This window comes from Hordeum vulgare, chromosome 3H, assembly GCF_904849725.1.
Source record: "Hordeum vulgare subsp. vulgare chromosome 3H, MorexV3_pseudomolecules_assembly, whole genome shotgun sequence".
Lineage (NCBI taxonomy): Eukaryota > Viridiplantae > Streptophyta > Magnoliopsida > Poales > Poaceae > Hordeum > Hordeum vulgare.
The window spans coordinates 596,255,602-596,399,780 of NC_058520.1; the positions used below are offsets into that span (position 1 = coordinate 596,255,602).

General features: G+C 46.4%; 6 protein-coding genes and 2 pseudogenes across 6 annotated transcripts; 2 read left to right on the top strand and 6 right to left on the bottom strand.

Annotated features, from left to right (window-relative positions):
- Window positions 1-35,030: 35,030 nt before the first annotated feature.
- Window positions 35,031-38,323, bottom strand: LOC123442327 (annotated as a pseudogene).
- A 9,481-nt stretch (window positions 38,324-47,804) lies between these two features.
- Window positions 47,805-49,501, bottom strand: LOC123442172 (probable kinase CHARK). Its single transcript, XM_045118243.1, has 3 exons — window positions 49,285-49,501; window positions 48,510-49,152; window positions 47,805-48,396 (listed from the first exon to the last, which is right to left on the bottom strand). Exons 1-3 carry the CDS (start codon window positions 49,499-49,501, stop codon window positions 47,805-47,807), a joined length of 1,452 nt encoding a protein of 483 aa, XP_044974178.1.
- A 2,550-nt stretch (window positions 49,502-52,051) lies between these two features.
- On the bottom strand, window positions 52,052-53,748 carry LOC123442174 (probable kinase CHARK). The gene is made up of 3 exons (XM_045118244.1): window positions 53,532-53,748; window positions 52,757-53,399; window positions 52,052-52,643 (listed from the first exon to the last, which is right to left on the bottom strand). Exons 1-3 carry the CDS (start codon window positions 53,746-53,748, stop codon window positions 52,052-52,054), a joined length of 1,452 nt encoding a protein of 483 aa, XP_044974179.1.
- A 2,550-nt stretch (window positions 53,749-56,298) lies between these two features.
- On the bottom strand, window positions 56,299-58,367 carry LOC123442175 (L-type lectin-domain containing receptor kinase IX.1-like). Its single transcript, XM_045118245.1, has 2 exons — window positions 57,004-58,367; window positions 56,299-56,890 (listed from the first exon to the last, which is right to left on the bottom strand). Exons 1-2 carry the CDS (start codon window positions 58,365-58,367, stop codon window positions 56,299-56,301), a joined length of 1,956 nt encoding a protein of 651 aa, XP_044974180.1.
- A 5,299-nt stretch (window positions 58,368-63,666) lies between these two features.
- Window positions 63,667-65,986, bottom strand: LOC123440933 (L-type lectin-domain containing receptor kinase IX.1-like). Its single transcript, XM_045117470.1, has 3 exons — window positions 65,087-65,986; window positions 64,421-64,969; window positions 63,667-64,331 (listed from the first exon to the last, which is right to left on the bottom strand). The coding sequence occupies exons 1-3, from the start codon at window positions 65,914-65,916 to the stop codon at window positions 63,749-63,751; spliced, it is 1,962 nt and encodes a 653-aa protein (XP_044973405.1). The 5' UTR covers window positions 65,917-65,986; the 3' UTR covers window positions 63,667-63,748.
- A 313-nt stretch (window positions 65,987-66,299) lies between these two features.
- On the bottom strand, window positions 66,300-72,063 carry LOC123445488 (protein OSB2, chloroplastic-like). The gene is made up of 8 exons (XM_045122475.1): window positions 71,567-72,063; window positions 70,750-70,888; window positions 68,820-68,973; window positions 68,088-68,188; window positions 67,815-67,986; window positions 67,675-67,743; window positions 66,802-66,863; window positions 66,300-66,717 (listed from the first exon to the last, which is right to left on the bottom strand). The coding sequence occupies exons 1-8, from the start codon at window positions 71,971-71,973 to the stop codon at window positions 66,559-66,561; spliced, it is 1,263 nt and encodes a 420-aa protein (XP_044978410.1). The 5' UTR covers window positions 71,974-72,063; the 3' UTR covers window positions 66,300-66,558.
- Window positions 72,064-80,266: 8,203 nt separating this feature from the next.
- On the top strand, window positions 80,267-81,140 carry LOC123440934 (annotated as a pseudogene).
- A 31,501-nt stretch (window positions 81,141-112,641) lies between these two features.
- On the top strand, window positions 112,642-113,833 carry LOC123445489 (probable calcium-binding protein CML35). Its single transcript, XM_045122476.1, has one exon. It carries the CDS (start codon window positions 112,644-112,646, stop codon window positions 113,454-113,456), a length of 813 nt encoding a protein of 270 aa, XP_044978411.1. The 5' UTR covers window positions 112,642-112,643; the 3' UTR covers window positions 113,457-113,833.
- The last annotated feature ends 30,346 nt before the right edge of the window (window positions 113,834-144,179 follow it).

Consider the following 144,179-nt stretch of genomic DNA (forward strand, 5'->3'; position numbering starts at 1 on the left):
AAAAAAGAGAGCAAGAAAACAAAAGCCATCACAAACACCAGGGGCAATAGAACCATTTAAGGGATGAAAAGCAGGGCGAGGCATGGGCATTTGGAGGTGGGGTTTGGACTGATTGAGAGGCTGGATTATTATCAGCAATGATGTGAAGGGACTCGAATGAGGAAGGGAGGGGAAAGGCTAAGCTAGCTTTGGGGTCAACGGCTGCACTACGATGGGAGGAGCAAAGCACCACGGGCTTTTCTGTGGGTGGTGGGTAGGGGCCCGTGGCGTCCGTAAAAAGGCCACGGAAAAGCAGCGGAGAGGGCTGCGTTTTGGGTCTAGTCTTTTCAGGATACCGTCGCCAATGGGAGTGGCGCTAGCATCTGATAACTAATAACTCGCTCCTCTCTTCTCCTTGTGATTGTCCTGGGAATATTGTTGGGTGGTGGTATATATCCCGAGATAAGATGTTTGCACACTCATAGTTCCTGATGGCTGCACCACGGACGCACGCTGGCTTCTGCCTTGGGAGAATGGTCATCTCAGGCCATCCTTTTTTTAGCTTTACTTTTTTTTTTTGCTGGGAACTTTTATCTTTGCTTGGCTGGTTTTCCCTTCCTGCTACATGATGTTGATTGACATATGAATCGCAAGTTCTTCGCCGAACGGATTGTCGTTAGTATAAGAAAATTTTATGTTTAATTACTTGTTGTTGCATGGTACGCATCTTCGGACCCAACGTCAAAACCATCTTGTTGGTCACGTGACCCCGAGACTGCACCAGATAAATATCCAATCTCCTATTTTCGGCCCTCAGCGTCAATTATAGATTATTCCGCAAACCGGGGCGGAAACCCCTATGTCGTGGGCTCGGCCCACTATTTTTCCTTTTAACTTAAAGAAAAGAACTAAAAAACCACATGCTTTACTTGCAACCGCAGTAACCAGCTAGAACACTCAAAATATTCTTCCATGTGCAGGTTTCTTTTCTATGACTTTGTTTGCCCTGTAATTCTTTCGGTTTTTTGTAATCTTTTCATTTTCATTTTATATTTCATTTTACTTTTTTTATATATGCACACTTATTTTTAAATGGTGAATTTTTATTTACATCCATGCAGTTTTAAAAATTTGAGCATTTTTGCAAATCCGTCGTCATTTTACTTTAATTTGCAAACTTTTCTCAAATATGTAAAGATCATCAATATCCATGAACTTCTTTCAAATGAACGAATGTTTATCAAATGCATGAACTCCTTTCAAATTTTAGCATATTTTCCAAAATATGTGAGCTTTATTAACTTGACAAACTTTTTCTAAAAATATACAAACTTTTTTCTAAAACGTGAACTTATCTTAAATCTTCACGATATTTTTTCATATTGGTGAACTTTTCAAATTCGTTTCTTTCAAATTGATGAACTTCCCCTCAAATTCATGGACTTTTTCATTTTTGCAAAAAGAACAAATTTCTGAACCTTTTTGTTCAAGAACTTTTTTTAATCTGTAGAACCATTGCATTTGTTGCAAATTTCATGAACTTTTCTCAATTTCATGAACTTTTATAAAACCAATTGGAATATGAAAAAATAAATTCTAAATTCACATTTTTTCGAAATAAGCACAATTTTTTGGAATTCATAAAAATAACTTAAAGAATTGAGTGCATTAATTATTTTAAATTTCATAATAACAGTGGCCATGCGAGTAAAAGTAGCAAATGGCGAATCTAAGGGAAACCCCTAAGGGTCCTAGTTTTTTTCGAGGGACAAGTGAACCTTGTTTTTCTTCTCAAGCGGGACCAGTGATCCTCTCATTTTCTAAGGCACCAGCAATCCTCCCATTAGGAAGCAAGCATGTGCGAGGGGGAGAGGTGGGACAATTGAGCTACGACCTATGAATGAAAACAACGAGCACTAGCGACCCCTGTCATCGCTTGAAGCGCTAAATAGGAGATGCCAATAAATATTCAAATATCTAGCCTAATATATTATGGAACTCCAATGACAAAAAAACCTGTTTTAGCGAATTCTAGGCCTATTATAGAACAATCAAGCAACACGAGAAACCAAAATTGCTGCCCTGCACAGGAAACAAGGGCAAATCCTATTTGGCTGCCGCCATTTCACATGCGTCAAACAGATGCCATGATGCCTATAGCGAGACAAATTGGACCAACCCTATTCACCGCTTGGTGCGGCGAATTGTCATGGCTTCACATTGGGGCAGCGATGCGACAGATGAGCCGGCCCACTCACAGCTACAGTCAGATCCCTCAACCGGTCTTGGGAATCTTTTAGAGGTTTCAGTCAGTTTTTTCCGGTTTTGAAAACTTCTAGAAGGATCATTAAACTGTTTTTTTATTTTATTTTTTTAATTTAAATTTCTGTTTCTCTTTAAGAAAATTCTGTATTTTTAGAAAATGTTCTTAAAATACGAAAAATGTTCTTGAATTTCAAAAAAAGTTGTTCCATATAAAAATGTTCAAATTTTCAAAAACATTATCGTTCTTCAAACTTTGTTCATAAATTCGAAAAATGTTGGGATTTTTCAAAATTGTTCTTCAAATTCCAAAATTGTTTTTGACTTTTTAAAAAATGTTCTGCATTTTTCAGAAAAATGTTCAGTATTTTGAAAATGTTCTATATTTTCATCAACTGTTCTCCAATTCGGAAAGTATTTGAAAATTGTTCTCGATGTAAATTTTGTCCTTGATTTATAAATGTTTGAAAAATAAAAAAAATCACGCTTCTGTATTTGTTTATAATTTTTAAAAATTGTTCTCAAGATTTACAAAATGGCCATGCTTAAAAAATTTGTCCACGTTTTTAATTGTTTTCCCGTTTTAAAAAATGTTGAAAACTTTGCATGCTTCCAAATTTGTATGCATTTTTCAAAATTGTTCTCTGTTTCAAAAAAAAATCAAAAGATTGAAAAAATGTTCGGGCTTTAAAACATTGTTCGCGCTTTCAAATTTGTTCGGGGCTTTTTCAAAATTGTTCTCCTTTTCAAAACTTTATTCTCAAGATTCAAAAAATGTTCGCGCTTCCAAATTTGTTCACCATTTTTCAAATTTGTTCTTAGTTTCAAAATTTGTTCTCAAAATTCAGAAATGCTAGTGCTTTAGAAAAATAGGGCTTTCAAATTTATTCAGGATTTTTAAAAATTATTCTCTTTTTAAAAAAAATCTCAAGATTCAAAAAATATTAGTGCTTCAAAATTGTCGGCGCTTCCAAATTTATTCACTATTTTGCAAATTTGTTCTTCAAATTTGAAAAAAAAAATTTGCTTCAAATACAAAAAGAAAAGTAAAAGGAAAGAAAAAAGAACAAAAAAGGAAATAAAGAGAAAAGAAAACAAAAGTAAAAGAAAACAAAGCTTGGCCTGCCCAGTGGGGGCTCCCCTCTTGTGCGGCGCAAGAGTCCCTGCCGGAAAGAGCGGCGTATAGCACCTCCGATATATATCGCCTTGAGCGAGCAGCAACACGTGTGCACAGCCGGCTTGGTGGGCCGGCCTACAAGTCATTTAAGCACTAGTTTATTTTTACAGGACATCTAGTCGCTAGCTTCGAAGGCTACTTTGAAAGCACTTGTCATAAGGGAGTCCCTAGCACTAGCTGATGATTTATATGAGCAGAGAGTTTAAGTTGCCTCTGATTGCAAGGTGGTGGTTGATGACATACAGCGGAAGAACGAAGGAGCATATGGGACGATTGTTTGTGAAATAGTTCAACACAAGTCTACCTTTCTTTCTTGTAACATTAGACATGAATTTAGGAGGTCGAATGTCGAGATTCACAAACTCGTGAGGCACATTTTATCCCTTGGAGCTGGCCACCATGTCTGGTTAGACCAGCCCAATGGTCTTGATTTCGTCTCCATAAACATTGTGACGAATGAATAAAAAGCTTCGGAGTTTGTCTAAAAAAAATATAGTCGCTAGCTTTTTGATGTGATTGCTAACTTTTTATCCATCGCTAGCTTCTAGTAGGCTGCAAGTATTTTTTTGTCTTTTAGTTTCTCTTTTTTATTACTTTTGTCTTTTGGTATTTTATTTTAACTCTTCTATTTTATATTCATTTCCAAATAAAGATAAAGTTTGATTAAAACATTATTTTTAATATGTTCATGAATTTGAATAAATGTTCTCAAATTACGAAAAATAATCAAATATTAAAAATCTTCTATAAGGAGAGAATTATATTCAATATACATGAACACTTTTGGAATACACGCTAAACAGTTGTGTGCACATGTAATATGTTTTAATACATGGTGAATATTTGTTTATAGAACTTTCTTTAATTAGACTGACTGAACACTTCTTCATACACACCGAACGTTTTTTTTAATACAGATCTAAAATATTTTAAAAATATGGTGAATTTTTTAGTACAAATTAAACTATTTACAAACATGAGCATAATAATTGTTCACGGATTCAAAAAATATTCATGGATTAAAAAATGTTGATAATATTGATAATTTGTTCAAGTTGTCAAAAAATGTTCTCAGATTAAAAAGTATTTATGATATTCAAAATTTGTTTGAGCGTTCTGAAAATGTCCCCAAATTAAAAAACATGTTCAAAAATTGGAAAATGATCATGTATTGAAAAACTGTTCACAAGTTTTGAAAAGGTACATAAATTGTAAAATGGAAATATAAAGAAAAAGATGAAAAAACAGAAACAAAAGAAAACCGACAAAAAATGTGTGAGAATAAAAACTGTAGAAAATAAGAAAACCCGGTGGGAAAAAACAAAAGGAAACACAGAAATTTGAAAACAGCAAAACCGGGCAAGGAGAACACAGTGAAGAAAAAGAAAAGAAAAAACCCGGCCCAAAGCTTCCCAAAGGGACCTTCCAAAACGCACGGAAGTAGGGGTGGGCACTATCAAACTGAAAGCTAAAAATCAAACCGAGCCGAACTGTACTAACCGATTTGGGGGTTAATTCGGTAGTCAACTTGTTGGTTCGGTGGGAGAGTTTAAGACTGTTCGGTGTTTCCTGTGTGATAGGTTTCTAGTGCCCGGAAAAATTCAAACCAAAGAAGTCGATATGTTTTTGTTAGGTTCAAGAAGTTGATATGCATGTACATGTTTATGTAAGCCTAGTAGGCCCATTCAGTGATCGGCCCAACCTAGTAGTAATTAATACTCCCTGTGTAACACTTTGTAAGATGTTTTCAGAGTCAAATATCAGTGTCCAAAAACATCTTATATTATGTTAAGGCCTTGTTCGGTTCTTTGAGAATTGAAGGGGTTTGGAGGGGATTGGAAGGGATTAAATCCCCTACAAGTCAAATTCCACCTCAATCCCCTCCAATCCTCTCCAATCCCCTCCTTGCTGGGATTAACCGAACAAGCCCTAAGGGGGAGCAATACATAATATAATCACGTGCCTTATGCTTCCATTTTCTACGTACCTATACCTAGTTGTCAACCATCACCTTCAGCGGCCGATGTCTCCAGCCTTTGTGAACAACTCATCTTTCGATCGACTCCCATGGTGCTAGTGTCAAGCTCCCATCTCGGGACCCTGACGCCGCGGCTGCCCCACTAAGAAGGGGCGACGCGGGCGAACGACCAAGGAGGTACCCCGTGTTGGAAATATGCCCTAGAGGTAATAATAAAGTGGTTATCATTATATTTCCTTGTTCATGATAATTGTCTATTGTTCATGCTATAATTGTATTAACCGAAAGCCATAACACATGTGTATATACATAGACCACAACATGTCCCTAGTGAGCCTCTAGTTGGCTAGCTCGTTGATCAATAGATGGTTACGGTTTCCTAGCCATGGACATTGGATGTCATTGATAACGGGATCACATCATTAGGAGAATGATATGATGGACAAGATCCAATCCTAAGCATAGCATAAGATCGTGTAGTTCGTCTGCTAAAGCTTTTATAATGTCAAGTATCATTTCCTTAGACCATGAGATTGTGCAACTCCCCGATACCGTAGGAGTCCTTTGGATGTATCAAACATCACAACGTAGTTGGGTGATTATAAAGGTGCACTACAGGTATCTCCAAAAGTGCGTGTTGAGTTGGTACGAATCGGGACTCGGATTTGTTGCTTCATGTGACGGAGAGGTATCTCTGGGCCCACTCGGTAATGCATCATCATAATGAGCTCAATATGACTAAGGATTTAGCCACGGGATGATGTGTTACGGAATGAGTAAAGAGACTTGTCGATAACGAGATTGAACAAGGTATAGGGATACCGACGATTGAATCTCGGGCAAGTATCATATCGGTAGACAAAGGGAATTGCATACGGGATTGAGTGAATCCTCGACATCGTAGTTCATCCTATGAGATCATCGTGGAACATGTGGGAGCCAACATGGGTATCCAGATCCTGCTGTTGGTTATTGGCCGGAGAGATGTCTCGGTCATGTCTGCATGACTCCCGAACCCGTAGGGTCTACACACTTAAGGTTCGGTGACGCAACAGTTGTTATGGGAATTGTATATGTGGTTACCAAAGGTTGTTCGGATTCCCGGTTGAGATCCCGGACGTGACGAGGAGTTCCGGAATGGTCTTAAGGTAAAGATTTATATATGGGAAGTCCAATTTTGGTCGTCGGAAAAGTTTCGGGGTTTATCGGTATTGTACCAGGACCACCGAGAGGGTACCGGAGGTCCACCGGGAGGGTCCACCTGTCCGAGAGGGCTACATGGGCTGAAAGAGGAAGGGAACCAGCCCCTGGTGGGCTAGTGCGACCAAGGCAGGAGACCCAAGGCGCATAGGGGCCAAACCCTAGGGCGCGGGGACTGCCTTGGTTGGCAAGCCACCCCCTAGGGCGCCGCCCCCTCCTCCTCCTAGGCTGCCGCACCACCTAGGGTTTCCCTAGGGGTGGCCACACCCCCTCTCCCTCCCGCCTATAAATAGTGGAGGTATTGGGAGGACTCTGCACACACTCGTCTCTCTCTCCCTGGGCTCAGCCCTACCTCTCCACCTCTCCTCCCCCGTGGTGCTTGACGAAGCCCTGCCGGAGAGCCACAAACTCTATCGCCACCACGTCGTCGTGCTGCCGGAGTTCTCCCTCAACTTCTCCTTCCTCCTTGCTGGATCAAGAAGGAGGAGACGTCTCCGGGCTGTAGGTGTGTTGAACGCGAAGACACCGAACGTTTGGTGTTTGGATCGGATCGCCGTGAGTACGACTCCATCCACCGCGTTCATAGTAACGCTTCCGCTTTGCGATCTTCAACCGTATGAAGATGGTCTACCTCTCTCGTTGCTGGTTTCTCCTAGTTAGATCTTGGTGTGACGTAGATTTTTTTTGAATTATTACTATGTATCCCAAAAGTGGTATCAGAGCTAGGTCTATGCGTAGATTCTATGTACGAGTAGAACACAACTAGTTGTGGGCGATGATTTGGTAAATTTGCTTGCCGTTACTAGTCTTATCTTGATTCAGCGACATCGTGGGATGAAGCGGCCCGGACCGACTTTACACGTACTCTTACGTGAGATTGGTTCCACCGCCCGACATGCACTTGTTGTATAAGGTGGCTAGCGGGTGTCTGTCTCTCCCACTTTAGTCGGATCGGATTCGATGAAGAGGGTCCTTATGAAGGGTAAATAGCAATTGGCATATCACCGTTGTGGCTGTGACGTAGGTAAGAAACGTTCTTGCGAGAAACCCATAGCAGCCACTAAAACTTACAAGAACAATTAGAGGACATCCAACTTGTTTTTGCAGGGTATGCTATGTGATGTGATATGGCCAAAAGGATGTGATGATATATATGTGATGTATGATATTGATCATGTTCTTATAATAGGATTCACGACTTGCATGTCGATGAGTACGACAACCGGCAGGAGCCATAGGAGTTGTCTTAATTTATTGTATGAGATGCAACGCCATGTGATTACTTTACTTTATTGCTAACCGTTAGCCATAGTAGTAGAAGTAATAGTTGGCGAGACGACTTCATGAAGACACAATGACGGAGATCATGATGATGGATATCATGGTGTCATGCCGGTGCCAATAATGATCATGCCACACCCCGAAGATGGAGATCAAAGGCGCAAGATGATAATGGCCATATCATGTCACTATATGATTGCATGTGATGTTTACCATGTTTCTATATCTTATTTTCTTAGAACGACGGTAGTGAATAAGATGATCCCTTACACAAATTTCAAGAAATGTGTTCCCCCTAAGTGTGCACCGTTGCGAAGGATCGTTGTTTCGAAGCACCACATGATGATCCGGTGTGATAGATTATAACGTTCGCATACAACGGGTGTAAGCCATATTTACACACGCAAAACACTTAGGTTGACTTGACGAGCCTAGCATGTATAGACATGGCCTCGGAACACGAAAGACCGAAAGGTCGAACATGATTCGTATGGTTGATACGATCAACATGGAGATGTTCACCATTGATGACTAGTCTGTCTCACGTGATGATCGAACACGACCTAGTCGACATGGATCATGTATCACTTAGAAGACTAGAGGGATGTCTATCTGAGTGGGAATTCATTAAATAATTTGATTAGATGAACTTAATTATCATGAACTTAGTCTAAAATTGTCTTTACAATCTATATTGTAGATCCAATGTCCCACGCACATGTCCCACTGAACTTCAATGCGTTCCTAGAGAAAATCAAAGCTGAAAGACAATGGAAGCAACTATGCGGACTGGGTCCGTAACTTGAGGCTCATCCTCATAGCTTCCAAGAAAATGTATGTTCTTGATGCACCGCTAGGTGAAGCACCCGTTTTCCCGACGTCTCAAGATGTTATGAACACCTGGCAGTCGCGTAGTGATGATTACTCCCTGGTTCAGTGCGACAAGCTTTACAGTTTAGAACCGGGGTTCAAAAGCGTTTTGAGCAACTTGGAGCATATGAGATGTTCCAAGAGCTGTAACTAGTTTTCCAAGATCATGCCCGGATCGAGAGATATGAAGTCTCCGACAAGTTCTTCGATTGTAAGATGGAGGAGAATGGGTCTGTCAGCGAGCATATACTCAGAATGTCTGGGTTGCACAACCGCTTGTCTCAGCTCGGAGTTAACCTTCCGGATGACTCGGTAATTGACAAGATCCTCCAGTCGCTTCCACCTAGATATAAGAGCTTTGTGATGAACTACAACATGCAAGGGATGGAGAAGACCATTCCCGAGTTGTATTCAATGCTGAAATCAACGGAGCTGGATATCAAGAAAGAACATCAAGTGTTGATGGTCAATAAGACCACCAGTTTCAAGAAAGACAAGGGTAAAAAGAACTTCAAGAAGGACGACAAAGCAGTTGCCGCGCTCGGTAAACCGGTTGCTGGGAAGAATACAAAGAATGGACCCAAGCTTGAGACTGAGTTCTATTATTGCAAGGGAAACGGTCACTGGAAGCGGAACTGCCCAAGTACTTAGCGGATAAGAAGGTCGGCAACGTCAAAGGTATATATGATATACATGTTATTGATGTGTACCTTACTAACGCTCGTAGTAGCTCCTGGGTATTTGATACGGTGCAGTTGCTCACATTTCTAACTCAAAACACGAGTTGCGGAATAAGCGAAGGCTGGCAAAGGACGAGGTGACGATGTGCGTCGAGAATGGTTCCAAGGTCGATGTGATCGCCGTCGGCACGCTGCCTCTACATGTACCTTCGGGATTAGTTTTAAACCTTAATACTTGTTATTTAGTACCATCTTTGAGCATGAATATTGTATCGATATCTCGTTTGATGCAAGATGGGTACTCATTTAAATCTGAGAATAATGGTTGTTCTATTTGCTGGGGCATAGTTTATGCCTAAGTAATTTTGGTGATTGATGACAGTACCGCAAAGGACTAACCGTGTGTGTTAAGATTTCAGATAACACACGCAACGACACAAGACGACTCGCCCCCTCTTTCGTGGAACAGAAGCACGGTGTTCTCTATGATTCTCTTTATTTGAGTCATAGGAAAGCCGTACTATTAAGAGGGGAACTGTAGTGGAAAGGTTTGGGTGGAATCAATCTTGCACTCGCACACTTCACCTCTTTTCCCCCTTGCCGGCAACTTTGGAGTGGCTCCCGCCTTGGTGTTTCTTTCTTCTTTGCAAATGGTCCCCCAGCGGTAGTATCGTTGGGCCTAGCGGTAGTACCGCTGGCCCTAGTGGTAGTACCGCTGGAGTGCTAGCGGTAGTACCGCTGCAGCTGGCGGTAGTACCGCCCCTGGTCAGCGGTAGTACCGCTCCAGGAGCTTAGTACAACCTGCCTAGCGGTTGTACGTGGACGGACCTTTTTGCGAAGACTTTCTTGGCGGTGGTAGTGCTTATGCACTACTAGGGGCCCAGCGGTAGTACCGCTGCAGCCAGTGGTAGTACCGCTGGAGTGCTAGCGGTAGTACCGCTAGGCACGGGATGTGAGTGGGAAAACGGTTGGATTCCCCCCCACTGTATAAAGGGTTCTTCTAGCTGTGGAACCCTATCTCTTACCCTCCCAAGCTCCATTGTTGCTCCCTAAGCTCAAAAGCCCCCGATCTCTCTCCCTAGCCAATCAAACTTGTTGATTCTTTAGGGATTGGTTGAGAAGGCCTAGATCCACACTTCCACCAAGAGAAAAGTTGATTCCCCCACCAATCCCTTGAGGATCTTGTTACTCTTGGGTGTTTGAGCATCCTAGACGGTTGAGGTCACCTCGAAGCCACATTCCATTGTGGTGAAGCTTCGTGGTCTTGTTGGGAGCCTCCAAGCTTTGTGTGGAGTTTGCCCCAACCTTGTTTGTAAAGGTTCGGTCGCCGCCTTCAAGGGCACCTATAATGGAATCATGGTACCTTGCATTGTGCGAGGGCGTGAGGAGAATACGGTGGCCTTAGTGGCTTATTGGGGAGCATTGTGCCTCCACACCGCTCCAACGGAGACGTACTTCCTGTCAAAAGGAAGGAACTTCGGTAACACATCCTCGTCTTCATTGGTTCCACTTGTGGTTATCTCTAACCTTTACTTTGTGTATGCCTATGTTGTTGTCTTTCTCTTACTTGTCTTAGTAGCTCTCGTTGTTAGCTTCATTACGGTTCACCCCATTGTTGTTATATTTGTGAACCCGTATGTTGTTTACCCTAACTTGCTAAGATTAATTAAAAAGTGGTCGTTGCCTATTCACCCCCCCTCTAGTCAACCATATCAATCCTTTCAATTGGTATCAGAGCCACGTCTCTTTATTAAGGGTTTCACCACCCGAAGAGTATGGAAGGCGAAGAGGGAATTAACCATGGGCAACCCGAGGCCATGGACTTGACTTCGGTCACAAGGGACGACTTGAATACGGCTATGGCCACCCTCAAGACATCCTTGACGAACGAAGTCAAGACCATGCTTAAAGACTTAATTGAGGGATTTAAAAGTCCACGCGAACTGGCGTTAGTGGTTAAACCCACCATCACCGATTCGGAGGCCAATTCCTCTAAGGAAGCGGCTAAAGGTATGCGACCTTCCTCATCTCACGAAAATGATGGGACTGGAACATATGCCTCAGTTCCACCCCCATGGTCTATGGAGGATTCGTTCCCACACCGCGTCCTAATCCTGTTGGTCCTCCTCCTAAGCTTGTGAAAGGTGACTTTGCTAACTGGGTATTTTCTATTAAGTCTCATTTGAATCGCAACTCAACAAACTTGTGGAGAATCATTGAGCAAGGATATTATCCCCATGATCCAAGCAACCTCACTCCAAGAGAAGATGCAGACAATCAATACAATCACTCCGCCTTGTTTATTCTCCAGTCTGCATTGCCACCTGAAGATCTTCCTCACTTGCGTCCCTTCACTTTGGCCAAGGATTGTTGGGAGCATATTATGGTGTTGTATAAGGGAAGCTCAAGCATTCAACGATCCAACTATGAAGTGATACTTGATAAGGCCGATGAGTTTGTGATGAAGGAAGACGAGGACCCTTGTGATCTCTATCGGAGGGTGACTGCTATTGCTGTGGCACTCAAGGATCATGGGAGCAAGGATGTGGATGATACATGGGTCAAGCGCAAGTTTCTCAAAGCCATCATGCCTTTCAACAAAGCCATGTCATCTGTCATTCGACAGCGGCCAGACTTCCACTCCTTGTCTTCCACTGAGGTGTTGGATGAATTTATTGCAATGTCAATCATGAACGAAACAGCCGACAATGCACTTGCTCGTGTTCGATCAAAGACAACTTCACCCAACCTTGCGTTAAAAGCAAAGGCAATGTTTGAAGAAGAAGAAGAGGACGAGGAAGAGGAGAGCTGCCCTGAAGACACAAAGTATGCCTATCATGAGCACATGGCTCTTGCGTCAAGGCAATTCTGGGGCAACAAGAGGAACTCAAGACCCACCTTCACCAAGAACAACTCGAGTGGATTCAAACCCAAGCAACTAGTGAGGACATGTTATAACTGTGGTAACGTGAGCCACTTCGTGGCCGAATGTCCCTATGAGAAAAGGGAAGACAACGGGGGCAAGCTCATTCGCAAAGACAAAACCAAATCATTTCCAATCAAGAACAACTTTGTGAAGAAACCCCACCCAAAAGGGATGGTGGCCCTTGAAGAGTACCCTTCCGATGATGATGATGATGATGATGATACAGTGGCAATGGCAACTGTTGCTATTGCCACTACCTCTCCCCAGAAGGTGTCTCTCTTCAACGCCCCCAACGAGAACCACATCACCAAGTGCCTCATGGCAAAAGGTATCAATCAGGTAACTCCTATCATTAAGACCAACATCGCTACTGCTCCTTCATTGTTAAATTGTGTTGATGATAGTGATGTTGGGGAACTTAATGAGCATGATCTTGACAAGTTTCTGTGCACTATTAAGGGAGAATCCAAGAAGCACTTTGTTGCTCTCTTGGAACAACTGGGTGAGGCCAATGACCTCATTGAGTCTCGTGAGGAGACCATCTCCGAGCTTCAGGGACATAGTCGTGACTATGTCGATGAAATTGCTGAACTATCTATTGCTCTAGAAAAGGAGCGCACTCTTCGTTTGGCTCTTGAGGAGTCATATAACGATGACTACGCTAAAATGCAAAAGAAACTAGATCATGATGTTGTTCTTACTCGTATGCTTAAGTCTGAAAAGTATGCTCTTGGGGTTGGCCATGACACACTCAAAGTGGAGTTTGACACACTTGACAAGGCCCACAAGGTCTTGAAAGGTGTTCATTTCTCTCTGAAAGAGTCTCATGATCAACTCCAAGCAAAGCTTACCAAGGAGATCTCTACTTATCCTCCCTTTGTGTTAATTGATAATGCTTGTGCAACTAATCCCTGTTGTGAGCATTTACATCTTGTGGAGGAAAATGCCAAGTTAAGGGAGAAACTTGAGAAGGGCCTTGTGGCATGCATACAAGGTGAGAAGAGCCTGAACGATATCTTGAGCACTCAAAAAGGTGTTGTAGGAAAGGAGGGACTTGGACTTACCTCCAAGTCAAAAGGTAAAAGGAGGAACAGGAACAAACGATCTCCTACCCTCATGGACATCTTTGTCAAAGAGGGTGAGGGGACTCAGAAGGTGAACAGGAACAAGGTGGACTATGGAAACATCAAGAAGGGCAAAACCATTCCTACTAACACAGCCGACAAACTCAATTCTTCTTATGTCTTATGTCGTGCTAGTGATGGGCATGTTTATGCCAGATTTGTTGGTTCCTACGATGAGTGCATTGAATGGGCTATCTGGGTTCCTAATACCCTTGTCTCTAACATGAAAGGACCCATTAAAAAATGGGTACCTAAAACCAAGCCTTGATCTATTGCAGGAGTTTGCTTCCGGTGGGGTGTCATGGTTGCTCGATAGTGGAGCAACAAAGCATATGATCGGAAGCAAGGACTTAGTGGTGGATGTGCATCCTTCTCCATCTATGCCCACCCATGTCCAATTCGCCGATGCATCCTCGTCAAAGGTATTGGGATTTGGTAAGGTGGTCTTCTCTCAAGAGTTATCTATTGAGAAGGTCATGCTTGTTGAGTCACTTGCCTACAATTTACTTTCGGTTCGTCAACTCGCAATTATGGGTTTTTCCACATTCTTTAATCTTGATACTGTGGTCCTCCTGTGGAGCAAGACTCTTAAAGTAGCCTATGTTGGATATGTCGAAAATGGTCTCTATGTGGTGAACTTCTCAAAGCGACCCACTAAGACCGCGACGTATTTAATGGCTAAAGTTGATGTGGGCTGGCTTTGGCATCGCCGTTTAGCTCATGTCAATATGAGATCTTTGCGAAGTCTTCTAACAGGGGACCATATTCGTGGACTAACAAATGTGAGTTTTGCTAAAGATCGTGTCTGCAGTGCCTGCATTGAAGGAAAGATTCATGAAACTGCTCATCGCCCAACGACTCTCATCTACACTAAGAGGCCATTGGAGCTCCTCCATATGGATCTGTTTGGCCCTCCATCATTTGATAGTCTTGGAGGCAGAAAGTACTGCTTGGTGATTGTTGATGACTACTCAAGATACACCTGGGTATATTTATTCAAAAGGAAGAGTGAAACTCAACAAACTTTCATCAACTTTGCTAATGAAGCTCAACGTCAACATGAAGCAAAGATCTTGATGATTAGAAGTGACAACGGCACCGAGTTCAAGAACTACACCTTGGATGAGTTTCTAGGTGATGAGGGAATAAAACATCAATATTCAGCACCATATACCCCTCAACAAAACGGCGTGGCAGAAAGGAAGAACCGGACCTTGATAGACGCTGCAAGAACAATGATGGCGGAATTCAAATCTCCATATAACTTTTGGGCAGAGGCCATCAACACAGCATGTCATGCGTCCAATCGGCTCTATATCCGCAAAGGCTTGAACAAGACTCCGTATGAGATTCTAACTGGAAACAAACCCAATCTCAAGTACTTCCGGGTATTCGGTTGTAAGTGTTTCATTCTCAAGAAAGGTGCAAGTTTAGCTAAATTTGATTCTAGAGCACATGAGGGCATCTTTGTTGGTTATGCTACAAACTCTCATGCTTACCGTGTCCTCAACAAGTCCACCGGACTCATTGAGGAGACGTGTAACGTGGAGTTTGATTAAAATAATGGCTCCCAAGTGGAGCAAAGTGGTCTTTGTGATGAAGGTGATGAAATTCCTCCCCAAGCCATAAGAAGAATGGGGATTGGTCAAATACTCCCCATTGAGGAACCCCTTGTGGCCGAAGGAGAAGGACAATGCTCTACTCGAATGGAGCCATCACCTCCACAAGCCCCACACGCTTCCGATGAAAAAAGAGAAGACTCTCAACAAAATGAGCAAGCTCAAGGTCAAGATAAATTGCCCAACAATGATGATGTGTCCCATGATATTAAAGCACTCACCCAAGGCTCCAAACCTGCTCATGATCAAGATCAAGTGCAACCACGAGATCCAGACCAAGTAGAAGCACAAGATCTAGATCAAGAGCAACCACAAATACAAGAACAAACAAGTGAACCTGCTCAAGTCGAAAGTCAAGATGATCAGGATACTGTCTCACAATTCCCTTCTGCAGCACCAACAACCGGTGCCAAGGGAGGCTCAAGACGCAAGGGCAAGCAAAGTAAACAAGTCGATGCTCCCCATTTATCCAATGAAGAACTCTTGGAGCGTCGAGCAGCCAAGATTGCGAACAAGCTGAGAGTCAAGTCACATCTTATGAAGAATGTACTTGGCAGTTTAAAAAGGGGAGTATCCACCCGTCAACAGATTTGGAATTATTGTGAGCATCATGCGTTTGTTTCGTATTGTGAACCTCAACAGGTACAACAAGCGCTCGATGATGAGGATTGGCTTATGGCCATGCATGAAGAACTTAACAACTTCGAGCTCAACCAAGTCTGGGATCTAGTGCCAAGGCCAACGGAGGAACATAATGTCATCGGGACCAAATGGATATTCAAGAACAAGCAAGATGCCAATGGGATTGTGATTTGAAACAAGGCAAGATTGGTGGCTCAAGGCTACTCCCAAGTCGAGGGTATCGACTACGGTGAAACCTTTGCCCCTATTGCTCGTCTAGAATATATTCGCATGTTGCTTGCATTTGCTTCTCATCATAACTTCAAGTTACAACAAATGGATGTGAAAAGTGCCTTTTTTAATGGTCCTTTAAATGAGCTGGTCTATGTCAAACAACCCCCGGGATTCGAACATCCCAAGCTCCCCAATCATGTGTACAAACTTAATAAGCCACTCTATGGCCTTAAACAAGCCCCACGTGCGTGGTATGAGTATCTTACTGAGTTGTTACAAGATCGTGGGTTTGAAATTGGGAAGATAGATCCCACTCTTTTTACTAAGAGGGTTAAAGGGGATTTGTTCATATGTCAACTATATGTTGATGATATTATCTTTGGCTCTCCTAACATTTCCTTCAATGAAGAATTTGCCGCACTAATGACTGAGAAATTTGAGATGTCCATGATGGGAGAGTTGAAGTTCTTCCTCGGGTTCGAGATTAAACAAGGCCTAGAAGGGACCTTCATCAAACAAGCCAAGTACACTCAAGACATGCTCAAACGGTTCACGCTTAAAGATGTCAACCCGTCAAGTTCCCCATGCCAACAAGATGCAAGCTTGACAGTGATCCCAATGGTAAAGCAGTGGATCAAAAGGTATATCGCTCCATGATTGGATCCCTCCTTTACCTTTGTGCATCTAGACCAGATATTATGTTGAGTGTAGGGATATGTGCACGGTTTCAATCCGCACCAAAAGAAAGTCATTATATGGTTGTTAAGCGAATCTTTCGATATTTGGCTCATACCCCAAACTTTGGCCTATGGTATCCCAAAGGAGCAAACTTCAACCTAGTTGTCTATTCTGACTCAGATTGGGCAGGAGATTGTGTGGAGAGGAAGTCAACTTCTGGAGGATGCCAATTCCTTGGTCGCTCACTGGTAAGTTGGTCCTCAAAGAAGCAAAATTGCGTCTCTCTATCATCCACCGAAGCTGAGTATGTGGCAGCTGCAAGTTGTTGTGCACAATTGCTATGGATGAGGCAAACTTTAAAGGATTATGGTGTCACTTGTGACAAAGTGCCTCTTCTATGTGACAATCAAAGTGCTATCAAGATTTCCCTCAACCCAGTGCAACATAGCAAAACCAAGCATATTGATATTCGCCATCACTTCATTCGTGAACATATCAAGCTAGGTGATATTGAGGTCCACTTCATCCACACTGAAGAGCAACTTGCAGATATCTTCACTAAGCCCCTAGATGAAGCAAGGTTCCGGGAGTTAAGGCATGAGCTAAATATCATTGATTCAAGTAATGTGGATTGAAGCTAGGTACGTTGCACCTTACTATGCATTCTATCTCGTTCTAGATGTAGGCATGGGCATAGGGGGAGTGTTCTCTCAATGAACTCTTCCTCCCCCCATTATGCATAAATCGACTAGTCTTTCACTTTAGCCATTGTCAAATGGCACTTGTGCTTCAAAGACGAGCGTTGGTCATGAACCCAAGGATAATTATTCGCGGTGTCATACCTTTGTCTCAAACATAGGTGGCCTCGGCCACCGCCCCCCCACCTTTCTCTCATATATAAGAAAGGATATAAAATGACAAGTCAGTATATCTTGCTGGTGCTATCTTCTTTTTCACTAACTTGTCATTTGCCCACGTTCTTCTCTTCTCCTAGGTCCCGTTGTGACATTTGCAGCGGTACTACCGCCAGGGGTAGCGGTACTACCGCCAGGACCCCAATCTACCACGACCTAACTAGGACATTTTTAGGGATGTCTCAGGGGGAGCGGTACTACCACCAGGGGGAGCGGTACTACCGCCAGGACTCCAGCGGTACTACCGCTGCAGTCAGCGGTACTACCGCGAGCTAGTGGTACTACCGCCAGGACCACAGCGGTACTACCGCTGGCCCGTACCCCTTGGGCTATATAAAGGAGGGGGAGCCCGTTTTTCCTGCCTCTTTCTTCTTCCTCGCGGCTCCTCCCTCCCCAACCCCGAACTCCCCCTATTTGGATCTCTATCCTTGGAGCTCCTTCTCTCCGTTGAGTTGGAGGGTTTGCTCCACTTCTCCTTCCTCCTCCAAGTGCCATGGACCCCGGTAAAGCTCCTCCCCTTCTTCTCTTGGTTGATGTTCTTGTTCTAGGGTTAGGAGCATTGGTGGTTTGGATCCATGTCTTTGATATTGTGCTTTGTTCATGGATGGCATGAAGGAGGTATTCGAGGGGAGTGTAGGTCCTATGAATCTTTGCTTTTATATTGCCATGCCCTAGGATTTACATGTTTTAGATCAAGCACTTGGACTATGTTTGAATTAGATCTAAAACTTGCATTCTCTTGACTAGGCATGTCCTTATTTAGATGGTACTTGTGATCCTCATGTGGTTCGGGATATGGTGGAGTTTTTAGTGGTTACACACAGCCCATGGCCCTCGTAAAATCCATGTAGCCATCTCTATGAGTTCTCTTCATATTCAGATCTGAAAATCAAACCCCAGCGGTACTACCGCCAGGACCCCAGCGGTACTACCGCCAGGGGTAGCGGTACTACCGCCAGGAGGATTCTCTGTGTATTCTTTTCATTTGCTTGGCAATGAGTGTTTACTTTTTTTGTTTTTTCTTGTTCATTGCCTTGACTCCTTTTGTCGCTCTTTTTCGGTGTGTGTTTTGTGTCACAGGTGGTGCTCGCCGCTCGAACCCCCCACGGGACACACAGTCAAAGCACTATCGCAACCCAGAGGCTCCAGAGGGCTCCGCCACTTTAGGTCTGCAACCCAAAAAGCAGGCCTTCAAGAAAACCGCTCACAAGGACAAGGGGGTCAACGTTCGGACCATGCCCCCTAAGGATTTTCTGCGGTTCCGCAACCAAAACCACTATCTCCAAGAGAGGGCTGTGATCAAGAATGTCGAGCATGTTTGGGCAAAGGATCACTGCAGGATCTACCGTGATATCATCAACCATTTCAAGAAGAGTTTTGTTCCCGTTCAGTGGATTGACCTGGCTCACCTTCAGCGGAACCTGGATTATTTTGGTGATGCTCTCTCTCTGATTGACAAGCTGGGCATTAAGGAGATCATCTCCTTCAAGACAGACCTTGATCCCAATGTTCTTGCCCAGTTCTATGTCACGGATCACTTCTTGCCTGATGACGAGCGCTCCCTGGTTTGGATGACTCGGACTCAGAAGATGACAGGGTCCTGGCGTGAATTCATGGCATTCCTCAAGGTTGATTTTCATGGAGCTGACACTCCACTTGAGTCGCGTCCTCATGCTGCAGCTCCCACTGATAGGGCCTCCGCCAAGGACCGGTTGCAGCAACTCTATGTGAAAAAAGGTGTCCTCCCCACGCATCTGTACATCATGCATCGGATCTTCCACAACACCCTCTTTCCTCGCATTGGCAACTTCGACAAGGTACATGGCTCTCTGGCTGAGATGCTACTGCCCTGTGAGGAGGCTATGACTAAGGAGTCTGCCCCTCTTGATATTTCTGATGTGATGTTCACTGAGCTCGCATCATGATGCGCAAGGTTCCCATCTACGGGCCCTACTTGTTTGCCTATATCTGTCAGAAGTGGCAAGACACCTATCCGCAGGAGGAGTTATACATTCAGGCTGACTACTTTGTGCACGATCCTATCAAGCTTCGCGTCAAGGACAAATGGTCCAACCCATCAACTTCATCTCAGCACAGGGACACTGACACAGAGACTGCTGCTGACCGAGGAACCGCTTCTCAGTCCCGCTCTTCTGCCATGCTATCTTGGGCCATGAAACTGCATGATAAGATGAAGACTCTCTTCTGTATGCAGGCTAAGGGCCAGTATCAGACGCACGTGGCTCAAAAGGAGAACCGTCAGAGGCACAAGTGTGTCCTGAGGACACTTGACGTTGCCATCTCCAGCGGATCAGAGGACGACATCACTCCAGAGTCTGCGTGGATGCGGGCTCAAGGTTACCAGTGGTCTGGTGCAGAGGAGGAGGAGGACAATGAAGAGGAGCAGGACGATCCGGATGCTACGGACAAGTCTGGCGATGATGAGGATGAGGAGTGACCACCTGTGGCGTTAGGTGTGCCCCTTTTTGGTGTCTTGTGCCAAAGGGAGAGAGAGTCTAGGAGCTGTATTTGCTTTGAGAGTTGAACTTTGCTTAGCTTTGCTTATCTTTCGTGTTTTGCTTCGAACTTGGTTTGCTTCTATTTTGCTATCTTTGCTTTGTGTGACGTGAGACATGAACTTGTGTGAGATTTATTCCCATCATATGCTGTGAGTCATATGCTCCTTATTTTCATATATCTCTATCTTTTTGTTCTCATATTATTCTCTGTGCAAATCCGGTATTGTCATCAATTCACCAAAAAGGGGGAGATTGTTGGGGCATAGTTTATGCCTAAGTAATTTTGGTGATTGATGACAGTACCGCAAAGGACTAACCATGTGTGTTAAGATTTCAGATAACACACGTCAACGGCAAAAGATGACTCGCCCCCTCTTTCGTGGAACAGAAGCACGGTGTTCTCTACGATTCTCTTTATTTGAGTCATAGGAAAGCCGTACTATTAAGAGGGGAACCGTAGTGGAAAGGTTTGGGTGGAATCAATCTTGCACTCGCACACTTCACCTCTTTTCCCCCTTGCCGGCAACTTTGGAGTGGCTCCCGCCTTGGTGTTTATTTCTTCTTTGCAAATGGTCCCCCAGAGGTAGTACCGCTGGCCCTAGGAGTAGTACCGCTGGAGTGCTAGCGGTAGTACCGCTGCAGCCAGCGGTAGTACCTCTAGCTGGCGGTAGTATCGCCCCTGGTCAGCGGTAGTACCGCTCCAGGAGCTTAGTACCGCCTGCCTAGCGGTTGTACGTGGACGAACCTTTTTGCGAAGACTTTCTTGGCAGTGCTAGTGCTTATGCACTACCAAGGGCCCAGCGGTAGTACCGCTGCAGCCACCGGTAGTACCGCTGGAGTGCTAGCGGTAGTACCGCTGCATCCAGCGGTAGTACCGCTAGCCACGGGCTGTGAGTGGGAAAACGGTTGGATTCCCCCCCCCCACTATATAAAGGGTTCTTCTAGCTGTGGAACCCTATCTCTTACCCTCCCAAGCTCCATTGTTGCTCCCTAAGCTCAAAAGTGCCCGATCTCTCTCCCTAGCCAATCAAACTTGTTGATTCTTTAGGTATTGGTTGAGAAGGCCTAGATCCACACTTCCACCAAGAGAAAAGTTGATTCCCCCACCAATCCCTTGCGGATCTTGTTACTCTTGGGTGTTTGAGCATCCTAGACGGTTGAGGTCACCTCGAAGCCACATTCCATTGTGGTGAAGCTTCGTGGTCTTGTTGGGAGCCTCCAAGCTTTGTGTGGAGTTTGCCCCAACCTTGTTTGTAAAGGTTCTCGCCGCCTTCAAGGGCACCTATAGTGGAATCACGGTACCTTGCATCGTGCGAGGGCGTGAGGAGAATACGGTGGCCTTAGTGGCTTATTAGGGAGCATTGTGCCTCCACACCGCTCCAACGGAGACGTACTTCGTGTCAAAAGGAAGGAACTTCGGTAACACATCCTCGTCTTCATTGGTTCCACTTGTGGTTATCTCTAACCTTTACTTTGTGTATGCCTATGTTCTTGTCTTTCTCTTACTTGTCTTAGTAGCTCTCGTTGTTAGCTTCATTACGGTTCTGTCACGCCCAAGATGCGACCCTATCCTCAATTTGGCACGAGGGCCTCGTCAGGGATAGAAGCGCATCTCGTCGTGTCACAAGAATGGATATCATAACAAGTACATGTACTGAAAAGAAGAGATATATAAAGAGTTGGCTTACACTCGCCACAACCTACATCAGAGTCACATCAGTACATTACATAATCATCAAGAGTAAGAGCAGGGTCCGACTACGGACGAAAACAAACGATAAAAGAAAGAACGACGTCCATCCTTGCTATCCCAGGCTGCCGGCCTGGAACCCATCCTAGATCGATGAAGAAGAAGAAGAAGAAGCAACTCCAAATGAACAATCAACGCGCTCGCGTCAAGTAACCTTTACATGTACCTCCAACTGGTGTTGTAGTAATCTGTGAGCCACAGGGGACTCAGCAATCTCATTTCCAAAGGTATCAAGACTAGCAAAGCTTAATGGGTAAGGTATGGATAAGTGGTGAGGTTGCAGCAGCGGCTAAGCACATATTTGATGGCTAACTTACGAGTACCAGAAATAAGAGGGGGAAGATCTACGCATAGCGGACGAGAGCTACCAATGATCAAATGAATGATCCTGAACACCTACCTACGTCAGACATAACCCCACCGTGTCCTCGATCGGAGAAGGAACTCACGAAAGAGACAGTCACGGTTACGCACACAGTTGGCATATTTTAATTAAGTTAACTTCAAGTTATCTAGAACCAGTGTTAAGCAAAACTTCCACGTTGCCACATAACCGCGGGCACGGCTTTCCGAAAAGATTTAACCCTGCAGGGGTGCTCCAACTAGTCCATCACAAATTACCACAAGCCGCATAGAAATCCTCAATCACGAAGCTCACGATCTCGTCGGATTCCCTAGTGGAAAACCTCAACTCTGAGATTACCCAAAGCATCACCGGAATCCCGATGCACAAGATATCTCGTCAAAGATAAAACTAATCCAGCAAGGCCGCCCGACGTGTCGACAATCCCGATAGGAGTCGCGTACCTCGTTCTCAGGACACGACGGATGGGCGATGGTTACCACGCCAAACACCGAGTTGCCCCGGGTAGCGTTAATAAGCTGCTCTGTTTTGGACCAACACTCATGAGGAGCACTGGCCCGGGGGTTGATTAAAATAGTCCGCGGGTGCCGGCGGGTCCCTATGCATTATTATTAGGTTATTAGGCAAATGTAGTACCAAAGTTGGGCCTTGCCGGACCAGCTTTAATCTAAAACGAATTATCAAGGGGGTCCCCATAACAACCCCGATCGTGTTAGGAGCGCTCATTTATGAAACACAACACCGGTAGCCGGTAACTAAAGGGGGCAAAGGTGGAACAAAACACCAGGCTAGAAAGGCCGAGCCTTCCACCTTTTACCAAGTATATAGGTGCATTAAATTAAATAGCATTAATATGGTGATATAACAAGGAACCCATGCTTTCACATGGAAGCATCTGCACCTGCAACTAGCAACGCTATCAACAGGGTTAAGCAAGCGGTATCATAGCCAATCAGTGGTTTGCTAGGTTGAACAGGTTGAAGGTTAACATGGCATTGATGAGAGCCTGATATTTTTAACAGGTGGTAGGCAACGAGACATAACCGACAGAAACGGTAAACTAGCATGGCAATGATAGTAATGGTATCTGGGGAAATGATCATCTTGCTTGAGATCCCGCTTGGAAGAAGAATGCCTTCGTGAAGCAGACGAGCCGACGTAGTCGAACGGGTCCTCACATCCGACACGCTTGCGGAACTCTATCGAGACAGGGAAACCGGAAACAAGCATCAACACACGATATTCACCACACGATGCGCAACACATATGATGCATGAGCTACTGAATACATGCAAGTCACGGCGTGACAAATCACACAATCAAACACTACACATTAAGTGAGTTCAATATGCACGAGTTGCATATTGACGAAACTCCACGTTAATTATTTAGTTCACTCCCGGTTATCTACACGGCAATATTAATATTGTCAAACATGCAAGAGGTGAAGCGGAAATTAAACTACCTATCTAGGCATTTTAAGTGAGGTCCGAAATGACATATAGCACCTCCGAAACGACCTCACATGTTAATTTACAATTCTGTCCAGATCTGAATTAACACCTTTAATTAGTTGTTAAACAGAAAAACAAATAGGTTCACGTGATTCTACATGTCAAGGCAAGCAAACTACACATAAAGAACATCTCCAACGGAACTACGGATCAAAAGATACAAGCACCGCAAGATATGACGGCATGAATGCAATATGTGTGCAACGGCAGCTACGAGCACTTCAAAACAAACAACCAGCAAGAGAAAATGAAACTACACGAGATTCTGAGCAAGTTTCATGTAGGACACGATCAAAACGGAGATACGGTTCGAAAACTACGAGCAAAACAAGAAAACGCTACAATCTGCCAAAATCAGCCACATAGCATTTTCTACGCCCCACAACTACGGCTACACAACTCCGATATGCTCAAGCAAGGCATGGCACGGAAGAGGGCAAGAAGCACTACTACGAACAGCTAACAACAACTAGCATGGCAGCAAGGAGCACTAGGAAAAGAAGGCACAAAACGGCATCTCACGCACTATTTCAGACTTAGTGAAAATAACACCTCCTGAAAGTGCAGTTTTCAGCCTGAAGCAATATTGACAGCAGCAAAAACCTAAGCTACAGGACTCCAAATGACATGAAACTTAACATCATACTAGAGAAACATAAGGGGTACAACTAACTCCATTGGACCAACCTCAAAAGAGCTACATATCACAAGATGCAAGCAAGACAAGACAGCAACAAAATATCACAGATTCCAGACTTAGAAATATTTCAGCACGTCCAAAACAGCACTATTTCTAGCAACTTGCGAGCAAGCAAAACACACCTAAACATGCATTTCTATTGCAACTAAAAATACCAGAGGCTAAACAAAACATCCAAGATCAACTCTCTAGTTGACAACTAATTCAAACGAGGCACGGAATAAATTCTACGAATTAAACAAAAGGGCTTCACGGCAAAATATCTCGCGAACTAACTTCCTAAAATATGTGGGGTTTGCAACACAAAATAAAGCCATACATTAATGCGAGATAAACACCTAGATACGGGAAAATAAACTACCGGTAAAACCCTTCACGGAAAAACACGAGTGTCCGCTTTAAAATACACGGAAAAATAGCCCCTAAAACATAGGCATTTTATCTAAGGCACTCGAGCAATCCGGACTCGCGCGGAAAATAAATACGGGCTCTAACAAATTAGGACAGCAAGTTAATCTATGCATACGGCACGCCAAACGACGTCAAATAAATATGCAAGTTGTAAAATCGCGTCCTACTCGCAAAACTACCCCAAAACGATATAAAGATCACCTCGATCCGACTAACGGGATAAAAGATACGGCGTTTATAATATACGAATATTTACTGGAATTCATTAATTCCTAAAAAAAACATAATAAACCTACTGGGCCGAACAGGTGGGCGCAAGATAGCAAAAGGGTGCACAGGGCGAGGGGCAGAAGTCGGCTCACCTTGGGCCTCCAATTGGGCCGGCCTGGAGCTGCTGGCTTGGGGAAGTCGACTGGGCCAGGGGAGCGAAGGCCTGGGCGCTGGTGCTCTCTGGCCTGGGCCGGGGCGACGGAGGCTGGGCCTCGGGGCGCTGGGGCGCTAATCAGCTGGCCTGGCTCAGGCTTCCTGGGCCGCGCGGGAGCGAGGTGGGCCTCGGGCGAGGCCCAGCTGGGGCAGTCGTCGTGCTCCTCGAGCCGTGCTGGCTCCCGAGCGCCACAGGGAACGCTGGCGGCAGGCTCGACGGGGAAGCAACCCAGCGCCGGCGGGGGGGCCTGGCGTTGGGAACCGGATCTGGGGCTGTCGCCCACCTGGCGCGGCAAGACGGGGAGGCCTCGGCGAAGCGGCGCTGCAGCCGATCTGGATCTGGCGGAAGAAGGGGAGGCGCGACGGGGAAGCTCCGGCCGCCGGCGGTGAGGCAGGAAGCTGGCCGACGGCGAAGGGCGAGGCTCGGGTGATGCGGCAGCCGGAGGCCGGCACGACGGGAGATGGCGGGGCGAGGCCCACTGTGGTCCGGCAGCTGCCATGGCGGAGCTCGGGAGCCTCGGGCAGGGAGAGGCTCGGCTGGGGCGGCGCGATCCGGGCCCGGGCTGGCCTCGGATGGGCTCGGCGGGCCCGCGGCGGCTGGAGGCTGGTGGGAGGAGAGAGAGAGGTGGTTCTAGGGTTTGGTGCGGAAAAAGAGGAGGGATTAGGGGGAGGCTATCCGAAAATTAGAAGGGGTCTATATATAGGCAAAGGGGGGGCTCGGTTAACCGGAATTTCGTTCCGGATCCAACCGCGGGCTCGGATTCGGACGATTCCGAACGCGGGAACGGGTACATGGCCGTGTAGAGGGGATATCCGGAGACGAGAGGGAGAACGGGCGGCGCGGCACGAATTTTAAAACACCGATAGACGTCCGACGATAGACCGAATACGGTGCCGCTACGGGCGACCGTTCGGGTAACAGACGGTCTCCGATCGCGACGATATTCGACAGGCGGCCTAGCTATATCTAATCGCGACCGCGTGCCAAGTTTCACCTCGATCAGAGAAAGTTTTAAACGCGTTTTTAAAACAGGGTTTCGACGGTGCCGCGGGCGCGTGCGAGTGCGGTCGGGCTCAGAACGGACGACGACGCGAACCGACAACTAACAACGAATGCAAGTTTTGAAAACGGCCGGCAACACAGACGCCGATGCAATGCAGATGATGCGCATGATGCGATGATGATGCGACAAATAAAAATAGACACACGACGAAAACAGAAAGATAGGGGAATCTTGTGGAACGTCGGCATCGGGCTGTCACAGGTTCACCCCATTGTTGTTATATTTGTGAACCCGTATGTTGTTTACCCTAACTTGCTAAGATTAATTAAAAAGTGGTCGTTGCCTATTCACCCCCCCCCCCCTCTAGTCAACCATATTGATCCTTTCACTATTTATATGAGAGATATGTTTTATGGTCATGCCCCGCTGGTCAATGGATTATTCTTAATGAATCTCGAACATGATGTTACACATATTCATAGTGTGAGTATCAAAAGATGTAAGGTTGATAATGATAGTCCCACATACTTGTGGCACTGCCGCCTTGGTCATATCGGTGTCAAATGCATGAAGAAACTCCATACAGATAGACTTTTGGAGTCTCTTGATTTTGAATCATTTGACATCGTGCCTCATGGGCAAGATAACCAAGACTCCATTCTCCGGAACAATGGAGCGAGCAACCAACTTGTTGGAAATAATACATACTGATGTATGCGGTCCAATGAGCGTTGAGGCTCGCGGTGGCTATCGTTATGTTCTCACCCTCACTAATGACTTAAGCAGATATGGGTATGTCTACTTAATGAAACACAAGTCTGAAACCTTTGAAAGGTTCAAGGAATTTCACAGTGAGGTAGAGAATCAACGTGACAAGAAAATAATGTTCTTGCGATCTGATCGTGGAGGAGAATATTTGAGTCACGGGTTTGGCACACACTTAAGAAAATGTGGAATTGTTTCACAACTCACGCCGCCTGGCACACCTCAGCGTAACGGTGTGTCTGAACGCCGTAATCGCACTCTATTGGATATGGTGCAATCTACGATGTCTCTTACTGATCTATAGCTATCATTTTTGGGATAAGCATTGGAGACTGCTGATACGTCTCCAACGTATCTATAATTTTTTATGGTTTCATGCTATTATCTTGTCAAACTTTGGATGTTTTGTACGCCTTTTATATCTTTTTTTGGATTAACTTATTAACTCAGTGCCAAGTGCGAGTTCCTGTTTTTTCCATGTTTTTTACCCCTTTCAGAGGAGGATTTTAAACGGAGTCCAAACGGAACGTAACTTCCAAAAATATTTTTTCCGAAACAAAAGAAGATCGGGAAGCCTGAGAATCAGGGCAGGGGGGCAGCAGGGACCCCACAAGCCCCCTAGCCGCGGCCAGGGGGCCGCGCCTCCCAGGCTTCTGGGCTCCCTAGGCCACCCCTGCCCTAGGCCTTTCGCCTATATATTCCCTAAAATCCCAGAAAAAATCAGGAGATCATCGAAAGTACTTTTTCGCCGCCGCAAGCTTCTGCCTCCGTAAGATCCCATCTGGGGCACGTTCTGGTGCCCTGCCGGAGGGGGGATTCGGATACGGAGGGCTTCTTCATCAACACCATGACCTCTCCGATGATGCGTGAGTAGTTCACCATAGACCTACGGGTCCACTGGTGGAAAAAGGGCCTTTGGTCGCGATTCGCAACTGCCATTAGTCGCGGTTGCGCAACCGCGACCAAATAGGCGCGACTAAAGGCCCCCCCCCCTTTAGTCGCGGTTGCTTAAGAACCGCAACTAAAGGCCCGTCCACGTGGGCGCCAGGCGGCCGTCGGGGCGGAGGACCTTTAGTCGCGGTTCTTCTGGCCAACCGCGACTAAAGGCCGCCACAGGGTTTAGCCCCCCCCCCCAAACCTGTTTTCTGTTTAATTTGTATTGTTTTATTTCTTTTGTGCTTTATTTTAATTTTGAAGGAGTTTCACATATTCTACGGTACTACATACATGCATATGAATGTACAATTTCAAACAAATTTGAAATTAGAACCAAAAAGAATTCAAGAGGAATATACAATATATATTCAATATCATCGGATGACCATATACAATTTTGAACAAGTTTCCATACATAATTTAATGCATATAAAGTTCTACGTCCTCGTAATGGTGTTCTCCTTTACGATGGAGGACTTCCCTCCTGAACCATCCAGCTAGTTCCTCTTGAAGTGGTCGGAAGCGAGCTTCTGGACTAAGCATCACCCGGAGGTTATTCCGCTGAGCATTGGTATCACTCGGAACCCGCTCAGAGGTGTATCTCCGGATCATCTCACAGACATAGTATCCACATAGATTGGTCCCCGCTGGCTGAATATCCCCACCATTCTTAGCCTTTGACCTTTTGAATTCTAGCTCTTTTTTGAATTCACCGACCTTTGTATCTACGAACCGTCTCCAAACCCTACGAGGCAAAGAAAATTAAATGAACAAGAGAGTTATTAGTTACTTGATATTAGGAAATGAACGAAATAGGCCGATCGATATAGAGCGCAAATGAATGAAAATAATTACTTCTGCAGCATTCTTCTCATGCCGCCCCAAAGCTTTGGATCCATATTCAGAGAGTCGTGGACGAGACATTCTGAGGTGTCAACTTTAATTACTAGCAGAATCCAGTGGAACCTCCGGACACGATACATGCACAGTACGTCATGCATAACTCATCGATTAGCCGGCCACATACCATGCATGGAGTAAACAAAAGAGAATGTGCTCAAGACAGAAACACTCACCCAAAATGGTAAGGAAATAGAATCTCACTTTTGAGTTCCTGCTTTGTAAGAAACTGCCACAGGTCTGCCTCCATGTCGGCGGGGTGATGCTCCAACACATATCCATTAACGATGTGTGGGTCAATGAACCCAACATCATGGATGTTCCTTACTCTGCATTCCTTAATCTTCATTCTGCATGTATAATAGCGGACACAACAATATAGTTACAACATATATATAGTGCAGGCAATATGAACGAGATGGGGTATAAATAAATCACTTACAGAACGTAGCAACTGATGATAGATTTGTCGAGCTCGCGCAGATTGAAAAGCTGGAACAATTCACTCAGATGAATTTGTACATAGTAATGTTTGAAGTGATGCTCATATCTAACTTCCGCATAAATATAATCTTTGGCGTTTTTATTTTTTATGTAACCCTTGTACCATTTCAGCAGACCTTTCATTTGTGGAGGTAGATCCTCTTCCTGCGCAGGCTCGACGAGAGGCCCATTCTTCACATATGTAATTACTACCTCCTTCACTGGCGCCTCATCAAGGCCTAACATTTCACGAAGAGTAATACCTAAGTTGGCCGCTTGTTCTCTGGCACTCGTTACAGTCAATCCATGTGCTGCCGCAGCTGCTATGATATCGGGGTCATCTGGACCGGCGGCTTTCACTATAAGCGGGGCAATCGATTGTTTACTTTGTTCCCCGAGCTGGGCAACTCGTTTCCCGCTTTTTTTACTTTCTAATTCCGTTTTCTCGGCCTCCTCCAAGGCTTTGTTCTCCTGGTTCTCCGCCCTCTCTTTCTTCTCCTTCAACATGAATGCCTGCCTACGAAGTTCACGTGCATAGTCGTCAGGCAGATTCTTCGCGGCTTGGGACGGTGTGCTCAAAAATGACTTAGCCCACTTCTTTTGCTCATCAGAAAATACTGGCTTGGGCTCGGGCTCTCTTTTCTTCTTGCAGTCCGCCTTCCATTTCTCATGATCAGCAGCCGCCCTCGCGGCAGTTTCCTCGGCACTACGTTCCCAAGGCCTTGTGGGGAGAGGCTTCAGTGATGGCTCCGGTACCTTTGTGGTCTTAGGTACATAAGGGTCCGGGTTAATAATCCAGGACTGCTTCTGCTTCTTTGCCGGAGGTGGATTGGGGGGTGGCGTCTGATCACCCGCCGGACGAGGACTGGGGGGCGGCGTCTGATCACCCGCCGGACGTTGTGGACTCGGGGGCGTCGGCTGACGTGACGGAGGTGTAGGTGAACCGCCACCACCACCACCACCACCACCACCGCCACCGCCACCACCACCACCACCGTAGGGGGGTGGACTTGTTGTCCTTGGCGCCTCGCCTGGAAACTTGATAAACTTCTTTTGCCATAGAATGAAATGGCGCTTGACATCTCCAAGTCTTTTCTCCCCTTCAGGTGTAGCAATGTCAATCTCCAGGTCCTCAAACCCTTGGACTATGTCCTCCACCGTGACACGAGCATAGCCATCTTGAATGGGGTTGTTGTGGTGGAGTGCTCCAGGTAAACATGGTAAAGCACTGCCGATGGCTACCTTCATGGACATGTTCCCGATAGGATAATACAGATGACATTCTTTCATCTCCTTTATATCGTCCACGGGGTAGCGAGGAGGCTCCGGTGCAGTAATTTCGACCACCAGAGGCTCCGGTGCAGTAATTTCGATCGTCGGTGCATCTGCACCAGCTGGTGGGGCCTCCGTGGAAGCCACGCTGCTTCTCCGCTGCTGGCTTCCGAGATCCGCTGGATGATCTTCATGCTGCGCCAGAGCTACATCTCTTTCGGCTAATAGTACACTCACGGTTTTCTTCATCACATCCATTTCCGATGCCAACCGCGCCACAACATCTGCTTCCCGATCCATCTTTCTCTTACGGCTTCTGTAACCGTACGGGTCATCGTTCTGGGGGAACCCTATTTTCCACGGAATGTTCCCCATGCCTCGTACACGTCCTCCGTGTTCAGGATTCCCGAGGGCTTTTGTCAGCGCGTCGTTCTCTCTGTTGAACTTGATCTTCCCCTCTTGAGCATCCCTCATTGCGTCAATAAGGGCTTGGGTGGGTTTAATTAATTTGCCCCGGTAAACACACTCCCCTGTCTTCGGGTTCAGCGTTCCCCCATGCCCGTACCACCAGCTTTTGGCCCTTTGGTCCCATCCCTCCGTACCTGGACGGATTCCTCACGCCCTCAGCTCGTTCTCCATCTTCTCCAACCTAGGCACCCAAATGCGATACCCTCCTGGCCCCATAATATGATTGTACTCCTTCTTAGCCGCATTTTCCTTATTTCTTTTCGATATTTGAATGAACTGCTCCGATTTCTTTTGCTTCACAAATTCTGGCCAATCATGTTTCAGTTTCTCATATTGTCCTTTGAAATCCGGAGTCTTGTTCTGCTTGACAAAGTCATGGGCTAGATTTTGCTTGAATTTCCGGAATGCGTCGGCCATCTTATGAAGAGCGAACTGTTTGACTAGCCTCCTCCTCTCCTTGTTTTCCTCAATCTTGTTACCCTCCTCATCGAATTTGTTGTATTCCGGAGGTAGAACGAAATGTTCCATAAGCTTCTTGAAGCAATCTTTTTTTGTTCTCTTATCGACAAAAGTGAAACCAGCAATTCGTGCCTTCTTTGGCTCATTCCACTCCTGGACGGTGATCGAGGCGTTGTCTCTAACAACGGTTCCGCATTGGCTGACAAACTTGGTGGCGTTCTTGCGGGGCTCCAGCGGCCTGCCGGTTGCACTGTTGACAACCTCGATGGTGCATGTTTCTCCTTGTTTCATCGTCTTGGTTGCGCCACGCTTTGACGACGTACTCGATTGTTTCGACGATCCGGCCGAGGGCTAAAATAAGAAAGAGAGTCGCGCGCGTTAGTACACACATATTTATTCAAATCAGTTAGTTTGTATCACCAGAGGCTCAATGTATATATATACCTCGGCGCCGGAGGTGGTTGCTACTTCCATTTGAAGATCGTCGTTTATCGACGTTTGTTCGGCATCATCTTGCTGACGGCGCCCTTCATCTTCACCGTCAAGGTTCAGATAAGAAGAGATATCATCTTCTTGATCTTGTCCGGTCGGCACATATAGAATATCGCCGTTTATGATGCCGAACATATGTGCTTCACCGTCCGGATCATAGTTGTCCATAATCGGGTCAGCTCTATCGTCCGCCATTATGTCAGTCCTGAAAACATGTAGTAAAAACAAATTAATTAAGTGAAGAAGGGGGGCGGTGGCGGTGGCGGTGGCGAAAGGGCGGTGGCAAAAGGAGGGGGCGAGGAAGGGGTCAAACACTCATGCCCGTCTATTGACAAGTACCCCCTCTTGTTTGGTTTTACTCCGTGTATAAAATTTGACTGATGTTGAACTTCGTCAAGTTCGATCGAATGCGTGTTAAGAAACATCAATATCCACAACACTAAAGTTTAACTTCAAACGAATCATGTAAAAAAAGGAACGAAGGGAGTACTGCATCGCCTGTCGCTAGAAAGGATAAGCGTTAAACCTTGAGCTTTGATCTCTGTTAGGCTAGGATGCAATCACCATCGGTCGGGTGCCATGCTACTGATTGAAACAACAGCCTATAACGGTCTCGGATCCAACTTGGGCTCATGTTCTGAGATCACTTTACATTTTTTGACAAAACAAATTGACATCAGATGATTATACATTTTTATTGTCTGTTTGTTTGCCATATTGTGTGTTTTTTCATCTTAATAATGTTAATTTTACGAACTTGTCTAAACAAGACTAATACGGTTTTATTCAACTATTACTTATCCATTAACTCATTTTTATGCCTGACGTGCAAAGTGATATTTGCGTGTTATAGCCCACCAGAGGTAAACAACCCACACCATTTTCTAAAATATTTTTTCAGAATAGATTGTTGTTAGATTCTAGAGTGGTGGGTTTAGTGCCAAATAGTCAACGTCATTGTGGAAAATAAGAAAAATGCACAATATTCATCATCTATTTCTTAATCAATGGAATGTGACACCATGACACATTTAGTCGCGCGCCCAAGTTGGATCCGAGACCGTTATAGACATACTTTAGAACGTAGATTCACTCATTTTGCTTCGTATATACTCATCTAATGAAATCTATAAAAAAAACTTAGAACGTAGATTCACTCATTTTAGGAACGGAGGGAGTAATACTAAGTGAATCAAGTATCCAACTTTTAAAGGAAAACTTAGAACGGTGCATCAAGGTTAACGGCAATCAAGATTCATAGTGCAATTCTTCAATCCTTCTTGCACTTGCACATAGGTTAACGGCGCCGTACGTGGGCGAGACGGGGCGGCGTCGAGGGCGAGGGGCGACGGCGGGTGACGGCGGGCAGCGTCGAGGGCAAGGGCGACGGCGGGCGGCGAGGGCGGCGTCGAGGGCGAGGGCGAGGGCGGGCGGCGTCGAGGGCGAGGGCGACGGCGGCAGGCCTTCGGCGCGCGCGGCAGAGAATCGGAGAAGACGAGAATCGGAGAAGACGGCGGCAGGCCCTTGTATTTATAGCCCCCACCCTTTAGTCGCGGTTGGGGAGGCGAACCGCGACTAAAGGTAAACTTTAGTCGCGGGTCGCCTCCCCAACCGCGACTAAAGGGTTTTTGCGTTCCCGCGCCCCCCCCCCCCTTTAGTCGCGGTTGGGGAGGCGACCCGCGACTAAAGGTAACCTTTAGTCGCGGTTGGTTTAGCCAACCGCGACTAAAGGGTTTTTTCGTTCCCGCGCGCAACGACCTTTAGTCGCGGTTGGTGTGGCCAACCGCGACTAAAGGTATTTTTCAAAATACTTTTCTTTTTCAATATCTTAAAAATACAAATAATATATCAAAAAATTCAGAAAAATAAAACTAATTCAATTCAATATGTTAAAAACACAAAAATTATATCAAAAAATTAAGAAAAATAAAACTAATTCAATTCAAAATGTTAAAAATACAAATAATATATCAAAAAGTTAAGAAAAATAAAACTAATTCAATTCAAAATGTTAAAAATACAAATAATATATCAAAAAATTCAGAAAAATAAAACTAATTCAATTCAAGATGACACAAAAACCACATTTAGTCCCGGTTGCACCAACCAGCCGGGACTAAAGGTTAGATGACCAGCTCTGGATTCCTCTTCTTCCCGCCATTTCTTCCCTGTCTTCCCGCCTCTTTCTTCCCGCCTCCTGTCTTCCCGCGCCCATTTTTCCCGCCATTTCTCACTACATATATGTAGCCCGGCTTGGCCAGCATTATCACATCTCTACAATCTCTCATCACTCTCTCATGGCTTCCACCGCACCCACTCTAACCTACCAGCAGGTGGAGGAGCTTTGCGCCTCGAACTACCCTTGTCCACCGGGCTACCGCGTCCCCACCGGCTGGAGCCTAAGCGCCGGCGGCGTGCCGGTCCCTCCCGTCCCTCAAGGTACTGCGCGCCGGGCGGCCATCACGAACCACTACTACCTCGACCTCACGCCGGAGCAGCGGATGAATCCCCGCTGGCATCCCGATAACCAGCATACTTGGGACGCCTTCTTCATCAATCGGCGTGAGAGGGCGCTCGCCAGGTATGAGGAGGACGGTCTGCCTCCTGGGAACTTCCACGAGGCCGGCCGTCGGCTATGGTGGTACGGCCGGACTCTGCAGAGCGTCATGGACTACATCACGGCCGGCGATATCCCCCGCCTGCGCTACCCTCAGTTCGAGCCACGAGCGCCGCCCGACGACAGCGACGACAGCTGCGACGACGACGGCGGCAACTTAGAAGGCGACGACTACCAGTACAACGACGACAGCGGCTATGAAGACTACGAGTATGCATATTATACGCCTAGGCAGGAGTATGACTAAATCACTCCAAATTTCATGTATCATCAGTGGTATCTCGAATCATTCGAAAATGGACACCAAACACATCATGGGTAATATAATTCACATGATCCATTCAACAAAGTTTGGTACAATAAATTATTACACATCATTTCTTCCCTTGTGTCCCTGCTTGCTTATGATTGTGCCGTATCCATGGAGCATCCTCATCATTTAACTTAATGCTTGGGTCGGTGTTCACTTTGAAGGGCAGAATTTCAGCAAACATATTATAATCTTCTGACATGTCTGTCTTGTCCTCCACTCCCACGATGTTTCTTTTCCCTGAAAGAACAATGTGGCGCTTTGGATCATCGCATGATGTACTGATCGTTTTCTTATCTTTCCGTTTCCTCGGTTTGCTACTCATGTCCTTCACATAGAAAACCTGAGCGACATCTTTCGCTAGGACGAATGGTTCGTCAAGGTAACCAAGATTGTTGAAATCCACCATTGTCATTCCGTATTGCTGGTCCACCTTTACCCCACCTCCTGTTAGCTTGAACCATTTGCACCGGAACAAAGGGACCTTAAAGGAGGGTCCATAGTCAAGTTCCCATATCTCCTCTATGTAACCATAATATGTGACCTCTTGCCCATTCTCGGTTGCTGCATCAAAGCGGACACCACTGTTTTGGTTGGTGCTCTTTTTATCTTGGGCGATCGTGTAAAATGTATTCCCATTTATCTCGTACCCTTGGAAAGTCGTTATAGTCGAAGATGGTGTCTTGGCCAACATGTACAGCTGATCTACAACATCATTGTCATTCATTAAATGTTTTCTCAACCAACTGCCGAAAGTCTCCATGTGGGCCTTCCTAATCCAGGATTCAGGCTTCCCCGGGTTGTCCGAGCGTAAAATATTCTTGTGTTTCTCAAAGTACGGAGCCACCAAGCTGGAATTGGTCAGTACAGTGTGGTGTGCTTCAGTCAGAGAATGGCCGTCCATACATATCGTTGATTTCCTTCCGATCGTGCCTTTTCCACTTAGTCTCCCCTCGTGCCGCGATTGAGGAAGACCAATCGGCTTAAGGTCAGGAACAAAGTCAACACAAAACTCAATTACCTCCTCATTTCCATAGCCCTTGGCGATGCTTCCTTCTGGCCTAGCACGGTTACGAACATATTTCTTTAATACTCCCATGAACCTCTCGAAGGGGAACATATTGTGTAGAAATACAGGAACGAGAACGAAAATCTCTTCGACTAGGTGAACCAGGAGGTGCGTCATAATATTGAAGAAGGATGGCGGGAACACCAGCTCGAAACTGACAAGACATTGGATCACATCGTTCTGTAACCGTGGTAGAACTTCTGGATTGATTACCTTCTGAGAGATTGCATTGAGGAATGCACATAGCTTCACAATGGCTACTCGAACATTTTGCGGCAGGAGCCCCCTCAAAGCAATCGGAAGCAATTGCGTCATAATCACGTGGCAGTCGTGAGACTTCAGGTTTTGGAACTTTTTCTCCGCCATGTTTATTATTCCCTTTATATTGGACGAGAATCCAGACGGGACCTTCATACTGCTCAGGATTCAAAAAAGATGACCTTCTCTTCTTTGGTCAGAGCGTAGCTGGCACGACCTTGAAACCATTCCGGATGCCGGTCATCAGGGTCTTTCAAACGTTGCTGGTCCTGCCGTGCTTCCTTTGTATCATTTGTCTTCCCATACACGCCCAAGAAGCTTAGGAGGTTCACGCAAATATTCTTCGTAACGTGCATCACGTCGATTGCAGAGCGGACTTCTAGGACTTTCCAATATTCTAGCTCCCAGAATATAGATTTCTTCTTCCACATGGCTGCGTGCCCGTCAGCTCCCTTCGGAACTGATTGTCCGCCAGGACCCTTTCCAAAGATGACTTTCAAATCCTTGACCATATCAAATACCTCAGCACCAGTGCGTTCCGCAGGCTTCGGCCGGTGATCTGCCTTGCCGTTGTAATGCTTGCCTTTCTTTCTTACTGGATGAATTTTCGGAAGAAATCGACGATGCCCAAGGTACACGTTCTTCTTACAATTTGGCAAATGTACACTTTCAGTCTCATGTAAGCAGTGCGTGCATGCATTGTATCCCTTATTTGACAGTCCCGAAAGGTTACTAAGAGCAGGCCAATCGTTGATGGTTACGAAAAGCAACGCTCGTAGGTCAAATTCCTCTTCTTTGTGCTCATCCCACACACGGACACCAGGTCTGCCCCACAGCTGTAAAAGTTCATCAACTAATGGCCTTAGGTACACATCGATGTCGTTGCCGGGTTGCTTCGGACCTTGGATGAGCACTGGCATCATAATGAACTTCCGCTTCATGCACAACCAAGGAGGAAGGTTGTAGATGCATAGAGTCACGGGCCAGGTGCTATGGCTGGAGCTCTGCTCGCCAAAAGGATTCATGCCATCTGTACTTAGACCAAATCTTATGTTCCTTGCGTCAGCTGCAAAATCTTTGAACTCTCTGTCGATCTTTCTCCATTGCGTTCCATCTGCGGTGTGTCTCAACTCCCCGTCCGACTTACGGTCCTCTTTGTGCCATCGCAACAACTTGGCATGCTCTTTGTTCCTGAACAAACGTTTCAACCGTGGTATTATAGGAGCATACCACATCACCTTGGCGGGAACCCTCTTCCTGGGTTTCTCGCCCTCAACATCGTCACCAGGGTCATCGCCTCTGATCTTATAACGCAATGCAGTGCATACCGGGCATTCATTCAAATTCTCGTATTCACCGCGGTAGAGGATGCAGTCGTTGATGCATGCATGTATCTTCAGAACCTCTAAACCTAGAGGGCATACAACCTTCTTTGCTTCGTACGTACTGGCGGGCAACTCGTTATTCTTTGGAAACATATTCTTCAACATTTTCAGCAAGTTTTCAAATGCCGAGTCAGCTACACCTGCCTGTGCCTTCCATTTCAGCAAATCCAGTGTGCAGCCCAGCTTTTTCAGACCATCATCGCATCCGGGGTACAACGACTTTCTGTGATCCTCTAACATGCGATCCAAATTCTCCCTCTCCTTTTCAGTTTCGCAGCGTCTCCGTGCATCAGCAATGGTCCGACCAAGATCATCAACGGTCTCATCACGTGCCTCTTCTTCACCTTCACCTTCCCCTTCACCTTCCCCTTCACCTTCAGCATCCTCCATGAAAGTATCACCAAAATGAGCAAGATAGCTTTCATCCATGAAATCATCCCCTTCTTCATCTTCTTCCATTATAACCCCTCTTTCTCCATGCTTGGTCCAACAATTATAGCTTGGCATGAAACCGTGCCGAAGCAGGTGCAGGTGAACTTCTCTTGAGGAAGAGTAACCCTTCTGATTCTTACAGTCAACACATGGACAGATAACAAAACCCTTCTGCTTGTTTGCATTAGCCACTACGAGGAAATCTTTCAAACCCGTAGTGAACTCGCGGGAGAGTCGGTTACCGTACATCCATTTCCGATTCATCTGCATTATTATAATATAAAATATATAATTAACCATCATGCATTTGTTAAACTAACTAGCTATAAACAATAGAAATTAAACAATGAACAACACACATGCATATTTTATCAATGACACACATGCATGAAAGGTTCAAGTTGCTAACCGCGATCGAGGAGGAAAAAATAAATGAGGAACCTCAAGTGTGGCTCCAACACTTCATATCATGTTTGTTTCACGCTCTTGGGGCATTTCATCAAACACCTTGTGTGCATAAGAGGAACCAAAAGCAAACCTACACCCCCTTGTGAAGCTTGTGAAGAGAAGTGGCACCAAATGGCTAAGTGAGTGTGCTGAACTGGTATCTATAGGGGAGGAGATTTAGTCGCGGTTGGCATGGCAAACCGCGACTAAAGGCCTTTGGGCACCTTTAGTCGCGGTTGGCCTGGCCAACCGCGACTAAAGCCCCTCACGTGCACCAGCTGGCCACCGAGCGCCCTGGCCCAGGCCTTTGGTCGCGGTTCGTCTGCCGAACCGCGACTAAAGAAATCATTAGTCGCGGTTCCTACAGTGTCGCGACTTATGGGGCTGGACGGAAGCCTCTTTTTCTACCAGTGGTCCATAGCTAGTAGCTAGATGGATTCTTCTCTCTCTTGGATCTTCAATACAAAGTTCTCCATGATCTTCATGGAGATCTATCCAATGTAATCTTCTTTTGCAGTGTGTTTGTCGAGATCCGATGAAATGTGGATTTATGATCAGATTATCTATGAATCTTATTTGAGTTTCTTCTGATCTCTTATATGCATGATTTCATATCCTTGTAATTCTCTTCGAGTTGTGGGTTTTGTTTGGCCATCTTGATCTATGATTCTTGCAATGGGAGAAGTGCTTGGTTTTGGGTTCATATCGTGCGATGACCTCACCCAGTGACAGAAGGGGTAGCGAGGCACGCATCATGTTGTTGCCATCAAGGGTAAAAAGATGGGGTTTTCATCATTGGTTTGAGTTTATCCCTCTACATCATGTCATCTTGCTTAAGGCATTACTCTGTTCGTCATGAACTCAATACACTAGATGCATGCTGGATAGCGGTCGATGTGTGGAGTAATAGTAGTAGATGCAGAAAGTATCGGTCTACTTGTCTCGGACGTGATGCCTATATGTATGATCATTGCCTTAGATATCGTCATGACTTTGCGCGGTTCTATCAATTGCTCGACAGTAATTTGTTCACCCACCGTAATATTTGCTATTTTGAGAGAAGCCTCTAGTGAACACTATGGCCCCCGGGTCTACTTCACACCATATTTTCAGCCTTACTCTTTTTCTTCATTGCACTTTCCGCCTTCAAATCTCACTTTGCAATCAATCTTGAAGGGATTGACAACCCCTTTATAGCGTTGGGTGCAAGCTCTTTTGTGTTTGCGCAGGTACTCTGGACTTGACGAGATTCTCCTACTGGATTGATACCTTGGTTCTCAAACTGAGGGAAATACTTACTGCTCCTGTGCTGCATCACCCTTTCCTCTTCAAGGGAAAAAACAACGCAAGCGAGTCTCCGTCAACGTGTCAAATTCTGGCGCTGTTGTTTGAGAAGTAGCAACTGCCGCATTCACTTTAAATAGGGCATCGTCAAAATCCATTGAGACGACACCGTATGAATTATGGTTTGGCAAGAAACCTAAGCTGTCGTTTCTGAAAGTTTGGGGATGCGATGCTTATGTCAAGAAAGTTCAACCTGAAAAGCTTGAACCTAAATTGGAGAAGTGCGTCTTCATAGGATACCCTAAGGAAACTATTGGGTATACCTTTTATCTCAGATCCGAAGGCAAGATCTTTGTTGCCAAGAATGGATCCTTTCTGGAGAAAGAGTTTCTCTCGAAAGAAGTGAGTAGGAGGAAAGTAGAACTTGATGAGGTAATTGTACCTCCTCTCGAACCAGGGAGTAGCGCAGCACCAGAAAATGTTTCTAGGGTGCCTGCAACGGCTAGGGAGGAAGTTAATGATGATGATCATAAAACTTTGGATCAAGTTACTACTGAACTTCGTAGGTCCACGAGGACACGTTCCGCACGAGAGTGGTACGGCAACCCTGTCATGGAAATCATGTTGTTGGACAACAGTGAACCTTCAAACTATGAAGAAGCAATGGCGGGTCTAGATTCCAACAAATGGCTTGAAGCCATGAAATCCGAGATAGGATCCATGTATGAGAACAAAGTATGGATTTTGGTGGACTTTCCCGATGATCGGCGAGCCGCAAAAAATAAATGGATCTTTAAGAAGAAGAGTGACGCAGATGGTAATCTGACCATCTATAAGGCTCGACTTGTCGCTAAGGGTTATCGACAAGTTCAAGGAATTGACTAAGATGAGACTTTCTCACCCGTAGCAATGTTGAAGTTCGTCTAAATCATATTAGCAGTTGCCGCATTTTATGATTATGAGACCTGGCAAATGGACGTCAAAACGACATTCCTCGACGGCTTTCTTAAGGAAGAATTGTATATGATACAGCCGGAAGGTTTTGTCGATCCTAATAATGCTGACAAGGTATGAAAGCTCCAGCGCTCCATCTATGAGTTGGTGCAAGCATCTCGGAATTGGAGCATTCGCTTTGATGAGGTGATCAAAGCGTTTGGGTTTGTACAAACTTATGGAGAAGCATGTATTTACAAGAAAGTGTATGGGAGCTCTGTAGCATTTCTCATATTATATGTGGATTACATATTGTTGATGGGAAATGATATAGAACTTTTGGAAAGCATAAAGGCCTATTTGAATACGTGTTTTTCAATGAAGGACCTTGGAGAAGTTGCTTACATATTGGGAATCAAGATCTATAGAGATAGATTATAGAGATAGATCGAGATGCCTCATTGATCTTTCACAAAGCACATACCTTGACAAGATATTGAAGAAGTTCAATATGGATAAGGCCAAGAAGGGGTTCTTGCCTGTATTACAAGGTGTGAGGTTGAGCATAGCTCAACGCCCGACCACGGCAGAAGATAGAGAAAAGATGAGCACCATCCCCTATGCTTCAGCCATAGGTTCTATTATGTATGCCATGCTGTGTACCAGACCTGATGTGAACCTTGCCATAACTTTGGTAGGGAGGTACCAAAGTGATCCAGTAGTGGATCATTGGACAGCGGTCAAGAATATCCTTAAGTACCTGAAAAGGACTAAAGATATGTTTCTTGTTTATGGCGGTGTCAAAGAGCTCATCGTAAAGGGTTACGTCGATGCTAGCTTCGACACAGATCCGGATGACTCCAAGTCACAAACCGGATACGTGTATATTTTGAATGGTGGGGCAGTTAGCTGGTGCAGTTGCAAGCAAAGCGTCGTGGCGACATCTACATGTGAAGCGGAGTACATAGCTGCTTCGGAAGCAGCCCGGGAAGGAGTCTGGATGAAGGAGTTCATCACCGACCTAGGAGTGATTCCCAGTGCGTCGGGCCCGATGACTCTCTTCTGTGACAACACTGGAGCTATTGCCATTGCCAAGGAGCCCAGGTTTCACAAGAAGACCAAGCACATCAAGCGCCGCTTCAACTCCATTCGTGGATACATCAAGGATGGAGATATAGATGTTTGTAAAGTACATACGGATCTGAATGTCGCAGATCCGTTGACTAAACCTCTTCCACGAGCGAAACATAATCAGCACCAGAACTCTACGGGTGTTCGATTCATCACAATGTAACTAGATTATTGACTCTAGTGCAAGTGGGAGACTGTTGGAAATATGCCCTAGAGGCAATAATAAAGTGGTTATCATTATATTTCCTTGTTCATGATAATTGTTTATTGTTCATGCTATAATTGTATTAACCGAAAAACGTAATACATGTGTGAATACATAGACCACAACATGTCCCTAGTGAGCCTCTAGTTGGCTAGCTCGTTGATCAATAGATGGTTATGGTTTTCTAGCCATGGACATTGGATGTCATTGATAACGGGATCACATCATTAGGAGAATGATGTGATGGACAAGATACAATCCTAAGCATAGCACAAGATCGTGTAGTTCGTGTGCTAGAGCTTTTATAATGTCAAGTATCATTTCCTTTAACCATGAGATTGTGCAACTCCCCGATACCGTAGGAGTGCTTTGGGTGTATCAAACGTCACAACGTAGCTGGGTGATTATAAAGGTGCACTACAGGTACCTCCAAAAGTGTACGTTGGGTTGGTACGAATCGAGTCTGCGGTTTGTCGCTCCGTGTGATGGAGAGGTATCTCTGGGCGCACTCGGTAATGCATCATCATAATGAGCTCAATGTAACTGAGGAGTTAGCCATGGGATGATGTGTTAAGGAATGAGTAAAGAGACTTGTCGATAACGAGATTGAACAAGGTATAGGAATACCGACGATCGAATCTCGGGCAGGTATCATACCGGTAGACAAAGGGAATTGCATACGGGATTGAGTGAATCCTCGACATCGTGGTTCAGCTGATGAGATCATAGTGGAACATGTGGGAGCCAACATGGGTATCCAGATACCGTTGTTGGTTCTTGGCCGGAGAGATGTCTCGGTCATGTCTGCATGGCTCCCGAACCCGTAGGGTCTACACACTTAAGGTTCGGTTACGCTAGAGTTGTTATGGGAATTGTATATGTGGTTACCGAAGGTTGTCCGGAGTCCTGGATGAGATCCCGGACATCACAAGGAGTTCCAGAATAGTTCGGAGGTGAATATTTATATATGGGAAGTCCAGTTTTGGTCGCCGGAAAAGTTTCGCGGTTTACCGGTATTGTACCAGGACCACCGAAAGGGTACCGTAGATCCACCGGGAGGGTCCACCTGTCTCGGAGGGCTACATGGGCTGAAAGGGGAAGGGAACCATCCCAAGCAAGGGAGGAGGCGCAAGGCGCATAGGGGCCAAACCCTAGGGCGTGGGGGCTGCCTTGGGTGGCAAGCCACCCCCTAGGGCTCCGCCCCGTCCTCCTCCTAGGGCTGCCGCACCACCTAGGGTTTCCCTAGGGGTGGTCGCGCCCCCTATCCCTCCCTCCTATAAATAGTGGACGTATTGGAAGGGTTGCACACACCCCTCTCTCTCTCTCTCTCGGCGCAGCCCTACCTCTCCACCTTTCCTCCTCCTCGGTGCTTGGCGAAGCCCTGCCGGAGAGCCACAAACTCCATCGCCATCACGGCATCATGATGCCGGAGTTCTCCCTCAACTTCTCCTCTCTCCTTGCTGGATCAAGAAGGAGGAGACGTCCCCGGGTTGTACGTGTGTTGAACAAGGAGACATCGAACGTTCAATGTTTGGATCGGATCGCCACGAGTACGACTCCATCGACCGTGTTCATAGTAACGCTTCCGCTTTGCGATCTTCAACGGTATGAAGATGCTCTACCTCTCTCGTTGCTGGTTTCTCCTAGTTAGATCTTGGTGTGACATGGGAATTTTTTTGAATTATTGCTACGTTCCCCAACATCCCGGTCCGCTGTTAGTGGTTGGGCTAGGTCGGCCACCCCTGAGGGGCCCTCTAGTCCACCAGCAATGGTTCCATTATGAAGCTCTTATGTTGGAACGTACGGGGCTTCGGGCACCTAGGCCGGAAGCGACAACTGACCGAGTACATTAGGCATGAGGGGATTGATATTATTGGGCGGCAGGAGACCCTTTGACAGGAGTTCTCCATGCAAGAACTCTAGGGGCTCTCTCACAGCTCGTTTGCATGGAAATGTATGCCCGCAGTCGGGCTCTCGGGGGGCATCGTGATTAGGGTTCGTGAGGACTCCTCGGTCGAGGATATGGACTGAGGTGAGTTCTTCCTTAGTATGTCCATTACGGACAAACGTGGATACCTCAGCTAGAAGGTGATCATTGTCTATGGCCCGGCTAACCATAGTAGGTCGGCTGAGTTCCTCGCCGAACTCAAGACCCGTGTAGTGATGGCCGGAGACTTGAACCTTATTCGCCATGTGACGAATAAGAGTTCCCCATGTGTGGACCGGATACGCATGCGCATGTTTAATGACTGCATCGCCGACCTGGCCCTGCGGGAAATTGCCCGTGTAGGGGCGAGATTTACTTGGACCAATAAGCAAGCGGGCCCAATAAGGAGAGTTCTGGATAGGGTCCTAGTATCAATGCAGTGGGAGGCCATGTTCCCGCTTTACTCGCTCCAAGTGATCACCCATATTGGGTCCGACCACGTCCCTTTGCTATTCTCCTATGGGGGTGAGGTCCCCCTAGCTCGTGGCGGCTTCACTTTGAACCTCTCTGGTTATTACAGCCAGGGTTCATGGAGTTAGTGCGAGACCGTTGAGTAGATGTCGCGGCCTCCCCGCCACGGGCATATTGTGTGACCGATATTTGGCATCACTGCTCGAAACTCACCCGCCAGTTCATGCGGGGATGGGGAACTAACCTTGGTGCTACTACTGCACCGCGTAAAGAGGCGCTTCTGGTACAGATCAAGGCACTCGATGCGGTGGCCGACTTAGCTGGCCTCTCGGTAGACGGCTGGCTGAGGCGGTACGCCCTAGAGGTTTCGCGTATGGAGATCTTTGAGGGTGAGGAACTCTTTTGGCAATGCCGAGGGGGCCAAGAGTGGCTCCTTCAAGGCGATGCCAATACCGCCTACTTCCAGGCCATTGTGAATGGTAGACGTAGAAAGTGTGTTATTCTGTGTCTATGGGAGGGAGACAACCTCCTGGAGCACCCGGGCGAGATTTAGTCCCATGTATACTCCTATTACAATGAGTTATTCTCGGCGTTGCCGACGACTTCTCGTCACCTACCAACAGAATTTCGTATGTAGAGAACATGGAGTTAACCCTCCCATTCTCGGAAGAGGAGGTGACCAGGGCCATCTCCCCTATGAAGGTGGGCTCTGCTCCAGGCCCGGACGGGCTGCGTGTGGTCTTCTTCCAGAAGTTCTGGAACATCATTAAGCCGGTGATCATGCCGATGTTCCATGACTTCTACATTGGCACTTTTGACATGGCACAGATTAATTATGGCGTGATTACCCTCACCCCCAAAATAGTTGGGGCGATGGACATTAGTCACTTTAGACCTATCACGATTATCAACGTGCTAGAACGTATATTCTCGAAAGTATACGCGACACGGCTAGCCCCGGTAGCGGAATGATGGACCATCCCCTCTAGTCTGCGTTCCTGAAGGGCCGACGGATCCACAACTCAGAAATTCAAATTCTTGAAAATAGCTAACGGGAAAGTTTGTCACTGATTTCGGTTGCACCGAATGGAATGTTGGTGGCACCGAGATGCTAGGGTTTGGCATGTGAATCCGTCTCATGGAAAACTCAGTAGAGCCAAACGGAAAGTTGGTGGTACCGAATTTTGGACTTTGCAGATTTTGACAGATTATTTGGGGAGAACTTCATGAGTATTTTTTGTGTCTATCTAAAAGTATTTGAGCAACCAGATCATCATATTCACCTCATCCCCTTTTAATAGTATTGGCTTTCCTATGGACTCAAATGTGATTTCTAACGAAATATAAAATGTAGAGTCTTCAAGCTTGTTGCCAATAGATGTTCCTAGCATCTAGGGGTTCTCCTCACAATCCTTAGTCAATGCATCTTTAAACTTTTTTGAAATATACTAGATAGAATCATTTGTTCAATGATACATATGTTGTTATTAATTACCAAAACCACCTTAGGGAGAAATTCTGCTTCCAGCGACAGGGCTGCTAGGGGGCACGGCGGCGGCGTGGCACTGGGCGTGGGATGCGGCAGCTCACTCGAGGTCGGGCTATCTTAAGCAAAAGAAAGTGGTAGATCACCTAGCCCAGGCCCCACTCGTCAAAAGCGGTCACGACTGCGACCCACTGTCATACGCGGCCCACTTGTCCTAAAATCCTTGGCCCCGCGCATCAATAACTGAGCAAATAACGGTCAACTGCTTTGACCCGACAACAAGGCTCCATTTGAACTTTTATGAGAATGGGGTGAGTGGTGGAAGGCAAAAGTGAGGAAAGTTAGAGGCCATGGGCAAAAGTGAGCACAACTAAGCAACCATGGACACAAAAATAGAAATCCCTAGAGATTATTAGTACCAATAACCATTAGAATTCAGTCCATGCATGTTAACTTAGTTAATTGTTGTTATTTTTCTTCCAAATACACATCAATCATTCTCACCTTAGCCAATCCATCGATGACATGACGAATTGTCTTCTTTTTACAGTACGATCTATACTTCATATGGTCACATGAACTTCTGCAGCTCACGTTTACTCGATGTGGTATGTAATAGTTCTTCTCCGTTCTTATGGATGTATGTTCAGCAAAGGAAAACTTAACTGGTAGAAGTTCCAACGAATTTATTTATATCGCATTTGGATTTCTTTGCAGAGGAACTTATGTGTGTGGATTTTGAAGGCAGATACCACAAGGCTAAACTAGAGAAGCAGAGAAAACAAAGAGCCATTATTCCATTATCAGCATGTAGATTGTTCAAAACAAAAGAATTGTTCAAAAAAATTGTCAGCATGTAGAAACTATAGGTCATATAGATATGTTTCAACTAGCTTGTGACTTACGTAACTTTTTTGTAGATGTTGTGTACAGTTGAGTTTGTAAACTACTACTACTCTTAGTAATTCAATGTTACTATTTCGTGCGATGCCATACCTTTTTTAATATTTTCTGATATGTAAATGACAGTCCAATTATTCCAGATAATCAAGTAATTATATTAAACACAATTAATTTAATAAATATACAATAGAAAGAGGATATATGCGGTTGCATCTAGCATGAATCTATCAATGCATTTCTAGGGGCATAAAGATGCTCTTAAAACGTCTCATAACCATGTAAACACGTTTTGTAAGAACGCTCTTAAAACGTATCATTTTCATGTAGACACGCTTCCTCCGCGTCTCAATGGTCTTTGAGACGGTGCGTGAGGAGACGCTACTAGGACTCTTTAATGAGCGACTCAAAAATCTATGTGTGAATGTTTCTTTAAATATAGATGCTAAATATAGATGCTAAAGGCGCATTAGTCTTTTTGCTAGAGGCGCACCTGTTTTTGTTTGAGGCGCCTATAACGACAAATGTAGGTGCGACTCAAAAACTCTAACATGCCATTTCGAGTTTGATCACACTCGAAATCTATGTCGGAGACAGCACCTGTTTTTGTTTGAGTTTCACAGCTAGCTTGCGTTCTTTTTGCTAGTTCGACGTGTTTCCATTAGTCTTTCAAATGATATAGTCGTGGTGGATCATCGTAGCCTAATAAAAAATTCTCATGTTCTAATGATATTTATATTAGTGAAGTGAGTTATTAAAGTGAGGCGAGTTTCTTCAAGGCCGGACGGTTAGTGATGGAAGGAAGTTATGGTGTGGAGCTGCCTAGTACTAGTACATGATTACATTCAGACCCAAACTGTAACGCCTGAAAACATGTATGGTACACATTTCCTCGTGTGTGTTTCTTCGTGTGTGTTTTGGACTAGAAATCTGAACACATTTAAGGCTATCGCAGAAAGAGTGTATCCGGCGCTAGGGGAGCAATGTCCAATGTCAGCTCCTCCGAACGCAGGGCTTCCATGGTGTGGGTGATGGACGGTCGGATGCTTGGGTCCTGATGCACGCACAAGAGCCCGATGAGCAACGTGTGCTCCATCTGTTGACGCACGACATTGGACTCCCCGCTTATCAGCCTCTCATCTGCGGCATCCAGGATGGCATTCCGATGGTACAAACTCCTTACCCATGACGACAATGGAGGCCTGTCATGGAGATGCATTGTTGGATCCCTTCCAGAGACCATCTCTAGCAGGACAATGCCGAAACTGTATATGTCTGTTTGCCTGTTCCGCTGGCTCGTGTCGAGGAACACAGGGTCTATGTATCCATAAGTGCCCTGTAAAACATCTGTGGTCTGTGACCCGGTTTCATGGCGAACAAACCTTGCCAATCCAAAGTCACCTAACTTGGCACCGTATGAAGACCCAAGCAACACGTTGCTGGACTTGATATCACCGTGTACGATAGATTGTTGGCCTTGCTCGCAATCTACGTGGAGGTATTGCAGTGCAGAGCCTAGGTCGAGGATGATTTCGTACCTGTTGGTCAAATCATGTAACCATCCATTACGTGGATATATAGAGAAGAAACGAAGTTGCATGCAATGATGCAAGGTAAATGCTCTCGAGATGGAATTATAATGCGTACGTACCTCTTGGACCATGGCAACCAACTATTGCCCCTGTGTAGGTGTTGATCGAGGCTACCTTGTGGCAGAAACTCGTACACAAGGAAGAGACGTGTGTACCTGTCGGCCCACCACCAGCATATGAACTCGACCGGGTTCATCTTGCGATCATAGCACCAGCCTATCAACTGGACTAGGTGTCGGTGCCGCAGGCCACTGGCAATACTGAGTTCGTCCTCGAACGCCTTCCTCCCTTCGCTGGATGCTACTGGCCTGAACCTCTTTACCGCCACATGTTTATCTGTCAGTTGGCCCCGGTAAACACAGGCGGAACCTCCTTGCCCGATCATGTTCTCCTGTGAGAATTTGTTGGTCGCACGCGCCAGCTTATGATAATCAAAATGTTCAAGGCCTCTGGCGAGAGCTCTGTAATGCTTCTTTCTCGTGCATAGCTGCCGTAGTCGGACGCCAACAAAGATGCACACAATCGCCAAAAAGACAACAACTGGTCCAGTTGCTTCTACTAATAGTTTCCATGGAAACTTGGAGTTCTTCCGTGGAGGTGACGGGTCCAAGGTGGAGTTGAATGACCAAGACAATACTTGGTGTTGCTCGACGGCCACGCCAGGAACTCTTTTGGCAATGCCGAGGGGGCCAAGAGTGGCTCCTTCAAGGCGATGCCAATACCGCCTACTTCCAGGCCATTGTGAATGGTAGACGTAGAAAGTGTGTTATTCTGTGTCTATGGGAGGGAGACAACCTCCTGGAGCACCCGGACGAGATTTAGTCCCATGTATACTCCTATTACAATGAGTTATTCTCGGCGTTGCCGACGACTTCTCGTCACCTACCAACAGAGTTTCGTATGTAGAGAACATGGAGTTAACCCTCCCATTCTCGGAAGAGGAGGTGACCAGGGCCATCTCCCCTATGAAGGTGGGCTCTGCTCCAGGCCCGGACGGGCTGCGTGTGGTCTTCTTCCAGAAGTTCTGGAACATCATTAAGCCGGTGATCATGCCGATGTTCCATGACTTCTACATTGGCACTTTTGACATGGCACAGATTAATTATGGCGTGATTACCCTCACCCCCAAAATAGTTGGGGCGATGGACATTAGTCACTTTAGACCTATCACGATTATCAACGTGCTAGAACGTATATTCTCGAAAGTATACGCGACACGGCTAGCCCCGGTAGCGGAATGATGGACCATCCCCTCTAGTCTGCGTTCCTGAAGGGCCGACGGATCCACAACTCAGAAATTCAAATTCTTGAAAATAGCTAACGGGAAAGTTTGTCACTGATTTCGGTTGCACCGAATGGAATGTTGGTGGCACCGAGATGCTAGGGTTTGGCATGTGAATCCGTCTCATGGAAAACTCAGTAGAGCCAAACGGAAAGTTGGTGGTACCGAATTTTGGACTTTGCAGATTTTGACAGATTATTTGGGGAGAACTTCATGAGTATTTTTTGTGTCTATCTAAAAGTATTTGAGCAACCAGATCATCATATTCACCTCATCCCCTTTTAATAGTATTGGCTTTCCTATGGACTCAAATGTGATTTCTAACGAAATATAAAATGTAGAGTCTTCAAGCTTGTTGCCAATAGATGTTCCTAGCATCTAGGGGTTCTCCTCACAATCCTTAGTCAATGCATCTTTAAACTTTTTTGAAATATACTAGATAGAATCATTTGTTCAATGATACATATGTTGTTATTAATTACCAAAACCACCTTAGGGAGAAATTCTGCTTCCAGCGACAGGGCTGCTAGGGGGCACGGCGGCGGCGTGGCACTGGGCGTGGGATGCGGCAGCTCACTCGAGGTCGGGCTATCTTAAGCAAAAGAAAGTGGTAGATCACCTAGCCCAGGCCCCACTCGTCAAAAGCGGTCACGACTGCGACCCACTGTCATACGCGGCCCACTTGTCCTAAAATCCTTGGCCCCGCGCATCAATAACTGAGCAAATAACGGTCAACTGCTTTGACCCGACAACAAGGCTCCATTTGAACTTTTATGAGAATGGGGTGAGTGGTGGAAGGCAAAAGTGAGGAAAGTTAGAGGCCATGGGCAAAAGTGAGCACAACTAAGCAACCATGGACACAAAAATAGAAATCCCTAGAGATTATTAGTACCAATAACCATTAGAATTCAGTCCATGCATGTTAACTTAGTTAATTGTTGTTATTTTTCTTCCAAATACACATCAATCATTCTCACCTTAGCCAATCCATCGATGACATGACGAATTGTCTTCTTTTTACAGTACGATCTATACTTCATATGGTCACATGAACTTCTGCAGCTCACGTTTACTCGATGTGGTATGTAATAGTTCTTCTCCGTTCTTATGGATGTATGTTCAGCAAAGGAAAACTTAACTGGTAGAAGTTCCAACGAATTTATTTATATCGCATTTGGATTTCTTTGCAGAGGAACTTATGTGTGTGGATTTTGAAGGCAGATACCACAAGGCTAAACTAGAGAAGCAGAGAAAACAAAGAGCCATTATTCCATTATCAGCATGTAGATTGTTCAAAACAAAAGAATTGTTCAAAAAAATTGTCAGCATGTAGAAACTATAGGTCATATAGATATGTTTCAACTAGCTTGTGACTTACGTAACTTTTTTGTAGATGTTGTGTACAGTTGAGTTTGTAAACTACTACTACTCTTAGTAATTCAATGTTACTATTTCATGCGATGCCATACCTTTTTTAATATTTTCTGATATGTAAATGACAGTCCAATTATTCCAGATAATCAAGTAATTATATTAAACACAATTAATTTAATAAATATACAATAGAAAGAGGATATATGCGGTTGCATCTAGCATGAATCTATCAATGCATTTCTAGGGGCATAAAGATGCTCTTAAAACGTCTCATAACCATGTAAACACGTTTTGTAAGAACGCTCTTAAAACGTATCATTTTCATGTAGACACGCTTCCTCCGCGTCTCAATGGTCTTTGAGACGGTGCGTGAGGAGACGCTACTAGGACTCTTTAATGAGCGACTCAAAAATCTATGTGTGAATGTTTCTTTAAATATAGATGCTAAATATAGATGCTAAAGGCGCATTAGTCTTTTTGCTAGAGGCGCACCTGTTTTTGTTTGAGGCGCCTATAACGACAAATGTAGGTGCGACTCAAAAACTCTAACATGCCATTTCGAGTTTGATCACACTCGAAATCTATGTCGGAGACAGCACCTGTTTTTGTTTGAGTTTCACAGCTAGCTTGCGTTCTTTTTGCTAGTTCGACGTGTTTCCATTAGTCTTTCAAATGATATAGTCGTGGTGGATCATCGTAGCCTAATAAAAAATTCTCATGTTCTAATGATATTTATATTAGTGAAGTGAGTTATTAAAGTGAGGCGAGTTTCTTCAAGGCCGGACGGTTAGTGATGGAAGGAAGTTATGGTGTGGAGCTGCCTAGTACTAGTACATGATTACATTCAGACCCAAACTGTAACGCCTGAAAACATGTATGGTACACATTTCCTCGTGTGTGTTTCTTCGTGTGTGTTTTGGACTAGAAATCTGAACACATTTAAGGCTATCGCAGAAAGAGTGTATCCGGCGCTAGGGGAGCAATGTCCAATGTCAGCTCCTCCGAACGCAGGGCTTCCATGGTGTGGGTGATGGACGGTCGGATGCTTGGGTCCTGATGCACGCACAAGAGCCCGATGAGCAACGTGTGCTCCATCTGTTGACGCACGACATTGGACTCCCCGCTTATCAGCCTCTCATCTGCGGCATCCAGGATGGCATTCCGATGGTACAAACTCCTTACCCATGACGACAATGGAGGCCTGTCATGGAGATGCATTGTTGGATCCCTTCCAGAGACCATCTCTAGCAGGACAATGCCGAAACTGTATATGTCTGTTTGCCTGTTCCGCTGGCTCGTGTCGAGGAACACAGGGTCTATGTATCCATAAGTGCCCTGTAAAACATCTGTGGTCTGTGACCCGGTTTCATGGCGAACAAACCTTGCCAATCCAAAGTCACCTAACTTGGCACCGTATGAAGACCCAAGCAACACGTTGCTGGACTTGATATCACCGTGTACGATAGATTGTTGGCCTTGCTCGCAATCTACGTGGAGGTATTGCAGTGCAGAGCCTAGGTCGAGGATGATTTCGTACCTGTTGGTCAAATCATGTAACCATCCATTACGTGGATATATAGAGAAGAAACGAAGTTGCATGCAATGATGCAAGGTAAATGCTCTCGAGATGGAATTATAATGCGTACGTACCTCTTGGACCATGGCAACCAACTATTGCCCCTGTGTAGGTGTTGATCGAGGCTACCTTGTGGCAGAAACTCGTACACAAGGAAGAGACGTGTGTACCTGTCGGCCCACCACCAGCATATGAACTCGACCGGGTTCATCTTGCGATCATAGCACCAGCCTATCAACTGGACTAGGTGTCGGTGCCGCAGGCCACTGGCAATACTGAGTTCGTCCTCGAACGCCTTCCTCCCTTCGCTGGATGCTACTGGCCTGAACCTCTTTACCGCCACATGTTTATCTGTCAGTTGGCCCCGGTAAACACAGGCGGAACCTCCTTGCCCGATCATGTTCTCCTGTGAGAATTTGTTGGTCGCACGCGCCAGCTTATGATAATCAAAATGTTCAAGGCCTCTGGCGAGAGCTCTGTAATGCTTCTTTCTCGTGCATAGCTGCCGTAGTCGGACGCCAACAAAGATGCACACAATCGCCAAAAAGACAACAACTGGTCCAGTTGCTTCTACTAATAGTTTCCATGGAAACTTGGAGTTCTTCCGTGGAGGTGACGGGTCCAAGGTGGAGTTGAATGACCAAGACAATACTTGGTGTTGCTCGACGGCCACGCCAGGAACTCTTTTGGCAATGCCGAGGGGGCCAAGAGTGGCTCCTTCAAGGCGATGCCAATACCGCCTACTTCCAGGCCATTGTGAATGGTAGACGTAGAAAGTGTGTTATTCTGTGTCTATGGGAGGGAGACAACCTCCTGGAGCACCCGGACGAGATTTAGTCCCATGTATACTCCTATTACAATGAGTTATTCTCGGCGTTGCCGACGACTTCTCGTCACCTACCAACAGAGTTTCGTATGTAGAGAACATGGAGTTAACCCTCCCATTCTCGGAAGAGGAGGTGACCAGGGCCATCTCCCCTATGAAGGTGGGCTCTGCTCCAGGCCCGGACGGGCTGCGTGTGGTCTTCTTCCAGAAGTTCTGGAACATCATTAAGCCGGTGATCATGCCGATGTTCCATGACTTCTACATTGGCACTTTTGACATGGCACAGATTAATTATGGCGTGATTACCCTCACCCCCAAAATAGTTGGGGCGATGGACATTAGTCACTTTAGACCTATCACGATTATCAACGTGCTAGAACGTATATTCTCGAAAGTATACGCGACACGGCTAGCCCCGGTAGCGGAATGATGGACCATCCCCTCTAGTCTGCGTTCCTGAAGGGCCGACGGATCCACAACTCAGAAATTCAAATTCTTGAAAATAGCTAACGGGAAAGTTTGTCACTGATTTCGGTTGCACCGAATGGAATGTTGGTGGCACCGAGATGCTAGGGTTTGGCATGTGAATCCGTCTCATGGAAAACTCAGTAGAGCCAAACGGAAAGTTGGTGGTACCGAATTTTGGACTTTGCAGATTTTGACAGATTATTTGGGGAGAACTTCATGAGTATTTTTTGTGTCTATCTAAAAGTATTTGAGCAACCAGATCATCATATTCACCTCATCCCCTTTTAATAGTATTGGCTTTCCTATGGACTCAAATGTGATTTCTAACGAAATATAAAATGTAGAGTCTTCAAGCTTGTTGCCAATAGATGTTCCTAGCATCTAGGGGTTCTCCTCACAATCCTTAGTCAATGCATCTTTAAACTTTTTTGAAATATACTAGATAGAATCATTTGTTCAATGATACATATGTTGTTATTAATTACCAAAACCACCTTAGGGAGAAATTCTGCTTCCAGCGACAGGGCTGCTAGGGGGCACGGCGGCGGCGTGGCACTGGGCGTGGGATGCGGCAGCTCACTCGAGGTCGGGCTATCTTAAGCAAAAGAAAGTGGTAGATCACCTAGCCCAGGCCCCACTCGTCAAAAGCGGTCACGACTGCGACCCACTGTCATACGCGGCCCACTTGTCCTAAAATCCTTGGCCCCGCGCATCAATAACTGAGCAAATAACGGTCAACTGCTTTGACCCGACAACAAGGCTCCATTTGAACTTTTATGAGAATGGGGTGAGTGGTGGAAGGCAAAAGTGAGGAAAGTTAGAGGCCATGGGCAAAAGTGAGCACAACTAAGCAACCATGGACACAAAAATAGAAATCCCTAGAGATTATTAGTACCAATAACCATTAGAATTCAGTCCATGCATGTTAACTTAGTTAATTGTTGTTATTTTTCTTCCAAATACACATCAATCATTCTCACCTTAGCCAATCCATCGATGACATGACGAATTGTCTTCTTTTTACAGTACGATCTATACTTCATATGGTCACATGAACTTCTGCAGCTCACGTTTACTCGATGTGGTATGTAATAGTTCTTCTCCGTTCTTATGGATGTATGTTCAGCAAAGGAAAACTTAACTGGTAGAAGTTCCAACGAATTTATTTATATCGCATTTGGATTTCTTTGCAGAGGAACTTATGTGTGTGGATTTTGAAGGCAGATACCACAAGGCTAAACTAGAGAAGCAGAGAAAACAAAGAGCCATTATTCCATTATCAGCATGTAGATTGTTCAAAACAAAAGAATTGTTCAAAAAAATTGTCAGCATGTAGAAACTATAGGTCATATAGATATGTTTCAACTAGCTTGTGACTTACGTAACTTTTTTGTAGATGTTGTGTACAGTTGAGTTTGTAAACTACTACTACTCTTAGTAATTCAATGTTACTATTTCGTGCGATGCCATACCTTTTTTAATATTTTCTGATATGTAAATGACAGTCCAATTATTCCAGATAATCAAGTAATTATATTAAACACAATTAATTTAATAAATATACAATAGAAAGAGGATATATGCGGTTGCATCTAGCATGAATCTATCAATGCATTTCTAGGGGCATAAAGATGCTCTTAAAACGTCTCATAACCATGTAAACACGTTTTGTAAGAACGCTCTTAAAACGTATCATTTTCATGTAGACACGCTTCCTCCGCGTCTCAATGGTCTTTGAGACGGTGCGTGAGGAGACGCTACTAGGACTCTTTAATGAGCGACTCAAAAATCTATGTGTGAATGTTTCTTTAAATATAGATGCTAAATATAGATGCTAAAGGCGCATTAGTCTTTTTGCTAGAGGCGCACCTGTTTTTGTTTGAGGCGCCTATAACGACAAATGTAGGTGCGACTCAAAAACTCTAACATGCCATTTCGAGTTTGATCACACTCGAAATCTATGTCGGAGACAGCACCTGTTTTTGTTTGAGTTTCACAGCTAGCTTGCGTTCTTTTTGCTAGTTCGACGTGTTTCCATTAGTCTTTCAAATGATATAGTCGTGGTGGATCATCGTAGCCTAATAAAAAATTCTCATGTTCTAATGATATTTATATTAGTGAAGTGAGTTATTAAAGTGAGGCGAGTTTCTTCAAGGCCGGACGGTTAGTGATGGAAGGAAGTTATGGTGTGGAGCTGCCTAGTACTAGTACATGATTACATTCAGACCCAAACTGTAACGCCTGAAAACATGTATGGTACACATTTCCTCGTGTGTGTTTCTTCGTGTGTGTTTTGGACTAGAAATCTGAACACATTTAAGGCTATCGCAGAAAGAGTGTATCCGGCGCTAGGGGAGCAATGTCCAATGTCAGCTCCTCCGAACGCAGGGCTTCCATGGTGTGGGTGATGGACGGTCGGATGCTTGGGTCCTGATGCACGCACAAGAGCCCGATGAGCAACGTGTGCTCCATCTGTTGACGCACGACATTGGACTCCCCGCTTATCAGCCTCTCATCTGCGGCATCCAGGATGGCATTCCGATGGTACAAACTCCTTACCCATGACGACAATGGAGGCCTGTCATGGAGATGCATTGTTGGATCCCTTCCAGAGACCATCTCTAGCAGGACAATGCCGAAACTGTATATGTCTGTTTGCCTGTTCCGCTGGCTCGTGTCGAGGAACACAGGGTCTATGTATCCATAAGTGCCCTGTAAAACATCTGTGGTCTGTGACCCGGTTTCATGGCGAACAAACCTTGCCAATCCAAAGTCACCTAACTTGGCACCGTATGAAGACCCAAGCAACACGTTGCTGGACTTGATATCACCGTGTACGATAGATTGTTGGCCTTGCTCGCAATCTACGTGGAGGTATTGCAGTGCAGAGCCTAGGTCGAGGATGATTTCGTACCTGTTGGTCAAATCATGTAACCATCCATTACGTGGATATATAGAGAAGAAACGAAGTTGCATGCAATGATGCAAGGTAAATGCTCTCGAGATGGAATTATAATGCGTACGTACCTCTTGGACCATGGCAACCAACTATTGCCCCTGTGTAGGTGTTGATCGAGGCTACCTTGTGGCAGAAACTCGTACACAAGGAAGAGACGTGTGTACCTGTCGGCCCACCACCAGCATATGAACTCGACCGGGTTCATCTTGCGATCATAGCACCAGCCTATCAACTGGACTAGGTGTCGGTGCCGCAGGCCACTGGCAATACTGAGTTCGTCCTCGAACGCCTTCCTCCCTTCGCTGGATGCTACTGGCCTGAACCTCTTTACCGCCACATGTTTATCTGTCAGTTGGCCCCGGTAAACACAGGCGGAACCTCCTTGCCCGATCATGTTCTCCTGTGAGAATTTGTTGGTCGCACGCGCCAGCTTATGATAATCAAAATGTTCAAGGCCTCTGGCGAGAGCTCTGTAATGCTTCTTTCTCGTGCATAGCTGCCGTAGTCGGACGCCAACAAAGATGCACACAATCGCCAAAAAGACAACAACTGGTCCAGTTGCTTCTACTAATAGTTTCCATGGAAACTTGGAGTTCTTCCGTGGAGGTGACGGGTCCAAGGTGGAGTTGAATGACCAAGACAATACTTGGTGTTGCTCGACGGCCACGCCAGTAGCACCCGAGAAGCCAATGGCCACCACACTAGGCAACATCTGCCTCAGGTCAACACTTGTGTTGACACGGTAGGTCACGTCGCCGATCTGGAGAACCGCCGCTAGGACTTTCGTCTCATTGCCGTAGCTGATGCCGCAAGTCATTGGGAGGCCTGAGGTGAGGTTTTTTCCAGGCACGGCCACGTTGGTGTACGCCCGGGAGATGATGGAGTTGACGTCTATCCCCATGTGGCTGTCGCTGTTGTCAGACTCAACGTTCAAGAACGTGTCGAACTCAACCGCCACCACTCGGTTGTCGCCGGTCGCCACCGTGCCGACGCTTTTGTTGAAGAGGCCGAGGTTCCCGCCGTTGTCGAGGGGATCGGGAATGCTCGTCGGAGGGTAATGGCCGAGGAAGAAAGTCATGCCATCGCCACTGAGTTCGCTGTTTACCTTGATTTCGAAGGTGAAGGAGGTGGTGAATTGGGCGAGCTCCCCGGTGACGGCATCCCACAGCGGCACGGGCTGCGCGTACAACGCCCGGCCTACGCTGTTCTGGATGTTTGGACTCCCGCCGGCTTTCGTCAGCTCGATCATGTGAGACTGGGAGTCGTAGTATGCGTCGCCTTGGAAGCTGAAGTTTTGGGCGTCGTAGCCGCCGGGCTGGGAGAAGTTGAAGCTAAAGGAAAGCGAGGTAGCATAAGGCAAGTGCAGAGAACATATCGAGTAGCAGAGGATCATGAAGATGTGTATTCGATGGGGAAAGCTCGCAGCAGCCATTTGCTACACGGTGTTTGTAAGCTCGTGAACAAACACGCATGATATATAATATAACTTCTGACATCGAAATCTACGATAAATATTTCGCGATGCACGCACACAACCAGCTAGCTTCGAAATCTTCTGACCTCGATCGACGTGTAGGATAAATATGTCGTGATGCACGCCGGCCCATCCTGTGTACAGCTCGCAATGGCCTCTGGTAATGTCCGTTAAACAGAAAGGTATAAGCCAAACGACAACGCCGCAACACCTTTCTGCGCTAGCTATCTCCTATAGATGGGAAGAAGGTATACTATATATGTGTTGTCTGACCAAGTCTGAAGCATATGTTATTCCGTCAGCATGCTAGCATGTTTGTGGTGTTTGTTTCACTTGATAAATAAAGCAAAAGGCCAAATGATACATGGAAGCTGTACGTGTTTGTTTCTTTGTTTGGGCTTAATTTTGCTGGTGCCGACCTCAATATTCAAGCACGTGTCAAACTCAACCGTCACGGCTCGGTCATCGCTACACGTGAACCTGACGACATTTTTACTTGAAGATGCCAAGGTTCCGGCTTTCTTTCGAACTCGAATACAGTCTCTGGTAAACAGTTCCGGCGGGGCTGCGGCCAGTTCATCACAAGAAGCTAGTCAAATCATGTTTTGGATACAGTACCTTTCCGAACCAATTCTTAGATAGAGATTTCATGATGCAAACCAACAACCAGATGTCGAGGAATCGGACCTCGATGTCATATCTCATGCACATCCTGGGTATAGGAGGACACACTTCATATTTTCTCCATTCGAACATACTAAAAATAAACAACCTATCATCAATCAGAAGAGGGACAAGACCTCTAAACTAACTACCCTCCTTGGCTATGTTAATGAAGATAGTTCTTTTGGCAAAGACTTAGTGAAGATACTTAACTAATTACCAACCATTGTAGTAGATATAATACGCATGATAAAGGATCCCCTTGACTTAACCCTTTCCTAGGTTGAAAAAATTAGTCAGCATCATTGTTTACTTCAATGGAAACACTACTTTTCTAGGAAAAGTTACAACCCAAGCTCTCTAAATCAGAGAGAAGCCCTTCATGTTGCACCATGTTCTAGAAATTACCAACACACCTTGTCATAGGCATTCTCAAAATTGATCTTGAAAATAACTACATCCAACTTGTTAATATATAATTTGTGGGTGACCTCATGCATAATAAGAAAGTGTTCACAATATACTAGCCTAGCAAAAAAATTGTCTATGTTGGCTATATAATATGTAAGAACCACATCGATAACCCGGTTAGAACTCCATATAGAGTACATAAAAAGCAAAATTTCAAAATAGACTTAAATCAGTTGTCCATGCCATAGAATCATCTCTAGATGCATGGCATTCCACCAATGGAATAAAATAATTACAATACAACCAGTGATGAAGTGGGTTGATGTTAGAGCATATATCTTCATATGTGGTTTTGGTAATTGATGAAAATTCTTATGGACTAATGGTTGCCTTAAGTTATATTTATAGGTTTTGTCCATAGGCACTTCTTAAAGTCCATCTGTTGGGTTTAAGAAGTTTATATGATGACCAAGGTGGTATTCAAGGTATTATCTAAAGAATGGTCATAGAGACACAAGGTTGATCAAGATCGTCAGACAAAGAGTAAATCAAGATGATCAACACACAAAGCGTACAAGATATACCGAGAGGGATCAAGTGATCCCATGGTATGGTAAGCATTGTCCATTACGTATTTGTGTACTAACCCATGGTCTTCCTGAGAGTTCTACGTGGGGTTATGTGTGTTTCCGTGGGCTTGCGTCAATAGAAAGATCTCGTACAACCCATGGAGGATGGCGTCAAGTGATGGAGGATGGTGGCAATGGACTTGTGAAGATATGATGAAGAGCGGCTCACCCAGAGTGTGCATGGGGGAGCAATCAACTAGTCTTCATCAAGCCAACGCAAGCAAGAAAGGTGGTCCATCTTGAGGAAGCCAAGATCATCGTCATCTAGCTCAAGAGGACGAGGTGCAAGGTATAGGTTTGCCCTTGATATGTTTTCTGTTTTAGGATAGATTGTCGTACTGTCAAGGGGGGCTCTCAAGTGAGTAGCTTGATCGTATCGTTCGTTGAGAGCTCAAACCATTTGCATCCTTGCATCATACTTCTTGGTTCTTGTTTGGTATTTCTCTTTGTGATTTTTAGAGCTTATGGTCATCTTCATGACACGCTCGAGTTCATCGAAAACGGAGTCCATATGCATCTTCTATGATGTTTTCGATGTTGGAAGTTTTTACCGGTCTTATTCGAAGAAGGGTTCTCACCATTTTCTTATAGTACTTTTATCACTTGCTTCTTATTGATATTTCTATCAAGATTGTGTTATCCCATGTCGTTAGCTTTCCAACAAACTTGGTTTCGTTGAATTCGGAGTCCGTATGCGGAAGTTACAGCAGTTTCAGTATCCAAGGGTAGTACCGCTCCTGGTGCCAGCGGTAGTACCGCCCCCGGAGAGTTAGTACCGCCCCCGGAGCGGTAGTAATTTTTTACTACCGCTCCCTAGCGGTAGTACCGCTCTAGGAGCGACAGTACCGCTCCGTCGGACTGTTTTTTGCATCCTTTTTTGCCTCAGCATGGTTGGTGAACCTACCGAGCTGTAGTACCGCTCCATGAGCGGTAGTACCGCTCTGTGCGGGCTGTGAGGCTTAACAGTTGTATTTTTCCTCACCTATAAAAAGGGGTCTTCTTCCCCATTGAACCTTATCTCTTTAGCTCGTGTTCTTTCCCCATTGTTGACCTTCTTCGAGCTTGCTAACTCCCAATCCCTCCAATGATTCTTGCTAGTTCTTGAGGGAAAAGAGAGAGGAGATCTAGATCCACATTTCCACCAATCACTTTCTCCTCTAAGTGAGGGGAACCCCTTGGGTCTAGATCTTGGAGTTCTTCGTGTTCTTCTTCGTTCTTCCTCTCATTTTCCTCCCTAGCATTAGTTGCTTTGGTGGGATTTGGAAGAGAAGGACTTGGGCACTCCGTGTGCCCTTGCCATTGCATTAGTTGCATCATTTGAGTTCTTCACGGTGATACGTGGAAGTGAAGTTTGAGAAGCTTATTACTTTTGGTACTTAGTACCCTAGATATTGTTCTTCGTGGATGCTTTGGCGTCCTAGAAGCTTGGTGGTGTCTCGGAGCTCAATCATTGTGGTGTAAAGCTCCGGGCAAGCGTCGGGGTCTCCAATTAGGTTGTGGAGATTGCCCCGAGCAATTTGTAGTGGTATCGATGACCGCCCCCAAGGTTTGCCATTTGTACGGGTTCGGTGACCGCCCTCAAGGGTCCCTTAGTAGAATCACGGCATCTTGCATTGTGCGAGAGCGTGAGGAGATTACGGTGGCCTTAGTGGCATCTTTGGAAGCATTGTGCCTCCACACCGCTCCAACAGAGATTAGCATCCGCAAGGGTGTGAACTTCGGGATACATCATCGTCTCCGCGTGCCTCGGTTATCTCTTACCCGAACCCTTTACTTATGCACTTTACTTTGTGATAGCCATATTGTTTATTGTCATATATCTTGCTATCACTTAGTTGTTTATCTTGCTTAGCATAAGTTGTTGGTGCACATAGATGAGCCTAGTTGTTGTAGGTTTTGTGCTTGACAAATTAAACGTTAGTTTTATTTCCGTATTTGTTCAAGCCTAAACCGTAATTATTTTAAAGCGCCTATTCAAACCCCCCCCCCCCCTCCTCTAGGCGACATCCACGTCCTTTCAGTCGACAAATGGAATACAAGATTTATATATCAATCATCAGTACTGAGATTTGATTTTGTTTTTGTGTGTGAAGATCTTCCTCCAAATAAAAAATAAATATACCAGGTGTTCCTTCTTTGATGTCTAACTGTCAGCGATGAAGCGTAGAAGCAAGTCATGGTTAGAACTGAATGAGCCAAGTAAATGCAAAAAAAAATGCATGTTGGTGGATTCATTTCTAGATAGTGCTTTTAACTCAAGGTGTAACTAAGTATGATTATTATTTTCAATTTTACAGTAATACTATCCTGATTGTTTAACGCAACTATACAATATGGCTTGATGTGTGGGCTGGTGGATAAAGAGGTAGCACAATTCATGTACAACCGAAGTATATTCATGTTTATAGTTTATTCAACTAAAGAATTGTTATTATACCAGTCGCATATTTTCTTGTGATATTACCATTTACGATCCATACAAGCATATCAATATTAAAAATGGTTAAAATGTGTATTGAAATTGGTATAATAAAGGACATTTGTACGATCATCCAAGAAATCTAGCCACTTCTCAAGTGTGCAGGGTCATTAGTTCATGCACACATCCCGCTATTTAATACTTCCTCCGTTTTAAAATAAGTATCGCAAATAAGCGGAGCATCTCGCCGGCGCTGAGGCCTGCCGCATGCTGGAAGCAGTGGCATGATGGGGGCCGCCTCCACGTGTTGGAGAAGCCGTGCGGCCCATCGTCCGATGTTGTAAGTGGTAAGAACATAGTAATTGAAGAAGATGCATACCGTTCTTCATTGAGGCGTTCGATGCTTTTTCCATGTTTCTCCTGAATCGAGTTCGCTCTGTAGAGTTTCGTTGATTAACACGGGTGCGCACGTAGCAATGGGACCAAGGCATCGCTGCAGAGGACTGGCTGATGCTTGTGTCCTTGAGTGCTACCGATTTGCGCCAGATGCAAGACGAGGGCCGCTTCGTCCGTCGGGGAGCGTCGCTGCGGGTCGCCGCTGCTGCTCTTTGTGACGTTACCTGCCTCGGTCTTCCGTCGTTCCATGTCGCCCTGTGAGGCTGATGGTGCCTCTGTCGAGAGCGTCCTGATAACGTGTTAAAGTAAAGGTCGAAAAAGAGTCGAGAGACAACAAAATGAATCACCATCCTCTTTCATTAGATGATTGTGGATATATATGCAAGAAGAAGAGATGCAACGGAGAAGCATCTGTTCGGGAGAGATGACAGTTACAAGGGAAGATCACCCCATAATTAACACATGTTAATTAAACTCTAACAATTCCTTCCCGTTAAAAAAACTCTAACAATTCCTAGTCCCGACACATCGCACACCTTTGCTTCGGTAGACCCCCCCCCCCCTTCTCCACAAAACGTAGAAAGGGAAATGTATACCCATCTCGCAGTGTATACTTTTGGACACTACAGGCCGTTATACGTATACTCATCTCGTATTGCATACGTATGGCGGTATGTAGTATACAATACGATGTGGGTATACGTATGGCGGTCTGTAGTATACCGAGGCACACCTCCGCATCGCAACTCAGTGTTTATCTCTTGAATACATGTATGGCATTCCTTTGTGATTTTTTGGACTACAATTAAAGGTTGTGGCAACTAGGGTTCCAGCTGCGCTAGGGGCCTCATGTCCAGTTTTAGTTCCTCGGATCGCAGGGCATCCATGGCTTGGGTGATGGACGGCCGGCTGCTCGGGTTGTGGTGCACACACAAGAGCCCTACAAGCAGTACACGCTCCATTTGTTGTCGCCCAGTACTGGACTCGCTGCCTATCAGCCTATAATCTGCGGCCTCTAGGATCATATTGCCGTGGTACAAACTCCTTACCCATGACGACAATGGAGGTGCGTCATGGAGATGCATCGTTGGGTTCCTTCCAGAGACCATCTCCAGTAGGACAATGCCGAAACTGTAGATGTCCGACTGCATATTCCGCTGGCTCGTGTCGATGAACACAGGGTCAATGTACCCGTAAGTGCCCTGCAAGACATCTGTGGTGTGCGACCCGGTTTCATGGTCAACAAATCTTGCCAACCCGAAGTCACCTAACTTGGCACCATACGAAGGGTCGAGCAACACGTTGCTCGACTTGATATCACCATGCACGATGCACTGCTGTTGTTGCTCGCAATCTACATGGAGGTATTGCAGTGCAGAACCTAGGTCGAGGATGATCCCGTGCCTGTTTGCCAAAGCGTGTTAACCACCATTTTTACATCAAGAAGAAATCAAGTTGCATCGATGTAATAAGAGATGGAATTACACACGAACCTCTTGTCCCATGGTAACCAACTGATGCCCCCGTGTAGGTGTTGATCGAGGCTACCTTGTGGCAAGAGCTCATACACAAGGAAGAGACGAGTGTACCTGTCGTCCCGCCACCGGCACAGAGACTCAACCGGATTCCTCTTATCGTCGTAGCACCAACCTATCAATTCGACGAGGTTCCGGTGCCTGAGACGACTGGCGATCCTGAGCTCGTCCTCGAACGCCTGCCTGCCGGATGCCGCCGGTTTGAATCTCTTTATCGCCACCGGTCTGCTTGGGCTTGTCAGTTGGCCCCTGTAAACGAAGGCGGAACCTCCTTGCCCGAGCCTGGTTTCCTCGGCGAAGTTGTTGGCCGCGCGCGCCAGCTTATGGTAATCAATGTGCCCGAGGCCCCTGGCGAGAGCTCTGCATCGCTTCTTCCTCGTGTATAGCTGCCATTGATGGACGCCAACAAAGACGCACACGATTGCAATAATAACTCCAATAAACGGTCCAGTCACCTCTACTGCCAGTTTCGACAGGTTCTGCCTCGCAGGCGGCGGAACCCTGGGGCTCTTCAGCGTAGGCCGCCACGGCGGCGGGGGCTCGGAGGTCGTCGGTGCAGGCGGCGAAATCTCGGAGCCCGTCGGTGCGAGCGCGGGCGCAGGCGCAGGCGCAGGCGCGGCTCGCGGATCCAAGGTGGAGTTAAATGACCATGACATTATTTGGTGTAACTCGACGGCCAAACCAGTGGCACCTGAGAAGCCGATGGCCACCACATTGGGCAAGGCCTGCCTCAGGTCAACAGTCGTGTTGACACGGTAAGTCACGTCGCCGATCTGGAGAACGGCAGCCAGTAATTTCGTGTCGTTGCCGTAGCTGATATCGCAACTCATCAGGAAGCCAGACGTCAGGTTCCTGTCAGGCACGTCCGCGTTGGTGTACTCCTGGGAGACGATGGAATTGACGTCGATGCCCATGTGGCTGCCGCTGTGGTCGATGCCAAAGTTGAAGTACGTATCAAACTCAACCGCCACGACTCGGTCGTCGCCGGTCGCGACCGTGCCAGCGGTTGTGTTGAAGAGGCCGAGGTTCCCGCCGCCCATGTCGCGTTTGACATTGGGAATGCTCGGCGGAGGATAATGCCCAAGGAAGAACGTCAAGCCATCGCCAGTGTCATTGCTTGGCGGGATTTGGAAAGTGAAGGAGGTGGTGAAGCGGGCGAGCTCGCCGGTGACGGTGTCCCACAGCGGCACGGGCGTCGCGAGGTACGCCCGCCCTACGCTGTTCCGGTTGTCTCGACCCACGCCGTTTCTCGTGAGCTGGATCATGTGAGACTGGGTGTCGTAGTATGCGTCACCCTGGAAAAAGAAGTCTTGGGCGTCGTAGTCGGGATCGGACAAGTCGGGGCTGAAAGAAATCGAGAGGGTAGCACGAGGCAGGTGCAGAGACCATATGGAGTAGCAGAGGAGGAGCATGAAGATGTGTATTTGGTAGGAGAAGCTCACGGCAGCAGCCATTTGCTGCGGCGTTGTTTGGAAGCTCGCCAACAAAATCGTCCTATATAGCTCCTCATCTCGACGAAATGGCCCCTAGTAACGTCCGTTAGACAGAATGGGGTTGTTAATGAGCCAAATCTTTCTGCTGAATCTCCTAGGTGATAATCTATCGGACCAAGTCTTATATGCGGAGTAGTGCTACTATGTTCCATCGGACTAAGTCTCCGAGGCATACCATGTTCGTTTCCTTGTTTGGGCTTTATCCCGTGTCAAAATCTGTGAGGCCGAATGACACACAGCCCGCTTAAGTTTCCCGGGCGACGCCCAAGGCCCACTTTACTACCATGTAATTTTGCTGAAAGCACAGCCATGAAACTCAAAGCAGTGCAAGGGGGACAGACGTATGAAGCGGCATAGGTATCATCGACTTGGAAATGCTATTTACATCCTCGCATAGCATTACTAAGGCCCAACCCAGCCCAACCCACATGGGCATCAGTGACAGCGCTGGAGGTTAAGGCAGAGATTTTTTTTTTTCTTTAATCTTGCGTGGTCTCTACCGGACTCGCATAAGTTAGCAGAACAGAGACAGCCTGAATATATTTAGCAAAAGAATAGAGCTGAGGCAACGCACATCGCACAGCGTAGGCCACCTCAGACAGGTCAAGAGAGTAGGGTCTCCGGCCTTCTACCTGCCCCTCCCCCTTTGCTACCTCCTTTCACCGGCGGCAGCGCATCTGTAACCCAACTTGGTGTCCTGGGACTCAACCATAGAGCCTCGCCGGTGTCTTTGTGCTTGAAGTCGGGGGCTTTAGGTGACCTCTGAATTTCAAAGGAGATAGAACAATCGTTAGGACCAGCTGAGGGAAGGAAAAATAAATCATGACGAAATGTTCCGAGGCTCACCTTGTCTACTCGGTTGTCCCACCAGCTTTGAGGACTTTCCACCAGATTCTGCCACGATTCCGCTGAAAGCAATGTTACGCAGGTCATCAGCAAAGAGATGCTCACAGGCTGTGAGGCTCAAACTACCGACTAGAAGAATATGCAGGTTCCGCTAGAAAGACTGGCCAAAACACAGTTCAAGAAACATGGCCATTGTAAGCGATATAACCTCCTTGATTTGCACGATTTCCAAAACGCGAGATTAGAGTGTCATGGATACTACATGGTTGATGGATGTTTGATTGTGCATAGGAAAAACGTAGGAATGTTTCCAACAGATTGGAGTGGATGAAAAATTCCTGTGAAATCCAGTGCAAATAAATGCCAAGGAAAATCCATATTGTTTTCTATGAACCGAACAGGCCTTGTAGGAAAAGTTTGTACTGATTAGAATCCTCAAACAAAACATTGAAAATCCATAGAAACAAAGAGGCACTGCATGTGGTTAAGGAACCAAGAAATGCATGACGGTATTTATAGAAACTCAAAAAAGAACACATCACAAAAACACAAGTATAGAAGAAAAGTTAGTTAGATACTCGGGCTCAAATAATCCCATTGCAAAAGGAGGAGCTAGGCAAACAGGCAAAGATGATATTTAATCAACTTCTGCAGCAGCGAGATACCGAAGTTTAGATGACAAGTAGAGATAATGGGATGTACTAATACACAAGCCAGACAAAGATGGTATTTAAGTCACTTGTGCAGCTACCAGAAAAGTAAAATGCACACACAGGAAACAGAAAAGTAAAATGCACACACAGGAAGCCTTGACTATTAATGGTAAAGTAAAATGCACACACAGGAAACAGAAACAATAGCCAATTTACCTACCTTCCTTTTTTTGTTTCTCGGGAGAAGCAGCTTGGCTTGGCTTGAATTTACTCCAACCTGTATTCGTACCTGTTGTTTATACTGAATATTAGTATAAAAAACTACGGAGAAAAGGGAGAATTTTAGGATTAAAGTTTTACCTCTCCCCATGCTAGAATCAAAAGGCTTATATGTTGTAGCCGTTTTAGCCGCATTGTAGCCACTACTAAAGGTCAAACCATCCAACTTCTCTACCACATGCGGTGGTGCTGAGCCAAGCCAGAGTGCCTCATCTGATGTCTTGTTCTTAAAATCAGGATACTTTGGATTTTTCTGCCCAATTCGAATAAAAATGCCTGCAAGTGTTAGTGGCTGACAAGCTTTGCTTCTTAATTTGAAGGCAGTAAACACATATGTATAAACAACATGCTCACAGATCCATTCGCCTTCTCAGCCCGGTTATCAGTCCAATTGAGTGGATTGGCAAGAACATCATTCCAGAGTGTTCTGAACTTGTCCAGTTTGGCTTTGTAACCTGAGAATAAAACATAACACCATCATGCAAAAATACAAGGATATATAACTGGGATTAGACTACTGAATATAGAAAAGGTGTTTATTGTAGTTAAGTATGCCTCAAGTTTTGTCAGGGCTGCCCAAAAAGGCACATTTTGATAGTTCATTCTGGTATATCAGCTTTTAATACTTTTGCATATAAATATCTTACAACAGTACTGTGACACCACGATATAGGCATATAGCTAAAGAGGTTTCCAGTTTACTCGCCCTTATTAGTTCTGTAGACAGCATGGATTAAATGAAGTTGTAACTTAATGCAAAAAATGGTAAGGTTTCATCATCAGGAAAAGATCCAAACTATCAGACAGTTACGAAATGATGGACATGCCAAAAAAAGCTGTCAGAAAGCTGTTCCTTGTTAGGTCGTGTATGTCTATTGCTAATAGGCATGGAACTCCATGAAAAATTACTATTTTACTACAATAAAGCTATATCTTAAATTCAAAAAGATAAGCTAAGGAAAAAACATTGGGTGCAAATTTCTAATCCTTGCTAATGGAATGTAAATTTCTCATAGTCATAGCGCAAACAATGTAATAATATAAGAGTGCAGCTTGGTTGGATACAGTTGAGCAGCAAACCAGCACCTGAAAATGTGTTTGCTGGATATTTAGAGATAGGTTTGGTTTGTTCAACTTTCTTTTCGGCCTCAGCAATCTCCATAAACCCTTCGTCTTCATCCACCATGAGATCCGTTTCCACAGCTTTACTATCAACAAATGACAGCAAATGTGCTAAAACCTGGAATATAAATAGCAAATTCAGTTAGTTAGCTTCAGAAACTAAACTATAATGTGATGCAAGAGAAACAATCAACCAATTTTCTTAAGGAAACAACAACAACAACAACAACCAAGCCTTTCAGTCCCAAACAAGTTGGGGTAGGCTAGAGTTGAAACCCATAAGATCTCGAAACCAAGTCATGGCTCTGGAACGTGGATAGCTAACTTCCACACACCCCTGTCCATGGCTAAGTCTTTGTCGATATTCCAAACCTTCAGGTCTCTCTTAACGGACTCCTCCCATGTCAAGTTTGGTCTACCACGACCCCTCTTAACATTCTCAGCACGCTTTATCCGTCCGCTATGCACCGGCGCTTCCGATGGCCTCCGTTGAATATGTCCAAACCATCTGAGACGATGCTGGACCAGCTTCTCTTCAATCGGTGCTACCCCAAGTCTCTCTCGTATATCGTCATTCCGTACCCGATCCTTCCTTGTGTGGCCACATATCCATCTCAACATGCGCATCTCTGCTACACCTAACTGTTGGATATGTCGTCTCTTGGTTGGCCAACACTCCGCGCCATACAACATCGCAGGTCGGATAGCTGTCCTATAAAACCTGCCTTTTAGCTTTTGTGGCACTCTCTTGTCACAGAGTACGCCAAAAGCTTGGCGCCACTTCATCCACCCAGCCTTGATTCGGTGGCCCACATCTTCATCGATATAGCCATCCTTCTGCAACATGGACCCCAAATATCGAAACGTGTCTCTCTCCGGTACCACCTGCCCACCAAGGCTAACCTCTCCATCCTCGTGCCTAGTAGCACTAAAACTGCACCTCATGTATTCAGTTTTAGTTCTACTAAGCCTAAAACCTTTCGATTCTAGAGTCCGCCTCCATAACTCTAACTTTCTATTAACCCCCATTCGGCTATCATCGACTAGCACCACATCATCCGCAAAGAGCATACACCATGGGATATCTCCTTGTATATCCCTTGTGACCTCATCCATCACCAAATCAAAAAGATAAGGGCTCAAAGCTGACCCTTGGTGTAGCCCTATTCTAATCGGAAAGTCATCGGTGTCGCCATCACTTGTTCGAACACTTGTCACAACATTATCATACATATCCTTGATGAGAGTAATGTACTTTATTGGGACTTTGTGTTTCTCCAAGGCCCACCACATGACATTCCGAGGTATCTTATCATAGGCCTTCTCCAAATCAATGAACACCATATGAAGGTCCTTCTTTTGCTCCCTGTATCTCTCCATCAGCTGTCGTACCAAGAAGATGGCTTCCATGGTACACCAATTTTCTTAAGGAAAGAGGAACCAAATTTTGAATCAAAAGTAAGAAAGTTGCACTAGTACAGCAGAATGAGCAATATTTATTTATTTAGTTCGATTGGCAGAAATCTTCACAAGACACGAGAAGGAAGAGAAGAGCATATCAACGAAGGCCTACTAAGTCATGTCATCATGAAGTAAGCATAAGCATATCAGTTCATCAAATGCTAAATCTTACATATATCTAAGATTGCATATTCAGTCGGGTGCCTTTGATAGCATCATGAGATTCATTCTCACAAGTGATAGTAGTGCAATTACCCAGGATTTTGCCATTTTATCAGTAATAAAGAAGGTATGTACAAGGTAGGAGAGCTGCTGGGCTCCAAACACACTCAGCGTGCAGGATAATAAGATTACCCTTTTTTTATGCTTAAGCTTCTACATATAACAGGGGAAAGCAGAACACAGCAGTACAGTACATACAATAGATGTATACCTGAATATTTGCTTGGCCATCAGTATGTTTGAATGGCGGAACATCTCCAGTTAATTGCCCAGACACATAGACAAGGTCATTTTCTTGCAAGTGAGAAGCAGCTATTTGTGCCAGGTCGTCTTGAAAGATTACGGGGATCCTGAAGGTAAATAAGTGGCAAGTGCACGCTGAGAAAATGCAGCGATACACTGGAAATAGAGATGGATACTCACACACAAAATTTCTCCAGGACACGACGACATAAAACTAGCCAAAACAAAATTGCCTATCAAAAGACTTCAAGAACTGGAAATATAAAAGTCTATTAATGCTAGTCACTGACACATTCAGAACTTGCAGTGACCCCTATCAATTTGGATTCAATTTGGTGGTCAGAGTTAACAGTGTCTAATCACAAAACCTCCCACTAGATACTTAATTTGATCTAACAGCAGAGCTACCTTCAACTTGAAACATAACAGATACTCCCTCCGTCCCAAAATTCTTGTCTTAGGTTTGTCTAGAAATAAATGTATCTAAATGCTAAAACATGACTAGATACATTCATATCTAGACAAATCTAAGACAAGAATTTTGGGACGGAGGGAGTATATCGGAAACAGAACAGGGATATCTGTGTTCCGTTCGTATCTATCTAAGCCTGCACATACATGTTCTAACATGGTTTCTCCATTGTACCCGTAGTTCATTTCATTTCATTTCAGCCCAATCCAACGTAGCAGTGTTAATCCACCCTATTGGAACCCAAACGCTGCCAAGCGATCGAACAGTACAGTGCAGTACAGAGAAGGAGCGGAAACCGGCGACCGGCACGCACCAGAACTTGGGGAAGTCGGCGCGGCGGTCCTGCACGAGCACGGAGACGGCGGAGAAGCGGCCGTCGGGGAGGCGCTGGAGCTGCACGGGCGCGCCGACGGCGCCGACGAGCCTGACGGCGTTGGCGACGCGCGGCTGGAAGGGGATGGTGGGCGGGCGGGGCAGCTCGCTCGGGACCTTCTCCCTCTGCCACGCGGCCGGGTCCGCCGGCGGGGGGCACGCGTACCCGTCGTCTCCCGCCGCGTCCTCCGCGGTGCTCTCGGTGGGGGGCGGCGGCGACCGCGGCTTGGCCCGGCATGCGTTGGGGGAGGCGCGCCTGGAGGTGGAGAAGGCCGCGGCGGCGGAGGAAGGGGTGGCGGTGGAGGGGAGGAGGAGGCGGTGGTTGAGGAGGCGAGCGAGGTGGCGCATGGTGGCGCGTCGGCGGTTAAACCCTAAACCCTAGAATGAGATGGGAGTGGAGGGGAGAGGGGGAGGAAGGAGGAAGAAGGGGAAGGTCAAACCTCCGAGGTTTGGACTGGTCGCGGGTAGAAGTGGGCCGGTGCGTGGAGTGGAGTGGCCCGGACCTATCGGGCCGACCGGTGTGGTCCAGAGAGGTTGTAAGAGCATCCGTTGTAGGGCCAGCTCATCATTCTCTCTTGTAAGAGCATCTAAAGCCTAGCTTTGTCTTAAAAACAAAAACCTACAGCCTAGCTCCCCCTTCAAAAATAAAAATCTACAACCTCGCTTTGCCTTAAAAAAATGTCTGGCTTAGCAAATCTGGCACCCTAAATGTCTGAGGGCGTGCCGATCAGTGACCGAGCATGTTTGTTTTGAGTCCCTATTTGTTCATTTATCCGGCCACACTTTTCATTTTCTCTCACATATATCCGGTCTCTTGCACGCGATTGGTGAAGATAAAGATAAAAAAATAAAGAAAGAGAAAATGTGGTCCATGGTGGGTCGTGTCCTGCGTGCCAGGCTGATCGGCTGCCTCCGCGAGCCCACATATCTTCTTTATATTTATACGAGGGTTCGGGGACAATCCGAACGTATAGGGAAGATATGAGGTTTTTTAATGGAATTTATCTCATAAGTTTGAATTTCAAATCATCAGGTGAACGAAACTAGGAATATCTGATACAACATAACAAGAAATATGATGAGCACTGAGGAGGATATTATGCAAATGTGTGCACCATCGATTGTATTGTTGGTCTCGCCAGCCCTAAAAGATCCTGCAATAATAACTAACCAGCTTAATAAAAAATAGAATGCGCAGACAACAAGGAATTAAAGTATTGTAGTGAATATAATATTAGCCTAATCTCATATTAGTTTAATTGCATATTAACCTAACGCATGAATTATCCTAATTGCATAATAGCCTAATCTAGACTTCCATTTATTATTTCTAGAATGTTAATATTGCAATTAAACATGTTAAATGTGTATAGAAAAATGATTCTTATGTATAAAAATACATAAATGTAAATGTAAAAAGTAAAATTATGTGAATTGTGTATACAAAAAATATAATCATATGCATGAAAAATATTTGTGACAGTTATGAAAATGCCACATATTTAAACAGAAATATGTACTTAACGTTTTACAAAATATTTAAATGTTTAAAAAATATGTTCGTATCATTTTCATAAAAAAGTTGTACATTGTCTAGAAATATTTTCATCGTTAAAAACATGATTTTATCATTTGAAACAAAAACATGTATCTGAAAATATAGTCAAAATGGTTTGTAAAATGTTAAACGTGTATTTAAGAAATGTTAGGCGTATATACAAATCTTTTACACGTATACAAAAAATATTTAGTGTATATGAAAAAGTAGAAATGCATTAAAAAAACAAAACACGACAAAAACGAAAGGAAAAGTGAATAAATAAATAAATAAAACTCAAAACCCCAAGAAAGGAAGAAAGAAAGCCAAATTATATTTAAAAACTTAAGAAAATCATTGAAAAACAAAGGAAACTGAAAATATATATTGAATAGAAAAACAAAGAATCGGTTAAAAAACAAAGAACAATTACAGAAAACGACAAAAATAAACAGACTTCACTTTTTTTAGTGTTTAAAAAAACAGACTTAACAACTCTTTTTAGGCGTAAACCATACATTATTCAATGTTTAGAGTACGGTTTACAGGAATTAAAACCTGGTCGAGATCCCATCCACAATGGCCACCCACATCTAAAGAAGAAGAAAACTTAACTAAATTATGCGAATCAAAGTTCATAATACGTCGTTGGAAAATTAAGATAGATGGTTAGGCATCTAGGCCTATTTTGTCGGTTCTGGTATTTTTTGGTTTAATCTTTCATATTTATTGTATTATCGGAGACTATGTGGAACCGTGAACCGCTTGATTGTTTGCAATAAAGGGGACGTATGCATCATGCAGATGCAGAGGTCGGAGGTAACCATCCTTTTTTATAAACGTTGTTGGAAAATAAAATCACAGCGACCATAGCTAATGAGCCGGCCCGTATTCGTCCGCCCATCTATACTTATACTAATTAGACACTCACACAAAATTCCCACATTAATTAAAAAATATGAACCGTTAATCATGTGGGACCGAATTATAACGGTGCAGATTAATACATGTATTTTTTCTTCCAAAAATAATAATCTAAAAGCCCAAAGTCCTTTGGTCACACGGTAACAATAATATAATCCATCCTTAATTTGGCCCAAAGGAATTGCTCAATACGTTCGTGGCTGTAGAAGTAGGAAAAAAATTGTGCTCAATCCGTTCGTGGCTGTAGAAGTAGGGAAAAAAATAACACAAGGTTTCCAGTCGTGGCTGCCCACCGAGCCATAACCCTTTTATTTAGATTCTGCGGCCCTAACCTTGATGGGTAAACCAACGCACCCATGTCACACAGCCGTCGTTGTCCAGGAGATAGTAGTGTCTTCGCATGGATTAATCATGCCGCCCTCGATCTCCCAGCCTTAACCTTGATGTGCAAAGCAATGCACACATGTCACACAAGCATTGTTGTTCACAAGATAATGGTGCCTTCACATGGATTAATCATGACCCCGCTGCCGTCGTTTCTTCACACCGCTGTTATCATCGATGAGATGTTTGTGTCACGCCCCCTCCGTTGTCTTACTATTCTATCCGTTTCTAAATATAATTTTTTTGAGATCTCATTAAAGAACTACATACGAAATAAAATGAGCGAATCTACACTCTAAAATATGTTTATATACATTCGTATTTGTCTTCTACAAATCTCTAAAAAGACTTATATTTATAAACGGGGGAGTAGATGGTTGTGCCTTTGTATGAAACAATCAATGCATGCATGTCACCATCGTTTTTTCGCGCCGCCACGGTTGATGAGATGGTGTGACACACCTCCGCCATTGTTTGCTAGATGATGGTGTCATCTCATGAATCGATATGCCACCACTGTTTCTTAACATGATGTTGTCGTCGCATCAATCAATCAATGCAGCTGCTCATTAACAATTTTTTGACTAGCCGTGTCATTATCTTTGAACCTCGATCTAGAACATACTCTTGCTCTTGCCTGTAAAATAACGTTAGAATAAATCCGATGTACGCAAATTTTTGCATATGTTCCATACACCGAGTACTTTTCTGCATATGTATACGGAGCGATGTCGTCGGCCTGTGCTTTCTGCCAAGAGCTACATGCCTATGTATTGCTTCCTTGAGAGCGCACGTTCTAAGCAAGCAAGCTGCCTGCTGGATTGATTCTAGCTTGCCGAAGCACGTAGGCTATTTTATATTGTTATTAGTACATCTAAGCACCTTGGTGAATTCTACGCTCGGTGGCTGCACACCCTTCGTGGAGAGTGCATGCACGCGAGACAGCACAAATATTTGATGGCCAGGGAAGCTGTCTTTATTTTTCTAAATTGATCTAACTATTGATTACAGAGGTTACAACAGATTAAGCTTAGATTAACGATAGCCTATGCATATTCTATGTGATTGCTTCGATATACATGTTGAACATGGACACCACCACATCAGACAAAAGGACAGTTTCTCCTTTTTTTCCTATTTAAATTCTTTGTTGTTAGTATCTACGTGTAAAATTTAAACCCTTTTTTGTAAAAAGTGTAAAATTTAAACTGCATATCAGAACCTATTCTAATCATTTGACAAGATTCTTAAGTTGATCGAGCTATATATAAACATGATGTCTATATGTTGGATAGAGAAACAAACTCCCTACGGGGTGTGTAGTTGTCTCCTTAGCTATGTTCATATGAACTAAAGTCTGTTTTGCTTTTTTTGTAAACCATTTTTTTATATTATATATACTTCAGATCATACACAAAAGAACATGTGGAATCACCTTATAATTTTCTTGTGGTCGTGATTCTCCTATATATTCCACTGCTAATAATTCAAGGAGTTGGTAAACATGTTGCCATCATAGTGCCCTTACTTAGGTTATCATTGCTCATTTGCTACACAAAAAATAAATAAAATAAATGTGGTGCATGTGTTCAAAAGCATGTAATCAAATGTTTTCAACCTATGGCTTGATTTTTATTTATAGTAGGTCAACTATTTCTTTGAAGTTTTTATGTGATCCCGTGGCTACTACTAAATAATGTTTGGTCAGCTTCGCATCTTTCGGATTATTGCTCTGCAAACAATTTTAGGGTTCTCTACTATTTGTATATCAACAAAAACTGTTTATTTTCTACCTAATAAGGCCAACTAAAACACTGGTGACTAAGTTAAGCCTACCGCGATACATTGGATAACGCAAGAATTCACATGAAAGCCGAGATAGTGAAATTCATTTTCAAATATTTATGCTATGTTTTCCAGCCGTAAAGGGGAATGCATTTTTTCCTATGGCATTACCACCAGCACACATGAATATATGGTGTAGTGTTTGTCCATAGTTGGATTATGTTTCTGCATTTTGCATATAATTTACTTATGTACTTCTTCCAACTAACCAATCTCAAACATTTTGCTATACGGTAAGCAAATGTTAATTCATTATAATATTAATATTTAATAGATAAATATGTATTTTCCTATATATATATATATATATATATATATATATATATATTGAGGAGTAAATGCTTTGCTTTATTGATCAATAATACGAAGTTCAGGAATTACATGTAAATCGAAGGGTTGTAGGAGCCACATATGGCGTCCTTCCCCCAAATGCAAAGCATGCTTAGCTAAGAGATGAGCTTTCCTATTAGACACTCTCCCTTCATGAACAAAAGAAATATGTTGAAAATTTGAATTGCCATCCTTCACTTCGTCCACTATTGGGCCTGTGATCCCATGTGTGCCCGAGTTGATCTCCAGTACAGCTTTATGACAGTCCGAGGACACGACGATATGCTGGAGGAGAAGGTCCCTTGCTAGAGCTTGTGCTTCCCGGCATGCCAAGGTTTTCAGGATGTGAGGATCAGTAAGCCCATGAAAAACCACGACCGATGCACCCAGGTACTTTCCGTGGTCGTCGCGGCAAACTGCACTAACCGCGCCAATAGGGGGGTTTTGTAGACTGCCCCATCGACGTTGATCTTTGCAAAACCCAACGGTGGTGGTCTCAAACCTGTTGTTGTTGCCCGGGTCGCTCTCGCATGCGATAACGGCCGTACCGGTCTTGTTTCCTTCAGCTCATGAATGAACCTGGTGACAAACGAAAAGGTTGCCGCAGGACTCTGGTGCTCTCCCTCATGTATGAGCTTTCTTCGTGCATACCATATAGCCCACAAGGTGACTGTCATGCGAGTTAGTTCTTCCTGAGAGACAGAAGCAAACATACTGAATAACCAGGAGCGGGCAGACGGGTCGGCAGTAGCGAGCATGTGTTCACTTTGTTTTTATGTCCTCTAGTCCAGAGTCCACACACAGACCGCAGTTTCAGGATTTGGGGATTTTTTTTTCCGAAAAGAAGGCAAAAGATTTGCCTTATCGATTAATTAAGAAAAAAAATTGCTCAGTTAATCAACAGTTTGAAAAATATATATGCAAGCCTTTTGGATTTCTGATTTGTTGGCTTGATGCACTATCTATCGCTGCATATTATTTGCATTTTGAGTTAATTAAAGTCTACCTTCAACTTTTATATTTGTCATAACAAATAGAAATAAATTAAAAAGGGGAATGAGAAGTCCAAGGAGTCCGAAGCTAGTATCCCCGGGAAGAACCAAGCGGGGCGCACTCCATTCATTTTTCTAAATTATTTAGTTCCTAGCACGATTGTCTGGGTCGAGCATTAGCAACGTTTTTTTTTCCGCACGCTGCTAGCTTTATTACTACATGGTTATTGGTTAGTTTCTTTATGTTTTTGTCATTTTTAACTACATGGGTAATATGTATAAAGCGATCATGCTCTTTTTTATTATATGGTGCAATTGTACGGCTACACGAAGCTTTACAATATGTCCAGCATCATAGTTTAAGCATGCTTAAACAAGTTTTCTTGTGAAAATATTGTAGAGGTGTGCTTGGTAGCCCCCCCCCCCCCCCCCCGCTATACACACACACAAAACGTAGAAGGGGAACGTATACCCATCTCATATTGTGCACTACAACCGCCGTATGTATGCAATACAAGGTGTGTGTATGTATAACGCCTTTAGTGTACAAAAATATACAATATGAGGTGGGTATACGTTTTGGAGGAGGGGGGTTTACCGAAGCAAAACTGAATATTGTATCACTTAGTATGCTAGAATACTTCCATATATTATTATATGATTGTTCTTGTAAAGTAGATTCCACATTTTTTGTATAGTTGAAAACTTATCTTTTTTTTTTGTTAAAGCAGTTCCAAGTTAGTTGTGGTTGTTAGTGGTATTGATCTCAAGTTCCTAACTGAACTTTTTGTTCTATTGTAGGCAAGACAACATGAAACTTTCACGTTGGTAGGATGGTTCTTCATAGAGAGTGCGAAGGATCATGACAAATAGAAACATTGATCCACATTTTACATGTATTTGAACCACTTTTTTATTTGGATATTTGGTTCATTTCTTTGTATTCGAGATGCCTTATGCATGTGAATCATTATACACCTACAGCAACCCACGAGGAACCTAGCAAATGGTTTCCTTTGTTATTGTATGTTTCAATATTTATATCTTTTTATCTAAAAATCTATAGATACGCTCCTCCACAATTCCACAACAATGTGCGGGGTATTATTTAGTTAAGATAAATGAAGACACGAGCTTTCTTGCAACTTGTGGATCAACTGGCTTGGCAGTGGTGATGGGAGGACATATGGGCGACGCCATTCTGTCCTCCTGGGATGTTATTGAGAGGTGTCCAAGTGTTGAGGAGGTTGAGTTTCGTGCTTGTATTCTGAGTCTCCGTATTGTTATCTAGGAAAGTGATTGTCTTTTGTGCATTTTTAATCTAATCATACTATGGACACATCACCTTTGACATATTTGAAGAAAGAGGCGTTGAGTTGTTTTTAGTGTGATGAAAATCAAGAGAGAGAGAGACAGAGAGAGAGGCAAATCTGGTGGATCACCAGATCGTATAGTTTTGTTTTAGTGTGTGTTTAGTTGTTGTTTTTTTGTTTAAAAATGCTAAAAAATCCAACATCAAACTTTAGGTATGGCAAATCGAATGTTTTTATGACAATTTATTAGGGTGTAAGAATGGAAAAAATTAGTTGGGGAACACGGTAATTTTCTGGCAAGAAAAAAATAAAACAAATTTAGCATGCTTGCCAACTAAAATAGCCGCACTCGGTAAATATAAATTGCCATGAAAAAAAGTTAATTTATCATACTCATTCTTATGAATACACACATACTTTAATGTCTAAGATTGCACTAATGTTCTGTCCCGCATGACGACCTATGTAAGCAATGGTTGGAAGAAATTTCTTTAACTAATACTACATGTTCTATTCATAATAAGCAATCACAGCTTTCAACTAAGGTTAAACAGATAACAGGACCATGTTAGAGGGTGTCGTGGTCGATCTGCACCCTGACCCTCGCCACATCAACAAGCTGACTACGAGTCAAGATCTTCGTCGAGCATATCTTTAAAAAGGACATCAATACGCACCATCCACACATCAAGCCGGTGTGGAAAGTGATGCAATTCTTCGTCGACTTCTCCGACACGATACGGCATCGACACTTCGTCGTCACAGGGACGCCTTCAAGCGACGCATCATAGTCGATATGCCGTTACAATGCCATTGTTGATACTTCATCGCCAACGCCTTCATCAACATGATCTTCATCAACAACTTCGTCAACATGCCGCCGATGCCTTGTCCATAAAATAAACACCTAGCGTCCTTTGATAGATTTTTCTGCAAGGCCCGACCTCGACGACGACATCGGCCGTGTCATCCATTACGACAGGACTGCATCGACACAACATCACTCTAGTGATGACCCCTACACGACCACACGGTTCTGGCAAAATTGATGTGTGCTCGATGGGTTTCCTCCAGTCCTGGCAAAATTGGTGGACTCATCGCCGACGACACCCTCTGACATCCCTAAGGTGCATCGACCACGACTACAACTCTGTATATGATAATACATGTTCTACACAAAAAAGTATATGAATTTTTTAGAAGACCATGTAAAATGGCGTGCGTGTCGATCAGTGAGAGTGTTTGGGCTCACACACAGCCCAGTAAAAAGCCCAGATAACAGGACGCGCCCGTTCCTTCTTTCTTTCGGTTCCACTTCCGCAGCATCCATCCATCTCGCCGCCCCGCACCCAAACCAAACCCTCGCCGGCTCGCCGCGACTCACTCGCCGGCGCGGATGGGAGCACCCAACGCCGGCGCTCTCGTCTCTTGTCTCTAAGCAGTTGGTGCGCCACGCATCTGGTTGGTCCTCTCTTCCCTCACTCTCCTATCACTGCTACTGCTAGTATCTTTCTAACCTGTCCTCCTCCGCCCCGATCTGCAGAGATGGCGACGGGATCCATGGAGGCTGCCCTCATGAGCGATCCGACGATCAAGCTCCCCGACGACCTCCTGGTCGAGATCTTCTCGCGCGTGCCGTACAAGTCCGCCTGCTGCTGCAAGTGCGTCTCCACGCGCTGGCGGGACCTCATCTCCCACCCCGACCACCGCGACAAGCTTCCCCGGTCGACCCTCGCCGGCTTCTTCCACAGAACCTACGGCCTGCGCTCCAATCCACCTTTTCCTCATGCCTACCGAAGCGTCTCGGGGAACTGGTGTCCCCTTGACGCCTCACTCTCGTTCCTGCCTGAATCCGAGGAGCTCCGCATCTTGGATTGCCGCAACGGCCTCCTCCTCTGCCGACGCCGGATCGATCCCGCCACGTTGGAGTACCTGGTGTGCAATCCGGCCACTCGGAAATGGGTTACCGTGCCGGCCACTGAGTGGTCCTGGTTAGTGAACGACACTCGCCTGGGATTCGACCCGGACGTCTCCTCCCACTTCTATCTGTTCGAGTTGGTACCTGCCGTCCCTTTGGATCTGAACAACCAGTATGATTATCGCATCCAAGAGGTGGAGGTCTACTGTTCTAAAGCTGGAGGTTGGACACATCACATTGTCTGGGACAATCCAATTGAGATGCCCTGCTTATCAGGTGGCGCATTTTTCAGCGGTGTGTTGTATCTATGTTCCAGGAATAATTCAGTTGCAGCCGTCGATGTGGAGGGTAATGGTAGGATCATTCCTACCCCTACTTCATCTGCTGCTCGTGGTGTCTATGTATCACAAGAACAATTGTATCTCGCAGATCATGGTCCTTCTGAACTGTCAATCTGGCTTCTTCAAGATTATAGTAGTGAAAATTGTTGGACACTGAAGCTCAAACTCAGCTACCTGCAACTGGTCGGAGTAGAGTATCCAAGCGCCAGGGAATATTACCGTGTTATCTCAGCCCACCCAGAACACAATGTCATATTCATAACCGTAAGATTTGCATCGGGGCTCTTATCACAGATGAAATTATTTTCATACCACATGGATTCTAGGGAGCTGCGTTTCATTCGTGACCTTGGATTGAGTTCAATGTCCCCTTATCTTCCATATGTTCCTTTGTTCTCGGAGTCATTGGCAGACGGGCACTAAATGTTTGCGTATTGAAGCCTCAGACTTGTCCATCTTTCTGATAACGATAGTGGAGTTAGATTTTGAATATGAGCAACAGTTATCTGGGTAAGTTTTGATATGCTGTTGGTGCTTGATTAAAGTCATGTTGTACCTAACTTTATGCTGCTAGCTATTCAGTCAACTTCTCTGTCAATCATGGATACTCGACCGTATAACAGTATTCTGCCTGTGTTTGTGTACTGCTATATATATTCGAACTATTATGAATACTTTGATATCTGGATTCCTGTCTCTGTTATTTCTCTGCTTGTGAATAATTTGTTGGTATACCAACTTTTGTTTCCGGTAGTACATGAATGCTTATATTCTTGTTCTTCATCTCTAGCTCTGGGCTCTAGCCTATAACGCATGTCGGTGTTTGGGTGGGCTTGAAATGCCCAGGGCTGCCGTTGCATTTCTAGAGCACCCCAGGATTACATGCCACGGAGATTCGGTTGTCTTTGGTATTCCATTTCTGTGCTGTATTTTCATGTCTGCTGAACCTGAGATTCCATTTTCCGATATATAAACTGTTGTGTCAATGCTAGTGCTTTGAGGTCGCGGTTACCGTAAAATTCCGAGGAAAAAACGCTTGAATTATTCAAATGTAATTTGAATTCATTTTTTTCTGGGCTCGGAATATATTAGTACTGAGCTCAAGTACTTCACAAAGTCGCTGTTGGTGCAGTGGCATTTTCTCCCCGTATGTTCTCAGCTTATGCTAGGTCTTGGGTTTGATTCTCCTACTTTGTTTTTAAATTTTTATTTAAAGAGTTTGTTAAGAAAAAAGAAAACTGCATAGAAGGGAATTCTAGGACTCAAACAAGCGACTTACCACAGGGTAGGAAGGGGAATAGTTACCACCAGGCTACAGCTAAGTACATGTTTTTGAGTAGTTTCTGTCCTAGTTGATCATACTGTAGCCGTTCAATTTTTTAAAAATATATCAAAAAAAATTGCGTGGTATGCAGTTTTTCTCGTGGGGTAGCGAGAAACGCGGATACCGGACGGGATCCAAATTTTCCGCCCGGTATCCAAAACCCTGGTGGTTCCTCCAGGTGCAAGTTCTACCAGACGAGTTGCCTGCTCATTTTGTTCAATCATTGGGACTGGGGCACTCCTACTGAGAATTGTAACTGCCTCCTCTTGTCGTTGTGCATTCTTGATACCGATAATAATTCAGATTGCAGATTTACCAATGCAGAACCTTATTGTTTGTTCCATGCTGCACTTTTTATTGTTTGTCAAGTGATATATATCTGGCGAACGTTCAGGCTGGAGGCAATTTGGTTTACACATTTGAATCAGTTCGAGACAAAGAATGGTTTGCAGTGTAGTGCACGGGGATATGTGGTTGGCATTTGTGCCGATTTGATTAATTCATGAGCAAGAATTGTCTATCCAATCTTCAAGACTTGTAAAAAATGTATATGTATTATAAAATTTCATGTGATTTAAGAATCTATATAATATTAGACGAGCAGTTTTCAAATACTCGTTCATTGTTGAACAATTGTTTCTATATTTTTATAGGAAAGCAGCAACTAAAATTATGTTTCAAAAAATGTTTATCGTAATTAAAAAGAAGAAACAAAAAGGAAAACAAGAAAAGACAAAAAAGTAAAGAAAAATAGGAACAAGAAAAAACCCGGAAGGAAACTAAAAAACCACAAAATCATCGAAAACCAGACGCAAATGTCAAAAATCAGGATCTAAAAAATATTGAAACGAATACCAAAGAAAACATCGCAACCAGCATGCTAACATTCACACAGTATTTGGCCGACCCAGGCAAATTCGGCTGTAGGCAAGTGAGCAATAATGCTAGACTTGCAAAGGTTTACTTAACCTTCTAAACTAATTCTTCTCTCCCTTCTGATTTTCAGTGGGGGTGGAGCCCCTCATCCCTTAATTACCAATCACAATCATACACATCAGTTTGTACGTAAAAATCTTTAAGCAAGCTTTTATAGATGTAGCATTACTTGGCAAGTGAGTGCTATATCTCATAATAAGTAAGTGATATATTGCACTTGAGAAAATGGTTGCACTCCACATGGCAGAGCCGAGAGAGTCCTCCTATTCCACGCTTTAGTGCACGGAGCGATAGGTGACGAATGGCCCATGCAGGGCTCAACTGGTTCGTGCTCATATTCGGTTTGAGCTTGTTTATATGTTTATTATTTCAAAGGTTTATAAAAAGGTAGTTCAGTTTGAAAATCACAAAAAAAATTACAGTTACAAAAATAAAAGAACATTCATGTTGGTCGCATATTCAGAAGACAATCGTAACATACTAAAAAAAATTACAATTACGAAAATAAAAGAACATTCATGTTGGTCGCATATTCAGAAGACAATCATAACATATTTAAAAAATATATTTATTACTTATAAAAAACATGTTCATAGCATACCTGAAAAAGTGCAGGGATGGGCCGGCTCTCTTAGCAGCGGATCTGGATCTGGGACACCGGGCGCAAAAATGCTACACCTACGTAAATTGGTACATAATCTTACGTAAAAATGTAATTTCCTTCCTTAATCCTAACCACTCTCTCGCTGATTTTTAGGGTGAAGGGACGTGCCAGCCAGCGGTTCTAGATCACGTACAAAACATTTATTATTTAAAAGGTTTACAAAAAGTTAGTTCAGTTTGACAAACAGAAAAAAGATTAAATTCTTCTATAAATATTCATGTTTGTCTCATATTTAAAAGACAATCATAACATATTTAAAAAGTATTCATTGCACATACAAAACAGGTTAAAAAAAGATTTTACATATAATAAAAATAGAAAGAGTAAAACTGGACAGAAAAAAGGATAAAGAGAGCAAATTCACTGACAGATAAAGCAAAAAGACAATAAAACCCTGAAAGAAAAAGAAATAGAAGAGAAGGCATATGGGCCGGCTTAGAATGGCATTGTGCGTGAACGACGACTAACCGTGTATTAGGTAGGATTGGGCCAACATGTATCATGTAAATATATATTTAGCCAACATTAATACCTTCATGTGTTTTCAAGATTACTAGCCCGTGCGGATGCACGGGTTAACGACTAGTTTCTATTAATTAGGTATTGTTATGGGCGAGACATAGCCCCGGGCTAATCGGTTTCGCTACCACGCGATAATCCCTCAAAGAAAAAAATGCTACCACGCGATGGTGGTACTATTAGCTTCAAGTGTGAATATAGCGGGAGATGAGTATGAAAAAATCGGCTTCCAGTGCTATAGAGGACGTAAAAACACCGTTCCAGGAGGCCCGGAGAACGCCGCCGCCGGTTGACGCCGACGGCGACGACTGACTGCACGTACGTCGAGCGGCAGCGGCAGCGCGACCAGCGGAAGTCGGCTGAGCCGCCGTGCATCGGCGGGCAAGCACCTCTAGCGCGTGCGCGTCGCCGGCCAGCTACAGCACGCACAATGTTACAAGTCCACGCGGCATCGACACGGTGCCTGCCTGGCAGCGTTGCTGATCTTGCCAAGTCGGCATCACCATCACCGTCACCGAGCCTTTAGGAACTTTCATCGCGATTTACACGTGCTGGCGACCCGTGGACCAGGCCCCGTCACCAGGCCCGTGCCGACGTGGCCGGCCGCCGGTATCGCGCTCGCTCGACGACCGGGTCCGCCCACGAAACTTGTTTCGACGGTGAAGGCCTCCGCGTGCGTGCGTGCGCGATTGCTTTCATGCTCGACCCAGACGACAAAACTGTCCATGACAAAAACTTCTTACTATGACAAATGCTCGCGACGTATTTGCTTGCCCTGGCACACGTACGAGCTTCCAAAAACCTGGACGGAGACGAGTTATCTGGTCTGAGGTCTGAACGGATTGCGGCAAATTCGGCAGTGACGGGCTTGGGGTAGTTAACAATGGTTGCGGCCGTGAAAAACAGACCAAAGAGGATGGTAGGTACCATGTCAAGTTATCAATCAGGCTACCTGACTAGCTAGTCCGGCAACCACGCTAGGCTTGCGCAGCGTGCCATGTTCCCTGCGTACGCATGCACCACCGCTGCTGCAATATTTGCGGCCGCTCTTTATTACCAAGTCCTCTGCTGTCTGTCGTCCATGATCGCTAGTACATGCATCCATCCATGGTCCAGTCCACGTACATCTGTTAAGGCAGTGCATCGATGGATCGTTCAGTCAGGGCTACCATGCATGTCTCTGCATTGATGCGCCGCATTGCATTCATGCACGAGCCGAGCAATCCCACGGAATTCATTATCGAGACGAAGATGAGAAAACAAAAGGAAGGCGTACGTCGCGTCGGATCGGAGAAGGCCGCCCGGATCGATTTGGATCGGTCACGCTGCGCCGCACCCCCGTCGACACGTACGATGTTGGTAACTTGTCACCATGGTCCGAGAGTGATCGGTGGATTGCTGCCCAAACAGCGACGGTCAGCGCACCATCGACCGAAAACACGTCACATGGCCCGGGAAATACGAGCGCGAGTACGTGTTTCCCTTTGTTTCCTCCTTATCAGACGAGGTTAGGAGATGCATGCGATGCGATGCAAGGTAGTGGCAACGAGCCAAACGAATAACTTCATTTGCAAGTTAACTCGTCACTAGCTAAGCTAATGGGTATACACAGTACATGTAGCAGGGCTTGTGTGTGTGTGGCCGTGCGTGTTTTCCAGTTTCAACGCGGTTTTGGGGCCGGTGCGTGCCGTGTCGAAAGTCAGGCTCAAAATATTTTTGAGACGCTTTCGTGCCGTGCTGTACGCAGTTGGGTGGGCAGTGCCGGTGGTGGTGGTACACAAGTCGGTCACGGGCGGCGGCCGTACGTCGACTCGACCGGTGGAGACAAGCCAGATGACGGCTCGCCGGGGAGCTTCGCGGAAGCTTCGTCGCGTGTGGAGGACTTAAACTGAAGAGACATGTACATGATGCTGCAGCATCTGAAAATGATCATAGCAGGATTCGCGCGAGTGAGATTCCAAATGGCACGCATTTGCACCTCCCCCCTCCCCCCGCAAAACATCAAGAGAACGCAGTTCATTTTAGCTGACCCCTCAAAACCGGTTAGACGGGTAAAAATGGTTTGGAGGGTTAAATTGGACCTATCCGATCCCTTGTCCTCTTTAGCCGCTCAACAAATTTAAACATAGATCACCGTTTATATTCACTCGACCAACATCACTTCTTGGAAGAAAAAAAATCCTCCGCCACGACGCTTTCTCCATCGCTCGGGTGCGGCCCAAATTCACCCGCATCCCACCGGATCCCCCGCACGCACCGCAGCCACTCCGACACCTCCACGGATGTTTCAATGCGTTGGTGCCGTGTGAATTGGGAGACGCGAGAGAAAGAGGATGATTAGTTTTCTTCAAACTTTTTCATGTTCCTAAAATTGAGTAATTTATGCAATGTAGCTTGAATCATAAATCCATGATGTGTGTTTCAAATGTAATGACTTCAATCTTTTTTTATGTGCAAAATAAGTTTGATGAGTTAAAATTTTCAAGAGTTCTACTAGAATTCCTTTTTAAAATCGTCATATATAAGGAGTTAACTTAGCGCATCTTCATCGCCGAACCATAAATTTGCCCTCGCATCTCGCCGCGGACACTCATGTCGGAGGCCGTCATCCAATGCTACATGCATACATTTCAACAACTAATTGAACGAATCGGGGGAAATTCAAGCAACCCGGATGAATTTCAACGCAGACAATGCCGAGCATGGGCAGCCCCAACCCGAGGCGCCTTCCATCTTTCTCCCTCCGACGATAGGGACTGTGGATGTTGGTGTTGCTGTGGACAGAGGTAATATCGCTTCCAGGATGGAGGGAGGTGACCGACCAACTAAGTGGGCGCGAAAGAAGGAAAAATGACTTGCTATCGGTGTGGTGAGAAGAGTCATTTTGTGTCTGAATGCTCGGCTGTTCTTTGCGAGTTATGTCTCAAGCCCGTTCATGGATCTTCTTCGTGTCCTCTTATGACGGGTCCGATGCCCGTTATGGCTATCTATGCGGTGTGTTCCGAGGAGCTTATGTTTTTTGAGTCCCCAGCTTTGTCCACCACGATGCATGTGCCAGATGTGGCTCTTATTGGTAAGGTCACTGTTGCCAGCGGTAAGATGACGGTTGACCAGGTGGTGCAACAACTTCGAGATCTTGTGTCATCTACTTTTCGTTGGGAGCCTATTGCGATTTCTGAGACTGTTTTCAAGGTGGCGTTTCCTTCCAAAGATGATCTTGCACGGTTGCTCAAGTTTGGCATGTGCAGAGTGCCTAGCACGAGTTGTATCCTGGAGTTCGATGTGTGGAAGGGTGATGAGCCTCAGGGGTTCCTCTTGATCAGGTTTGGGTTCGATTTTATGGAGCTCCGTCTAAGGCAGTCAACGATTTCTTGGTGGCTTGGAGTTTTGGTTCCCTTATTGGTAAAACGGAGCAAGTGGACATGGCGTACACGCGCGCTAACGGAGCTGCACGGGTGTTTGTTAGTGTTATTGATAGTGGGCTGATCCTCGAGGAAGTGCTCTGGATTTTTGAGGGTAAGAGATTTACCCTTCGTCTTGAGATCGAGAGTGCACCGGCGGCTGGAGAGGTCACGGTGGATCCTGACGTCGATATGCCAGATAGGGATGGCGAGTCGGGCGCTAAAGATGCGGACAAGGGGAAGCCTTCACCACGTTCGGATACTGCTCCTGGGTCGGCTGCTGTGGAGCCGAAGTCGGGAGAGGGTGCTTCAGCCTCTGGTGGCGTTGTATCGGCCCCAGGGACGCAGCTGCGCTTCGGTTCTTTCGAACCAGAAGCGGTGTCGGCCAGGCTTGCTGCCTCTGCTTAGTTGCCGGTTCATGATGGTCTTCAAAGGCAGGTGAAAAGGACATTCTTTGGGAAACAGTCTGTCAGTGCCTCGCTGCAACCTTCATCGCCGGCTGTGGGACTTCAGCCGATATCATTGGATTGCTATTTGCAAAAGGTCAGGGAGGAGGATGCTAGGACATCGATGACTATGCAGAGCTTGGGGATTGTGGAGGGGGACTCAGTGGCCCCTAATGAGGGACTGGTGGCTGAGGTGCTTCCCGATGTCTCTCCTGTGGCTCCGGTGACGGAGATGCTAGATAATGGGGGAAGTAACTCGGAGGTGTGTTCATTCTCCGAGGATGCTGTCATACAGTTTGGCGGTATTCCAGATCCTATGACTCTGGACAGGAGGGTCAGCGAACGGATTCAGGGGCAGCCAGATGCGGATGACCTGCAGGTGGGTCGTGCGTCGCGAGTTGCAAAATTGAGGGAAGCGGAATCATCAGCAGGTATGTCTGTAAATTTCGAGCATTCTGTTCTGCATTTTTCCTCTCATGAGATTATTGATAAGGCCACAACTATTGGGGTGTCGCTCAGTAATTCTAACGCTGAAGTTTCGAAATCTATTAATGATCTACTTGATCTAGAGGTAGATAGGGCTCTGGATATTGTTCGGAACTTGGTTGTGGTTAAACCGATGACTGATGCAGAGATTACTGACCTAGGGGGGCTGAATTCTCTATGTGAGAATCTGCTTCCCATAGATGAGCCTAAGGTGGGTGAGGATTCGTATCTTGATGATAGTTTAGTTGCTGAGCGCGCTCGTCAAACCGAGCCATGTATTCCTGGTTATACGGACCAGGGACATGGGGAAAAAATGAAACAGACATGGAAAAGAAAAGTCTATCTGGTGTCTGCTGTCCGTGGGAGTGCACGTTTTAAGACCGCTAAGAAATTCTATGACGAAAGATGAGAGGAATTTTTTGGAATAGCAGAGGTCTACGTGACTTGGCTAAAACCAGATTCCTTGCTGACGCCACGGTGGAGCATCAGCTGGACTTTATTGCCATTTTGGAGACAGGGCGAGATAAGTTCACATCTCAGTTTCTGAGTTCTCTTTTCGGAGGGGTTGATTTTGATTGGCATTGTCTACCTCCAAGAGGACGATCCGGGGGGATCTTACTTGGCGTCAGATGTGACACACTTCAGGTTAGGAAAGTTGTGTTTGGCGATTTTGCGGTTAAATTTAAAATTACATCCAAAATGGATGGTTTCAGATGGGCCCTTGTAGCGGTTTACGGGGCTGATCAACCTGAACTTAAATCTAAATTCCTGGCGGATTTAGTTTGAATATGCGATGAGAAATTTCCATTATTGATAGGGGGTGATTTCAATATTATTAGATGGGCGTATGAAAAGAACAATGACAATTTTGATGGTAGATGGTCATTTTTGTTCAATACTATTATTGAGAGCCTTGAATTGCGGGAGATAGAACTCTCGGGCAGGAATTTCACATGGGCGAATTCCCTACCTAATCAAACTTTCGAAAAGTTGGATAGAGTTCTTACTAGTGTTGATTGGCAACAGGAATTCCCTTTGGTTACCGTGCGTGCACTTCAACGGGCGATCTCCGATCATACTCCCCTTCTGTTGGATACAGGGGATGCATCGCATGTGGGTAATCGAGACAGTTTCTCTTTCGAGTCCAGCTGGTTTTTAAGGGAGGGCTTCATGGAGATGATTGCCAGGGAATGGAATAGGACTTCGGGTGGAGCATCTAATGTAGATCGATGGCAAAATAAAATTAGACATGTGAGACAATACCTTCGTGGTTGGGCTAAGCATGTCTCAGGGACCTATAAAGATGAGCGGGAAAGGCTCATTAAATTTATAGATGAGCTCGATTGAAAGGCTGAGTGGTGTTTGCTGGATGAGAACGAACGTCATCTCAGATTTGAGGCCGAACAAAGGCTTCGTACTCTTCTTAGAGAGGAGGAAATGAAGTGGGCGGATAGAGCCAAAGTTAGAGCAATTATCCTTGGGGATAATAACACTAAGTTTTTCCACTTAGTAGCCAATGGCAAACACAGGAAGAAAAGGATAGTACAGCTTGAGCAGGATGAGGGTACAATAGTAGGTCATGAGAACTTAAAATTGTACATCTCAAATTATTATAAACAGCTTTTTGGTGCTCATCAAGATAGTTTTGTGACTATGGACGAGCACCAGGTAGCAGATATTTCTCAAGTCGGTGAGGCCGATAATGAGTCTTTATCTGCTCCTTTTTCGGAGAAAGAGGTGCTTGACGCGATCGGAGGTTTGAAGAGTGGCAAGGGCCCTGGTCCTGATGGGTTTCCGGCGGAGTTTTACAAAAACTGCTAGCATATCATCAAGGCGGATCTTATGGCAATGTTTGATGATCTGTTTGCTGGTAACCTACAACTCTTCCATCTGAATTTTGGTACTATAACGTTGATATCAAAGAAGGAAGGGGCGACCCGTATTGAGCAGTTTCGCCCTATATGTTTGCTTAATGTTAGTTTCAAAATATTCACAAAGGTTGGAACGGATAGACTAACTAAGATGGCACATTCAGTGGTGCAATCTTCGCAAACCGCATTTATGCCTGGGCGTAATATACTTGAAGGGGTAGTGGTCCTTCATGAGAATGTGCACGAAATTCACTCAAAGAAACTTAACGGAGTGATCTTCAAAGTGGATTTCGAAAAGGCCTATGATAAAGTGAAATGGTCCTTTTTGCAACAAACCTTGCGGATGAAGGGGTTCGATGAGCTATGGCGAAAGCACATAGATTCCTTTACTACAATAGGGAGTGTCGGGATCAAGGTCAATGATGACATTGGTCACTTCTTCCAGACGCTTAAGGGGCTAAGACAAGGGGATCCAATGTCTCCTATTCTTTTCAATATTGTTGCGGATATGTTGGCTCTTTTGATTAAGAGAGCTAGCGAAAAGGACCTTGTAGGTGGATTAGTACCTCATTTGGTGGATGGGGTTGTCCCTATCCTACAATATGCTGATGATACGATACTCTTTATGGAGCATGATTTAGTGAAAGCTAAAAATCTTAAGCTCATCCTTTGCCTTTTTGAACAACTATCTGGGCTGAAGATAAATTTCAATAAAAGTGATTTGTTTTGTTTTGGTGAAGCCAAAAACCAACAACATATTTATAATCAACTGTTTGGGTGTGTGGCTCGGGATTTACCTTTTACGTACTTAGGAATTCCCATTCATCACCGTAAACTTACCAATGTTGAGTGGAAATGTACTGAGGAAAGGTTTGAAAAGAAACTTAGTAGTTGAAAAGGTAAGATCCTTTCTTACGGAGGTAGGTTAGTGCTGGTTAATTCAGTATTAACAAGCATGCCTATGTTCCTCCTATCTTTTTTTGAGGTACCTGTGGGGGTGCGAAAAAGATTGGATTTCTACCGATCCCGTTTTTTCTGGCAAAGTGATGAGGTTACAACTAAGTATAGGCTGGCTAAATGGGATATTATTTGTCATCCTAAAGAACAAGGAGGTTTAGGAATTGAAAATTTGGAGACCAAAAATAGATGTCTTCTCACAAGTGGCTGTTTCAATTATCTATTGAATCCAAAGGAATGTGGGTACAAATTCTGACGAACAAGTACCTTCACTCCAAAACTTTATCTCAGGTTACGGCTAGACCACTAGACTCGCCGTTCTGGAAGGGTCTGATGCGGGTGAAAAACTCATTCTTCAACAGATCGAGGTTTATCATTGGTAATGGTGAATTGACTAGATTCTGGAAAGATTCCTAGCTAGGAGATTCGCCTTTAGCTCTTCAATATCCGCGGCTGTACCATATTGCCCAACGTCGACAAGTGTCCGTTGCGGCAGTATTTCGTGAGATACCCCTTAATATTCAATTCCGTAGATCTTTAATTGGTGATAGATGGGTCTCCTGGTTGCATCTAGTTAGAAGGTTAATGGAGGTTAATCTTTCTGACAGGATTGATCGAATTTCTTGGAGCTTAACATCGAATGGGATGTTTACGGTTAAATCCATGTATTCTGATCTCATTGATTCCGTACCTATTCCAAAAACCCAACATATTTGGAAGGTCAGAGTGCCTCTTAGAATTAAAGTTTTCTTGTGGTTTGTTCACAAGGGAGTTATTTTAACAAAGGATAATCTGGCCAAACGGAATTGGAAAGGTAGCCCCAGATGTAGCTTTTGTCCAAGGATAGAGAGTATTCAGCACCTCTTTCTCGATTGTCCTATGGCTAAACTTGTTTGGCGCTCAATTCACGTTACTTTTAACATCCCTCCTCCTGTTAACTTGAACTCGTTATTTGGAACGTGGTTACAGGGAGTTGATGTTCAATTGGCCAAATCTATTTGTGTCGGAGCATGTGCTCTTTTATGGGCTTTATGGAATAGCAGAAATGATTTGGTTTTTAACAGACTACGTGATATTCACTTTCTGCAGGCTATCTTCAGAACTACCGCACTGATCCGCACATGGTCGTTACTAACTCCTGTGGCAGCCAGGGAGCCTATGGTTACTGGGTGTGTCCGTTGGGAGATGGTAGCACAGAGTATCTTCAACCAGTTTGGATGGCGTCATATTAATAGGATAGGTGTTTAGACATGATGGGGTCATAGTCCTAGGGTAGGGTCATAGGCCTGTCCTACAGGTCCTACCCAAGGACTACCCCACGCAAGGGACAGGACCTTAAGTATGCCCGACTGTATTAAGGTGTCCCCATCATCCAGTCGGTAACGGACCCAGAATCATCCAGTCGGAGACTAAGGCTCGGAGGACACCGGACCTACCGACTGGATACACTCGGTGCGTCGTAACCTCCCTGGAGGGAAACTGCCGTACGTTTCCGGGTGCATTAACTAGCATTTATAGCATACGTTACCTGTAACGCATGCATTCAATCGCCACTACTCCACCCTTGAATCAGAACCGTTGTGGAGGGCAGCACACTCTATATAAGCCACCCTCCCCCACTGGTAAAAGGGTTAGAAAAACATTGTACTCCATATTACACTCGGTAACAAGCTCCAAGAGCACTGAGACGTAGGGCTATTACCTCCACCGTAGAGGGGCCTGAACTCATACAACCTTGCCGTAGCTAGGACTCTGCCCATCTCATTCGTACCCTACACATCTACTGTCAGGCTTATACCCACGACAGTTGACGCCCACCATGGGGCAGGCGTCTAAGCGACTTCCGGCGAGTTTGCGACTACTTCCTTTCGTCATGTCGTACGGTGGAGGTTCGAGCATGGGTCACCAGATCTTCTTCGGCGCTCTCTCCTTCGTCGTCGACGATTCGGCGTGGCTTCGGGATGCACCTCTCGACGTCGAGGCGCTTCCCCGTCGCGGGACTACGCACTTCCGTGCTGGCACTCGCGGCGTTCTTCTTCTCCAACAATCGGCTCCATTGCCGGCTTGCACCCTCGTCGCGCGCCGCAGCAGGCGATCGCGCAGTCCGCGTCTACAACGTTGGGTGCAGCATGCCCGAGCGCGCCAGTTCGCGTCCTCTCAGGTGGCAGTCCTAGAGTCTGTTGTAGTCGCCCCACGCTCCCAGTGCTCGGACTCGGTTCCGACTGAGCTTCCTACCGAGTACGTGGGTCGTGGGCCTGCAGCAGAAGTACACATGGCCAACTCCCATGAAGATCCTCGTCAAGCCGATCGAGGTGAAGTTGGCGAAGCATCCGGTGCGCGTCGTCCGCCTCGTCGTTCTGCTAGCCGACACACTCGGCGGAGCAACGTGGAGGTGTTCCGCACACCTCTCCTCAACCTGGCCGCGGCTGCCCAGATTGCCGATTCCCTCCAGCCGACTAATTCAGAGGCAGGAAGGGGAATCGAACAAATCCGAGCCGTGTTGCGCACGGCCCAGCAGCAGAATTCGGCAGTCTCCCAGTCACACAATTGGATCCGCAATAGTTCCGTCCATGCAAACACGCATAGATCGGTTCACAGCCCTGGATCTCATCAGTATCGCCGTCGCTCACGCACCCCTCCGCGGGGTGGGCCCTACGAGTCCCGGCATCATGATGATCGGCATTCAGTCGGCGACACTTACGACCCAAGACCCGACGCAAGGGGCCGAATCGCTCGGCGAATAGTTGACAGGGGTCGAGCCCACCGCGATGGTCGCGATATGGACCGTCCGAGTGGAAGCAGGGCCATCGTATCGGGCCCCGAGTGTTTTAGTCGAGCCATCCGCTCGGCTGATATCCCGCCCAACTTCCGATTGGCTGCGGGAATCGGTAAATTCTCAGGAGAGTCCAAGCCCGAAACATGGCTAGATGACTACCGAGTGCCGGTCTAGATCAGAGGAGGAGACGACCATGTCGCTATGAAGCACCTCCCTCTGATGCTCGACGGCTCGGCCCGAGCTTGGCTGAACCAGTTGGCCCCCTCAAGCATTTACAGTTGGGCCGATCTAGCCCGAGTGTTCATCAGAACCTTCGAAGGAACGTGCAAGCGCCCTGCAGGTCTTGTGGAGCTTCAGCACTATGTCCAGAAGCCGAATGAGCCCTTGCGCGACTTCATCCAGCGATGGACGACTCTTTACCACACGGTGGAGAACGTCACCGAGCATCAAGCAGTCTACGCCTTCAAGGCATGCGTGCGGTACAGGGAGTTGTACTTGAAGTTTGGTCGAACCGGCGACATCTCCATGAGCAAGATGATGGAGATAGCAACTCGCTATGCAAATGGCGAAGAAGAGGACCGCATCCGGAGCGGTAAACACAAGACAGTCGGCGATGCCGACGGAGGTAACACTCGGAAGCAGAAACCGAAGGTTCCGCCCACACCGCAAGCAGAAGCTACAGCTGTAACCAGCGCCAAATTCAAGGGCAAAGGGAAAGCGCAGTTCACCCCCAAGAAAAAGCCTTTCAACAATCCCATCCTGGACCAGCCTTGTCCAATCCATACGAAGATGGATGAGGAAGGTAACCCCATATACGCAAAGCACACCACTCGGCAGTGCCGTCTCCTGATCCAGGGTTTCAGCGAAGGGCAGCCGAGTGAGAAGAATCCTGAATAGGATGAGGAGGACAAGGAGGATACGTTCCCCCAAGTCCATGCAACCCTCATGATCTTCGCTGGCGTCGAAAGCAAAAGTCGACTGAAGCTAGTAAACACAGAAGTCAACATGGCCGTTCCGACTGCCCCCAAGTTTCTCAAATGGTCTCAGACTGCGATTACCTTCGATCAGTCGGATCATCCAACACATGTCCCCACCCCAGGAAGGCAGGCTCTGGTCGTCGACCCGGTGGTGGAAGGAGTCCGACTGCGCAAAGTCCTGATGGACGGCGGCAGCGGATTGAATATCATGTACGCCGACACTCTCAAGGGGATGGGCATTCCGATGTGCAGACTCAGCGAGAGCAATATGCAGTTCCACGGAGTCGTCCCAGGGCGGAAGGCCAAATCACTCGGCCAGATCGCATTGGAGGTCATCTTCGGCTCCGACAAGAACTTTCGCAAGGAGAAGCTCATGTTTGAGGTGGTGGACTTCTAGAGCGCTTACCATGCAATTCTGGGCCGCCCAGCATATGTGAGTTTCATGGCACGACCGTGTTATGTGTACTTGAAGTTGAAAATGCCCGGTCCAAAAGGCGTTATCACCATCACCGGCAACCGCCAGCGAGCCGAGGAGTGTCTGCAAGAGGGGTCGAGGATCGCCGACTAGCAGATGGCTGTACTCGAGCTCGAAGAGTACAAGAAGACAGTCGACCCCGCGGACTTAATGCGCTCAAAGAAGCCAGCTTCTGAGTCCGCGTTCCAGTCGACGGGAGAGACTAAGAAGGTCAGCATCCACCCGACGGACGAGTCTGCCGCCCCGACGAACATCTCCACCACCTTGGATCCCAAATAGGAAGCCGAGCTCACCCAATTCCTCCGTGAGAACTGGGACATCTTCGCATGGAAGCCATATGACATGCCGGGTGTACCTAGGGAGTTGGCTGAGCACCGACTGCATGTGGATCCCGCTGCTCGGCCCGTCCGAGAGCACCTGCGCCGGTCCACCGCGCACAAAAGGAAGGCAATCGGAGAAGAGGTGGCTAAGCCGCTAGTTGCCAGATTCATTCGCGAGGTTCACCACTCCGAGTGGCTCGCCAATGTAGTCATGGTGCCCAAGAAGGACAAGTCACTCCGAATGTACATTGACTTCAAGCACCTCAATAAGGTCTACCCAAAAGACCATTTTCCGCTCCCCCGCATAGATCAAATTGTCGATTCGACTGCGGGGTGCGAGCGTTTATCATTTCTTGATGCCTACTCGGGTTATCACCATATCCGTCTGTATGGTCCCGATGAGTTGAAAACAGCTTTCATCACCCCGTTTGGGTGCTTCTGCTACATTACCATGCCTTTCGGTCTGAAGAATGCAGGAGCTACCTTTATGCGCATGATCCAAAAATGTCTCCTCGACCAGATCGGTCGCAATGTGGAGCATACATGGATGATATCGTAGTCAAGTCCCGCAAAGGTTCCGACCTGCTGACTGACTTGGCAGAAACATTCGCCAACCTTCGTAGGTACGATATCAAGCTAAATCCTGCCAAGTGTTCATTCGGTGTTTCCAGCGGAAAGTTACTCGGTTTCTTCGTTTCCGAACGAGGGATCGATGTAAACCCCGAAAAGATCGGGACCATCGTACAAATGGAGTGGCCGGTCAGAATACACGATGTTCAACGACTCACAGGTTGCTTAGCAGCTTTGAGCAGGTTCATCAATCGACTCGGCGAAAAAGCACTTCCTCTGTACCGACTCATGAAGAAATCAGATACCTTCGAGTGGACAGAAGAAGCCCAAGTCGCGTTCGACGACCTCAAAGTCCTACTTTCCACCCAGCCGGTTCTTACTGCTCCGCTCAGTAAAGAGCCCCTTCTTCTGTATATCGCGGCTACAAATCAAGTCGTCAGTACTATTCTTACAGTCGAGCGAGAAGAAGAAGGCAAAGCATACAAAGTTCAGCGGCCAGTGTACTACGTCTCCGAAGTCCTGACACCTTCCAAGCAGAGGTATCCCCATTATCAAAAGCTTATCTATGGGATCTATTTGACTGCAAAGAAGGTTGCCCATTATTTCCAAGACCACTCGCTATCTGTCGTTTCTGATTCTCCTTTGTCGGAAATTCTCCACAATCGAGACGCGTCAGGCCGAGTGGCGAAGTGGGCGATGGAGATGTTGTACTGTGACATCAAGTTCGAGGCCAAGAAAGCTATTAAGTCTCAAGCCCTGGCTCACTTTATAGCAGAATGGGTAGAACAACAGCAACCGACTCACATCTACTCGGCTCATTGGACAATGTTCTTCGATGGGTCTAAGATGTTGAATGGATCCGGCGCCGGCGTTGTGATCGTATCACCAAAAGGTGACAAGCTCAAGTATGTGCTTCAGATACACTTTGATTCCTCTAACAATGAGGCAGAGTATGAAGCTCTTCTCTACGGATTGCGCATGACCATCTCACTCGGCGTCCGTCGCCTGATGGTCTACGGCGATTCAGACTTGGTGGTCAACCAAGTGATGAAAGAGTGGGACGTAAGGAACCCCACTATGACAACCTACTGCAATGCAGTCAGGAAGCTGGAGAAGAAGTTTGAAGGTCTAGAACTTCATCATGTTCCAAGACTGAAGAACCAAGCGGCGGACGAGTTGGCGAAGCTCGGATCCACTCGGAGACCCGTCCCGAGTGATGTCTGCCTCGAGCACCTCCATCTTCCTTCAGTCAAAGAAGATCCCTTCACGGAAGAGCCAGTGCAACCCAAGAGCGCAACAGACCCGACTGAAGTCGATGTGCCTGCTATGGTTGATCTGGTCACAGAGATTCTGGTAATCATTCCCGATTGGACTGTGCCGATTATGGCATATATCCTAAGGCAAGAACTTCCAGAAGATGAAGTCCAAGCCCGACAAATAGTTCGCAGGTCGAAGGCGTTCACTGTCATTGACGGTCAATTGTATAGGGAGAGTGTTTCAGGCGTTCTCCAACGTTGCATTTCCCCACAGGAAGGGCAGTTGATCCTAGAGGATATCCACTCGGGAACCTGCGGCCATCATGCTTCTTCAAGAGCAATCGTCGCCAAGGCGTTCAGGGCTGGATTCTTCTGGCTGCAGGCTAAGGAAATGGCCAAAGCTATGGTCGATCGATGTGAGGGCTGTCAGTTCTACTCCAACAAGTCCCACAAGCCAACATCTGCACTAAAGACAATCCCACTTGTGTGGCCGTTTGCAGTTTGGGGATTAGACACAGTCGGACCATTCAAGACAGGCCAAGGAGGCTACACACATCTGTTGGTGGCAGTCGACAAGTTTACAAAGTGGATAGAAGCCAAGCCCATCAAGAAACTCAACGCCTCCACAGCCGTGAAGTTTGTCAGAGACATCATCTCTAGATTCGGAGTGCCTCACAGCATAATCACGGACAATGGGACAAACTTCGACTCGGACAGATTCAAAGGTTTCTGCGCGAGTCAAGGTATCCGAGTGGATTTTGCTTCCGTAGCACATCCGCAATCCAATGGACAAGCTGAGCGTGCAAATGGACTTATCCTTCAAGGTTTGAAGCCTCGACTCTTGCGAGAGATAGGACATGCTGCTAGTGCATGGGTAACCGAGTTACCTTCAGTACTTTGGAGCCTCCGCACCACTCCGAACAGATCAACAGGGCGATCACCGTTCTTCCTCGTCTATGGAGCAGAAGCGGTCCTTCCGAGTGACTTGCTTCACAATGCCCCGCGAGTCGAACTCTTCTCCGAAGCCGAAGCAGAACAAGCAAGGCAAGATGGAGTCGATCTTCTAGAGGAGGAGCGCGAGATGGCACTTACTCGCTCAACAATTTATCAGCAAGGTCTGCGACGTTTTCATGCACGACATGTCAGAAGCCGCACGTTCCAGGCTGGCGATTTGGTGCTCCGAGTGGATCAGCAAAGACCACACAAGTTGGCTCCGGCCTGGGAAGGTCCTTTCATCATTTCAAAGGTGGTGAACAACGGGGCATACAGACTCTACAACATTCAGAAGGAGACCGACGAACCCCGCGCGTGGAACGGAGACCTCCTCAAGCGTTTTTATACGTGATCGCCGACTAAAGCAGTGTAACGAACAAGTTTTGGAGAAATAATATACAATAGATTCAATTTCTTTTGCAGATTCAGAGTTCTTCCGTGGTTGCAGACTACGGTCACAAAAAACTTAGCTGCGATCCTGCATCGCCTAAGTAACACCTTCCTTCGAGTGTGCACTTCACGTCGCACTCGGGGACTTAGCTGCGATCGTGCATCGCCTAAGTATTAACTTCCTCCGAGTGTGCACTTCACGTCGCACTCGGAGGCTTAGCTGCAATCCTGCATCGCCTAAGTATTAACTTCTCCGAGTGTGCACTTTACGTCCCACTCGGGGGGGCTTAGCTGCGATCCTGCATCGCCTAAGTATTAACCTCCTTCGAGTGTGCACTTTACGTCGCACTCGGCGGGCTTAGCTGCGATCCTGCATCGCCTAAGTATTAACCTCCTTCGAGTGTGCACTTCACGTCGCATCGGGGACTTAGCTGCGATCCTGCATCGCCTAAGTATTAACCTCCTTCGAGTGTGCACTTCACGTCGCACTCGGGGACTTAGCTGCGATCCTGCATCGCCTAAGTATTAACTTCTCCGAGTGTGCACTTCACGTCGCACTCGGGGACTTAGCTGCGATCCTGCATCGCCTAAGTATTAACTTCTCCGAGTGTGCACTTCACGTCGCACTCGGGGACTTAGCTGCGATCCTGCATCGCCTAAGTATTAACTTGCTCCGAGTGTGCACTTCACGTCGCACTCGGGGACTTAGCTGCGATCCTGCATCGCCTAAGTATTAACTTCCTTCGAGTGTGCACTTCACGTCACACTCGGGGACTTAGTTGCGATCCTGTATCGCCTAAGTATTAACTATCTCCGAGTGTGCACTTCACGTCGCACTCGGGGACTTAGCTGCGATCCTGCATCACCTAAGTATTAACTTCCTCTGGGTGTGCACTTTACGTCACACTCGGGGACTTAGCCGCGATCCTGCATCGCCTAAGTATTAACTTCCTCCGAGTGTGCGCTTCACGTCACACTCGGGGACTTAGTTGCGATCCTGTATCGCCTAAGTATTAACTAGCTCCGAGTGTGCACTTCACGTCGCACTCGGGGACTTAGCTGCGATCCTGCATCGCCTAAGTATTAACTTCCTCCGAGTGTGCACTTTACGTCACACTCGGGGACTTAGCCGCGATCCTACATCGCCTAAGTATTAACTTCCTCCGAGTGTGCACTTCATGTCACACTCGGGGACTTAGCTGCGATCACGCATCGCCTAAGTATTAACTTCCTCTGAGTGTGCACTTTACGTCACACTCGGGGACTTAGCTGCGATCCTGCATCGCCTAAGTATTAACTTTCTCTGAGTGTGCACTTCACGTCGTACTCGGAGGCTTAGCTGCGATCCTGCATCGCCTAAGTATTAACTATCTCCGAGTGTGCACTTCACGTCACACTCAGGGGCTTAGCTGCGATCCTGCATCGCCTAAGTATTAACTTCTTTCGAGTGTGCACTTCACGTCGCACTCGGGGACTTAGCTGCGATCCTACATCGCCTAAGTACTAATCGCTCCTCCGAATGTACACTATACGTTACACTCGGGAACTTAGCATTGATCATGAATCACCTAAGTCCTAATGTTCTACGAGTACACATTAAGTGTTCAACTCCAAACAGCATTCAAGCAAAATAATAAGTGTTTTCGTTGTGACTCCAACAGTCTACACACGATAACAGACTCGGTGCGGATCAAGCTTACCCACACCGATCTAAAAGTATGACGGCCAACAGAAGTGGCCAGAATATCGTACAGGCAAACACTCGGCATACCGAGGATAAAGTTCGATCATGAGTCAGCTGGGCCCGCGTCAGGACTGGAGGGTTCCACAAAGGTATGCAGGTCAATTCCATCAGCAATGCGGGTCGCAGTCTCTAGGAATGTCTCCATGAAGTCTTCGAATTGAAGCTTCTTCGTGTTGGCGACTTTCAAGGCTTTCAGCTTATCTTCCCGCACTTCTTTGCAATGGACTCGCACCAAGGACAGCGCCACATCAGCACCGCAACGCGCTGCCGATTTCTTCCAAGATTGCACTCGGGCCGGAATCTCCCCTAGTCGCCCCAACAGAGTCTCCATCTTCTCCCGCGACTCGTCTTCCGGCCAAAGCTCCTTCTCAATGCGGCCGAAGATTTCTCTCAGTCGGTTGATGAACGGACCCACTTTGCCTACACGGATATGAGCCCGGAGTAGAGTGGCACATTGACCTTCATGGATCGTTCCACGGCCGCCGCTTCAGCTTCAGCGTCACCACAAAAATCTGCCACAAACGAGCAAATAGAAATTACAAACCGAGTGTTCGTCACAAGATACAACCACTCGACAAATCATCAGACTTACCAGCCAGACGACTCATCATCTGGACAGCCCAGTCGTTCACATACTTCTCCTGAGTTGTCCATCGTTTATTCCGAGCAGCCATTTGATCGTACACTTCGGTCCTCTGTTTCTTCAGCCTCTCCACCTCCGCCACCAACGCCCTGTTTGCCTCCAACGCTTCCTCCAAGGATTTCTCTCGAACTTCCAGCGCGTTCTTCAGGCCAGCCATGGCGAGTGTCGCGGCTTCTAGTTCACCAGCATATTGGTTCTTCTCAACCCTCAAGGCTTCATAAGCGCTCCCCATATCACAAGTTTTCTACAAAACGAAACAAAGGGTTATCAGCAACTTTCTCAATACCAACTATGTTCTTCAGACCCCTGCCGACGCAAGCAGTCGACAGCAGTCTCGCGGACTACACCCAGTGGGTTCACTAAGAGTGACCCCACTGGCATGCACCTCAAGCAGGTCTGCCCTATTGAGGAGCACGTTTTCACTTACGCCTCCGAGGCTAAAGCTACTCCACCTGTGTGCAGTTTACTCTAGGGAATTCTTACCGCAAGAGTGCTCCGACTGCAGTAAGTACTTGCACTCAGAAATCTTGTCTACGGACACGACAAAAATAAAGACCAAATGTATAAAGACAACTGTCGGTGCAAGCACTCGACAGAAAGTCTCGGGGACTACACCCACTGGGTTCACTCGGAGTGAACCCATTGCAAACAACAGACTACGACAACACCCAGTGGGTTACAAAAGAAAAGTAAATACTTACTAGACTACTTACTCGGATGTCGTCGTGCAGCTCCAAGCTCCGCTGGTACAAAGCCGCAACGGAGTCATAAGCCTTCTTGGCCTCCCCGGTCATCAGCTCCGCTTGGATCATGGCTCCCTTGGCCGCTCCCACCTGCTCCTCTGGGACACACCGAATGCCGAATTCAACATTCGACGAACCGGGAATCGTGGGAAGATCCTGGGGCATCCCAAGATTCGCTCCAGTCAGTTCGTCGCCCACCGGCACTGGTTCGGTCGGTGGAGGCACTTCAGTCGGCGGAGCGTCGGCGGCAGGGGCAGCAGCAGGAGGAGCAGCCTCAAGGACAGGCTCCGCGGCCGGGTCGGCTCTCCCTTGCCTGTCTTCGTCCGGGTGAATCGTCCGTGACAAGCCGAACAACATGATGATTCAGAAAAAGAAAAGGATAGTACAGTCTACAGGAATAAAACACCTGACTCTCCTACAACATACCCGGCTGGGACGAGACGACGTTGTCTATGTCCATGGGGTCATCCCCTTGGCGGACCGGAGAGGTTGTAGAAGTGGCGACCCTGTCAAGTGAAGCCCATTCGACTTGTAAAGCGGGAGTGCACTCGGATAACATAAAAAGCCGAGAGTTGGATTCGCTTACGTGGATGTGACGGGGATGGCAACCCTCATGCGCGGCAGAGCCCTCCGAGGTTTGGGCCCACTCGGTTTGGGCGCCCTGGGAGATTGGCCTGCAGGCTCAGCGGGGGCGTCCCTGGACCTCTTCGTGCCTCGAGCACTCGGGACCGCCGGAGCGGTAGGTAGAGCACTCGACAACGCGGGGGGGAGCCGAAGGGACAACAGGCTCATGTCGACGCTTACTCCGCTGTTCTGGCGGTGGAGGCGGAGAGTCGCGCTCTTCGTCTTCTTCCTCCTCCTCGCTGTCCTCCTCCTCCGACTCCCGGCTGTCGGAGACATATTCAGCGCTATCCACGCTCCCCTCCTGGCTACCTTCTTCCTCCTCCTCCTCTGGATCCCCGTTCGAGACAGGGGAGGACCAGTTGGTCCATTCCTACATGAGATTCAGTCGAAAACATTAAGCATCACACGAGGATATAAATGAACGACCAAAATCAAAACAGTTCGATATATTCGGCTAATGCTACTCACCTGATTCGGTGGCGGGTTGTCCGCACTGTAAGGCACCACTCGACGAGCTCCTTTAGGGTTCTCGCAAGGTCCCGTGATTTGGAGCACTATCGAGGTCACCTTCTCCTCGAGTATGCCCACCACAACGGTCCGAGTGGAATCCTCGGGCCCTGTGTAGAGCCACATAGCATGGTGGCGAGCTTGAAGAGGCTGGATCCGCCGACCGATGAAGACTTCCAACAGGTCAATACCGGTGACCCCCCTCCTGACAACATCCGCGAGTGCCTCGACCAAAGGCTGGATGTCATTCCTCTCGGCTTTCGAGAGGGCGAGTTGCTTGGGTGGAGCAGGGCGGTCTAGACTAAATGGAGGCAGCCCAGTCGACACGTTCGGACAGGCTATGTCCTGACAGTAGAACCACGTCGACTGCCAGTTCCTAACCGACTCGTTCAACTGGAGAGCAGGGTAGCTACTCCGACTCTTTTTCTGAAACCCTAAACCCCCGCAGAGCTAGAGGAGATGCGTCTTGTCATCCGACTGACTAAGACATTTGATGGTTTGAGAGCGGGCGGAGAAGATATGTTTGAATAAACCCCAATGAGGGGGGCAACCGACAAAGCATTCGCACAGAACAATGAAGGCAGAAAGGTGGGCAATGGCATTCGGAGGGAAGTGATGGAGTTGAGCACCAAAATGATTCATGATGCCTTTGAAGAAGGGGGCGGAGGGAGAGAAAAACCTCTGTGAACATGGCTGAGGAGCAAGACGCGCTCCCCCTCCCGTGGTGCCGGCTCAATCTCGTCGTCCGCCGGCAACCTCCAAGATTTATGCACGAGCTGGCCGTGCTCTACCAGCTCCAGCAGGTCCCCCTCCGTCAATGTGGAGGGGAGAAAGTCTCCCTGGATCCATCCCGCTGGCAATGGCCGCTGCCGCCGCTGAGCAGCCGCCGCCTTGCCCTTCTTCTTCCTTGCCTCCATCTTGCTGGTCTGGCCCTTGGTCATGGCGGCGATGGCAAGCTTTCGAGAAGAATGGGAAGGCAAAGGTGTATGAGCGCAAGAGGTGGCGAGGAAGACGGAGCAAGCAAGAGCAGAGGATTCGGCGATCGTAACCGAAGGGTCTCGTCGGCCAGAGTTAAATAGAACACCGACTGGGTCGCTGGCGAGCGGGCCCGAAATCTTATCCGCCCAACCAGCCGCGGCGATATCGGCAGAAGAGTTGAAGGCGCGAGGATCGAGGAGTCAGGCGCTACTCGAGCGTGCTGACGTCGCCCCCGCTAAACGCGCGGAACCCGAAATTTGAGATCCCGGAAAATCCGTCGCTGTCAGTTGACCGGTCGTGTCAAAAGATGCGGCGAAAGCATTTGGTTCCCGACAGTCCGTTCCGCAGAACACATTCACTCGGATCATTGGCCAGGAGAGATAGAATGGATAGAGGCAAGCAACGCCCAAGCCGAACCTAGTCCAGTCGGATCTGAGCATCGAGCACTGCTTTGACGTTTCAACCCCAATCCATTCGGGGACTAATGATGGGGTCATAGTCCTAGGGTAGGGTCATAGGCCTGTCCTACATGTCCTACCCAAGGACTACCCCACGCAAGGACAGGACCTTAAGTATGCCCGACTGTATTAAGGTGTCCCCATCATCCAGTCGGTAACGGACCCAGAATCATCCAGTCGGAGACTAAGGCTCGGAGGACACCGGACCTACCGACTGGATACACTCGGTGCGTCGTAACCTCCCTGGAGGGAAACTGCCGTACGTTTCCGGATGCATTAACTAGCATTTATAGCATACGTTACCTGTAACGCATGCATTCAATCGCCACTACTCCACCCTTGAATCAGAACCATTGTGGAGGGCAGCGCACTCTATATAAGCCACCCTCCCCCACTGGTAAAAGGGTTAGAAAAACATTGTACTCCATATTACACTCGGTAACAAGCTCCAAGAGCACTGAGACGTAGGGCTATTACCTCCACCGTAGAGGGGCCTGAACTCATACAACCTCGCCGTAGCTAGGACTCTGCCCATCTCATTCGTACCCTACACATCTACTGTCAGGCTTATACCCACGACAAGACATCTACATCTTTTCGCCACTTCCGGCCTCGACGCGCTGTTCGCCATGTATCTTTTTATTTTCAACTCTTTTTTGCTTTCGTCATTTCAGTACTTTGTGAAGACTTTGTTTGGTTAATATATGGCTGCATGCATCTCTCGATGCAGAGGCCGGGGCAAGGCCTCCTTTTCAAAAAACAATTACAAAGTTTGGATATAAATTACATAAACGGACGTTTTTTTACCATTTTAATAAAAACTATAAAAAACTAAACCATGTATTTGACTATCACATCGTAAGCGTGGCTGCCCTGTCCCGCCGCACCACCTTCGTCATCATCGTCGTCGTCTCGTGAGCTGCGCAAGAATGTCGGAGGGCTGCAACAACCTTGTCTGACGGCTGCCTGCCGCTCGCGAAGGAGCCGCTCCGCCTCCTATTGCACGGTGCGGAGGGCCGCCACGACGATTTTCAATGGCGGTGACGAAGCCTTGGCGGCGGCCTTACGCGTGTCCTCGTTGACTCGACGATATTGGCGAGCTTACTGTCAAGGCGGCGACGCCTCAAAATCATCTTTGAGGTGGTGACAGAGCAGCCGAGCGCCCACGCGGTAGCGAGGTCATGGTCGTTGCAGACCCATTCCAATGCCACGTCCATCTTAGCGAACACGGAGTGGCTACCGACATTGCGCCAGTTCTACTTAGCATGTTGCCTTGCCACGTGCTTCGCCTTTGATACCGCGATCGGAAGCCGGAGGCACCATCGTAACCGCCTTGACTAAGGTAGTGGAGGATTCGCCCACGCGCCGATCGTGGGCGACGCTCCTCCTTTGTCGGGCCACGTTGGCATTATGGTGGCAACAAGGGATTGTCAATCAGCGCGTAGCGGCTGTGCAGTGAGGACGACGTCGGTTCGTCCTTCATGCTGCGGAGGCGCTGGGGAACATTGGCTCCTGCTTCCCGCGATCACCGATGTGGAGGCGGCGGTTAACCACGGAGGCGTCGTCCCGTCCTTCACTTGCCGGAGTAAAGATGACGGCTCCCGCTTTACGTGAACGTGTGGTGGGGATGCTATCTCCTTCACATGCGCCGACGATTGTTGCGCGGTGCCTATGTGATGGAGCAAACGCTCTGTCATGATCTCCATCTTCGTTTCTCGAAGCCGTCTCCCAGAGGAGATGAGGCCGCTGTTGCGCTCGTCCTCCTCATCGCTAGAGGAGATGACCATCTCCTCCTTGCTGGAGGAGCACATCGTTCTTGATGCATACGGTACCGAAGAGCGACGGCGGCGACGCCACGATCCTCCTGAAGACGAACTTCCACCGACGTTGCCTACTGACGCGGAGATCTGGTCCATCAGCATCATCATTGGGCTCGGGGGCAGGAAGGGGAGGGAGGGGGAGGTGCGGCTCTGTGCCTCGCCGGTGCATGAATGAAATATCCAGGGCCATGCGAGGCGAAAGGGCGGTGAGCTCGCTTCAATGCGATGCAGTAGACGAAGTTGGTTTCTGGAAACGTGACGTCCACATTGAAGTGGCGACGCATGAAAGGTCACGTTCGTCAAATCACGGGCATCAGACCAACTGCTCCATGTTCTGGGCCCGCATGAATGCGGCATGACGAGCGACACTGCCGTTCGGTAAAAAAATTCTGTGTGATTCGGAGCGGTCAGGAGCAGCGGTGCGGACGTCCGCAATGCCCCTGTGTTTATCGGAAAAATAGCCAGACTGCAAAACACGCCCGAATCGCACTATCAAAATTTATACCGACGGTTTTGGGTCTGTAGATGTCGGAAAAATGTTTCGGAGGACCAAATATTCGAGGGATCGGCATGTGTTTGCCCAAACCGCTGACATTCGATTCGTAATAAGTTTGGAACAGGACGAGCTAATCATCCACGGCTTCCGCCATGATGAGCGGTGTCGGCCGAAGTAGCACGTCATGCTCATTGCTCCACCAACCTGAGACAACTACTTCCAACGCAATCACTCCATGATCCATCCAACAAGGAACAACGGCCCGTTCCGTAATCATGATGATCAAGATGTGGTGCACAAGAAAATTAGCTTCCAATCAAAGATTTGACCGTTGGATGGGCCACTCATTTGGGTTGGCGCCACAAGTTGCAAAATTCTTTATGCTCTGACCAGACACCAAGAGCCATATGTACATGCTCCGGCGGTACGTACGTACGCATGCGTACGCGTTCCCTACACGCATGCTACGCAGAGAAACACACAAACATTATTGTGGTGCCGTGCCCATCGACGTACAGTAGGGCGCACTGTTCCTCCACGTTGCCGTGATCTTCCCCAACGTGCGCTCGCTCGCCGGTGCACATGAACAGCACGACCGAAAATGGAACGGCGTCGATCGGCGACCGGCGATTTCCTTCTTCTTTCTCAACGTAGCAAACTCCGTACCCGCCGTCGTTTTCGCGGCGAAGGCAGGTCGGCGGTGGCCGCGATTCCGAGCATGCCTAATCATCGAGGGATGAACGAATTTGCCGTCCCAAGAAAAAAAGAATCAACGTATAAAACAACTCCCTAGTCACAGGCTTCTCGTCGGGCCAACAACCAAAGCAAGAAACACACTCACACACACACACGCACAGATCTTCCGGCATAATAAACCTACCACCACCCTACGAACAAACCGGTGGGATTATAGGGTGCAACCGATGCGGTTAAGAGTCATTTTCAGCTTAGGAATACGTCTGGTGTCCTTCATTCTTGCAGCGGAAGAAGATGCATGCATCGCAAACGGTAAACCTGCTCCAGTGCTACTGTCTAGCAAGTTGTTTTTACACATGAAGGAAACAATACAGGGGCAAAAACAGTGTGCCATGGGAAGAAGACATGAACAAAGTGCTTACAGGTGAAATTGTTTTGTCTTGTGCTGTGGTGTTTGCTCTGTTTGTTTGACAGGATTGAGGTCATAGAATAAGGGGAAATTTCGATCAAGCATCTCGGCGGTAGCTAAAACCGAACGAATAGCCAGCCAGCCGAGGAACATGTGTTTTTAAATGCAAAGGGAGAGACTTTTTCGTGGCAGAAATAAACAAAGATGCAACTAGCTATAATAAAAATACGGACATCAGGCCAACATGCTCCTACGAAGACTGAGCTCTGTTCATCCCGGAATATGTTCTTTTCTTTTTGTAGGGAGGATTCTAGAATAAATTCGGCAGATCCTCTGCGGCATGATATCCTTGTGGGCTCTGTGTACTACACCGTCCATATCACAAAATAAGTGAAGTCTTGGGGTCCATGGATCGATGAGACCAAAGTTTAAAGGAAAAATATAATCTGTAGCATGCGCATCATTGACTTTCGATGCGGCGGCTCTCCGTTCATGTCTGATTTATTTTTTCCTTTTTTGAAGCCATACGTAATTTCTTGATGCGTGATTAGATGGTGTAATTTTTTTGTCTCACGAAACAACACAGTGCTACATTGCGGCCAAGCCCCTCTCTTGATCATGCATGCAATGATGTCATCAAATTCGTTCTAAATGACCGGAATTCAAAAACATTTATCTCTTAAACCGTTAATTTGATTGATGATCTGTTTTCGTCGTTGACTTTGTTTCGACGAAATCTTTAAAACTAGATCCCATGTCGACATGTTTCTACAACTTTTTTTTCTCGTACTTACCACATTTGTTGCACTTACTTGTCATATTAGTAAGTACTTACTTGTGTGATAAAAAATAACTTAATAGTCATATTTTTAGAAATTGCATATAAATATGACATCTCGACATAATTAAATTGACAACCACAAACAACTTTTTTAGACGATTATGCACAAAAATATGACAATTCAACATATTTTAAACCGGTGACAACAAAAAGTCTTTTTTGTCATCGTTCGTAAATATGACAACTCGGCATAGTTAAAAACTAACAAGCACACAAAGTAGTTTTTTGGCAAAGTTGTATGTAAATATGACAAGTTTGCATATTTAAATTGGTAAACACAACCTATGGCATCTGGTTGACCCAGTGCCCAATGCGAGTTGTTGTTTTATGCATATTTTTCATTTTCAGGTTTTCAATACCAAACGAAGTCCAATTGACCTGAAACTTTTTGAAGATTTTTTTTGGTCCAAAAGAATACCAACGAGCATCGAAACAAGTCTGGAGGCCACTCGGGGGCCCCACAAGCCAACCCGGCGTGACCTGGGGGGGGGGGGGGCTGATGGCTTGTGGGCCTCTCGAGGCCTTCCCGACTCTGTTATTTGGTTTATTAATTCTCAAATATCCTAAAAACACTAAAGGTAGTCCTGAAACACTTTTTACACCACCGCAAGTCTTTGTTCCGACGGGAGGCCGTTTGGAGCTCCGTTCCGACACCCTGTTAGAGGGGGATCTATCACGGAGGGCCTATTCATGAACCTTGCTGCCCACATGATGATGTGTGAATAGTTCACCACAGACCTACGGGTCCATAGCTAGTACCTAGATGGCAATCTCTCTCTCTTGATCTTCAATGCAATGATCATCGCATCTTCGCTTTGATACACATGATGTAATTCCTTTTGTGTAGTGCGTTTGTTGGGACCCGATGAATTGTGGATTTATGTTTAGATTATTCATGATAAATATTTGAGCCTTCTCTGAATACTAGCATGATTCTTATGTGCAAGATTATGATAGTTTCACAATTCTCTCCAATCTATTGAAATAGTTTGGCCAACTGGATTGATATTTCAACCTGGCGAATTTCTATATCCTAATGGCAGAAGGGGACAAGATGCGTCTTTGTGTTGCTGCTACTAAGGATAAAATGACGGGGTTTGTTCATATTGCTTGAGTTTACTTTGTCTACATTATGTCATCGTTCTCCATGCATTACTCTATTTTACTTAATACTCTAGATGGATCGTGGAGAGCGGTCGATTAGTGGAGTAATAGTAATAGGTGCAGGCAGGAGTCAGCCTATTTTTTTATGACCGTGATGCTTATATGCACATGATCATTGTCGTGAATATCGCACGACAATCCGCTTTTCTATCAATTGCCCAACAGTAATTTGTTTACCCAGTGTATGTTGTTTTTCATGAGAGATGCCATTTGGAAAAACTATGGTCCCGGGGTCTATTCACCATATATTTGCAAAACCTTCAATACCTTGCTGCCATTTATTTGTTTTAATTTTATTTTGTAATTTACAATTATCCACAATTATCTACACACCTCACTTGCTTGCAAATAACAAGACCAAGGGGATTGACAACCCTCTTGCCCGCATTGGGTGTAAGTTGTTTATTCTTTTGTGTGCAACCACTGAAGACGATTGTGGTTGATATTCTAGTTGGTTCGATAAACCTTGATTTCATAACTGAGGGAAATACTTACCCACATTGTGCTGTGATAACCCGTTCCTCTTAATGGAAAACCCACCGCAGATCACAAGTATCAAGGCCTAGCAAATCCTTGACCGAGCATATATTGATATCCAAATCTAACTCTATAATGACACCCTTGTGTGATCGGACTTAGACACCCAAATCCAGTTGTTTTAAATCATCATTTGACCCTAAGTCAAACCTATCAAGCCTTAGTCTACACCCAATTTGATTCGTATGAAACCCTAAATCGGGCCCTGCACTGAAGCCTAAATCGGATCCTAAATCTACTCGCATCAAATCGTAAATCAACACTAAAGCAAATCTTCGAAGTACGAATTCATGCCTAAATCAGTGACTACATTGATCCCCAAATCGAGGAAACAAGGGCTTACATCCATTGTTGAAGGGGTGATGAAGCATTGATGAGGTCGGTGCTCGCCGCTTTCGAAGAGAGAGAGAGAGAGAGTGATAACGGGGAGAGATGAGAGATGGGTGAGTTGGATTTATGACACCGCTTCGAAAAAGACCGCGTTGTCTCCCACTCATCCCCGCGCATCCAACTGTGTGCCCCCTTGCACTTGCCCGAGTGTGGCTTGATGAAAAAGGACGAATCGGTCATTCCTCTAGAGCCAGGATTTGGGGTGCTTTTAGTTTTGTGCTATGCAGACCTAGACGCACACGTGGGTAGCGGAAGCACATTCTCATAGCCTCGTTGAGGAGTATGCATTCAACCAAACATACCCACATGGACTCCACAAAACTAGGTGATGTGTGTCTAGTGGCGAAGACAGGGGGGCCAGCAGAGGTCCTGCCCCCTCATAACATGGATTTGCTACTAATATTTTCATGAGTAATACAAATTTAGTGATTTTTACTGCTAGAAGACTATCTTCCTGATGTTTGGCCCTCCCCAACTTGTTTAAACTGCACCCAGCCCTGTGATCCATTTTTCTGGCTTCGTCATTGTGCGTGTCTCGTTGGTGCCTCTATATTCCGATGCAGAGGCATCCCTATATGTTGAGGTGTGCTCCAACAATTTTAAGTTGCCGGTAACATAAAGCGATGTTTTAATTGTTTTGATTTTGTTTTAAGTTGAGATGTGCTTAAATACTTGTAGTCGTCGCTAGGTTCTTTACGAATCTGAATGTATTTTTAATTATTTTTTATTGGTTCTACTATCATAATTGAAGATGAATTGATCGAGAATTTTCTAAAAAAAAAGATAACAAGCTAGTATACAGTACTCTCAAAGCCATTTCCATTCCCATCCAAATCGGACGGCTGGCTAGCCACCCCACACCCCCCCACACACACGAGAGAAGGAGAATAAGGCACAGGAGGAACCAGCTCGAGGCAGCTGTCGCAGCAAATCCCGGAGCCTGAAACGGCCCCCTCCATCCGTCGCAAGCGAGGATAAATCCGCAGCACACCCCCACCCCAGGAAAAGGGGAAAAAAACAGGCATGCACAGCACAACCAACCAAGCGTACCGGACGCGAGCTCGACGACTGAAAAATCGCAAACCCCGGCAAGGAGGAAGCTTCCGCGAAGCTCACTCCCGCCCCCGTCCTCCGCCTATTTATCGCCGCCTCCCTCCTCCGCCTCCACCCACCCCACACATCTCCATCAACCCATCCCTCCGTCCTTCCTTCCCTCCACCCCCCGCCGCATTCGTCTCCTTCCCGTCCCGGAAGAGGAAGATGAAGCTCTCCATGCAGTCGCTGGCCCGGAAGCTCTCCATCCCGTCGCCCAAGCGGGGCAAGAAGCAGCAGCAGCAGGAGGAAAGCGGCAAGCGGGGCATCTCCCGGAGCGAGGCGCCGTCGTTCGCGTCGGCCTCGTCCTCCTCCACCGCCTCGTCGTCTGCCTCCGAGGACGCGCCGGCGAGGGCGTCCACGCCGCGGTCCGTGCTCCCCGCCGAGATCTCGCGGCGGGAGCTGGAGGCCGTGCTCCGGCGGCTGGGCCACGAGGAGCCCTCCGACGACGAGCTCGACGCCGTGGCCGCCATCGCCGCCGCCGGCGAGGCCGGCCCCGAGGACGAGCTCATGGAGGCGTTCAACGTGTTCGACGCCGACGGCGACGGCCGCATCACCGCCGAGGAGCTCCGCGGCGTCATGGTCGCCATCCTCGGCGGCGAGGCCGACGGGTGCAGCCTCGACGACTGCCGCCGTATGATCGGCGGCGTCGACGCCGACGGCGACGGCTTCGTCGGCTTCCAGGACTTCGCGCGCATGATGATGGTGTCCACCACCGCGGCGGCCGGCCCGAGATTCCTGTGAAGCGAACCAACCCGTCGATGGATCCACGGCGCCAGGCTCCTCTGCTCCCGCTCTGTTGTGCTCGCCCCCGCCCCCGCCCCCGCCCCGACTTTCCCGCCAAATTTCGGACGATGGCAGCGATGCATGAGCTTCTTCTTCCTTTTGGCGCGCACCGTATAACGAGGATCATCCTGCTCGAAGTAGTCTACTACGTACTCCTAAAAGGAGAGCAGCCGCTAGTTAAATCACGACATGTAAAATTTGTTGGTGAGCTGGATCGACCGAGGGTGTGTGCGTGTGTTGGCAATGAGAAATGCTTTGTTGCTTGGTTTTTTTTACAACAAACGATCCTACTCCGGCCAGCTACTGCTAATATAAGCACTATTGTTTTTATTTAATTAAGTCAATATCATTAGAATCATCATTTAATAAGTTTTAGAGTATACATTTTTATTGTAAAAGTTCAGATTGTTTTTGCTACATTTGATCAAACTCTATAATTTTTGACTTAGGTCAACAATAATACGCAGATTAAATAAAAACGAACTGAGTAGTAGTACAATTGTTTGGGTTGGAAGTATTGAGGCCTGGAGCTGGAGGGGAAACCTGTTGGCGTCGCAGGTGGAATGATTGATGATTTCGACGAGAGCCCGACCTGACCGGTGCGGCCAGGCCATGAGTGAGCGAGTGAGTGAGTGAATGAATGAATGAATGATGGGCAACGTGGCGACTGGCGACGCTCCGATGCTCTCTGCTCTCTGCTTTCTCTAGTCCAATCGAAGTAAACGACCACGACGTGCCAGTAGCACAAACATCGGGTAGGGTAGCGTTGCCAGAAGAACGATTGGTTAGATGCTTTAAGTTCATTCAGACCATCGATTAGATTAGATTAAATTAGATGCGGGAGTGATATTATCCTAGGATTAGGAAACCATAGCAGAGACATCGGCACCAAACAGCTGTCAACAAAGCTTGAAATACGTACTACTAGTAGAGTATAACGGTGGCTGATTCCCGCTTGTTTTTTTAGACAGATTCCCGTTTATTTTTGGATTCCACCATCATCACTGACATGATAGCGAGGGAACGATGCTGGCTGGCCTAGCACAGCTTGAAGGCCATTCAAAGCTTCTGCTGCCGCGTACCGCACTAGGCACTGCCGATCTAGGGGGAGCACATCGCATCGCACCAGTTAATGGGGTTGCACAAGTGAGGGGGCCGGTGCACGCGATGCTACGGTACGAAGAGGCATTCACTTGCCAATGGTCCATTCTCATGGAAATTCTGATGAATCTTGTTACTGGAGTTCCAGATGAATTTTGCTAGCCAAAAATGAAGAAAAACCTGTCGCGATGGCTAAAGTTTTTTTTTTCTTCTTTTTTTAGCGATTGATCAACAATCAAAAGATGAGTGATATTGATTGACATATGCAGTCTCCAAACGCTTGCATAGACTACTCGGCGAACTTAGCAAATCTGATCCCAAACATGCGCCGACGCGCCGATACATCTTTGTTCGCGGGCAGTGATCGATCACTTGTCAATTGTCTTCTTCCATAACTAGATACCTCATTAATAAATTATCAAATCCATACATTTGCATGTAATGTATACATTCTAAATCTTTGACGACAGTCGTTCTCTTTCAAGTCTTTGTTCACGTCCGTGTCCATGTGTGACACACATAAGACCTGTGAAGGGACACTCTATTGGCACGACAAGATAAAATAGGATATATGACACAAACCAGCCCACACGAGGCGCCATCGTCTCTCATGTTCTACTCCTTTTCGTCAGACCTCGTGGCCTTGATGTCGCTAGTCAAGGTGAGGTCCACTGTAGACCCTTTGTGGTCGGAGCCTGACTTCTCACATGGCCACACATCTCCTGCCGGATCCAAGTGCCATTTGCGTGGACACAATGAATTCCTCTCAGATCAAGTCAACTCCTCCTAGGTGGGGTGGATAGCTATGTGGATGACCATCTCATGCCCGACCAGCTTGGGATGAGATTCTAGTCCACAGACCATGAAATCTCGAAGTTGGATCCGGTGCCCGTCATGACGAAAAACCCCGAAGGTCATCGAAACGGAGCTTGTGGGTGGACTGGATTGGTTAGGATTTGATCCGAAATAAGGATGCACACGAAACCAACATGGATCGCTTTCGACGTGACGGACGCACCCACACACATTTGGGTCTCCTCATATCCGCCTTAGATTTGGATTGAGTACGAGCATTATGGGTCAGCCCAAACATATAAATCGGTTTGAGGCGTTCAACTATGTAACTTTTTGTGACCGATCATTAACTGAGTCTTCCGACCGAATGTATAGAAAGCCTTTGATGATTCCGGCCCATAGATGCTTTGCTCCGTTGAATATTTGAGACGGTGAACATGGTCTCTGCTTCATCAAGGCCCAAGATAAGCCTGCAACAGTTTATCAGAAGGTGGTACCCCTTGTTTCATCTCCCTTCCACTTACATTTTCTTCACCTTAGAGCATCTATAACCGAACCCCTTATATCCGTCTCAACGTTCGAACAGGCCGTTCGAACAGTGACCGGTCACAAAAACACGATTCAACTGGACCCTTATACCCGTCTCAAACATAAGGATTGACCGGCATGCCTCATATTCATCTTAGATATGAGGACGTCCAAATAGTCCGTCATGTAGAACGCATCCTCATTCGGGAGCACTGATTCTCTTTCTTTGCTTTACTTTTTTCTTTCTCTTTCTTCTTTTTCATCAATCATGTGCAAGTGTGAGGACAAATGGATAATTTGGCCGTCCATTTGATCATATTGCCTTTTTATTGGCATTCAGAAGTCTGTGTGCTACTTCTAGTAAACAGTCTCCTGATATTTCCCTCGAAGTTCATTGCTGCCAAACCTACGTGCAAGTGTCGCTTTTTGTATCCATTTTTTAAGTTCAAAATGATGCACTTTTGGCGCGCAAAACCTGATGAACACCTTCCTGTTCATCACCATCATCAGCTATCGCCCGGTGGTTGAGGCTACTAATCATACATTAATCCAAGAGAAGAGAAAGGGGAATACAATGATCCATCTTGTACTCACTGCTCACACTGTCTCCTAACTATCTGCTGATCAGGCGATCGAAGGTGGACCCTAGCTAACTTGTAACTAAAGCTGGGACCTTTGCGATGCATGTGATGCTAGGTAAATTGCCAAGCAAATGTTGTCGTTGTCGTTGTTTGCACATACTACTACTCAACCTCGGTAAACTGCCTTGGAGTTTCTTGGCAGCGACTCGAGGTGCAGCGGCGTCGGTAGCCTTGACCAACGCCACTGTGCTAGGCCCTACAAAAGACAAAGATGCCAGAATGAGAGTTTTTTACCTTTTACTAGAGGAAATTTCTGGCATCTTGCATGCAGATGCAGGGTCTCTGCCGACGTCTTACCTCCCTATCTTTGGTTAATCACCCCTACAAAACAGATCAGCAATCCAAATTTCTAAACCTTTGCTGTCCCTTTCGCTCCCGCTTTCTGGGGAGTTGCCGTTGTTATGCGAAACTGCCAAAAAATCACCATCACTGGTACAAGCATACGTTCATAGAAAATATAAGAGTCAAAGAAGAGTGCTCTGTGCTCCCTAATGAATTTCAAAAACAATAACATCATAATAGTGCTCTGCGCTGCGTGCTCTGATGTGGTCTTGGACAAGAAAAATGGAATATAATACATATGTACCTCACTGCTTGATCTTTTACAATCCATTTACCCGCCCTATCAACTGCAAAGGGCATCTCAAACGTGGATCAACAAATCGCCGCAAATGCCCGGACGAAATTGTCCCAATATTTTTATCATCCAACGACTGTCTTCGGTACACCCGCAACAAAATGTATAAAGGAGAACGTTTATCCACTTTTTGTTGTACACTACAGAGCAATACGAGGTGGGTATACGTATGACTGCCTGTAATGTATAATATAAGGTGGGCATACGTTTTCCTTCTACGTTTTATGAAGGAGAAGAGTGTACCGAAGCAAAAGTGTAAAAAAATAGATGGGTTTGGACAACATTTGAATGCGGACAGAAGGCGCGCGTACATGGGACGAGGCGCGAGGGACGCTCTCGGCTGGCGCACCGCTGCAATGCTGGCTTCAGTGACCGGACTAGCATGAATGCGACGATGACATTTTGGAACAGTGTCGGCTGATTTGAATGCATGACAATTGCTTCGCACGGAAAAGGGCACACATTGTTTGGGATGGATCGTGGTGTCGGGCGCGTGCTTGGCAGTGCTCCGGGCGGCCGTAAGGCACCCCCTGGTTGCTTTCGATTTGAGGGAAAACAAACGCCCTAACCGGTTTGTACATGAATGAGGTATCACGTTGGATGAGAAAACAGTTTTGGACTGCTTGGTCCATATGTATGCAAACGGTTTGAGGGCCATGAATGGTGAATCATGCCTTTTGAAAACATCATTCTTGTGGAGTGTGGCTTCAATGATTCGTGCCATGTCAAATGAGCAAGATATGCGGAGATGCTCTCCTCACTTGCCAATGGATTGTTCTTACAAAAATGCTGCCTTAGTCTTGCCACCGAAATTCCCGATGAATTTTGTTAGCCAGGAACAAAAAACTTGTCGTCGTTTGCATCTCCTCATTTGTTTTTCGAAAATTTGCAGTCTTCTCCTCTAACGTTTGCATACATTATTCGTATTACTTTTGACTGGCGGAGCTTTATGAAGGTCAAACTAAGCCATGCCCCCCACCCCCTCATAAGAAAACATGTACATATGCCTTAGTATTCTCTTCATTTTAATATACAAGACCACAAACCCATATTATATATACCAAGGCAAAAGTTAACGCCTTTTAAATCAGTGTTGCAAGACAACTTATCTCTTTGTTTGTCATGCAAATTAATATGTACTTTTTTTTATCTCAAGCAACTATATTTGCGCTTTCCCCAGCCCATGCACCCCGGATTTCATCTCAAGCTCCGCCAATGTGCATATGGTTTTGTTTATCTTATTTTATCAAAATCGTTTCATCAAGTTTCAAGATAGGTTCAAAGATCGTTGATTTTCTCATAGCATGTTGTGCATCTGTACGTTGTAAAAGCCATCATTTCTTTTTCCCTCTTCCGTCTCTGGATGATAGGACACTCATCCCGTTGAAGTTTCATCCATGACCCCGTGGATCCTCCTCCCTGTGCACATGTCCTCCGGGCGGCGAGGAGGGGAATCTCGGTGCCTCAACTCCACCTACTTGTTAGCTCATGTACTTCTCGAGTTTCTCCATTAGGACCAGGTTGATTGAGCTCCGGCATAGATTCCTGCCTCTCTTTGGACAGCAAGATTAGGGTTTCTCGTCATGAGTGCGCGTCGGTGAGATATAGTGTTAGACCCTTCAAATCGATTCAAGAGTTGAATGACAATGACCCCGACTCTGAAGAGTTTCTGGCTTCCATCGACAAGGTGAAGCCGACTCTAATAGGGAAGCGATGAGAGTGGTGCGTCAACATCTCATTCTGGCAGCGATAGTGGTCGATGCATGATCCTTAGTGTACTTTCTATTATCATGTTTGGGATGCTTTGTGCTTCTCATGAACCTTTATAATACATTTAGGTTTTAGCCTCTCTTCGGAAACAAATCCTTGTTTCATCCATTCCACTTGCCATTTTCTTATGCGAGGACAACTGGATAATTTTCCACCGGCTTCATCGCATTGTCTTTCTTTTATCTTTCAGAAACCTGTGTGCTAATTCCACTACTGCTGTTCAGAACAACCTGGTTAGTGTTCCCCTGGAGATCTGTGACCTTTGCCGCCTTTCTGTTTCTTTTTAAGCTTGAAGAACCACTTTTTGGCGCGCAAAACCTGATGAACCCCGGCCCGTTAATCATCATCAGCTATTGCCTGGTGGCTGAAGCTACTAATCATACATTAATCCCAAAGAAACGGGAAAGTGAAACACAATGATGCATCTTCAACCCACAGTGTCTCTCACGAGGAGATGTATCGTACGGCGCTGGCAAATTAACGCGGCAAGGAACTGCAGCTAATCCAGTAGATTATTGTGCTGATATGGTAGCCATGGGCCCTAGCTAGCTTAACTAAAGCCGGGATCCTTGGGGTGCATGTGGTGCTAGGTAAATTGCCAAGCAAATGTTGTCGTTGTCTTGCACAGACTACACACAGCTCGGTAAACTGCCTTGGAGTTTCTCGTCAGCGACTCGAGGCGCGGCAGCGTCGGTCGTTTGACCAACGCCGCTGTGCTAGCTTGGCCCTTCAGAGGTGAGGACATAATTACCTTTTTTTCTGCGAGTTTTACCGTCTCTGCCGACGTCTAACCTTTCTCTCTAGTTAATCACCCATGCAAACAGATTAGCAGTCCAAATTTGTCTACCTTTGCTTTCCCGCTTTCTGGCGAGCTGCCGGTGATGTGCGAAGCTGCCAGCAAAATCACAGTCACTGATCCAACCAACCACACGCTCTTAGAAAATAGGAGGTCAAACAAGGGCGCTCTGCGCTCTCTGATGCGGTCCTTGACCAGAAAAGATGGAATATATGTACCTCTGCCACTGTAGAACAGCAGTACTCGTAATACTATTCTGCTAGCTGCAACGATCAGTCCACAGCACATGAGTCGGCATCTTTGCCCTGAAATTTCTCCGGCTTTTTTTTTTATGATGGCTCTGCTCGGCTCCATCTTTCGTCTAGTTAGATCATCTATAATTGTAAATGGTAAGCAGGGCCGGTCCATACATTTCTGAGACCCTGGGGCGAGACAACTAAATGGGGTCCTTGTAGAAAGATAAAAATTTGGAACGTGTCATATTTTTTTTCTCACTACCAGATAAACATTTTCTAGAAGACATCTCACCAAACAATTTGCAAAAAAGAAGAGACTAAAAGAGTTAACACAGGGAACAAAAGCACCTGGATATGGGCTCGATCTTGATGTGAAATTGTCAATGTATCTTCGCAGATCAGCAAGGCCACAACTCTCATACTCCTTCCCCCCTTCTCATCTCTTGAATCTTCCCTGTGCTCCCTACACTCTCTCTGTCTCCGAGTCTCTCAGATCCGAGGAAGCTTTGAAGAGCAAGCCTGCAGTAGAAGAGGTAAAAGAGAATTGAAGATGTTAGATGGAGCAATGAGAGCCAGCGAGCCAGGCTATTTAACACGAATCTGGCGCCGTTAAGGATGGAGAAAATTATTACTGGATTAGGAAAAGGAGGGAGACGTTGAGGATGGAAATAGAGAAGATTGGGGAAGGAAATAGCACTGTTGGTCTTCATTAATGCCGGCACGGGAGCGGCGGCCTCAAATCTGATGCGGGAGCGGCGGCGTTGTTCCATGAATTGGAGAATTTGGAGAAGGAGGCAAGGAGGGCAGGAAGCGAGGAGACCGGAGAGATGAAGCGATCGATTAATTGCTTTGGTAGGTGAAGGTGACTGCTAGGCTGCTCGCTACGTGCTGGGTTTGGGCCTTTTTTCTTTAATTTTTTTGGACCTTAAATCCTAATACGTATATAGGACTATTACTGGGCCGGGGCCCCTACCTCCCAGGGGCCCAGGGCGGGCGCCCCGTTGCCCCGGCCTGTGGGCCGGCCCTGATGGTAAGTCATCCTCACGACCCCCGTCCCCCGTGTCGCCATTCCTGGCGCCTCGGAGGAAACCCTAGATCCAGGCCCCCAAGCTCCCTCTCCTCCCTCCCCTCGGATCGTCCCTGTCGGAGGAGCGGCGGGCAAAGTCTGCGCCGGCTCCCGTGAAGGTGGAGGCGGGGCCTTGTCCTTTGTCCACTGACAGGGGCGGGACCAAGGTGGCGCGGCGGCTCTCGTGAGATCCGCGGCATGGAAGCACGCACGGGACGACGCGCGATGGGAGTGCGGGTGTCGGGAGGAAGCGCGGCGGCTCGCGCTCGCGAGATCCGCGGCGAGGACGTGTGCACGGGAGGGGCGCGACAACGGTGCGTGCGGCGAGGCCGCGGCTGCGGGAGTGGGCGGACGACACGTGCAGCAACGTCGAGGCGAGGCGCAGGGCTTTCCGGCGGATGTGCGACGCCGGCTACGGGCGGGACTGGCCAACCGGGGCCTTCCTGGTAGTGGCCGGTGCGAGTGGTGGAGCGGTCTGCGGCGGCGGCTGCGGGCAGGGCCGGCCAGATCTTGGCCCTTCCTGGCCATGGCGGGTGGAGCGGTGTGCGGCGGTGGCTGCGGGCAGGCCGACCAGATCTTGGCCCTTCCTGGCCATGGCGGGTGGAGCGGTCTGCGGCGGTGGCTGCGAACAGGGCCGACCAGATCTTGGCCCTTCCTGGCCATGGCGGGTGCGGCGGTCTGCAGCGGTGGCTGCGTGCAGGGCCGGTCAGATCTAGGCCCTTTCTTACCGTGGCTGGAGGCGCGGACCGCCGTGGTGGCCGCGTGCGGGGACGGCCAGCTCTGCCCCCCTGGCTCGTGGCTGATGCGAGTGGTGGAATGGACCGCGGTGCGCGGTATCGAGATGTCGGTGCTTCGCCATGTTTCGAACTAGGCGTGAGGAGGGGCAGCTCCAGATCTATTGGTGGGTGCGTCCGGAGTGCTGTCTCCGACGTAGGTTTGAAATTTTTCCGCACGAAAGTCCTGCTCTTTGCCGGTGATGACAACATCCGTCGATGTAGTTTCCTTGTTGAACGCCTCACCGAGGAGATCTTGCAGCTCTCTTGTCATCGAGTGTGGTCTCCGGGTGAAAACCAAGATCTGCCTTGTTGGATCGACGATGACGGCGTCCTCGACGTCGTTTCTTTGTTGGAAGCATCATTTTGGAGATTTGTCCTCTTGATGGGAGCACACGGTTTGTGGCTAGGTGCCCAGCTCGGAGTTGAAGGTGGCGGCGCGACGATAGGGTCTGTGGTGGCGTGTCCGTCGAGGGTTGGCTGTTGTCCACCGGTGTTAGGGCATTAGAGCACTATTGTCATGCACACAACGCCAGTCAAGCCATGTTGGATGTCCTTTCTGTTGGAAATATGCCCTAGAGGCAATAATAAAATGGTTGTTATCATATTTCCTTGTTCATGATAATCGTCTATCGTTCATGCTATAATTGTATTAACAGGAAACAGTAATACATGTGTGAATGAATAGATCACAATGTGTCCCTAGCAAGCCTCTAGTTGGCTAGCTCGTTGGTCAATAGATGATCATGGTTTCCTGATCATGGACATTGGATGTCATTGATAACGGGATCACATCATTGGGAGAATGATGTGGTGGACAAGACCCAATCCTAAGCCTAGCACTAGATCGTATTGTTCGTATGCTAATGCTTTTCTAATGTCAAGTATCTTTTCCTTCGACCGTGAGATTGTGCAACTCCCGGATACCGTAGGAGTGCTTTGGGTGTATCAAACATCACAACGTAACTGGGTGACTATAAAGGTGCACTACGGGTACCTCCGAAAGTGTCTGTTGGGTTGGCACGAATCGAGATCGGGATTTGTCACTCCGTGTGACGGAGAGGTATCTCTGGGCCCACTCGGTAGAACATCATCATGAGCTCAATGTGACTAAGGAGTTAGTCACACGATGACGTGCTACGGAACGAGTAAAGAGACTTACCGGTAACGAGATTGAACAAGGTATAGGTATACCGACGATCGAATCTCGGGCAAGTTCTATACCGACAGACAAAGGGAATCGTATACGGGATTGATTGAATCCTTGACATCGTGGTTTATCCGATGAGATCATCGTGGAGCTAGTGGGAGCCACCATGGGTATCCAGACCCCGCTGATGGTTATTGGCCAGAGAGGTGTCTCGGTCATGTCTGCCTGTCTCCCGAACCCGTAGGGTCTACACACTTAAGGTTCGATGACGCTAGGGTTATAGGGAATTCTTGTACGAGGTTATCTAAAGTTGTTCGGAGTCCCGGATGAGATCCCGGACGTCACGAGGAGCTCCGGAATGGTCCGGCGGTAAAGATTGATATATAGGACGGATGGTGTCGGACACCGGAAGTGTTTCGGGCATCACCGGTAACATACCGGTGTTGGAAATATGCCCTAGAGGCAATAATAAATTAGTTATTATTATATTTCTTAGTTCATGATAATCGTTTATTATCCATGCTATAATTGTATTGATTGGAAACACAATACTTGTGTGGATACATAGACAAAATACTGTCCCTAGTAAGCCTCTAGTTGACTAGCTCGTTGATCAAAGATGGTCAAGGTTTCCTGGCCATAGGCAAGTGTTGTCACTTGATAACGGGATCACATCATTAGGAGAATCATGTGATGGACTAGACCCAAACTAATAGACGTAGCATGTTGATCGTGTCATTTTGTTGCTACTGTTTTCTGCGTGTCAAGTATTTATTCCTATGACCATGAGATCATATAACTCACTGACACCGGAGGAATACTTTGTGTGTATCAAACGTCGCAACGTAACTGGCTGACTATAAAGATGCTCTACAGGTATCTCCGAAGGTGTTAGTTGAGTTAGTATGGATCAAGACTGGGATTTGTCACTCCGTGTGACGGAGAGGTATCTCGGGACCCACTCGGTAATACATCATCACACACAAAGCCTTGCAAGCAATGTAACTTAGTGTAAGTTGCGGGATCTTGTATTACGGAACGAGTAAAGAGACTTGTCGATAAACGAGATTGAAATAGGTATGCGGATACTGACGATCGAATGTCGGGCAAGTAACATACCGAAGGACAAAGGGAATGACATACGAGATTATACGAATCCTTGGCACTGAGGTTCAAACGATAAGATCTTCGTAGAATATGTAGGATCCAATATGGGCATCCAGGTCCCGCTATTGGATATTGACCGAGGAGTCTCTCGGGTCATGTCTACATAGTTCTCGAACCCGCAGGGTCTGCACACTTAAGGTTCGACGTTGTTTTATGCGTATTTGAGTTATATGGTTGGTTACCGAATGTTGTTCGGAGTCCCGGATGAGATCACGGACGTCACGAGGGTTTCCGGAATGGTCCGGAAACGAAGATTGATATATAGGATGACCTCATTTGATTACCGGAAGGTTTTCAGAGTTACCGGGAATGTACCGGGAATGACGAATGGGTTCCGGTAGTTCACCGGGGGGGGCAACCCACCCCGGGGAATCCCATAGGCCTTGGGGGAGACACATCAGCCCTTAGTGGGCTGGTGGGACAGCCCACAAGTTCCCTATGCGCCAAGGAGAAGAAAATCAAGAGAGAAAGAAAAAAAAAGGAGGAGGTGGGAAGGAAGGGGGACTCCCTCCCACCAAACCTAGTCCAACTCGGTTTGGGGGGGGGGGGGAGAGTCCTCCCCCTTGGACTCGGCCGACCCCCTTGGGGCTCCTTGAGCCCGAAGGCAAGGCCCCCTCCCTCCCACCTATATATACGGAGGTTTTAGGGCTGATTTGAGACGACTTTTCCACGGCAGCCCGACCACATACCTCCACGGTTTTTCCTCTAGATCGCGTTTCTGCGGAGCTCGGGCGGAGCCCTGCTGAGACAAGGTCATCACCAACCTCCGGAGCGTCGTCACGCTGCCGGAGAACTCTTCTACCTCTCCGTCTCTCTTGCTGGATCAAGAAGGCCGAGATCATCGTCGAGCTGTACGTGTGCTGAACGCGGAGGTGCCGTCCGTTCCGTACTAGATCGTGGGACTGATCGCGGGATTGTTCGCGGGGCGGATCGAGGGACGTGAGGACGTTCCACTACATCAACCGCGTTCTCTAACGCTTCTGCTGTACGGTCTACAAGGGTACGTAGATCACTCATCCCCTCTCGTAGATGGACATCACCATGATAGGTCTTCGTGCGCGTAGGAATTTTTTTGTTTCCCTTGCGACGTTCCCCAACACTGGTATCAGAGCCAGGTTCATGCGTAGATGTCTTCTCGAGTAGAACACAAAAAAAAGGTTTTGTGGGCGGTGATGTGCGTTTTGCTGCCCTCCTTAGTCTTTTCTTGATTTCGCTGTATTGTTGGATCGAAGCGGCTCGGACCGACATTACTCGTACGCTTACGAGAGACTGGTTTCATCGCTACGAGTAACTCCGTTGCTCAAAGATGACTGGCGGGTGTCAGTTTCTCCAACTTTAGTTGAATCGGAATTGACCGAGGAGGTCCTTGGATGAGGTTAAATAGCAACTCATATATCTCCGTTGTGGTGTTTGCGTAAGTAAGATGCGATCCTACTAGATACCCATGGTCACCACGTAAAACATGCAACAACAAAATTAGAGGACGTCTAACTTGTTTTTGCAGGGTATGCTTGTGATGTGATATGGCCAATGATGTGATGTGATATATTGGATGTATGAGATGATCATGTTGTAATAGTTAATATCGACTTGCACGTCGATGGTACGGCAACCAGCAGGAGCCATAGGGTTGTCTTTATAACTAACGTTTGTACTTGCAGATGCGTTTACTATTTTGCTAGGACGTAGCTTTAGTAGTAATAGCATGAGTAGCACGACAACCCCGATGGCGACACGTTGATGGAGATCATGGTGTGACGCCGGTGACAAGAAGATCGTGCCGGTGCTTTGGTGATGGAGATTAAGAAGCACGTGATGATGGCCATATCATGTCACTTATGAATTGCATGTGATGTTAATCCTTTTATGAACCTTATTTTGCTTAGAACGACGGTAACATTATGAGGTGATCTCTCACTAAAAAATTTCAAGACGAAATTGTGTTCTCCCCGACTGTGCACCGTTGCTACAGTTCATCGTTTCGAGACACCACGTGATGATCGGGTGTGATAGACTCAACGTTCACATACAACGGGTGCAAAACAGTTGCGCACGCGGAACACTCGGGTTAAGCTTGACGAGCCTAGCATGTGCAGACATGGCCTCGGAACACATGAGACCGAAAGGTCGAGCATGAATCGTATAGTTGATATGATTAGCATAGAGATGCTTACCACTGAAACTATTCTCGACTCACGTGATGATCGGACTTGAGATAGCGGATTTGGATCATGTACCACTCAAATGACTAGAGAGATGTACTTTTTGAGTGGGAGTTCTTAAGTAATATGATTAATTGAACTAATTGTCATGAACATAGTCTAATGGTCTTTGCGAATTACGATGTAGCTTGCGCTATAGCTCTACTGTTTTTATATGTTCCTAGAGAAAATTTAGTTGAAAATTGATAGTAGCAAACTTTGCAGACTGAGTCTGTAAAATCGAGGATTGTCCTCGTTGCTGCGCAGAAGGCTTATGTCCTTAATGCACCACTCGGTGTGCTGCACCTCGAGCGTCGTCTGTGGATGCTGTGAACATCCGACATACACGTTTCTGATGACTACACGATAGTTCAGTGCAAAATACTTAAATGGCTTAGAAGCAAGGCGCCGAAAACGTTTTAAAACATCACGGAACATAAGTGATGTTCTAAAGAGATGAAATTGTGATTTCATGCTTGTGCCCTTGTTAAGAGGTACGAGACCTCCAAACAAGATTCTTTGTCCACAAAGTAAAGGAGAAAAGCTCAATCGTTGAGCGTGTGCTCAGATTGTCTGAGTACAACAATCACTTGAATCAAGTGGGAGTTAATCTTCCAGATGAGATAGTGATGGTTCTCCAAAGTCACTGCCACCAAGCTGTGAGAGCTTCGTGATGAACTATAACATATCAAGGATAGATACAATGATCCTTGAGTGATTCGTGATGTTCTGACACTGCGAATGTAGAAATCAAAAAGGAGCATCAATAGTTGATGGTTAGTAAAACCACTAAGTTTCAAGAAAGGCGAGGGCTAGAAGGGATACTTCGTGAAAACGACAAAACAGTTGCTGCGCTAATGAAGAGACCCAAGACTAAACCCAAACCCGAGACTAAGTGCTTCTGTAATGAGGGGAACAGTCACTGAGGCGGAGCAACTCTAGATACTTGGTAGATAAGAAGGCTGGCAAAAGTCGGGAGAAATATATTTGATATACATAATGTTGATGTGTACTTTACTAGTACTCCTAGTAGCATGAGGGTATTGGATACCGGTTCGGTTGCTAAGTGATTAGTAACACGAAATGAAAGCTACGGCATAAACGGAGACTAGCTAAAGGCGAGGTGACGATACGTGTTGGAAGTGTTTCCAAGGTTGATATGATCAAACGTCGCACGCTCCCTCTACCATCGGGATTGGTGTTAAACCTAAATAATTGTTATTTGGTGCTTGCGTTAAGCATGAACATGATTGGATCGTGTTTATTGCAATACAATTATTCATTTAAAGAGAATAATGGTTACTCTATTTTCTTGAATAATCACCTTCAATGGTTTATTGAATCTTGATCATAGTGTTACACATGTTCATGATATTGGTGCCAAAAGATACGAGTTGATGATGATAGTACCACTTACTTGTGGCACTGCCGCTTGAGTCATGTTAGTATAAATTGCATGAAGAGGCTCCATGCTGATGGATCTTTGTACTCACCTGATTTCGAATCACTAGTGACATGCAAACCATACCACATGAGCAAGGCCTTGTTTTCATTGAGATGAAATGAGATAGTAACTTGTTGGAAGTGATACATTTTGATGTATGCAGTCCAATGGGTACTGAGGCACGCAATGGATATCATTATGTTCTTACTTCACTGACGATTTGAGTAGATACAGGAGTATTTACTTAATGAATCACAAGTCTGAAATGTTGAAAAGTTCAAATCCGTTTCAGAGTGAAGTTCGTCGTAACAAGAGGATAAACTGTCTATGATATGATCATAGAAATGAATATCTGAGTTACGAGTTTTGGTACACAGTTAAGACAATGTGGAAATTGTTTCGCAGTTCATGCCACCTGGAACATCATGGTGTGATGATGTGTCTGAACGTCATAGCCACGCACTATTTGGTATGGTGCATACTATGATGTCTCTTATCGAATTACCACTATCGTTTATGGGTTATGCATTAGAGACAACCGCACTCACTTTAAATAGGGCACCGCGTATTTCCGTTGAGATGACACAGTATAGACTGAGGTTTAGAGAAATCTAAACTGTCGTTTCTTGAAAGTTTGGGGTTTCGACACTTATGTGAAAAAGTTTCAATCTGATAAGCTCGAACCCAAAGCGGATAAATGCTTCTTCATAGGGTATCCAAAACAGTTGGGTACATCTCCTATCTCAGATCCGAAAGCAAAGTGTTTGTTTCTAGAAACGGATCCTTTCTCGAGGAAAGGTTTCTCTCGAAGAATTGAGTGGGAGGGTAGTAGAACTTGATGAGGTTATTGAACCATCACTTCAACCAGTGTGTAGCAGGGCGCAGGAAGTTGTTCCTGTGGCGCCTACACCAATTGAAGTGGAAGCTGATGATGGTGATCATTGAGCTTCGAATCAAGTTACTACAAACCTCGTAGGTCGACAAGGTCGCGTACTGCTGCAGAGTAGTACGGTAACCCTGTCTTGGAGGTCATGTTGTTGAGCAACAATGAACCTACGAGTTATGGAGAAAGCGATGGTGGGCCCAGATTCCGACAAATGGCTGGAAGCCATGAAATCCGAGAGAGGATCCATGGATGAAAACAAAGTGTAGACTTTGGAAGAATTACTTGATGGTCATAGGACTATTGAGTAAAGATGGATCTTTAAAGGAAAACAGACAATGATGGTGATAAGTCACTATTAAGAAAAGCTCGACTTGTCGCAAAGATGTTTTCGACAAGATCAAACAGTTGACTATGATGAGACTTTCTCACTCGTAGCGATGCTAAAGGTGTGTTAGAATTATGTTAGTTGTTGATGCATTATTTATGAAATATTGCACGTAGGATGTCAAAACATTGTTTCCTCGACGGTTTCCTTGAGCAAACATTGTATGTGATACAACCAGGAGGTTTTGTCGATCCTAAAGATACTAACAAGTATGCAAGCTCCAGCGATCCTTCAATGGACTGGTGCAAGCATCTCGGAGTTGGAATATATATACTTTGATGAGATGATCAAAGATTTTGGGTTTGTACAAGGTTTATGAGAAACTTGTATTTCCAAAGAAGTGAGTGGGAGCACTATAGAATTTCTGATAAGTATATATGGTTGACATATTGTGGATCAGAAGTAATGTAGAATTTCTGTAAAGCATACAAGGTTGTTTGAAAGGAGTTTTTCAAAGGAATACCTAGATTGCGCTACTTGAACTTTGAGCATCAAAGATCTATGGAGATAGATCGAAAGCGCTTAATAGAAGTTTCAACAAGATGCATGCCTTGACAAGTTTTTGAAGGAGTTCAAAATAGATCAGTAAAGAAGGAGTTCTTGGTTGCGTTGTAAGGTGTGAATTTGAGTAAGACTCAAAACCCGACCACGGCAGAATAAAGAGAATAGACGAAGGTCCTCTTCTATGCCTTAGCCGTAGAATCTAAAGTATGCCATGCTGTGTACCGCACCTGATGTGTGCCTTGACTCAAAGTCTGTTGAGAGGTACAGAGAGTGATCCATGATTGAATCACTAGAAGCGGTCAAAATTTATCCTTAGTAACTAATGGACTAAGGAATTTTTCTCGATTATGGTGGTGGTTAAAGAGTTCGTCGTAAAGGGTTACGTCGATGCAAGCTTTGACACTAATCCGAATAACTGTGAGTAGTGAAACGGATTCGTATAGTAGAGTAGATATTTGGAGCATTTCCGAATAGCACGTAGTAGCAGCATCTATAAGATGACATAAAGATTTGTAAAGAACGCACGGATCTGAAAGTTTCAGAACCGTTGACTAAAACCTCTCTCACGAGCAAGACGTGATCAGACCCCATAACTATATGGGTGTTGGATTCGTTGGAATCACATGGTGATGTGAACTAGATTATTGACTCTAGTGCAAGTGGGAGACTGTTGGAAATATGCCCTAGAGGCAATAATAAATTAGTTATTATTATATTTCTTAGTTCATGATAATCGTTTATTATCCATGCTATAATTGTATTGATTGGAAACACAATACTTGTGTGGATACATAGACAAAATACTGTCCCTAGTAAGCCTCTAGTTGACTAGCTCGTTGATCAAAGATGGTCAAGGTTTCCTGGTCATAGGCAAGTGTTGTCACTTCATAACGGGATCACATCATTAGGAGAATCATGTGATGGACTAGACCCAAACTAATAGACGTAGCATGTTGATCGTGTCATTTTGTTGCTACTGTTTTCTGCGTGTCAAGTATTTATTCCTATGACCATGAGATCATATAACTCACTGACACCGGAGGAATACTTTGTGTGTATCAAATGTCGCAACGTAACTGGGTGACTATAAAGATGCTCTACAGGTATCTCCGAAGGTGTTAGTTGAGTTAGTATGGATCAAGACTGGGATTTGTCACTCTGTGTGACGGAGAGGTATCTCGGGGCCCACTCGGTAATACATCATCAGACACAAAGCCTTGCAAGCAATGTAACTTAGTGTAAGTTGCAGGATCTTGTATTACGGAACGAGTAAAGAGACTTGCCGGTAAACGAGATTGAAATAGGTATGCGGATACTGACGATCGAATGTCGGGCAAGTAACATACCGAAGGACAAAGGGAATGACATACGAGATTATACGAATCCTTGGCATTGAGGTTCAAACGATAAGATCTTCGTAGAATATGTAGGATCCAATATGGGCATCCAGGTCCCGCTATTGGATATTGACCGAGGAGTCTCTCGGGTCATGTCTACATAGTTCTCGAACCCGCAGGGTCTGCACACTTAAGGTTCGACGTTGTTTTATGCGTATTTGAGTTATATGGTTGGTTACCGAATGTTGTTCGGAGTCCCGGATGAGATCACGGACGTCACGAGGGTTTCCGGAATGGTCCGGAAACGAAGATTGATATATAGGATGACCTCATTTGATTACCGGAAGGTTTTCGGAGTTACCGGGAATGTACCGGGAATGACGAATGGGTTCCGTGAGTTCACCGGGGGGGGGGGGCAACCCACCCTAGGGAAGCCCATAGGCCTTGGGGGAGACACATCAGCCCTTAGTGGGCTGGTGGGACAGCCCACAAGTGCCCTATGCGCCAAGGAGAAGAAAATCAAGAGAGAAAGAAAAAAATAGGAGGAGGTGGGAAGGAAGGGGGACTCCCTGCCACCAAACCTAGTCCAACTCGGTTTGGGGGGGGGGGGGAGAGTCCTCCCCCTTGGACTCGGCCGACCCCCTTGGGGCTCCTTGAGCCCCAAGGCAAGGCCCCCTCCCTCCCACCTATATATACGGAGGTTTTAGGGCTGATTTGAGACGACTTTTCCACGGCAGCCCGACCACATACCTCCACGGTTTTTCCTCTAGATCGCGTTTCTGCGGAGCTCGGGCGGAGCCCTGCTGAGACAAGGTCATCACCAACCTCCGGAGCGCCGTCACGCTGCCGGAGAACTCTTTTACCTCTCCGTCTCTCTTGCTGGATCAAGAAGGCCGAGATCATCGTCGAGCTGTACGTGTGCTGAACGCGGAGGTGCCGTCCGTTCGGTACTAGATCGTGGGACTGATCGCGGGATTGTTCGCGGGACGGATCGAGGGACGTGAGGACGTTCCACTACATCAACCGCGTTCTCTAACGCTTCTGCTGTACGGTCTACAAGGGTACGTAGATCACTCATCCCCTCTCATAGATGGACATCACCATGATAGGTCTTCGTGCGCGTAGGAAATTTTTTGTTTCCCTTGCGACGTTCCCCAACAACCAGGACCACCGGGACCACCGGAGGTGGTCTCGGGGGACCACCGAAGGGGGGCAACGACCCCGGGAGGCTAGATGGGCTAAGTGGGGAAGGGAACCAGCCCCTAAGTGGGCTGGTGCACCCCCACCCAGCCCATGTGCACCAGAAAAAAGGGGAAGGGGGGGAACCCTAACTTAGGTGGGCCTTAGGCCCACCAGAGGGGTGCGCCACCCCTCCTCCTTGCCCTGGCCGCCACCCCCCCCATCTGGGAGGGCTGCCGCAACCCCTAGGGTGGGAACCCTAGGGGTGGCACCCCCTCTCCCTTTCCCTATATATAGTGGGCACTTTTGGCCTTTGGAGGACACGGTTTTCCCTCTCCCTCGGCACAGCCCTGCACTTCTTCCTCCTCCTCTCTGCCGGCGCTTGGCGAAGCCCTGCCGGGAGACCTCGTCTCTCCACCAACACCACGCCGTCGTGTTGCTGGTCTTCTTCCCCAACCTCTCCCTCCTCCTTGCTGGATCAAGGTGCGGGAGACGTCGCCGGGCTGCACGTGTGTTGAACGCGAAGGTGCCATTGTTCGGCACTAGATCGGAATCGCTGCGAGTACGACTCCATCAACCGCGTTCTAGCAACGCTTCCGCTTAGCGATCTTCAAAGGTATGAAGATGCTCTTACCCCTCTCTCGTTGATGGTCTCTCCATAGGAAGATCTGAACATGCGTAGGAAAATTTTGAATTTATGCTACGTTACCCAACAGTGGCATCCGAGCCAGGTTTTCTATGCGTAGATTCTATGTTGGGGAACGTCGCATGGAAAACAAAAAATTTCCTACGCGCAGGAAGACCTATCATGGTGATGTCCATCTACGAGAGGGGATGAGTGATCTACATACCCTTGTAGACCGTACAGCACAAGCGTTAGAGAACGCGGTTGATGTAGTGGAACGTCCTCACGTCCCTCGATCCGCCCCGCGAACAATCCCGCGATCAGTCCCACGATCTAGTACCGAACGGACGGCACCTCCGCGTTCAGCACACGTACAGCTCGACGATGATCTCGGCCTTCTTGATCCAGCAAGAGAGACGGAGAGGTAGAAGAGTTCTCCGGCAGCGTGACGGCGCTCCGGAGGTTGGTGATGACCTTGTCTCAGCAGGGCTCCGCCCGAGCTCCGCAGAAACGCGATCTAGAGGAAAAACCGTGGAGGTATGTGGTCGGGCTGCTGTGGAAAAGTCGTCTCAAATCAGCCCTAAAACCTCCGTATATATAGGTGGGAGGGAGGGGGCCATGCCTTGGGGCTCAAGGAGCCCCAAGGGGGTCGGCCGAGTCCAAGGGGGGAGGACTCCCCCCCCAAACCGAGTTGGACTTGGTTTGGTGGGAGGAGTCCCCCTTCCTTCCCACCTCCTTCCTTTTTTTTTCTTTCTCTTTGATTTTTATCTCTATGGCGCATAGGGCACTTGTGGGCTGTCCCACCAGCCCACTAAGGGCTGGTGTGTCTCCCCCAAGGCCTATGGGCTTCCCCGGGGTGGGTTGCCCCCCCCCGGTGAACTCCCGGAACCCATTCGTCATTCCCGGTACATTCCCGGTAACTCCGAAAACCTTCCGGTAATCAAATGAGGTCATCCTATATATCAATCTTCGTTTCCGGACCATTTCGGAAACCCTCGTGACGTCCGTGATCTCATCCGGGACTCCGAACAACATTCGGTAACCAACCATATAACTCAAATACGCATAAAACAACGTCGAACCTTAAGTGTGCAGACCCTGCGGGTTCGAGAACTATGTAGACATGACCCGAGAGACTCCTCGGTCAATATCCAATAGCGGGACCTGGATGCCCATATTGGATCCTACATATTCTACGAAGATCTTATCGTTTGAACCTCAGTGCCAAGGATTCGTATAATCCCGTATGTCATTCCCTTTGTCCTTCGGTATGTTACTTGCCCGAGATTCGATCGTCAGTATCCGCATACCTATTTCAATCTCGTTTACCGGCAAGTCTCTTTACTCGTTCCGTAATACAAGATCCCGCAACTTACACTAAGTTACATTGCTTGCAAGGCTTGTGTGTGATGTTGTATTACCGAGTGGGCCCCGAGATACCTCTCCGTCACACGGAGTGACAAATCCCAGTCTTGATCCATACTAACTCAACCAACACCTTCGGAGATACCTGTAGAGCATCTTTATAGTCACCCAGTTACGTTGGGACGTTTGATACACACAAAGCATTCCTCCGGTGTCAGTGAGTTATATGATCTCATGGTCATAGGAATAAATACTTGACACGCAGAAAACGGTAGCAACAAAATGACACGATCAACATGCTACGTCTATTAGTTTGGGTCTAGTCCATCACGTGATTCTCCCAATGACGTGATCCAGTTATCAAGCAACAACACCTTGTTCATAATCAGAAGACACTGACTATCATCGATCAACTGGCTAGCCAACTAGAGGCATGCTAGGGATGGTGTTTTGTCTATATATCCACACATGTAAATGAGTCTTCATTCAATACAATTATAGCATGGATAATAAACTATTATCTTGATACAGGAATTATAATAATAACTATATTAATTATTGCCTCTAGGGCATAATTCCAACAGTCTCCCACTTGCACTAGAGTCAATAATCTAGCCCTCACATCACCATGCGAATTACATTGTAATAAATCTAACACCCATACAGTTCTGGTGTCGATCATGTTTTGGCCGTGGAAGAGGTTTAGTCAACGGGTCTGCTACATTCAGATCCGTGTGCACTTTGCATATATTTACGTCCTCTTCCTCGACGTAGTCGCGGATGAGGTTGAAGCGTCGTTTGATGTGTCTGGTCTTCTTGTGAAACCGTGGTTCCTTTGCTAAGGCAATGACACCCGTGTTGTCGCAGAACAAGGTTATTGGATCCAGTGCACTTGGCACCACTCCAAGATCCGTCATGAACTGCTTCATCCAGACACCCTCCTTAGCCGCCTCCGAGGCAGCCATGTACTCCGCTTCACATGTAGAATCTGCTACGACGCTTTGCTTGGAACTGCACCAGCTTACTGCACCCCCATTAAGAATAAATATGTATCCGGTTTGTGACTTAGAGTCGTCTGGATCTGTGTCAAAGCTTGCATCGACGTAACCTTTTACGGCGAGCTCTTCGTCACCTCCATATACGAGAAACATCTCCTTAGTCCTTTTCAGGTACTTCAGGATATTCTTGACCGCTGTCCAGTGATCCACTCCTGGATTACTCTGGAACCTACCTGCCATACTTATGGCCAGGCTAACATCCGGTCTAGTGCACAGCATCGCATACATGATAGAACCTATGGCTGAAGCATAGGGGACGGAGCGCATATGCTCTCTATCTTCATCAGTTGCTGGGCACTGAGTCTTACTCAATCTCGTACCTTGTAAAACTGGCAAGAACCCTTTCTTGGACTGTTCCATTTTGAACCTCTTCAAAACTTTATCAAGGTATGTGCTTTGTGAAAGTCCTATCAGGCGTTTTGATCTATCCCTATAGATCTTAATGCCTAGAATGTAAGCAGCTTCTCCTAGGTCCTTCATAGAGAAACTTTTATTCAAGTAACCTTTTATGCTCTCCAAAAGCTCTACGTTGTTTCCAATCAGTAATATGTCATCCACATATAATATTAGAAACGCCACAGAGCTCCCACTCACTTTCTTGTAAATACAAGATTCTCCAACCACTTGTATAAACCCAAATGCTTTGATCACCTCATCAAAACGTTTGTTCCAACTCCGAGATGCTTGCACCAGTCCATAAATGGATCGCTAGAGCTTGCACACCTTGTTAGCATTTTTAGGATCGACAAAACCTTCGGGCTGCATCATATACAACTCTTCCTTAAGGAAACCGTTAAGGAACGCCGTTTTGACATCCATCTGCCAGATTTCATAATCGAAAAATGCAGCTATTGCTAACATGATTCTGACGGACTTAAGCATCGCCACGGGTGAGAAAGTCTCATCGTAGTCAATTCCTGGAACTTGTGAAAAACCCTTTGCCACAAGTCGAGCTTTATAAAAGGTCACATTACCGTCAGCGTCCGTCTTCTTCTTAAAGATCCATTTGTTCTGAATAGCCTTGCGGCCCTCAGGTAGTATCTCCAAAGTCGACACTTTGTTCTCATACATGGATCCTATCTCGGATTTCATGGCTTCTAGCCATTTGTTGGAATCTGGGCCCACCATTGCTTCTTCATATCTCGCAGGTTCATTGTTGTCTAACAACATGATTGATAAGACGGGATTACCGTACCACTCTGGAGCAGCACGTGATCTCGTCGACGTGCGTGGTTCAACAGAAACTTGAACTGGAGTTTCATGATCATCATCATTAACTTCCTCCTCAACCGGCGTCGCAACGACAGAGGTTTCCCCTTGCCCTGCGCCACCATCCAGAGGGATGAGAGGTTCGACAACCTCGTCAAGTTCTATCTTCCTCCCACTCAATTCTCTCGAGAGAAACTCCTTCTCGAGAATAGCTCCGTTCTTAGCAACAAACACTTTGCCCTTGGATTTGAGATAGAAGGTGTACCCAACTGTCTCTTTTGGGTAACCTATGAAGACGCACCTTTCCGCTTTGGGTTCCAGCTTTTCAGGCTGAAGCTTTTTGACATAAGCATCACATCCCCAAACTTTAAGAAACGACAACTTTGGTCTCTTGCCATACCACAGTTCGTATGGTGTCGTCTCAACGGATTTTGATGGTGCCCTATTTAAAGTGAATGCAGCTGTTTCTAATGCATAACCCCAAAATGATAACGGCAAATCAGTAAGAGACATCATAGATCACACCATCTCTAACAAAGTACGATTACGACGTTCGGACACACCATTACGCTGTGGTGTTCCAGGCGGTGTTAACTGTGAAACAATTCCACATTGTCTTAAGTGAGCACCAAATTCGAAACTCAGATATTCACCCCCACGATCAGACCGTAGGAATTTGATCTTCTTGTTACGATGATTTTCCACTTCACTCTGAAATTGCTTGAACTTTTCAAATGTTTCAGACTTGTGCTTCATCAAGTAGACATAGCCATACTTACTCAAATCGTTAGTGAAGGTGAGAAAATAACGATATCCGCCGCGTGCCTCCATGCTCATCGGACCACACACATCGGTATGTATGATTTCTAATAAGTCACTTGCACGCTCCATTGTTCCGGAGAACGGAGTCTTAGTCATCTTGCCCATGAGGCATGGTTCGCACGTGTCAAGTGAATCAAAGTCAAGTGACTCCAAAAGTCCATCAGCATGGAGTTTCTTCATGCGCTTTACACCAATATGACCTAAGCGGCAATGCCACAAAAATATGGCGCTATCATTGTTTACTCTAACCTTTTTGGTCTCAATGTTATGTATATGTGTATCGCTATCAAGATTCAATATGAACAATCCTCTCACATTCGGTGCATGACCATAAAAGATGTTACTCATAGAAATAGAACAACCATTATTCTCTGACTTAAAAGAGTAACCGTTTCGCAATAAACAAGATCCAGATATAATGTTCATGCTCAACGCAGGCACTAAATAACAATGATTTAAGTTCATCACTAATCCCGACGGTAGCTGAAGTGACACTGTGCCGACGGCGATTGCATCAACCTTGGAACCATTTCCTACGCGCATCGTCACTTCATCTTTCGCCAGCCTTCGCCTATTCCGCAGTTCCTGTTTCGAGTTGCAAATATGAGCAACAGAACCGGTATCGAATACCCAGGCACTACTACGAGAGCCGGTTAAGTACACATCAATAACATGTATATCAAATATACCTGATTTTTCTTTGCCCGCCTTCTTATCTCCCAGATACTTGGGGCAATTGCGCTTCCAGTGACCCATACCCTTGCAATAGAAACACTCTGTTTCAGGCTTAGGTCCAGCTTTGGGTTTCTTCGGCGGATTGGCAACAGGCTTGCCGCTCTTCTTCGAATTGCCCTTCTTGCCTTTGCCGTTTCTCTTGAAACTAGTGGTCTTATTCACCATCAACACTTGATGCTCTTTACGGAGTTCAGACTCTGCGACTTTCAACATCGCAAACAACTCGCCGGGAGACTTGTTCATCCCTTGCATGTTGTAGTTCAACACAAAGCCTTTTTAGCTTGGCGGCAGTGATTGGAGGATTCTGTCAGTGATAGCTTCTTGCGGGAGTTCAATCCCCAGTTCAGCTAGACGGTTTGAGTACCCAGACATTTTGAGCACATGTTCACTGACAGACGAGTTTTCCTCCATCTTGCAAGCATAGAATTTATCGGAGGTCTCATACCACTCGATCCGGGTGTTCTTCTGAAAGATAAACTCCAACTCGTGGAACATCTCAAATGCTCCATGACGCTCAAAGCAACGTTGAAGTCCCGGTTCTAAGCCATACAAGACTGCACATTGAACTATTGAGTAGTCCTCCTTACGTGCTAACCAAGCGTTCTTAACATCCTGATCAGCCGTAGCGGGTGGTTCATCTCCTAGTGCAGCATTAAGGACATAATCCTTTTTCCCAGCTTGTAAGATTAGCTTAAGATTATGAGCCCAGTCTACAAAGTTGCTTCCATCATCTTTCAACTTAGCTTTCTCTAGGAACGTATTAAAATTCAGGATGACTGTCGCGTGAGCCATGATCTACAACACAAATATATCCAAAGTGGACTTAGACTATGTTCAAGATAATTAGAGTTCAACTTAATCAAATTATATGCTAAACTCCCACTCAAAAAGTACATCTCTCTAGTCATTTGAGTGGTTCATGATCCACTTACACTATCCCAAGTTCGATCATCACGTGAGTTGAGAATAGTTTCAGTGGTAAGCATCCCTATGCTAATCATATCAACTATATGATTCATGATCGACCTTTCGGTCTCATGTGTTCCGAGGCCATGTCTGCACATGCTAGGCTCGTCAAGCTTAACCCGAGTGTTCCGCGTGCGCAACTGTTTTGCACCCGTTGTATGTGAACGTTGAGTCTATCACACCCGATCATCACGTGGTGTCTCGAAACGACGAACTGTAGCAACGGTGCACAGTCGGGGAGAACACAATTTCGTCTTGAAATTTTAGTGAGAGATCACCTCATAATGCTACCGTCGTTCTAAGCAAAATAAGGTGCATAAAAGTATTAACATCACATGCAATTCATAAGTGACATGATCTGGCCATCATCACGTGCTTCTTGATCTCCATCACCAAAGCACCGGCACGATCTTCTTGTCACCGGCGCCACACCATGATCATCCATCAACGTGTTGCTATCGGGGTTGTCGTGCTACTTATGCTATTACTACTAAAGCTACATCCTAGCAAAATAGTAAACGCATCTGCAAGCACAAACGTTAATATAAAGACAACCCTATGGCTCCTGCCGGTTGCCGTACCATCGACGTGCAAGTCGATATTTCTATTACAACATGATCATCTCATACATCCAATATATCACATCACATCGTTGGCCATATCACATCACAATCATACCCTGCAAAAACAGGTTAGACGTCCTCTAATTTTGTTGTTGCATGTTTTACGTGGTGACCAAGGGTATCTAGTAGGATCGCATCTTATTTAAGCAAACACCACAACGGAGATATATGAGTTGCTATTTAACCTCATCCAAGGACCTCCTCAGTCAAATCCGATTCAACTAAAGTTGGAGAAACCGACACTTGCCAGTCATCTTTGAGCAAAGGGGGTTACTCGTAACGATGAAACCAGTCTCTCGTAAGCGTACGAGTAATGTCGGTCCAAGCCGCTTCAATCCAACAATACCGTGGAATCAAGAAAAGACTAAGGAGGGCAGCAAAACGCACATCACCGCCCACAAAACTTTTGTGTTCTACTCGAGAAGACATCTACGCATGAACCTAGCTCTGATACCACTGTTGGGGAACGTCGCATGGGAAATAAAAAATTTCCTACGCGCACGAAGACCTATCATGGTGATGTCCATCTACGAGAGGGGATGAGTGATCTACATACCCTTGTAGACCGTACAGCAGAAGCGTTAGAGAACGCGGTTGATGTAGTGGAACGTCCTCACGTCCCTCGATCCGCCCCGCGAACAATCCCGCGATCAGTCCCACGATCTAGTACCGAACGGACGGCACCTCCGCGTTCAGCACACGTATAGCTCGACGATGATCTCGGCCTTCTTGATCCAGCAAGAGAGACGGAGAGGTAGAAGAGTTCTCCGGCAGCGTGACGGCGCTCCGGAGGTTGGTGATGACCTTGTCTCAGCAGGGCTCCGCCCGAGCTCCGCAGAAACGCGATCTAGAGGAAAAACCGTGGAGGTATGTGGTCGGGCTGCCGTGGAAAAGTCGTCTCAAATCAGCCCTAAAACCTCCGTATATATAGGTGGGAGGGAGGGGGCCTTGCCTTGGGGCTCAAGGAGCCCCAAGGGGGTCGGCCGAGTCCAAGGGGGGAGGACTCCCCCCCCCCAAACCGAGTTGGACTTGGTTTGGTGGGAGGAGTCCCCTTTCCTTCCCACCTCCTTCCTTTTTTTTCTTTCTCTTTGATTTTTATCTCTATGGCGCATAGGGCACTTGTGGGCTGTCCCACCAGCCCACTAAGGGCTGGTGTGTCTCCCCCAAGGCCTATGGGCTTCCCCGGGGTGGGTTGCCCCCCCCCCCCCCGGTGAACTCCCGGAACCCATTCATCATTCCCGGTACATTCCCGGTAACTCCGAAAACCTTCCGGTAATCAAATGAGGTCATCCTATATATCAATCTTCATTTCCGGACCATTACGGAAACCCTCGTGACGTCCGTGATCTCATCCGGGACTCCGAACAACATTCGGTAACCAACCATATAACTCAAATACGCATAAAACAACGTCGAACCTTAAGTGTGCAGACCCTGCGGGTTCGAGAACTATGTAGACATGACCCGAGAGACTCCTCGGTCAATATCCAATAGCGGGACCTGGATGCCCATATTGGATCCTACATATTCTACGAAGGTCTTATCGTTTGAACCTCAGTGCCAAGGATTCGTATAATCCCGTATGTCATTCCCTTTGTCCTTCGGTATGTTACTTGCCCGAGATTCGATCGTCAGTATCCACATACCTATTTCAATCTCGTTTACCGGCAAGTCTCTTTACTCGTTCCGTAATACAAGATCCCGCAACTTACACTAAGTTACATTGCTTGCAAGGCTTGTGTGTGATGTTGTATTACCGAGTGGGCCTCGAGATACCTCTCCGTCACACGGAGTGACAAATCCCAGTCTTGATCCATACTAACTCAACCAACACCTTCGGAGATACCTGTAGAGCATCTTTATAGTCACCCAGTTACGTTGCGACGTTTGATACACACAAAGCATTCCTCCGGTGTCAGTGAGTTATATGATCTCATGGTCATAGGAATAAATACTTGACACGCAGAAAACAGTAGCAACAAAATGACACGATCAACATGCTACGTCTATTAGTTTGGGTCTAGTCCATCAGGTGATTCTCCCAATGACGTGATCCAGTTATCAAGCAACAACACCTTGTTCATAATCAGAAGACACTGACTATCATCGATCAACTGGCTAGCCAACTAGAGGCATGCTAGGGATGGTGTTTTGTCTATATATCCACACATGTAAATGAGTCTTCATTCAATACAATTATAGCATGGATAATAAACTATTATCTTGATACAGGAATTATAATAATAACTATATTTATTATTGCCTCTAGGGCATAATTCCAACATTCTATGCACGAGTAGAACACAAAAGTTGTGGGCGATGGTTTGTCAATTTGCTTGCCGTTACTAGTCTTATTCTTTTCCGGCGGTATTGTGGGATGAAGCGGCCCGGACCGACCTTACACGTACGCTTACGTGAGACTGGTTCCACCGACAGACATGCACATCGTGCATAAAGGTGGCTAGCGGGGGTCTGTCTCTCCTACTCTAGTCGGATTGGATTTGATGAAAAGGGTCCTTATGAAGGGTAAATAGCTTTGGCATATCATCGTTGTGGCTGTCACGTAGGTAAGAAGGCGTTCTTGCTAGAAACCCAAATCAGCCACGTAAAACTTGCAACAACAATTAGAGGACGTCTAACTTGTTTTTGCAGGGTTTGACATGTGATGTGATATGGCCAAAGTTGTGATGTTGCATGTATGATGTATGAGATGATCATGTTATTGTAATAGGTTTCACGACTTGCATGTCGATGAGTATGACAACCGGCAAGAGCCATAGGAGTTGTCTTAATTTATTGTATGAGATGCAACGCCATGTGCTTACTACTTTTACTTCATTGCTAACGGTTAGCCATAGTAGTAGTGATAGTAGTAGTTGGCGTGACGACTTCACGAAGACACGATGATGGAGATCATGATGATGGAGATCATGGTGTCACGCCGGTGACGATGATGATCATGCGATGCCTGAAGATGGAGATCGAATGAGCGAAGATGATAATGACCATATCATGTCACTATATGATTGCATTGTGATGTTTATCATGTTTTACATCTTATTGCTTAAAACGACGGTAGCATAATAAGATGATCCCTCTTAAAAATTTCGAGAACGTATTCCCCTAAGTGTGCACTGTTGCGAAGGTTCGTTGTCTCGAAGCACCACGTGATGATCGGGTGTGATAGATTCTAACGTTCGCATACAACGGGTGTAAGCCAGATTTACACACGCGAAACACTTAGGTTGACTCGACGAGCTTAGCATGTACAGACATGACCTCGAATACAAGAGACCAAAAGGTCGAACATGAGTCGTATGGTTGAATACGATCAGCATGCAGTTTCTCACCATGGTGACTAGTCCGTCTCACGTGATGCTCGGACACGGGTTAGTCAACATGGATCATGTATCACTTAGATGACTAGAGGGATGTCGATTTAAGTGGGAGTTCATACTTAATTTGATTAAATGAACTTAATTGTCATGAACTTAGTCTAAAAGTTGTCTTTATAAATATTGTAGATGTCCAACGTCAACCTCAACTTCAACGCATTCCTAGAGAAAAACAAGCTGAAAGATGATGGTAGCAACTATGCGGACTGGGTTCGCAACCTGAAGCTCATCCTTGAAGCAACTAAAAAGGCTTATGTCCTCAATGCGCCGCTAGGTGACCCTCCCGCTCCCGCAGCAGCCCAGGACGTTCTAAACGTATGGCAAGCGCGGAGTGATGACTACTCTCTGGTCAGGTGTGGCATGTTATACAGTTTAAAAACGGGGCTCCAAAGACTTTTTGAGCAACACGGGGCATATGAGATGTTCCAAGAGCTGAAGCTAGTTTTTCAAGCTCATGCCCGTGTCGAGAGATATGAAGTCTCCGACAAGTTCTTCAGCTGTAAGATGGAGGAGAACAGTTCTGTCAGTGAGCACATACTCAAAATGTCTGGGTTACACGGTCGTCTGACTTCACTTGGAGTCGAACTTCCGGATGATGCTATCATTGACAGAATCCTCCAGTCTCTCCCACCAAGCTACAAAGGCTTTGTGCTTAAATACCACATGCAAGGGATGGAGAAAACCATTCCCGAGTTGTACTCGATGCTCATGTCTGCAGAAGTAGAAATCAAGAAGGAGCATCAAGTGTTGATGGTCAACAAGACCACTAGTTTCAAGAAAGGCAGGGGTAAGAAGAACTTCAAGAAAGACGGCAAAGCTGTTGCCGCGCCCGGTAAGCCAGATGCCGGGAAGAAGAAAAAGAACGGACCCAAGCCTGAGACTGAGTGCTTCTACTGCAAGGGAAAAGGTCACTGGAAGCGGAACTGCCCCAAATACTTAGCGGACAAGAAGGCCGGCAACGTTAAAGGTATATGTGATATACATGTTATTGATGTGTACCTTACCAGCGCTCGTAGTAGCTCCTGGGTATTTGATACCGGTGCTGTTGCTCACATTTGCAACTCAAAGCAGGAACTGCGAAATAAGCGGAGACTGGCCAAGGACGAGGTGACGATGCACGTCGGGAATGGTTCAAAGGTCGATGTGATCGCCGTTGGCACGCTACCTCTACATCTACCGTCGGGATTAGTTTTAAACCTTAATAATTGTTATTTAGTACCAGCTTTAAGCATGAACATTGTATCAGGGTCTTGCTTAATGCGAGACGGCTACTCATTTAAGTCAGAG

What these genes read in the sequence shown, in the direction of transcription:
- LOC123440933 (XM_045117470.1), bottom strand. Translation starts at nt 65,916, where the DNA reads ATGGCTGCTGCCGTGAGCTTCTCCTACCAAATACACATCTTCATGCTC. An exon ending in TTTAACTCCACCTTGGATCC is followed by an intron (nt 64,970 to 65,086) that starts GCGAGCCGCGCC and finishes TACGCTGAAGAG; the next exon opens with CCCCAGGGTTCCGCCGCCTG. An exon ending in TGGTTACCATGGGACAAGAG is followed by an intron (nt 64,332 to 64,420) that starts GTTCGTGTGTAA and finishes TTTGGCAAACAG; the next exon opens with GCACGGGATCATCCTCGACC.
- LOC123442174 (XM_045118244.1), bottom strand. Translation starts at nt 53,748, where the DNA reads ATGATCACCGGCTTAATGATGTTCCAGAACTTCTGGAAGAAGACCACA. An exon ending in AATAACTCATTGTAATAGGA is followed by an intron (nt 53,400 to 53,531) that starts GTATACATGGGA and finishes ATCGCCTTGAAG; the next exon opens with GAGCCACTCTTGGCCCCCTC. An exon ending in TGGTTGCCATGGTCCAAGAG is followed by an intron (nt 52,644 to 52,756) that starts GTACGTACGCAT and finishes TTTGACCAACAG; the next exon opens with GTACGAAATCATCCTCGACC.
- LOC123445488 (XM_045122475.1), bottom strand. Translation starts at nt 71,973, where the DNA reads ATGCGCCACCTCGCTCGCCTCCTCAACCACCGCCTCCTCCTCCCCTCC. An exon ending in TCCAGCAAACACATTTTCAG is followed by an intron (nt 68,189 to 68,819) that starts GTGCTGGTTTGC and finishes TTTTATTCTCAG; the next exon opens with GTTACAAAGCCAAACTGGAC. An exon ending in CTGAGAAGGCGAATGGATCT is followed by an intron (nt 67,987 to 68,087) that starts GTGAGCATGTTG and finishes CGAATTGGGCAG; the next exon opens with AAAAATCCAAAGTATCCTGA.
- LOC123442175 (XM_045118245.1), bottom strand. Translation starts at nt 58,367, where the DNA reads ATGGCTGCTGCGAGCTTTCCCCATCGAATACACATCTTCATGATCCTC. An exon ending in TGGTTGCCATGGTCCAAGAG is followed by an intron (nt 56,891 to 57,003) that starts GTACGTACGCAT and finishes TTTGACCAACAG; the next exon opens with GTACGAAATCATCCTCGACC.
- LOC123442172 (XM_045118243.1), bottom strand. Translation starts at nt 49,501, where the DNA reads ATGATCACCGGCTTAATGATGTTCCAGAACTTCTGGAAGAAGACCACA. An exon ending in AATAACTCATTGTAATAGGA is followed by an intron (nt 49,153 to 49,284) that starts GTATACATGGGA and finishes ATCGCCTTGAAG; the next exon opens with GAGCCACTCTTGGCCCCCTC. An exon ending in TGGTTGCCATGGTCCAAGAG is followed by an intron (nt 48,397 to 48,509) that starts GTACGTACGCAT and finishes TTTGACCAACAG; the next exon opens with GTACGAAATCATCCTCGACC.
- LOC123445489 (XM_045122476.1), top strand. Translation starts at nt 112,644, where the DNA reads ATGCACAGCACAACCAACCAAGCGTACCGGACGCGAGCTCGACGACTG.